Raw genomic sequence first — 124,676 nt, forward strand, 5'->3', positions numbered from 1 at the left:
GAGTACATGGCATCACCCCAAGATAAGGAGAGAGTAAGAAGAAAAGAGAAAGAGCACAGAACACTGGAAAACACTGACATTTAAGGGACAGAGAAAGTGAATTCAGTGACAGTAAGGAAAAAAGAATGATCAGACTGGATGGAGAACCAAAAATAAGGCATCAAGAGAAGAATCGTGGTGTCAAATAAGATAGAGGAGCAGGTAAGAAGACGGGCTGGGAAAATGAATTATGTCCATTGAACTATGTCCTTCACACTGTAGTTTTTGAAATGTGATAAGAAGAGAAACCAGTGGGATGAAGGAACAGGCTGAAAATGTGGAGATCATATATGCATTTTTTTCTCTCCTAAACATAGTTTTATTTTATTTTATTTTATTTTTATTTATTCATTTTAGAGAGGAGAGGGAGAGACAGAGAGAGACAGAGAGAGAGAGAGGAGAGATAGAGAGAGAGAAGGGAGGAGGAGCTGGAAACATCAACTCTCATATGTGCCTTGACCAGGCAAGCCCAGGGTTTCATACCGGTGACCTCAGCATTTCCAGGTCGACGCTTTATCCACTGCGCCACCACAGGTCAGGCCGAGGTTTTGTTGTTTTATATAAGGCTATTTAGATTACACAATGTGAACTTATAAGGTACTTATTAATATCTTGTTGGGCAGATAAAATATATTATGCTCATTTTGTTAAAGATGGCACTGCCCATGTGGAAGCCCGTCTACCAGGTGATGGTATTGGTTGCCCTTCTTGCGTGGGATGGGTGTGATTATATTAATGTGTGTTGAGGATGGGCTGTAGGCAGGCAGGATCCTTGTAGCCTGGGGCTTGGTTTTGGGACTAAGCCTTTCCCACCCTTTTTTGTTTTTTGGGTTTTTTTTTATATATATATATTTTTAATTTTATTTATTTATTTACTTATTTTTTACAGAGACAGAGAGTGAGTCAGAGAGAGGGACAGACAGGGACAGACAGACAGGAACGGAGAGAGATGAGAAGCATCAATCATCAGTTCTTCACTGCGCGTTGCGACACCCTAGTTAGTTGTTCATTGATTGCTTTCTCACATGTGCCTTGACCGCGGGCCTTCAGCAGACCGAGTAACCCCTTGCTGGAGCCAGCGACCTTGGGTTCAAGCTGATGGGCTTTTGCTCAAACCAGATGAGCCCACACTCAAGCCAGCGACCTCGGGGTCTCGAACCTGGGTCCTCTGCATCCCAGTCCGATGCTCTATCCACTGCACCACCGCCGGGCCAGGCTTTCTCACCCTTTTTGATGTGGGGTGGAGCACTCTCATGAGGAATCCCATTATGCCTCAGATAAGTGACCTTGTATCAGAGACTTTCTTGTTTGTATATGGGATTAATGGTATTAATTTCTACACTATAAAGTGGGGCAGACCCGGAGCTTGCTCTCTCAGTTCCTGAGATTAGCATTAGAGAGGAGAGCAGAGAAAGGCCACATGGAGGAGAGGAGAGGCAGCTAAGATGGCAGAGTGCTAAAGGAGAAGCCAGTTTGTGCAGAGTTTGTGCAGAGAGAAGGAGATGGGAAACAGAGATGAATAAGGCTGGTGAGGTAGATACCTTTGATTCTAGGAAACTCAGATAAGTCCGTAGCTTTGTGAGCACTGAATGAGTGGGTTTTGGAGCCCAGTGTTTGTCTTTACTTGCCCGCTGGGTGCAAGCTAGGATTTAAGGTAATAATGGCTCACCAGTTCTTGGCTCTGTTGTTTCATTACCGCCTGTCCGAATCTAATGCAAACCTGCATGGGCCAGGCGGCTGTGATGGTGGCCATGGCCATTGGCTTCATATATCTCCATTTTTTTGTTTAAACAGTTGAGGTTCCAAGAGGCTAAATAACTTGGTTGAAGGTCTTAATGCTAATGAGCATCTGCCTCCGTGTCTTCGGCCTTCGTGTGTGGTAGCTACCCTGGGCCCCCAGGCCACTGTCCACTCCGCCACATTCTCTCTCCTTGGCCCTTGTTAAGAAGAATGCTGCCGCCTGGGCCACAGAAACAAATAAACCGAGTGCGTCCGTGGAAAAAAATCACTTCAAGACTAAGATATTTCAAGCATAATATTTTTGTTCACTAAAGAAAATATCACTACAAAAACACACAAATTACTGCCAGGTAGGGAATCGCCCATCTAACCTTAAACCCTCTATGACTGGGATTGGGGAACTTCAGTAAAAAGCCCTGAGTGAATGTCTCTTGGATGCAAACACCAAGAAGCTGTGTGAGTGGGTGACCTTTGAGCAGACACAAAGGAATGCATGTGACCGGGCTTTAGAAAATTAGCCTAGAGGTTCTGGATTGCCCCTTCCTTTGGGCTTGTTAATTAGCAAAAAAAAAAAAAAAAAAAAAAAAAAAAAAAAAAAAAGAGAGAGTATTCTGACCAAATTAGCCCTTCCTCCATGTAAGGGCTTTTTTTCTCCATGCAAAAAGTCCATTAGTCACTCTTTCCCCTTGTCACATGGCCTCCCTCCCTTGTCATCCTGTTGCCTCTCTTCTGTTTCTGATCAATAAAAGCTAAGGGAGAAGGAGACTCAGGAGGTCTCTCTTGCCTCCCTTGGCAGGCTCCTTCTCTCAACCTGTTGTGTCTTGAGAGAGGGAGTTTATGTCTTGAGTAGGTTTTTTCCACGCAACACTGGTAGTGCCCAGCGGGCTGGAGTACTACACTGCCACATTGGTTACTATCGAAAAAAATGTTTTACCTTGTTGACTGAAATGAATGACATAAAAGTAGGATACAGTGAAAATTAAAAAGATAAAAGATGCCTGATAGCTCCTTGTGTGATAAGGTGCCAAAGAACTGCAAAAATTCTTAACATTAGTATTTTAAAAGGAAGAGTCAGGCCCCCTTACCCTTCCTCTCTGAAAAGAAAAAAACCCAGGGAAAGCGATTAAAGGGACAAAAGTTAGTCAGTAACTAATCATAGTTCTCTGAAAGGACTGAGGCCCTTACTTGCTAGACAGCAAAGAAGGTAAAACTTATCTGAAAACTTCCTCTTCCCCATCCTTAAGATCCTTTAGGAGACAATGTTTACATATCTTAATTAAAAATTCCTACACTGATTCTAACTCTTCCTCCCCTCCTGGAGTGCTGAGGGTGACGTATACCAGTGGTCAGCAAATTCATTAGTCAACAGAGCCAAATATCAACAGTACAATGATTGAAATTTCTTTCTTTCTTTCTTTCTTTTTTTTTTTACAGAGTCAGAGAGAGGGACAGACAGACAGGAATGGAGAGAGATGAGAAGCATCAATCATCAGTTTTTCGTTGCGACACCTTAGTTGTTCATTGATTGCTTTCTCATATGTGCCTTGACCGTGGGCCTTCAGCAGACCGAGTAACACCTTGCTTGAGCCAGCGACCTTGGGTCCAAGCTGGTGAGCTTTGCTCAAATCAGTTGAGCCCGCGCTCAAGCTGGCGACCTCGGGGTCTTGAACCTGGGTCCTCTGGATCCCAGTCCAGTGCTCTATCCACTGCACCACCGCCTGGTCAGACTGATATTTCTTCTGAGAGCCAAATTTTTTAAACTTAAACTATATAGATAGGTACACTGTTATTAAGTTAATTAGGGTATTCCTAAACTGGCCTTTGCACCCGCACTCAAGGAGCCAAAGAGCTGCATGTCGCTCGCGAGCCACAGTTTGCCGACCACTGCGACAAAGGGATCATGAGCCCACTCCCCTTGCTTGAAAAACCTGCATTCTGTAACATTTATATGCTTTCTAATAATCATCCCTTTTGAAATTCTTTATATGTATAAAACTTGTAAACTAAACAAGCGGGGACTAGCTTATTAGGTTTCCTAATAAGCTGGCCCCAACACTTTTAGCAAAGATAATTTCATTTAGCTTCTCTCCTTATCCTAAGCTAAGCATTTCACTGTGGCGACAGGGATGGGTGGTAGACACTAGAGGATTTGGGAATGTCTTTGCCGGGTGTGTAAAACAATTCACTATTGTGTTATCTTGTGGTCTTGATGTGTAAGAATGCTTGCTTTTTCCTTTTAATAGATCCTATAGCTAAATGTTGTAAGCTTGTTAGTAATTGGCTATTGTATCATGTTCCCCCTCCTTACCAATGCCCAAACGGGACTTCATTTTGTATAAAAGAAGGCTCAGAACTGTATGAGAGCCTACATGATTTGGGACCATGCCCCATGTAGCATGCTGACTAATTAATAAACTCCTCAGATTTCTTCTATAACCTGCCTGGTGTCTCTATGTAACCCATGGATTGCAGTATTTTATAACACTTGCTTCTTCTCCGCTAACATCCTGGTTGTGAGCATCTTATATTTATGGTTTTTACGTAAATCCTTTGTAATGGAGACTTTTTAAAATGGAAAGCGCACACACACATGAAACTATCAATTGTGTTTACAGGTTAGCTAAGTAAGACCTACAGGCAGTCACAAAAACAAAAAAATCATTGTATTTTTAATATAATTATATAATTAATATATATAGCATTTACTATGTGACAGCCAATGTTAGGGTTTTAAATATTACTTAACTCTCTGAAGAGCCCTATTGGTAGGTCCTATTGTTATACAAATGAAGAAACTGAGGCACAGAATGATTAAGTAATTTGCTGAGAATCACACAGCTAGTAAGCAGCAAAGCAAACTCCAGAGTCGGTGGTACTATATATACACTATTGTACTGTGTCATAAAATTTAAGAGGTGGCTGTGACTTTTCCCCCTTTGGAGAGTTCTGAAATTGCATTTTAGAACTGTGTTCTTCATAAAGGGCAAAGGATGGACCAGGTATCTTCAGAATTAATGTTTGGAAACACATAAATCATAAAAAAATAAAAACTGTCTTAAACCTGGCAGAACATGGTGGTCTGATAGGATTATCAGCTGTTCCTTTGGGGGGGAAGAGATAGCATTTCTTATAAAGCACTTGAATAAACAATCCAGGGAGGGGCCCGATTACTTTTTGCCAAGAGAGAATACTTTGTTTGCTTTAAATCTCCTTCCTTTCAGGCTAATTTAAAGCAAAACTTTCAAACGTGTATTAATGTGCCCTGGAATTTAACCAACAGTTTAAGCACTATTCCAAGTATCCCTTCAGGGTAGTCTTCCAGCATGGAACTTCGTGATGATCTGGACCCGGCCAGTTCTGCATGGGGACTGGTCTCCACGCGGGCTATTGCTGCTTCAAAGCAGCGGTCCGTGTCAGCGTGATAGAGGGATGACACTACTACATGAATCAGCCTTCCACATCCTTATGACCAAGGGTATATGGCCTCAATACAAAAAATATAACGAACTATGTACTGAACAGTTTTTAATTCCTTGGCCGAGTAATACTAATATTCCCTTTTTAATTCATTCTACTTCACCACCAAGTACATCCGATTTGTCTGTTCTTGTCCACATCCTTAAAACCTCCAGGGCCACCTAACAGAATACTGTCCGAGTTCTTTAACTCGCATTTAAAGGCCCCCCAGGGTAGCTTAAGCTTCTTTTCCGCTACTCTCTTTCTACGCTTTAGTCACACATTTTTGCCTTTCCCCCCTCACTGCCCTCCGTGCCGGAACTATAACCGGAGTCTACCTCTCTATTCCTCTCCCAGTGATATTCTCACTTACACGGTCGTCATCTTTTAAAGCGCACTCACTCAAGCCCCAGCCCCAAGTAGCCTTTGAAAATTGCTCCCTCACTGTGATATCTACCTGAATTTACATTCAAGGCCCTTATCATTGTCTTTGAAGTTTTTCTATACTCATTCTTTCTATCTAATCCGATTATAAATCATTTCGGGGAAGGGACTGAGACTTAAACTTCAGTCCAGTCCAGGAGCAGGTGCCCCTGAGGGTAGGTCCGTGCTCCCGCTTCACCGCAGCCTCCCAAAGACTGGCCGCGGCCGAAACGCCGAACCCCCGGCCCCGTCCGGTCCTCGCTCGCCGTACGGCGTTTGCACTGCTGGCCGCCGCTGCCCGAGGACCAAAGGGCGAGAGAAACCTGAGGTCCCGCGGGGACAGAACCCAGGAGCACTCGCGCGCCTGGCGCAAATCCCACACTCCCAGCGCCGGCTCTGACGCGACCCAGACGCCGGAGCCTGGGACTCTGAGCCGCGGCGCGGCGCCCCAGCCAATCCGAGACCCGCTCCTGGCCGCCCCGCCCACCGCGCGCAGGCACGTACCGGCCTTCTGATTGGCTGGAGCCGGCTGTGGGCGGAACGGGGAGAAGCCGACCCGACGGCGCGCGCAGACGGGGACCAGAAGCCGGTTGAAGTTTGCGAGGTTTTGTGTTCGGTAAGTGACATGTGAAGGGGTCTTGGGAGTGGTGGACGGCTGAGCATTGGGTGGGAGGAAGTGGGGTCGCGCTTGGCTGGGCTGAGAGCACCTTGGGAAGGTTGGGGGCTGCGAGGCTGGGAGTGGGACGAGGCCTGGGATGAAGCGGGTGAGGAATTGTTGGCGGGGCTCAGGCCGGACCACGTGGTTCAGGGAGGATGGGGATCCAGAGACAAAGCCTGCCGCCCTGTCGGGTGAGGGGTACAGAGCCGGCGCGGAGATGCGGCGGACGCCTGTGCAGTGAAGGGTGGATGCGGGGGAACACACACGGATGGGACAGTAATGAGTGACCTGTAGAGGCGGCTGTGGCCCGAGCGGACCCAAAGCGCCGGCGCCCTGCGAGCGGGGCCGAGCGGTGAGTGAGGAAGGATGGGGAGGGCGAGCACTCCAGCCATGGAGTCCTGACAAGGTCACAGGGAGGGCAGAAAAGCGCACGACCTTCCAGCCCTAGCTTCCTCTCCTCCCACACCCCGTGTTTCCTGCCATCCTCGGCGACCCTCTCCTTCCCTAGGAACCGGCAGGCGGGAAGGCCGCAGTCCCTGTCTTCAGCACCTGTGACGGAATTTAGGTCTCTTCCGGTTAGCGAGTACAAAGCTTAGCCTGGGTTTACCAGCGGCAGCAGCCGAGATGATTCGGCAGTGTCGCCCGCCCTTGTCGTTTTCTTGCCGGTGTGGGAAGCAGCTCTTTCCCTCCTCGGGGTGATCCTCACCAAAGGCACTTTCGAGCAGAACAGAACCTGTTGGGATGAAGAGTTAGGACAGATGGAAGTACCAGGCCCCCGCATGACGAATGTATTTGAGTACTGTGTCCCAGGGCTTTTCTTAACTTCCGTGTGCATCAGGATCGCTTGAAGTCCAGGGGGGTGGGATGGCGCTTCTGCAAACACACAGGCCTTGAGACCCTGTCCCCAGGTCCTCTGAGTCCGAATCTTTAGGGTGGGGCTTTGGCAGCCATCTTTAAACAGGCTGACAGGTGACTGTTGCAAAATCAAATTTGTAGATTATTGTTGGCTAGTAGTTCCCGAGACCAAAATGACAGTCTGAAGATCCTTCAGTCTGCTTGCACCACCTGATGCTGGGCAGCTCATCCTCCCTCACGCCTCTTCTAGGTGCCTATGCATTTGGAAAGGCCTTCGGTAGTAGTATCTGACTCAGTGTACAGAATAATTCATGTGTACTGGTGCCTCTTTTTGCACCCATTCAACTTTCTGACAGAAATCTGGGTTAGTTGCTCTGTGTGGATGAGAACATGATAATAAGGGAAAATCTAGAAGTGGTGCTAAGTGGGAAAAAAAATCTTTTCAAATCACAATTGAAATTCTGAGATAGGTTGCTGGGGAAGAAGGTTCCATTTAATTTTAGGTGTGACTTAAGTATTTTTTAACAAATCAAGGAAAGAGATGCAGGCTTCTGTTAAGGAATGGATTTTTAACATTTTTCAGATTAAAAATATACCATCATTGCCTGACCAGGCGGTGGCGCAATGGATAGTGTCGGACTGGGACACAGAGGACCCAGGTTCGAAACCCCAAGGTTGCCGGCTTGAGCGCGGGCTCATCTGGTTTGAGCAAAGCTCACCAGCTTGGACCCAAGGTTGCTGGCTTGAGAAAGGGGTCACTTGGTCTGCTGTAGCCCTTCACCTCCACCCCTGTCAAGGTACATATGAGAAAGCAATCAATGAACAACTAAGGTGCCACAACGAAGAATTGATGCTTCTCATCTTTCTCCCTTCCTGTCTGTTCGTCCCTATCTGTCTCTGTCACACACACCCCATCATCATAAGATCGGTCGTTTGGCATTATATTGGCAATCAAAAGGACCCCAATTCCCTGCCAGGGCACACAGGAGAAGTGCCCATCTGCTTCTCCACCCTTCCCCCTCTCCTTCCTCTCTATCACTCTCTTCCTCTCCAGCAGCCAAGGCTCCATTGAGCAAAGTTGGCCCGGGTGTGAGAATGGCTCTGTGGCCTCCGCCTCAGGATCTAGAATGGCTCTGGTTGTAAAGGAGCAAAAGCCCAGATGGGCAGAGCATCGCCCCCTGATGGGTATGCCGGGTGGATCCCGGTCTCTCACATGCCTCCCCACTTCTCACTTCAGAAAAATACAAAAAACAAAAAAAGGACCCTGGACTATGTGTGTCAGGAGAGCTTGATTCTAGTCCTATCCTGCCAGAAATGTATTCCTGCTGTTGAGCAATTCATATAACCCTTCCTAACCCTTCCCAACTGTAAAATAAGGCTATTGGCATGAATTAATCATCAGTTGTTATTTTCAAGTTATATGATTTATAGTTACTGATGCTGGTGCTTTAAAAGTTAACCAGGCTCAGTTAAAAAACTTGGGCCTGACCAGGCGGTGACGCAGTGGATAGAGCGTCAGACTGGGATGCAGAAGGACCCAGGTTCAAGACCCCAAGGTCGCCAGCTTGAGCGCGGGCTCATCTGGTTTGAGCAAAGCTCATCAGCTTGGACTCAAGGTCAGTGGCTTGAGCAAGGGATTACTCGGTCTGCTGTAGCCCCACGGTCAAGGCACATATGAGAAAGCAATCAATGAACAACTAAGGTGTTGCAACGCAAAACTGATGATTGATGCTTCTCATCTTTCTCCGTTCCTGTCTGTCTGTCCGTATCTATCCCTCTGACTCTCTCTGTCTCTGTAAAACAAACAAACAAAAACTTGGGAAACTTTTAGGTTGTAATTAGAAAGAATTATCAAAATCTTATATTCAGGGAATGTAAATATAACACAATTAGAATTTTTAAGATAGTATAAAATATAATTTAACTTGTATTGGATTTTATCTGCCAGGGTCCAGCCTGAGGGGAATCCAGGGGTCCCACAGGAAGAGATGAAATGAGTGAGAGAGCCGAATTCTCTAGCATTCACTGCCAGGCATCTCCGCCAGTGGCTAGTACAGCTTTATTTTTATACACACACACTAAGTTACAATCACATGGTATCCAGAATACACTGATTAATAATTGGTTTTGTTTCACTATGGTTACATATTTCTAGGCAACAGTTAGTACATTTCTATAAATAAAGTGGTAAGTCATTTTAAGTATAGTTATACAATAACTTTAAAACAGCAACAACAGTTTCTATGCGAGCTTGCGAAAGGTCAGTATTGATTAATAACTCTACCTTACCTCATGTCCTATTGTCTAGTCAAATTTTATTTGTCTACTGTATTCATATACTAGTTATAACTTTATTTTTCTCAGAGTGTTCCACCACCTGCAGGTTAGGTATGCAAGAGGAACGGGAAGTTTTTCTATTCTATTAGATGAAAAGGCTAGGGAGGTAAAGTAATGAATTAAGTGAAGGCTGAAAGGTGCTTCTGTGTATAGTTACTGTTTTCTACCTATTCATAAGTCACAATCTATTTTTCCTAACATGATTTATAGGAGGGAATTTTTCTACAGATTAGCCCTTTTGGGGGATATCATAGCCAGCCTCCTATGTCTATGGGCCCAGGCAAGGGGGTTTATAGGCTTTTCTGTGGAACTCACACCCTCTGTCTCATTTCCAGAGAAATTACTATGAATCTGCTGGGAAAGCACGGTGCTATTAACCCTGTGCCATAAATGATAGCACACACACCTAGAAAAGGGGGAGATAAAAATCCAAGTTAATTTAAAAAGTTAAGGGGAAAGTATCGTTGCGCCTTTTCTTTGCTGTGACTGTGTCAACCAGCGGTTGTTGATCTTCTCTGCTGTGAGTGTGTCAACCAGCAGCTGTTGATCAGCTTCCGACATTCCTCTTTATTAATATTATCCTGAAATGTTCACACAAGAGTATTCTGGATCAGAGACGGATTATCTTTAGTCACTTAAAGCAAGTAATGACCGCATGGTCCCCCCACATCTGATTCTTACCCCAGGGACGACTTTCTGAGAGCCAGATGAACTGTCCTACCCATAAACAAACTTCAGAGTCTGTATCATAGGTGAGGAATGGAAGTCCGTGGATTGTCTTCTGTTCTTTTATACACAGGACAGAGACAGCCATCACCCTTCTTCATAAGGAGGTGGGGAAACTTTTATCTACAAAAGAAGGTGCTAGATTTTTCAAGTGGACTGGTATATAATAGTTTTTGTCTCTTGTGGTTGCAAGAAACCAAGACCTACTCAGGTTATCATTTCTTTCATTGATAAAAATAAGAATTACAAACAAATAAGCATTCAGGTATATATGGTTTGGCATTTTTCTTACTAACTTATTCAACTCTACAAATATGTGTAATTGTTATTTTTCTCACTAAATATATTTAAATAAATTGCCTAAAAATAAGTTTAGTTGTTGAAAAATACTACTTTTAAATTTAGCCAACCTTTTGTGGTGTACTTGCTACATGCAGAGCCTTGTGCCAGGCAGTGTAGATATAGACACAGGCGGGGCAGGTGTAGCCTCCTCACTGCAAGGGTTCTAGCACGAGAAACAGTTAACTGGGCATTTATAGGAAAGAGTTAGGATGGAGAAAACAGCATGCTATGGGACTGCATAACCGAAACACTTATCATAAACTTACAAGAATCAGAGAAGACTTTCTAGAGGAGGTCAGTTAAGATGAGAACCTGAAAAGTGGAAGGAGTTAGCCAGGGAAGAGAGTATGTGCAGGAGACGGAAAGAGAGAAAAGTGTTAGAGCAGTCAGTTTGTGCAGAGGCTTGGAGGGGTAGAGATCATCTGTACAAGGTGCTTAATGTGATGGGAATGTGAATTTCCCAGGGGAGGTGGAAGGAGAATTTGTGATAAAAGTTATGCCTTTAAGTTTATGATTAGTTATGAAGGCAACTAATAAACATATACTAGCCTAAAATACAATGTTTAATTTCCATTGAGTCCATTTATGTAGTTTCTTAAAGGCTATTCTCAAATATTATATTTCTCTGTGAAGCTTCCCAACCCACTTTAGCTAAAGACACCACACTCTAAATTCAGTCACACACTGTCATTTCTGTTTTTTAAAAAAATCTAATTTTTAAAAACATTTCATGTGCTTTTATTTATTTTTAATTATTTTTATTTATTCATTTTAGTGAATAGAGGCAGAGAAAGAGATAAAGAAAGAGAGAGAGAGAGAGAGAGAAGAGGGGAGGAGCAGGAAGCATCAACTCCCATATGTGCCTTGACCGGGCAAGCCCAGGGTTTTGAACCGGTGACCTCAGCATTCCAGGTCAATGCTTTATCCACTGCTCCACCACAGGTCAGGCTAAAATATCTAATTTTTGAAACACTAATTACCTTATCACTTCAGATAATAGAAAGAGTGTCTTGAACCATGAGCTTGTTGAACCTTGTATGTGTAAGGTGGGGCAAATGTAGTTTTACAGTTGTGAGTACGTGGTGAAATAGTTATTCTTGTATCATTAATTATTGTATTATTTTCTATGCAAACAATGTAATAAAAGCTCAGTAAGCAGAGGTTTACTAGCAGGTGATGGAGTACAAAAAGAGGAAGTCTGGTTCTCATCTGAGTTTTCTCTGTGATACTGCATAACTCCTCTGGATTAAGGTTGACTTCTCCGTCAGATGACAGAATCAACTCTTCCAGTGGAGATGGGGGTTCGGAGAGATAATTCACTTTTCAAACTAAGTAGTAAGCCTCGTCTTTAGAGTTGGCTTTTCATTGAGGGCCTAAGCTACTACCAACAACCCGTAAATAGCAAAGTATTGAATGAGAGCTTTTGTTATTGAAGGTGGTTGTGATGCCCATGAGAAACCCAGAAGTGAACGTAAGCTTTTACATGGGTAGCAGGGTGGACCGCTGACTTTTGACTTTATTGTAGTTGACAGCAATCAGAGACTTGTGCACATACTATGTTTGACTGCCTTGTTTTATCTATGAGTAAAGTTTATAGGCAGTTCAAATCAGCTCCTTGAAGAAGGAAGTACATACGTAGTTACTGTGACTAAGGTGAAACTGAATTTATTAACTCATTGTGATGAAAGCCTGTTAACTTCTTGTGTAAAGAAGAATGACAGAAATGAGAGAATGGAGCCTTTAGGCCCTGTGATCCAAATCTTTTTTTTCTGCAACTTCTTGTGTAAAGAAGAATGACAGAAATGAGAGAATGGAGCCTTTAGGCCCTGTGATCCGAATCTTTTTTTTCTGCCCCCATATTCATATAATGATCAGACTCGTTTCTTGCCTTTTTTGATACCATTTAAAGGAGTAACGTTATAAAAGAGAATTCTAAGAGGGAAGCCCAGGGATATAATGTATGTAAAGGAAGACAGAGCTAACACTTAGGAGACATTCTTTTATTAAGAAAACCCTGAGAGAAGTTTGATTTTATGCTGTAGTGATGTTCAAAATGATAGTCCCAAGTCATAAAAAACTGAAAGATGCTAGTGGTTCTATTGAACATAAGTTATGTTTAAAAGGAGATATTTCTGTTTAAAATGAAAGCTTTGTCCTTAAAAGATGTAAATAATGAACTAAGTAGAAATTTGGGGCTGTTCAGAATAACTAATCTTACCCACAGACAGCCACCGTCGATGATGGAGACTGGTGTCCTAGGTTGGAAACCTCAGAAGTGAGAACTGAAGGAGTGAATAAGTCAGTTTCAGTTGCAAGGAGTAAAGACTACACTCAACTACACTTGGAAATGCTTAGGATTTTTAACATGATATTGAAGAGGCAGTAAGGAGTATTAGTTTGGTTTGAATAATTTAAAGTTGTCAAGTTAAAATTGATTAAGGATGAAGAAAAGATAAAATTTAAAAAAAAGATGAAGGTAGTCAGAAAATTAGTAGCTACTATTTTAATTGACAAAAGTTATTCCAAAATTCAGTTATTAATGATGCCATGCTAAAAAGGAGCCGGTTGTATGGAGAAGCATCAAAGCAATAGAGGACATAAATGCATACAACTCTTCCAAAAAGTGACTGAATTAAAAATACAGTTGATTTCTAAAAATACTTTTTATAATTTGTGGATAGCTTATACCAGGTTTTTATGGAAATTAGGGTTATTTTAAGTACATCAGTCATTTAATGTTCTAGGTGCTTTTAATTGCAGAAGCTCATGGACATTCTCTTTCAGGAAGATTCTTCAGTCACTATGTCATCCGACACAGATGTTTCTCTTTCCTCATACGATGAAGATCAAGGATCTAAACTTGTACGAAAAGCTAGAGAGGCTCCATTTGTTCCTATTGGTAAGTTTGACTTTGACGCTATGCTATAATCAAAGTGTGATCAACTTGTTCATCAAGCACATCCATAAGCATTATTTTCAAATATTTTTTCATAAGTTGAAATATATGCTGAGATTGGCAAGCCATAACTCTCATTGTAAAAATTCTTCTGTGTGTATTTAGACTTCTTGTTTTATTGACCTTTATTTCAGTGAATGTGTTTGGGGACCCCAAGGCCACGCTTCGTTTCAGTGATTTGCTAGAATGACTCACAAGACTTTTAAAATGCTGTTCTGTTCACAGTTACTGTTTATTACAGTCCTGTTATATTAATCATTCCCTTCAGAGAAGGAAATAACACAGAAGGAAGAGTTCCCCTGGCTCTCTTAAAGAAATTCAGCTACTGGTTTCACAAGCCCACATTCTGAAGATCTTAACTTTCTGGATCTGGTGCTGTTTGCTACCATCTTTGGATTTTGGTTCTGAAGGGGTGGGGAGTTAAAAACACGATGTGCGCTCTGGCCGGTGGCTCAACGGTAGAAAGTCGGCCCAGCATGTGAAAGTCCTGGGTTCGAATCCTGGCCAAGGCACAGAGGAGAAGCGCCCATCTGCTTCTCCACCCTTTCCCCCTCTCCTTCCTCTCTATCTCTCTCTTCCCCTCCGGCAGCCAAGGCTCCATTGGAGCAAAGTTGGCCCGGGTGCTGAGGATGGCTCTATGGCCTCTGCCTCAGGCACTAGAATGGCTCAGCTGCAATGGAGCAACACCCCAGATGGGCAGAGCATCACCCCCTGGTGGGCGTACCGCGTGGATCCCAGTCAGGCACATGCGGGAGTCTGTCTGACTGCCTCCTGGCTTCTCACTTTGGAAAAATAAAAAAAATAAACACAATGTGTATATTAGCTAATAGTCTCATAAAGCATTTTTATAAAAATAGCAGAAAGTACATTGATTGATGGTAAAATCATCTTGTATTGACATAATTGTGACTCTGTTTCTCAGGAATGGCGGGTTTTGCAGCAATTGTTGCATACGGATTATATAAATTGAAGAGCAGGGGAAATACTAAAATGTCCGTTCACCTGATCCACATGCGCGTGGCAGCTCAAGGCTTTGTTGTGGGAGCAATGACTCTTGGTAGGTTCCTACAGAAAATATCAAAATTGCAGTTCTCCATTAGTGGATTTCTTTGTTGATAACTTTGAAGCAGGTCTCAAATATCACTTAGATTTATTTTCATGGAAAAGTGAATTAATAAAAAATAGTTCAAGTAGTGGCATAAAAGAAAGCAAGCAAAGACAGTCCTGTCCATCACTGAATTTATAATTTCACTGACGAGTCTAGACATGCAATTAGGGTTGAAAGTAAGATCCATTATCTGGGAGAGACATGATTGCTCTTTTATTAAGTTGAAGGTGGAAAAGATTTGTTTGTGGCGGGGGGGGGGCTTTTTAAAATTTTAAGTTGAATTTATTGGGGTGACATTAGTTAATTAAATTGCAGATTTCCAGTGTACCATTGCATAATGCATTATCTGTACACTGCACTGTGTTCATCACCCCAAGTCAAGTCTTCCATCACCATTTATAAGATTTTTTTAAAGTAGGTATTACATGTTTTTATTGGCTATATAATTCATGGACTTTATCTGGTATTATGTAGCAAAAGCAACGCCTTTTAGAGTTGCCAGATAACTATTGAACAGTCTGAGTCATACTAGTCTCAAGCTACTTGGGGAACTGAAAAGCATTTAAAAAAATTTTTTTTTAATTTATTTTGTGACAGACAGAGAGAATCAGAGAGAGGGACAGACAGGAAGGGAGAGAGAGATGAGAAGCATCAATTCTTTGTTGCAGCGCCTTAGTTGTTTGTTGATTGCTTTTTCATATGTGCCTTGACCGGGGGGCTACAACAGACTGAGTGACCCCTTGCTGGAGCCAGCAACCTTGAGCTCAAGCTGGTGAGCTTTGATCAAACCAGATGAGCCCGCGCTCAAGCTGGCGACCTCAGGGTCTTGAACCTGGGTCCTCTGCATCCCAGTCCGACATTCTGTCCACTGCGCCACTGCCTGGTCAGGCCTGAAAAGCATTTTAGAAAAATTGTTTAAGAAGGCAAGGTTTTAAGCAGCCAAGGGTCTTGTTCCCCTTGTAAATATTGCATACTAGCAAAAGTGGTACTTTTAGCTATGTTATGAACTGTTTTTAAGTGTCTTAATATTGAAAAAAGTATTTAAATGTTTAACTCTCATTCTTTTTCTTTAGGTATGGGCTATTCTATGTATAAGGAATTCTGGGCGAAACCTAAATCTTAGAAGAAGAGATGTTGCCTTGGTCTTGTTGGTGTGTTTGCTATAATTAGACATCTAATATTGAGGTTATCTGTTTATGTTGAAAATAAATTGTTTGAATAGTCAGACAATAACATGGTAATTTGAATATTGGCTTACTTTATTGCATTTGTGATTTGCCAGGGGACTAAATTACTAGTGACTACTTCACTAATTAGCACATGAGAAACATGTCACTTTTAAATGCATTTGATTGATAGTGGTAAATGTCCACTTTGTTAAACTCTTCTGGTGGAATTAGTTCTAAAGAGACAACAGTGCTCCCAGTTGCAGAAAGCATCACATCTTTTTGTTATGTAGGAATCCCATTTGCCTCAGTTAACTTTTTTCTGCCTGCCTAGTAGATTGAAGTATTTCAGTTTTTAGGGTGACTCTTAACCCTTTCAGAGGTGCATTGCAAGCCTCCCCACAACTGAACATGTGTGTGTGTGTGTGTTTAAACCAAAGCTAAAATGCTGATAACAGCTTCTAGAAGGTAGTATTTATTTTAGAATCATACTTGTAAACATAAAATTATTGTGGATCCCGGTTTAGCTCTTTTATAATTGCAGAATTATATTTTTGCTGCTGTTATTTATTAGAATAATTTTTAAATGTCACCTTGAAAATACAAATATGTATTTTAAGTGCCAATGCAAAGGTAATGAAAAAGTTTTTAAATATGTGCTGTATGTTTATTTTCTCTGTAAGAATTAAACAAATGACCTATGATGGAAGTGATTAACGATTTCAGAGCCAGCTCTGGTCGGACATTTATACACAAACTTGTGTGTGCTACAGAAGGCTGTATTGCACTTGTGCAGTTCTATTGTCTAACCTGAATTTACATTCCATGGTGATAACATGGTAAATAGTGCTATTAAAGTAAGTGAACACCTCAAATGTCTTGTATTTATTTTAATTTGGAAAAATAAATTGCTCCTCAAAGTAGCAGAATTCAATTCCCAGAAAGAGAGAACACTGTATACCTTTGGTCAGAACTGTATAGAATATCCCCCATCAGGAACAGTGGCTAACACTCACTGACCACTTCCTGTGTGCAGCACAGTGCTGTGCGCGCTTCTCAAGTACGTGTAGTGTCATTTAAGCTTGCTGATAAGCCTGAACCTTGGGAGCTGTGATTCCCATTTCACAGAGGAGGAGACGGCATGAAGACTTAAGGAGCTGACCCAAGACGGCATAGTTAGAGAATGTTGCAGGTTTGGGACGGGACCCTGTGTGGTCAAGTGGCAGATGCCAACAGGTGTTAGACTTGAAATGTTGGCGTTGGTGAAATTCATGCTAAAGTGGCAGCATTAATTTATGTCAGAAATAAGATTAGACAAGAGGTTATAGTGTGGTCTTGGTTCACCACTGACTATATAACCTGGACTAAATCAGGGTTTCTCAATCTTTTCCTAGCTCTGAAGTGAGAGATTGGTCTAGGTAACATCCGTGTTCCTGTTTATCTTACAGACCATTATATGGGTCTGTGAGAAATGATTGAAATCCAAGCTATTGCCTAGGAACTTCAATCAGCTTCCAGTAGACGCTTTAACAGGGGTCCCCAAACTTTATACACAGGGGGCCAGTTCACTGTCCCTCAGACCGTTGGAGGGCCACCACATACAGTGCTCCTCTCACTTGACCACCAATGAAAGAGGTGCCCCTTTCGGAAGTGCGGCAGGGGGCCGCATGTGGCCCGCGGGGCTGTAGTTTGGGGGCGCCTGCTTTAGGAGATGCCTGTAGGCCATCCTAACAATTGTTTCACAAAGGATAAACCTGCAGAAGAACAAACTGAGAACAAGTTTCAGAAAATTGTCGTTTTAATAGATGAGTATATGCTTGGTTCTGTAAAAATAAACTAAAACTAATCAGAGAAGTTGACTAGACAAATGCCAGAAGACAGAGCAAAAAGCAAGAGGGAGGTGTTGAGAGGGTAGTAAGCATTTTGTGATGAAGAGAAAACCAGAAGGGTTGCTGGCCAAGGGAGGGTGGGTGAGCAGGCTGGCATCGGATTCTGGAAGTTTACAGAAGTGACTCAAGGGACGTGATGTTACTTTTTATTGAATCAGACCTGGGTTCATGGTTCTGCCACCTAGCTGAGTAGCCATGGTTTCCTCATCTGTAAAATGGGGACAATATCAGTGGCCCGGGGTTGTTGGGAAGATTAAGTGCAATGATGAATGTAAACGGCTTAGCACAGCACCTGATTCATTAGTACACTCAGTCTCACCCTTGTTAAGTTTGGGACTGCAACAGCACAGGAGAGACATGGGCCCTGCCCTCACAGCTGACAGCCCAGCATCAGGGGCTGGCATTAAATAAGTGATTACTGGAAGCATGATGAGAACTGCGTAGAGTGCAGCAGGACATCGAGCTGCGGGCCTCATCCAGGGTTGGAGTCAAGGCATCCCTGAGGAAGCGATGCCCTACCCTAGGAGGTTCATATGCTGGCTTTTCACTGAGTTGGAGCCTTCGGCTTCCTTGTTGCTGAAGCATTGGTGTGGGACTGCTTTTGCACCCTTCTCCACTCGTCTGTTCAGAGCTTGGGGGTCCTTTTCATCCACAGCGGCTGGCTCATACAGGTGCTCGATATGTCTGTTGAATGAATTAGAATAAGGTTTTTGTTTTTTTATATTCAGGATCCTATGTCTAGTTAACAAGCAACAGTGACATTGGTGATGAGAGTTAGACTTGGACTCCACGCTTACATAATCCCCCAAAGTGCCCTCCACTTGGGTATCAGGATTTGGGAGCAGAGGGTTGGACATGCAGGCCATGCCTCTTGCTTCGGATGAGGAAATGGAACTTGAAATTTAGGGCCAATGCTCACGTAAATCTACAGCCTGTGGCAGCGTATCTACTCAGCCACAACAAAACTGAAGGAACATAGGGTATTTTAAAGTTCTCATGTGTCCAGTAGTGGAATTGCCAGTTATTTGTATATGTGATCCTGTTGGAAAGCTCTTCAAATAGAACGGGGAAATCTGAGAAAGGAAACCACACACACACCAGCCTCAACTGGATTGCCATCAGCTCAGCGAATGACGTACCTGATACAAGTTCATGAATGAACCAGCGCTGCTCATGAGTCCTAGCTTTATTCTTAAAGGGAGCCTGCTCTCCCCTTAGTCACTGGCGTGAGGGAAAAGAGTTTGTTCCCAGCAAGACAGAAGTGAGAAGTGGACACCTAGATTCAGTAGTGATGAATGGTTCTCGAGTGGGGGCCGGCGTCCATTTGCTCCCCTCAGGAATGGAGGAATAGATCCTCTCGAGTATTCTGAGCCTCTCAGAACCTTGGGGTCAGATCCTTTTCCCATCCCCAGTGTGACTCTGAAGTGTCACAGAGTGACTAGAATTTTGCAACGTGACATGGAAATGCCATCGTACTTTTCAGCTAGAGCCCTGCTACCTGAAGTCAGCTTGTCTATGACCACACTTAGTGTCTTCCCCTCCGGGGTCCTTCCTGGCTCCCCCAGTTCTGTCGGGGATGCCCTCTGTCTCCCGCTGTCACACTCTGGGCTCAAACTCAGGAGCATCTGTCCTTCTTCTTGTCATCTGTCACTATTAAACCCGTCGCCAAATCCTGCCAGTTTTTCATGAGCAAAGTCTCGACATTCAGATGGATCTGTTCCTCTCCATGTTGCCACCACTTTGATCCCAGGCCCCTCGCCTCTGGTTCTGCCACCCAGCCCAGAGGTGCCACGGATGCCCACACCCTGCGCCTGCCACTGCCCGACACCTTGCCACACGCTCTACTCCTTTCCTGAATGTTCCTTGCACTCCCAGTGAGTTCAGTGCCCTCCTTAAATTGAAGTTTTTTCATTCTAGGCCACAGTGAACTTGACCTATTTTCAGATTTTGCCATATTTGAGTTTAAAATACTGCATGTTGCACTGTGATAATACTAAAGCACACTGCTGTATTGAAAATGCTTTCATACTCTTCCATTATTTCCTCATAAAACCTCTGAAGTACATATTACCCTGACTTTCTATTTTAAAATTTTTATTTAGTGAGAGGAGGGGAGGCAGAGAGACAGATTCCCACATGCACCCTGACCAGGACCCACCCGGCATGCCCACTAGGGGGCGATGCTCTGTTGCTCAGCAACTGAGCTCTTAGTGCCTGAGGCAGAGGCCATGGAGCCATCCTCAGCTCCCAGAGCCAACTCCCTCCAATCAAGCCATGGCTGAGAGAGAGAGAAAGTGAGAGAGGAAAGTGTGGAGAAACAGATGGGCACTTCTATGTGCCTGACCAGGAATTAAACCTGGGACATCCACACTCTGGGCCAACACTCTACCACTGAGCCAACTGACCAGGGCTACCCTGACTTTCTCAATGACAAAAGCTGTATTTTAGTCAAGGCCATTCAAGTGACAGAGCTAGAGCACAAATCCAGAACGTGAGACCCTTGGTCACGTGGGGAGACTGCATGATGGAAGGGGAGGCTGGTATATCAAGTCATGCCTGTTCATGACACACATGTTCTTTTCCTTCCTCTCCACCGTCCACCACACACACTCCCATCCGGGTCCCGGGTCCAGTATTCTTTCCCTATATACTGTAGCTCAGGGGTACCCAAACTATGGCCCGCGGGCCACATGCAGCCCCCTGAGGCCATTTATCCGCCCCGCCCCCCCCCTTCCCGCGCACTTCCGGAAGGGGCACCTCTTTCATTGGTGGTCAGTGAGAGGAGCATAGTTCCCATTGAAATACTGGTCAGTTTGTTGATTTAAATTTACTTGTTCTTTATTTTAAATATTGTATTTGTTCTCGTTTTGTTTTTTTACTTTAAAATAAGATATGTGCAGTGTGCATAGGGATTTGTTCATAGTTTTTTTTATAGTCCGGCCCTCCAACGGTCTGAGGGACAGTGAACTGGCCCCCTGTGTAAAAGGTTTGGGGACCCCTGCTATAGCTACTCTGTCGTCAGACTTTTTCATGTGTGAAAATCTTTAGGCAGTATTTGTTTCAGCCTTTATAAGAAGGAAGATGAGATTCCCATCTACAAATGGTCTGCACTGTGGAGGAGGTGAATATAAACAAAGTATACAGGCATTGGGGACCTAATCATGGGGGAAACCGATCATCACTGAGACCAGTTGAATTTCACCCATGTGTTTTGAATTAAAGGCAGTGATACGAACCAAGAGTGGAGTTGAGAAAACCGGGGGGGGGGGGGGGGGGAATATAAACTATACTACCAATCCATTGTGCTTGGAGGAGGGCCAGGGTAGATTTCATCCATCAGAGAGGTTCCTTGGAACTAAGGACTAAAGAATCTTGGCAGGACATTGAGTTTTCTAATAAAGTCAACATATGATGAATGAGATCACCATATATCCAAACACATCTTAGACAAATAGCTCCATGGATAAAGTAAGACTTGACTGTAGCCCAAATGGTATTAAGCTAAAACACAGAGTGTACAGGGGATAATATGAGAGGCTGGTGGCCAACCAAGTCCGTGGAGAGTTGAAGAGGTAGAACTGACTGTGTATCCAGCACCCTCCAGCCAAAAGGAACTTGAACCTGGGAAAAAGGAACAGTTTGTATCAATGTGGGACTCCCGACTGTGAAGAAGGATAGTTCACAAGGCTTAAACCCTGGGGCAGAAATCTCTCGAGGAAGTCTGCCTCTGCTCTCAGTCCGCACCCACAACGTCTTTCTGATGACTCGTGGCTTCTTGGGTGTCTCATTCCAGGAAGGGAGGGGCTCTGGTTCACAATCCCCTAGAATAAACTGGTGGCTTAGTGTTCTGGTTTACTCATCAGCCAGTCCATACCATGCATGACTGCTGTAGGTCTGGCCCCAAGAGACACCCGATACCATGACCAAATTTGATTTTGGACCTGAGAAGCTGAGGCCTGTAAGTGCAGCTCTGGAATGGAGAGAGCCAAATGGAGCCTGGTTTTAAGCTGTGGCAAAGCTTACTTTCATTTTGAGGCAAAACAGTTATCAATCTCTAATAAAACAGGACACCAGAAGAGTATTCCAGTTTCTGAAGCATTTTGGTGACCTATTTGATTATAATGGTGTAAAGCCAGAAGCCAGGGCCAGGACCACTATCACAACAGCCCGGCCCATGCAGGTTTGCATTGGATTCGGACAGTCGGTAAAGAAACAACGGAGCCAAGAACTGATGGGCCACCATCTTTAATTCTAGCTTGCACCCGGCGGGCACGTAAAAACATACACTGTGGGCTCCAAAACCCACTCACATTCAGTGCTCACAAAGCTACTGACTTATCCGAGTTTCTAGAATCAAAGGTTTCTAGCTCACCAGACTTATTCACCTCTGTTCCCCATCTCCTTCCTTCTCCAGCTCCAAACTGCACAAACTGGCCTCTCACTCAATACTCCGCCATCTTGGCTGCTTCTCCTGGCCTACTCCACGTGGCCTCTCTCTGCTCTGCTCTCTAATGTTATTCCAGGAATCGAGAGAGCAAACTCTCGTTCTGCCCCCATTTTATATTATAGCTTCAGAACCTCTAATCCAATATACAAAATAGGGAAGTCTCTAATACAAAGTCACTTCTCTGAGGCATGATTGGATTGTACCACCCCACATCAAAAAAGGGTAGGAAAGGCTTAATCCCAAAACCAAGCCCCAGGCTACAATGATCCTGCCTGCCCACAGAGACACACATTAATATCACCTGGGCAATGGCGCCATCTTTAACAAAGTGAGCATAATACATTTTATCTGCCCAACAAATGGTAATAAGGGTACTCTTGCTATTGTAAGAAGAAAGTTGAGGTTTATAACTTGACAAATGTCACAGAGTTAAAACTCAAGTATACGTACTTCTCACAGAGTTTATTTTATTTTTGTTTCTCATAGAAAGAGTAGGATCACTAACTGCTTATATTTACTTATTGGGGAGAGAATATCATTTCAGTGAGGGAAAATCTGCTTGGTGATCTTTAAAAAGATAAATAAGCATGGATAAAGGTCCCACTTTAAAACTGGAGCTACATTGAACTGTAGGAAGGACCTAATTTGGGAATTAGAGAAAAGAGCAATTAGACCCACACGGATATGCTCAATTAATTTTTTGAAAAAAAAAATTTTGTAAAATATAATAACAAAATTTACCATTTTACCATTTTTAAGTGTTCAATTTAGTGACATTAAGAAGACTTACAGGCCCTGGCCGGTTGGCTCAGTGGTAGAGCGTCGGCCTGGCGTGCGGGAGTCCCGGGTTTGATTCCCGGCCAGGGCACACAGGAGAAGCGCCCATCTGCTTCTCCACCCCTCCCCCTTCCTTCCTCTCTGTCTCTCTCTTCCCCTCCCGCAGCCGAGGCTCCATTGGAGCAAAGATGGCCCGGGCGCTGAGGATGGCTCTGTGACCTCTGCCTCAGGTGCTAGAATGGCTCTGGATGCAACAGAGCGATGCCCCAGAGGGGCAGAGCATCGCCTCCTGGTGGGCATGCCGGGTGGATCCCGGTTGGGCGCATGCAGGAGTCTGTCTGACTGCCTCCCCATTTCCAGCTTCGGAAAAATGAAAAAAAAAAAAAAAAAAAAAGAAGAAGAAGACTTACAATGCTATACAGCCATTATCACCTTCTGCCCCCAGAACCTTTTTGTCATCACTGAAACTTCATAACCTGTAAGGGTAACTCCCATCTCCCTTTTCCTATGCCTGTGGCTACCACTGGTCTACTTTCTGTCTATGAATTTGCATGTTCTAGGAACCTAACAAATGGAATAACAAGATTTGTCCTTCTGTGTTTGGGGTATTTTACTTGGCATAATATTTTCAAGGTTCATCCATGCATGTATCCAAATTCCATTCTATTTTATGGCCAAATTTCATTGCATGGATATACTACATTCTGTTTATCCATTCATCTATTGATGGACACTTGGATTGTTTCCACCTTTTGGCTATTGTGAATAATGCTGCCATGAATATTGGTATAAAAGTATTTGAGTCCCTGCTTTCTTATTTTGGGCATATACCCAGAGGTGAAATTGCTCAGATGATAATTCCATTTAACAATTTGAGGAACTACCAAACTTTTCTACAGCACCTGCACTAATTTATGTTCCCTCCAGGAATACATAAGGGTTCCAGCCTTCCCACATCCTGTCCAACACTTGTTAGTTTCCATTGTTTTAAATCATAGCCATCCTAATGGCTATGGCATGGTATTTCATTATGGTTGATTTGCACTTCCTTAATGGCTAGTGTTGTTGAGCGTGTTTTCATGCACTTATTGGCTATTTGCATAGCTTTGGGGGGGGATCTTTATTCAAGTTCTTTGTCCATTTTCCAATTGAGTTTTTTGTTATTGTTGAGTTTGCTCAACTGATTTTTGACAAAAATTCAAAAGCAATGCAATGGGGGAAAGATACCTTTCAACAAATGGTGCTGGGCCTCCACAGGCAAAAACAAAACAAAACAAAACAAAAACTCAACTTAAATCTCACACCTTATACAAAAATTACATCAAAACGAATCAGGAACATAAAACTCTGATACTTTTAGAAAATCATAGTGGAGAGTCTTTGGGATCCAAAGCTAAGCAAGGAATTCTTACGCTTGATACCAAGAGCCCAATCCAGAAAAGAAAGAAATCGATCAATTTAGACCTAATCAAAATAATTATTTTCTGTCAAGTCTGTCAAGTAAAGAGAATTAAAAGACAAGCTACAGACTGGGAAAAAAATATTTGCAAACCACATCCAACAAAGGACTAGTATCTAGGATATCCAAAGAATTCTCAGAACTCAACAGTTAGAAATTGTGCAAAAAGATGTGAACAGACACTTCACCAAAGAGGTTATACAGATAGCAAGTAAGCACAACGAAAAAGATGTTCGATATAATTATCCATCGTGCATATTAGAACCACAATGAGATACCATCACATGTGTATTAGAATGGCTCAAATAAAAAAATTGTGACATCAGATACTGGCAAAGATGTGGGGAAACTCAATCGCTCAGACATTGCTCGTGGGAGTGTCACATGATACATCCACTCTACAGAATGGGTTGACTTTTTCCCATGAAACTAAACATGGGGTTACCACACGACTGTACTCTTGGTCATTTATTCCAGAAAAATGAAAACTTAGCTTCACACAAAAACCTGTACACGAATGTTCATGTCAGCTTTATTCACAATAGCCCTAAACTGGAAACAGCCCCATTGTCCTTCAATGTGCGAATGGTTAAACAAACCTTGGTACATCCATCCCACGAAAATTACTCAGCAATAAAAAGAAACAAATTATTGATACAACAAATTGGACGAACCTCCAGAGAATTGCTCTGAGAAAAAAAGTCAGTACCAAAAGGTTACATTCTGTATTATCCCATTTATAATACATTAACATTTTTGACTTGACAAAGTTTTAGAAATGGAGAACAGATAAGCATCACCAGGGTCTAGGAACTTGGTAAGGGGGTAAGAGGGAAGTAGGTGTGGTTCTAAAAGCCCAACAAGGAGGATCCTTGTGACTCAAGGGTTCAGTGTCTTGACTTTGGTGATTAAACCTACCCATGTGATAACATTGTATAGAATGAAATACACACCCACAAATAAATACAAGTCCAACTGGGGAAATCTGAGTAAGACAGGCGGATTGTATCGATGTCAACATTCTGGTTGTGATATTGTGCCAGAGTTCTGCCAAATGTGGTCTGGTGACACGTCTCCATGCCCGTCTGTGAGGGAATGCCTTATGAGGGAGAAAAGAAACACAACGAGCTGGCGGAAGGTTTTCAAATGATGAAGGCCTGGATAAATATCTGGAAAGCTTCCTCTGATCTCCTTCCCTAGAAATGTGTCTCCCACCCCCGTGTAACCTTAGTAGTGACTTAAATTGGGAAGAGCCTTTTTTAAAAAAAAAACATACAAGTGTTTTCCCCTATGAAAAATAAACCATGTTCATTATATCTGAAACCCTCTGAAGTGCAAACATAAAGACAGCGCTGCAGCTCCAGCACCCAAATATAATAGCTTTTACTATTTCTATACTATTTCTATGCATTGCTCCCAGTTTTATTTCTGTGCCTGGTTTTTAAAAGCACAGCTTTGTTTAGCAATAACTTTTGTGTCCTGCTTTTTTCCCCCTCACGATCACAAGATGACCTTTCCCTACATTTTGCAAAGACATTTTACGGTGGGATCCTTCACTCTTAAATTCTCCTGCAGGACATCGGAATGTGTACCACTGTGCAGAAGAACCTTTGGTCCGCAAAACCTTCAAAATATATGATCCAAAGTTGGACCACGGGACCAACTTTGAGGTCCCAGGCACAGGACACCTCTTCCAGCTCACCGCGCCTATTTCCAAACTAGTCCGCACCCTGGGCCAGGCGGACCTCTGTCACTTTCTGAACTTCTGGGGCCCTCTGGGCCACCGTGGACTCCTGATGACGTTAGCGGGCGGTGTAGCTGGTTTCTCTGGTGACAGTTGCCAGGGCAGCGCGAGAAGCGTCCGGATGAGGTGACAGAGCTGCGGTGGCCCCAGAAGGCCGGAGCGGAGTGACCGCTGTAAGTGCGGGGAAGTGCGGAGGGCGCGGGCTGGAGCGGGGGGAGCCCGCAGCCGCTAGGGGGCCTGGACCCGAGCCCGAGCGCACACGCTGGCCCGAGCACGCTGCCACCCGCCGGACGCTCACTGCACGCCCGGCCCAGAGCGAGGACTCTCCCTTGATTCTGTGAATCTTCACGCACAGCCGCCTCCCTCCCTAGGAACTTATTTTTCCGCTCCGTGCAAGGGTTAGTGAGACGCAAAGGGTGGGTCACCTGCCCAAAATCACCTAGTAGGGGGCAAAGTCAGACCTCCAACTCGAGCCCGCCGGACCTCCAGCGCCCTCTTCTGGTCTGGCTGCAGAGGCCTCTGGCACAACACGGGTGGAGCGGGAACTAAGCGACCGGGTGGCGTCCACTTCTCCCGCCCTCCCGCCCCAGGACCAGCCCCCACAGGACCCGGGATTCCTCGAGAGTCCCCCGCAGCGCGGAACCCCAGACCAGCCACCGAGTCATCTTCACCCCGTCCCCAAACCAAACTCATCCCTGTATCAGCCGTCGGAAAGCCTGGTCCTCCAGGGCGCCCAACGAGGCCTCCCAGTGCAGGGCTCTCCATCCCCAGGATCCCACGCGGTGGCTGGGAATACTTGATGAGAACGTAGTTAATCAACAAACAAACAAACAAATAAATAATACAACAGAGGAAGGAAGGAAAGAGGGAAGGACGAAAGAGAAAGTGGCAGGCTGGAGTGGCCAAGGGAGGCCCATGTCTGGGGATAAGGCCTCAGCCCCTGCTCACTGGCCCTAGTCCCCTATATAAGGGGTCCTCCGTTAAGACACAGTTCCGCTCCTATGACCATGACCGTACCAGAATTGCAGTGTAAGTCAAAACACACCCTAGCCTAAGTCACTTACCTATCCTAACACAGCTGTAAAATCATAATCGAAAACATAAAAACACAACTAAGCCATAGAAAAATGAAAAGGACATAAATATACTGTGCTGTACACTGTGCTGTAATAATAGAAAAAAATGTGTGTAAAAAAAAAATTCCTTACCTTTATTCCTGTGGCTGGCTGGCACACTGGCAGGAGCATTGCAAGGTGGGGGGGGGGGGGAGTGACCTACTGGGAGGAGGAAGCTGGAGAGGCAGGAGAACCTGCAGAAGGTGCTGAAGACACTGGGTCAGGTGAATCAGGATTGCCTCAGGAACATGCAGGAGACACTGGAGATGATTCTACCTGCACTACAGGTGTTTCATCTCGAGAAGCAGCTGATGTAGAGGGCACAGGATCTATGGCAATTCCTCTTAAAGAATTGTTCCAGGCTAGTCTGGAAGGTTGATGACTTCTTCTCTTCCCAAATCTGCCTATAGCACTGCAAGGCATCCATAACAGCTCTGTAGACCTGACTGAGTCTGTCATCACTGGGCTCCTCAGCCTGAAATTTTACCAACCCATCCCTCTACCATAGAAAAACCTTCTGCCAAACCCTTGGTAGTAAATCTCTTGGGTTTGGGGGTTTCTAGCTCCTCCTCTTCAATCAGCTGCTTCTCCAGCTGAATGAGGTCCTCAGCAGACAGCTCCTCTCCATGTGACGCCAGTCGACTTCATAGGCGCTGACCCCTTTGCATGCTCTAGGACACGGTCTTTATCCTTGATGATTGTTGCTGCAGTAGAGCGGCTAAGGCCCAGCACCTGGCAGATGTTCGTCGCCGACTTCTTTTTCTGATCTCTTTACAATGTCTAATTTCACCTCCATCATGATGGTTTTCCTCTTCTTCGAAGCGCTAACATCTGAAGACACTGACTTTCTTTTAGGAGCCACAATAAGGGCCAAAAAAAATCACCAAACAAAGCAACAGTAATGGCACACTTGCACTTTCAATAGTCCAAAATGGCGTAGGTAAGCGTACTGGGGGACGTAAACTCCCTCACCTGCTATGTTACTGCATGTTCTTCCCCTACACACAGCCAAACTAGCTCACTCACGTGATCTGTAAGTACGACGCTAACAGCATAAGCCGAAACACTCATGTTGTCGATTTTTTAACATTTTATGGGAGTGAGCGTCGTAAACTCAAAACGTTGTAGGTTGAGACTGTCGTAACCCAAGGATCCCCGTACACTAACTGCCCCTGTGAGCTTTGCTTCACCACAGGAAGTGCCATGGGGGGTGGGTGCCACCCTCCCCTCCCCATCCTGTGGCGCTAAGTCTTTCCTGAGCCTCAAGTTTCTTCCACGCAGACTTAACCTTAATTTAAAAGATAAGAAAAGAAAAATTCCTGCCAGCCTTTGCTTTTCTCAGTGTTTTGGATTTTAGCCATTCTAATAGGTGTGTAGTGGTATCTCGTTGTTTTAATTTCTAATTTCTAACTACATATTATTTTGAACTTTTCACATGCTTATCTGCCATCTTTATATGTTCTTTGGTGAAGTCTATGTTTTGATCTTTTGCTCACTTTTTAACTGGATTGTTTCCATGTTGTTAACTTTTCAAAGTTCTTTGTATATTTTGGGTACAGTCCTCCATCAGATATGTGTTTTATAGATTTTCTTCCAGTCTGTGGCTTATCTTTTCATTCTCTTAACAGTGCCTTTTGCAGAGCAGAAGTTTTTAATTTTAATGCAATCTGACTTAGCATTGCAAATTTTTCTTTCATGGATCATGCTTTTGGTATTGCATCTAAAAACTCATTGCCAGACCCAAGGTCATCGAGACTTTTCTCCTATATTACCTTCTGGAAGTTTTATAGTTTAGCATTTTAGATTTAGGTCTATGGTCGATCCATTTTGAGTTAATTCTTATGAAGGGTGTAAGGTCTGTGTCTGGATTCATTTTTTTTTTTTTTGCTTGTGGATGTCCAGTTGTTCCCATGCCATTTGTTGAAAAGAGTATTCTTTTTTCCTGTTGGATTGCCTCTGCTTGTTTGTGGGAGATCAGTTGACTCTTTTTGTGTACGTCTATTTCTGAGATCTCTATTCTTTTCTCTTGATCTATTTGTCTATTTCACAAACACCACACTTCTTGAATACTGTAGCATTATATACATAGTAAGTCTTGAAATGGAAGCATCAACCTTGCAATTTGGTTCTTCTCTCTCACACTCCATTGGCTACTCTGAGTTTTATGCTTTTTGATATAAACTTTAGAATCAGTATATCAACATCCACAAAGTACCTTGCTGGGATTTTTCTTATAATTCTGTTGAATCTGTAGATCAGTTTGGGGTGGGGAGCTGACATGTAAACAATATTGAGTCTTCCTATCCATGTATGTGGAATATCTCCTTTTCTTTCTTCCATCTGAGTTTCATCACTTTCCACATATGGATCTTGTACATATGTTGTCAGATATATACCTAGGTATTTCTCTTTTTATGCAAATGCAAATGGTATTGCGTTTTAAACTTCCATTTCCAATGGCTCATTGTGGACCACTGTCTTCATCACTCAGCTTTAGGCGGACTGAGGCGCCTGCTTCTCCTGCAGGTCCCCATAGCCAGTCTCTCAGGCCACTCACGCCTCTCTTTCTCAGTTTTGACTCATTATTAGACTCATGTGGGAAGTTTGAAAAATAGACGCCCAGGCCACAACCCAGACCAGTTAAATCCAAATCGCCGCTGGCCGCAGGCGTATCACGGAGCAGGAGCTAACACCCTGGGGGCTAAGCTGGACTGCAGGTGTCCTCTCAGTGCAGGCACGCTGCCATCCAGACGCTTATTGGGCCAACGACACCGCACTTCATACGATGAAAAACATAACAGCTAAATTCTCAGGAGGGCTTACATGCCAGGCACTGCACTGCCTGCTTTCCATTCATTCTCTCATTGAATCCCCACGACCGTCCTGTGAAGTATTTAATGAGTACCATCCCACTTTTGCAGATAAGTAAACTGAAGCGTGGTGAGATTATGTAATTTGCCCAGGAAACAGGGTATATATCCCAGAAGAACCTGTACTCCACGTTGGAATAAAAAAGGGAAAAGGCTCTAGAAGTTACTGTGTTCATTTGTTTACTTATTCATTCTCTCATCCTTGAGCACCTGCTGCATTCAGTGACAGCTCTACACACATTCATTGAAGGCCCATTCTGGCCAAGATAAGTGTAAGACCCCTGCCTTTAAGAGGCCTCTGAGTAAAGGGGAGGAACAGAAAGAGTCACAGATGATTATAATAGACCGAGGTAAGGTCAGTGATCCAGGGATGCCTGGGGGATTCTGGGAGTCCACAGAGTGCCCGCAGGGGAATCCTAAAAGCTAAGAGAAGGGCTGCCCGGGAGCCCGGGGAGGAAGGCATCCCAGGCAGATAGAGGGTCTGCAGCGAGCCTTTGAGACGTCTCTAGGCTTGAGCCTTCTCGGGGGCTTACAAACCCAACCATCTGCAGGGGCTGATGGGCAATGAAGAGGGTGAACCCAGCAGGTGTGAGAGAGGACAGCATTTACTGCGGCAGCACCTGGGAGTGCAAGGGACTGCAGCTGAGTGGAAAGGACGTACCCTGCCCAGAATGAAGTCCCTCTGCCCAGCAGCTGCCGTCGGTGGGAGACCATGGGCTCAGCACTGCCAGAACTGTAAACTTTCACAAAAGAATCTACCAGTCTGGATTTAATAAAAATCTACAGATGTTTGAATGTTGACAACACATTCAAATCCTGACAAAGCATTCTGGGAGAGTCAAGCAGAAATGGGTGTGGGGTCGATGCAGCCCTTGGAGTGTACGCTGTGGTCCTGGCAGCGCCTTGCAGGGGCGGGAGCCACTTGGATCTGGTTTGGAAAGGTTCCAGATGGTTGTGTGCAGCAGGGACTAGAGGGACAAGACAAGACTCGGGCAGCTAAGGTGAGAAGCAGGTAGCCAGAGAGATAGGGGGACACTGGGGAAGGGGGTGCTGGGGTGAGCCCAGTGCCACCCAACTCCTGGGACAGGCAGGAGATGAGGTGCAGAGGAGGTGGCCTTAAAATGTGCGGCAGCTGCTGCAGAGGCTGGAGGCAGCCGTGTCATGAGGCCACACTGTGCACCCAGCAGCCGGGGAAGGCTTTCTACTGAAGGCTCACAAGAATCGTTGTGAGGGACAGCACATGTCTGGATGTGGGGCAAGAGGAAGAGGAAGGGAGTCTTCAAGAGAGACCACCAAGAAGGGAGAAAATGATAATACTTTGTTTCTACCAATGCATAGCTGACAAAGTGCTTTCACCCCCCCCCCCCCACTGCATTTGCCCTCTCACGGCAGGTCTGCGGCCCCCATGTCATCCTCCCCTGCTTCCTGAACAAGAGCCTGAGGCCTGGAGATGTACAGAAATTGTTTAGACTCACACAGCTGGTATAAAGCCAGTTCACCCTGAACCCTGGGCGTAGTCCTCAGTGTGGGCCAGGCTTCTAATACGGTAGCCCAGACCAGTATCACCCAACACCCAGGCTGCACCCTGACCAGTGACATCAGAATCCCTGGGCGTGGGACCGGGCATGGGCATGGGCATGGGCATCTTTAAAGCTTCCCAGGAGGTGCCAGTGTGCAGGCAGGGTGGGGACCGCTGCTTTGCACGCCGGTCACAGCCTCCAAGTCGCTGTCCCGACTCGCTGTTGACCCAGAATGGCTATTAATAGCGCTCCCTTGCACTCTCCAAGGTGACCCAATTTGGGAAATGCAGTATATGGTCATCCCGTCTCATAATCTACAAAAATAGGTAATCACAGGATAAATTTAATTTTGAATTCTATTAGTTACATTTTCAAATAATAGGCTCAACAGGGTTTTCTTCAGTTTCCAGGCACTTTTTCAGATGCAATTCCTCCAAATCAGGTCGGCAAACTAAGGCTCCCAGTCCAATTCCAGCTCCCCGCCTAGTTTCATTGGAACGCAGCCACGCCTTCTCATTTACATATTGCCTGCAGCTGCTTCTCACTGCAATGGCATTAGAGTGTACAGGGGTCCCCAAACTGCGGCCCCCTGAGGCCATTTATCCGGCCCCTGCCGCACTTCTGAAAGGGGCACCTCTTTCATTGGTGGTCAGTGAGAGGAGCATAGTTCCCACTGAAATACTGGTCAGTTTGTTGATTTAAATTTACTTGTTCTTTATTTTAAATATTGTATTTGTTCCTGTTTGGTTTTTTTACTTTAAAATAAGATATGTGCAGTGTGCATAGGGATTTGTTCATAGTTTTTTTTATAGTCCGGCCCTCCAACGGTCTGAGGGACAGTGAACTGGCCCCCTGTGTAAAAAGTTTGGGGACCCCTGAGATAGTGGATGCGACAGAGACCATATGGCCCACAAAGCTTAAAATCTTTACTATCTGACCTTTACAGAAAAAGTAAGTTGGACTCGAGGTTGTACGTTTAGGCTAATGAGACTTTTTCTAGGACGTGTAGGAGCTAGGCAACACTAGAACCAGCATGAAGGGGAAAATGGTCTGGAAGGAGAGAGGCTGAAGCCAAACCCCCAATGCCTTTAACGCAGAGGTTGGGAACCTATGGCTCGCGAGCCAGATGTGGCTCTTTTGATGGCTGCATCTGGCTCGCAGACAAATCTTTAATAATAATAATAATAACATTAAAAATATAAAACATTCTCATGTATTAGAATCCATTCATTTCCTACCGCTTATGTTCATGGTTGTGGGTGGCTGGAGCCAATCACAGCTGTCCTCCGGGACAACACCAAATTTTTATTGGATAATGCCTAACGCACATGGGTCGTTGTATGGCTCTCATGGAATTACATTTTAAAATATGTGGCGTTCATGGCTCTCTCAGCCAAAAAGTTTCCCGACCTCTAGTTTAATGCCTTTGGGCTTGGTTTGAGGCTAACGGGCATCTCCTGAAGATTTCCATGCAAGGGAAATCAGGCTCAGAGCTGTGCTTCAGCAAAAGTCGTCCCTCAGGGAAGGCAGGCTGGACTGCCGGGGACGCAGAAAGAGGGAGAGGGACAGCAAGGGCACTAGGGACCCGTTCGAGCAGTTCTGGGGACAGACCATCGTCATTCATTTACCAAGTACTAATTTCATGCCTGCTACACACCAGGCCTGGTATAGGCCTCGAGGACCCAGCAGTGACATCACAGTGCCTGCCATGGTGGGGCTGATAGGAAGAGAAGCATCAACAGTCAAATAAATATATAGTGTGTCAGGTTAGGCTGAGTGAGATTAAGAAAAATAAAACAGGGTAAGGAGCATGGGAGGGAGGGTAGGAATGGTTTCGACAATAGAACGGTGAGGAAGGCCTCTCTGAGAAGGTGAGCAAGGTAGATGTCTGGGGAAAGAACATTCCAGGGAGAGGAAACAGCAAGTACAAATGTCCTGAGGTGGCCATGAGTATGTTGACGAGAGTGGTATCAGTGGGGATGGAATTATGAGGACAGATCTGAAGACGTTTCTGGAGAATCAACAAGACTTATGACTAACTGGGTGGTGGGTAGATGATATGATGAGTTAGTTTAGGTCAAGGATGCTTAACACTGGCTACACTTGAAAAGGAAGTAGGGAGAGTTTAAAGATTCCATTGTTAGTGCTCTATTATTTTATTTCCGTGAAGTTCAAAAATGGACAAACATCCAGAAAATGTAAAGAACTCAAGAAGAAGACGGCACAATTTTTTAAATGGGTAAAAAATATGAACAGACATATCACAAAAGAAGATCAAATGGCCAGTAAGCACAAGAGAGGATGCTCAACAAAAGTTTCCATCAGGAAAATGCAAATTAAAACCACACTGAGATGGCACTACACCTGCTGGAAAGACTAAAATTTATACTCACTATACTAGGTGTTGACAAGGAGGTGGAGCAACTGGAACCCTCCTGCACTACTGCTGGGAACATCAATGGCACCACCCCTCTGGAAAACAATTTAGCAGTTTTTAATAAAACTAACATATCAATAAATTCACCATATAAACAGGCATTTCCAACTTTAGGTATTTACCCAGGAGAAATAAAAACATGTTCACACAAAGATATTTCTTTCTTATTTATTTATTTATTTATTTTTATTTTATTTTTTACAGGGACAGAGAGAGAGTCAGAGAGAGGGATAGATAGGGATAGACAGACAGGAACGGAGAGAGATGAGAAGCACCAATTATCAGTTTTTTGTTGTGACACCTTAGTTGTTCATTGATTGTTTTCTCATATGTGCCTTGACCACAGACCTTGAGTGGACCGAGTAACCCCTTGCTCGAGCCAGTGACCTTGGGTCCAAGCTGGTGAGCTTTTTTTTTTTTTGCTCAAGCCAGATGAGCCTGCGCTCAAGCTGGCGACCTCGGGGTCTCAAAACTGGGTCTTTCTGCATTCCAGTCTGACACTCTATCCACTGCGCCACCGCCTAGTCAGGCACAAAGATTTTTTTTTATGTTAATATTCATAACAGCTTCATTCATGATAGCCAGAAATGGAAATAGCTCAGGTATTCAATAACAGGTGAATGAATGGACAAACCATGATAGATTTCTATGAGAAAATACTACCCAGCAAGACAAAGAATGAGCGAGTGACTCGTGTTACAACATGGATAAACCTCCAAAAGGTAGTGCAAAAAAAGGAAAACAAAGAAAAAAACCTAAAGACTGCCTACTGTCTGATTCCAGTTATGTGAAATTCTAGAAAAGGCGAAACTTTTTATAGTGACAAAAAAATAGATCGGAGTTTGCCTGGAATTGGGGCCAGCAGGGGGAATTGATTGCAAAGGAGCAGAGAAGAACTTTTCAGTGTGATTAAACTATTTTATCATGATGCTGGTGGTGGTTTACACCAGTGTGTACATTTGTCAACACTCATTCGCACACATGAAATTGATGTACTTTATTGTGTGTAAATCATACTTCAATGGAGCTGATTAAAAAGAAAACAGACAAAACTCATCTTCAATGGCAGAAGTCAGAATAGTGGTTACCTTAGGGGACGATTGACTGGAGAGGGCACAGATAGCCTGCTCAGGGACAAGAAGTACCCTACACCTTGATCCAGGGGTCATCAGAGGAGTGTACACTTAGGTAAGGATTCACTGAACCATGTACTCCAGATTTACGCACTTTACGTAAATGATACCTCAGTCTTTAAAGTAATGATTCAGCTCCACTCCTAGGGGTTGGGGCTTGACTAGCCCAGGGATGTGCCCAAGCACTGTTATATTTTGGGAGCTCCTAGTTTTAGGGGATTCTAACGTTCAGCCGGCATTGAGAGCTGCTGTTTTAGGGACAGGACTGGGTGAAGTGTTGAGTCTGAGTGATGGGGGCGTATTCTGATGCCATCCGCAGGGCTGGAGGAGGATGCTCAGTTCAGCCTTGGCTTTCTGGGGGTTTGAAGTGAGGGTGGGTCGTCCGAGCTTGCACGCGGCCACATGCAAAGCGAAGCGGGAAACTCCAGAGTTGGAGGCCGCAGACCAGACTGGCTCCACTCCAAGCACGCTCAGGAAACGTGCACTTTGTGGATGGAGTTTGCTTCAGCTCAGGTTTCTGTCCTACTCCTAGGGAGAGATGGCAGCGGAGGAGGGCTCGGCAGACACCTTGCGGCTCCAGTTCAAGGCCATGCAGGAGATGCAGTACAGAAGGCTGCAGAAGCAGATGGAGAAACAGAAGGAAAAGGAACTGAGCCTCAACAGCAGAGTCGATGACCCGAAAGAGCCCTTGGAAATCCTCGATGGCCTCAGCCTTCTCCAAGCTGGGGAGCAAGTCTCCAAAGACAGCTTTGAGCAGAGGTAAACGCAAGTGTTTTTGTTTTGTTTTTTTGCTCCCTCCACCCCCCGAAGTGAGAAGCAGGGAAGCAGAGAGACAGATTCCTGCATGTGCCCAACCAGGATCCGCCTGGCATGCCCACCAGGGGGCGATGCTCTGCCCCTCTGGGGCATCGCTCTGTTGCAACTAGAGCCATTCTAGCGCCTGAGGCAGAGGCCATGGAGCCATCCTCAGTGCCCGGGCCAACTTTGCTCCCATGGAGCCTTGGCTGCAGGAGGGGAAGAGAGAGACAGAAAGAAAGGAGAGGGGGAGGGGTGGAGAAGCAGATGGGCGCTTCTCCTGTGTGCCCTGGCCGTGATTCAAACCCGGGACTTCCACGCCCTGAGCCGATGCTCCATCACTGAGCCAACCATCCAGGGCCACAAGTGTTTTGTTTTTTTTTATTGAATCTATTGGGATGACATTAGTTAACACCATTACAGAGGTTTCAGGTGTACCACTCCATAATACATCATCTGTGTGTTGTATTGTGTTCACCCCCCCAAGTCAAGTCTCCCTCCATCACCATTCATCCCCCTCTACCCTCTTCACCTCCCCGCCCCCTTCCTCTCCTGTAATCATACTGCTGTCTGTGTCCATGAGCTTTTACCCCCTTTGGTTAATCTTTTCACCTTTTTCACTCAATCCCCAACCCCCTCCCCCTCTGACAGCTATCACTGTGTTCTCTGTATCTATGAGTCTGTTTTTATTTTTTTGTTAGTTTATTTTGTTCTGATTTTCTATCAGGTTTACCTAAAATCTAGAGACCTAACTTCAACTTAAGGCTTAAAGAGATTCTGTCCGGTCTTCTAGTATGTATGTGCAGTAAAGACCATAAACGGCCTTCTCAGTATCGCTTTAGCTGCCTTTCACAAGTTTTTCTTTCTTTCTTTTTTTTTTTTTTTTTTTTTACAGAGACAGAGTCAGAGAGAGGGATAGACAGGGACAGACAGACAGGACAGACAGGAACGGAGAGAGATGAGAAGCATCAATCATCAGTTTTTTGTTGCAACACCTTAGTTGTTCATTGATTGTATTCTCATATGTGCCTTGACCGTGGGCCCTCAGCAGACCGAGTAATCCCTTGCTCTTATTCAAGCCAGCGACCTTGGGTCCAAGCTGGTGAGCCCCTCGCTCAAACCAGATGAGCCAGCGCTCAACCTGGCGACCTCGGGGTCTCGAACCTGGGTCCTCTGCATCCCAGTCCGATGCTCTATCCACTGCACCACCACCTGGTCAGGCACAACAAGTTTTGATATAGTATATTGCTTCTGTGGTCAGTTCATTTTAAATGCTTATCGTACATGTTATGATTTTCTTCTTAATCAACCAAAAATTTAGGAGTGTGTGTTTTTTAGTTCCAAACATATGATAGCTTTGCTGTTTCATTTTTAATTTTATTTTTGCCATATTTTGAGTACTGATTTCTAATTTTAGTCAATTGCCTTGAAAGGCAGTGGTCTGTATGGTGTCCATGATTTGGAGTTTGCTAAGATTGCCTTTGTAGACTACATTCCTACACCTGTATGCATGTGCCATGGGTGCTCAACAGGAAAATGGTTTCTTTGCGTGCTTTTATATCGCTGTCCATTGAATCCACAGTAAAACATGTTATGCGAAACTTCTTTCTCCTTTCACGTGTGTGCGCGTCTACGTGTGCGTGTGGCACGTGTGTGCCGCATCCCTCAGTTTTGAGACCAGTGTGTTGAATTTGTCTCATTGAGGTCCTTTGATTTCTGGTTCCTATTTTGTACTGAGCAGTTCTTATCGCCAGCTGGTGCCCAGCGAGGTACAGTCGACTGTGGCCGTGGAGCCTGCCTGTCCCCTGTCCCCTGAGACGCAGAGACTCCCCTTTGCCTTGCAGGGTGCTGGAAGATGAGATCGGGCAGCTTCACAACCAGCTCAGGGAAACGGTGGATGAGAACGGGCGGATATATAAGCTGCTGAAAGAGAAGGACTTTGAGATCAAACACCTCAGAAAGAAAATAGAAGAGGACAGATTCGCCTTCACAGGTAGCTTCACCGCTGCGTGACAGTCCCTGCCCTGAGGTGCCTTGAGGTGCCCTGAGGTCCCAGCCCGGTTGTCATGGAGCCCACCCAGCAGGGCACACAGCAGGTGCCAGCAGACAGGTGCCCGAGACGGAGTGCCCAGGGTCAGCTGTGGTCAAGCTCATCCAGATGAGTCCTAGAAATGAGGGAGAAGGCAGAGGAGGGCCAGCCAAGGAGGCCAGCAGGCCCGGAAATACAGCAAGAGGGAGCAGGGAGAGCGGAGCGGGGCTTGGTGGCTTAGCTGGGACTCGGGACCACGGCTCTGCGTGGTGCTCGCTGCATGTTCGGTGGGCCAGCAGGGTCCGTTTCTCATTGGTGCTCTGGCTCCGATGTTGAGTCGTGGACATAAAAAGCCCCTGAAGATGCAGACATTTACTCTACTTGCCAGAAAGGGGGACGAGACAGGAAAGCTAGCTGATCCCAAGGGGTTTCCTAGAACCCAGCACGGTCTAGAATGGCCCTTGGCTCTTCGGGTCTAGGCTGGACCTTGGTTCTGTTGGTGGAGATCTTGGCCCCATGGGCCTGGTGGTGACTGTGGTTTTGTAGATTAGGATTGATCTTAGCCCTGTGGGTGTGGGCTGGATGTTGGCTCTGTGGTTATGAGCTAGACCTTGGCCCCGCAGATCTGGTGGGGACCTTGGCCTCTGCTCCATGTGTGCCCATTGAGTAATTCCCGGGTGGCTGACTAATAAGCCACAAAGTCAGAGTCACCAGTCACAGAGAGCAGCAGGCCTCACCCAACATCTGCCAAGGCATGCCTCCCTGCCTTTGTTTTTTTAAAACAAATATTATTGATTGATTTTTTTTTTAGAGAGACAAAGGAAAGGAGAGAGGGAAAGAGAGAGACAGAGAGGCATTCATTTGTTGTTCCACTTAGTTGTACATTCACTGGTTGTTTCCCACATGTGCCCTGACCGGGGATTGAACCCACAACCTCGGTGGTTCCGGGAAGGAGCTCTAACCAACTGACCTAACCAGTTAGGGCCTCCCTTCCTTTGTCTTAAATGCCTTTAGGGTGGCTACGTCCAGAGGACCAGTGCCAAAGTAAACAGCAAGGGACTTTGGCATCCTAAAGGTCATCTAAGGTGCCTGCCTTCATGCTTTGGCCCTTTCTGTCTAAAACAAAACACAGAAGACGAGGCTTAGTGCTGTGAGGACAGAAGCATGCAACCTGGCTCGGGGTTCAGATGAGAAGAGGCAATATGCCCTTCTGCAAGGCTGTAGAGACGCTGAAGGGGCCCCAGGGGACAGCAGGAGACCCTCCACCCCGGAGACGGGGAAGACAGGACCAGGGCCACTGCCTCTCCCCCAGCCTGCCAGGGTCTCCCTCTCCCTGTCTCCACCAGCTTGCTCGGGGACCCGGGGGACAGCAGGAGACCCCCCACCCCGGAGACGGGGAAGACAGGACTGGGGCCACTGCCTCTCCCCCAGCCTGCCAGGGTCTCCCTCTCCCTGTCCCCGCCAGCTTGCTCGGGGGGGCCCCGCCTGGTGGCCAGCCCAACTCCCCCTTAAATCTCTCCTCTTAAATCCAGTTCTCACTCTGAAGTCACCGGTTCTGATTTCCAACTTCATGGTTTGAAAAGTCTGCAGCTTTTTTTTTTTTTTATCTATTATTTCTCTATATATTGACAATCCCATCAGACAGTGTAACCGTAGTTGCTTTCAACAATTTTACCTAGTTTAAAAGAATGTAAGGAGACCAGAAGAGTCTACTGTATTTACCCAGATACTAAGCCTTTCTGTGCTTGTCCACTGACTGTGGCCCCCTTGTCACGGGTGGCCACTTGGGAGTGGGGCCGGTCTGGTGAACGGGTGGGGAACAAATCGGAAGAACTACCCAGAAGATGTTTCCCATTCCCTCCAAGATCCCCTCCCGCCCTCTGGGTTAGAGAAGGCTGATCGGAGACCTCTTTCTGATGTCTAGCTTCAGGGTTTGTACTGCTTTGGAGCTCTGGGAGGAAGAAATAGCCCAGAGGACACACCACTGAGCCATTCACACTTCACTGAACCATTCCCCACATCCCGAGCCCTTCCCCCCACACGTCATCCCGCTCAGCCTCAGCGGACCTGAGGTTGCCGAGGGCGGCTACTCCTCGTTGCCCTCGCATTGCCCGGCCCAGGCCACCAGCACTGGCCTGGGTTGAGTAGATTTGAAAACCTTCAAGTGCCTTTGTTCACCTTCCACCTCGGCCTCGATCAGTGGCGCATTACAGTCTCAGAAGTAGTCCTAAGATGGCGTCCCTGCCGAGAACCCATACCGCTGAAGCGTCAGAAGCATTCAGGGAGCCTGCAGACCATCCAACCCAGACTGCCATTGCACAGATGGGGAAACTGCCATTCAGAGGAGGCCGGGGTTTGCAAGGCTGCCCTGCCTGTCAGTGGTCAAGCGCGGCCAGCCCGTACTGTCTGCCGGCTGTGTGGCCCCGCACCATCCATCCCTCCAGCCTGCCCTTGCCCACGTCCTTCCAGCTACTCCCTCAGACACACCGAGCACATTCCTGCCTCCGGACCTTTGCACTTGCTATTGCCTCTGCTGAGGACACTCTTCTGCACGGCTGATCCTTCATGTCATTCATCCAGGTCTCTGTTCACACGTCACCTCCTCTAAGAGGCCGTCATCCCCTTACCCAGCGTCAGTGATTTCAGAGCACTTGTCCCTCCCAGGAATAAGTATCAGAACGCACATTTATGCTTGTGTCTCTTATCTGTCTCCCCTGCTAGAATGTAAACTCCTTAAGTCTTTTTTTATTTACCATTCAATCCCTAACACCAAGAGTGTTCAGCGCTTGGTAGAAACTCATCAAGTGTTTACTAAATGAACACATGCATTTGTAGTATTAGGTGTTACCCCAAAACTCCGTGTAAGAGACAACCGCTTAATCTCAGCAGCGTTCAATAGTACACGTTGATTTAGCTCAAACGTCTGGGGGTTGGTCGGGGCCCAGCTGATGGAGGCCAGGCTTGGCTCGGGCCGTTCAGCTTTGCCCCCTGTGTCGCTCGTCCCTGTGCTGGGACCAGCGAGCTGCCAGGTTCCTGTGGAGGTGGCCTGAGTGGACAGGGCAGGTTTATCTGCACAAGAGCTTTGCCCCTTGTCTGCTAGCCTCATTGACTGAGACAGGTCCTTAGCTGAGCCCAGAGTCTGGCAGGTATTGAGGGGCCCAGGGGGGACCCTCTTCTCACGGGAGGGCACAGTGAAGGTGTAGGGAATAAGGTGTTTCTGAAATCGTAACCCTATCACTGAGGAGGGTGTGAGGAATTAGCCCAATAAACTTGCCTCCCGTAGAACTAAAACTGCTTCCCGATTGTATCATTCTCCCCAGAATACACCGAATCTCCGAGCGGCTGCCTTCCCCTCGCTGGACCTGGGCTTCGGGGTCTGGATGGCCTGGGTGTGGGGCTCTCTGGAGCCTCGTGCCTCTCTGAGCATGCATATGGATTAGCTTTTAAAACCTGGCCCTTGGTCGTGTTGCGCGAGTTTGCCACGTGGGCCTGTGTCTCCAACTGACCACCTTCCTTTATTTCAGGGACAGCCGGCGTGGCTGGGGATGCCATCGCCACCAAAATCGTCGAGCTGTCCAAAAGGAACCGGGTGCTGACAGCAGAGTCGGAGGGCGCGAAGACCAGAGCACGGCAGCTGAGCGCTCGCGTGCGGGAGCTGGAGCAGGAAGTGAGGGGCTTGATTGTCCCTGCCTGGGGGAGGGGTGCAGTGGGGCTCAGCACCCTGGGCCGCCCCTCCGGGGAGGGAGCCAAACCGAGCTGCTTTGGGTCCTTCTGCAGGGCTTGTGGGTCGGAGTGTGTAAGGAGTTCCTCAGTCCTTGTCACACCCTGAGCAAGGAAAGTGTGTCGGGAAGCGAGGGGACACAGGTCATGGAGAGGCAGTGGGCACAGTGGCTGGGACACGGGCGGGAGCCTGACCGCCTGGGTGTGAAAGTCAGCTGCATCGCTGACTTGCTCTGTGACTCTGAGCAGTCATAATCGCACTCACCCTACGGTTTTCTGAGAATTAAATGACTTCACCTGGCAAGACGCTTAGAAGAGGACCTCACGTATAAGCAAGCACTAGGGAGATGTCTGTTAAGTACATTAACAGGGATACTTGCTACTTTGAAGCTAGAGCCAGGAGCTTTCCACCAATTGGTCCACTTCTGTTTATCTTCCTCCTCCCACAGCCAATCACAAAGCCCTCCCGTGGGGCACGGGCACAGCCCAGGCAGTCCACGGTCCCTTAGGAGCTAGAATGGAATCCAGAGAGGGCCTACTCGGCTTCCCCTCGTGTGGCTGAGGGAGCCCAGGCTGAAGGGTGAAGAGACTTTCTCAAGTCACGCAGTACGTGGTGCTGCCGGATTTCAAAGCCAGTTCTGTTGCTCTCCGACATCCTCCTTAATCGTTGTAATTGGCATGGAATTAGAGCTTCTTCATAAACACTTTTTTGAGAACCATCTCAGGCTCTGTGCCAGGCCCTGGGGAGACCGTGGGGAACAAGGACTGTGCGGCCCTTGCCCTCTTGGGAGATAGAGCAGCTCCCAGTGCCTCTGAGAGGAGGAGGGAGCAGGCACGGTGGGTCCCTGGGGGATGAGAAAGAGTAGACTCGCAGAGGTGGGGGAGGGGCTCCATGCAGCGTGCGCCTCAGGGATGGAGGCCCGGCGTGGGGAGGAAAGTCTGAAAGGAGGCCGGTGTGGCCGAGAACTGAACAAGAGGAGGTCAGCGAGGTGGCGGGTGGGTTGTGCCCAGCCTTGTTAGCGGGGGGCGGGGGGGGGGGGGATGGTCTTTGTGTGAAGAACAATGGGGAAACCAATGAAAGGCCGGTTGGCTGTCCGTACTCAGTGATGGTCTTGGCCACCAGGCCCCGGGCCCACGTAGCGGGTTCCTCAGTGTCTCCTGGTCTGGGACGTGAAGTCTATAACCCCTTTGCCCTCCCCTCTCAGACTGCTGTGAGAACTCCAGGACACAGACCATGGCTGCAGTGCTCTTGTTTATAAAGCTGTGACTGAGCACCAGGGCCGCTCTTCTGTGCGACTGGGGAGAGGGGCAGGCCGTCCATTACAGCCTCTCCGTCGCACGGTTAGAACGAGCGTTCTCCCACTGACGTGCGCCGTGCGCTCTGCGCCGTGCGCCCTGCGCCCTCGCCCTGCGCCGCGCGGTGACCGCTGAGATGGGTAGCCGCACACCCGAGGGCGGCACCAGAGTACTTCCCTCGGACTGCAATTGCAGAGCAGAACAAAATCATAAGTCTGAGGTTTGCTTTTTCAGCTGCAGACAGCCCTGGCCAGGCTGCCAGCCAAGGGGGCCGCGGACGCAGGAGCCAAGCTGCCGAGGGTCCAGATGGGAGACAAAGCCGCGGTATGAATTCCCTTCTGTGCTGGGAAGTCAGCGGGGCCGCCACCGGCCGGCTCTCCCCTCTTCCACAGGAGTGGAGGTGCCTCTGTCCGGGGCCCACCTCCAGCCCACTGGAGAGCCAGGACCACCACGGCAGGATCGGCTGAACAGCCGTCAGGGGGCAGTAACCAGGCCGGGAACGCCCCAGCAGAGGCCAGTGAGGGCCGACTCTGATTCACTCCCCAGAGAGGGTGCTCAGGAGGGGCCTGAAGCTCCTGGCACCCCAGAATTTCAGGACCAGGAAGGAGGGCCTGGCCCAGCTGTGCGGAGCTCCTCTATGGCATCCTCACTGGGGAGCCATCGGATCCCTCCCTCACTCCAGGGACGGGGAGCTCACTGCTGCCTCAGGGAGCCCCGCTTTGGGAAGGGGCAGTCTTCCGTTTGGGGTGCTCCAGGTCTGCAGAGTAAAAGTGACTACCGGGAACGGGGGCTTGTTCGCAGATTCTGTCTTACTACGCCAGGGAGCCGTGGTGAAACCCCAGGAGCTATGAGCTGCAGCTCCACGCGGTGGGCTACCAGGGAGGGCAGGAAGCCCGAGCCAGGCAGTGGGTAGCGCCAGAGTCTCAGGAACATCCCAGGAGGCCTCCCTGGGTGTCTTCCCAGGAAGCCAGACCCTTGGTGGTCCAGGGGTCTGAGCCTCAGGACGCCCAGCTCTGCGCCCTTTTCCTAGCCCCCCCCCCCCAGCTGCTACAACTCAGGATCTGGTGGCTTCCTGCCCATCCTTGGGGTCCTCAGTGGGCCGTGATGGGTCCCTAGGCTCCAGGGGCAGATGTGCCTCCTGAGGGCCAGTCTCGCGGAGACCTGTCTTGCTGCTGGGGAGGCAGGAGGAGGCTCCGTGCTCAGCAGGGGTTGGTCTGAGTGTTCAGGGCTGTCCCGGCTCCAACAGGCTTGCTGGGCGGCCCCGGCTTACCCAGAGTGTCAAGCACATCCACGTCCCCAACCAGAGCTGCCCAGGACGGGAAACTGCTCATCCAGGCACCAAGCCTGACAGCATTTTCTGAGCCTATGACTTAGAGAATCAAAGACAAGGCCTCGGCCCTGGCCAGTTGGCTCAGTGGTAGAGCATCAGCCTGGCATGCAGGAGTCCCGGGTTTGATTCCCGGCCAGGGCACACAGGAGAAGCGCCCATCTGTTTCCCCACCCCTCCCCCTCTCCTTCCTCTCTGTCTCTCTCTTCCTCTCCCGCAGCTGAGGCTCCATTGGAGCAAAGTTGGCCCGGGCGCTGAGGATGGCTCTGTGGCCTCTGCCTCAGGTGTTAGAATGGCTCTGGTTGTAGCGGAGCAATGTCCCAGATGGGCAGAGCATCGTCCCCTGGTGGGCATGCGGGTGGATCCTGGTTGGACTCATGCGAGATTCTGTCTCTCTGCTTCCCCTGCCCTTCACAATTTGGAAAAATACAAAAAAAAACAAACAAAAAAGACAAGGCCTCTGTCCAGCGGGGTGTCCAAGAGGGCAGATGAGTAGCTATGTTGCAGGAAGGGTGGGGGCAGGGCCTTCAGAGAGGCCCAGGCTGTGAGGTCACAGAGGGCCACACCCTGTGTCCGGGGTGGCTGGGAAGTGGCATGCAGGAGGGTTCCTGAGGGGGCCTTGCTGGAGAAGGGGGATGGGAGGGCCTCCAACAGGCAAGCCAAGGCTTGGAGGCCAGGAAGCAGTCAATATTTCTATCACGTCCACTAGCTGGGTGTCAGCTGGATAACGTTTGCCTGCAGTCCAGGGCCCACTAGGGGAAGGGGGATGCAAACCACAGACAGCTGGGCTGGGGTCACCATGGAGGGCAGCCTGGAGTGGCAGCTGGGGTAGGAGATCCCCCTTTCTCCTGTGGCGGCAGGCAGCCTGGAGTGGCAGCTGGGGTAGGAGATCCCCCTTTCTCCTGTGGCGGCAGGCAGCCTGAAGTGGCAGCTGGGGTAGGAGATCCCCCTTTCTCCTGTGGCGGCAGGCAGCCTGGAGTGGCAGCTGGGGTAGGAGATCCCCCTTTCTCCTGTGGCGGCAGGCAGCCTGGAAGGCTTCTGACAGAAGAGTGGCGATGGGTGGGCTGCAAGCCTCCACTCATCAGTCCCATGGGTTTTTTCTGGGCGTCCTCGGATCAGAGAGAGAACAAAAGCAATGCCCCCCCCTCGTTAGACTGTCTGGCAGGCCCACGCCACACTGCCAAGGCCGGCAGGCTCCTTCCGCCTCCCTGCCCCAGCTCCAGGCTCATTCCGGAGCAGAGCGGACGGCCCTCCCTCCAGCAGGGCTGCAGGAGGCGGTGGTGTGCACGTCGCTGGCACTGTCTGCTCCCTGTGGGCTGGGTTTCAGTTATTCCCTCAAAGAAAACAGCCCGTACCCGAGGCCCCCACAAAGCCTGTGGAATTTCACTCTGGGCGGAAACAGCTCTGAAATGGCAGGAGGCAGGGTTCGCCCAGCTGCCCAGGAGGGGAGGACAGGGCCTGGCAGAGCAGAGGGGCTGATGGCTGCACATGCACCTAGCACCATCGGGTCCACAGCCCCTCTGCCAGCTGCCCACCCACGTCAGGCCAGGGCCCCGGTATCGGCCTCTGTCAGGATCCACCCCAGACAGCACCTTCACATGTGTTACCCTGTCCACCGCACAGGCGGGAGGCCGGTGTCACATTCCCCTACGTTTCAGATGAGGAACTGGGGTTGGACAGACGTGTTGTTTCCTGGGTTCTAGGTCCAGGCTCAATCTGTGTGCTCCTCCCCTGCTCTGAGCAGGGTCACAGCGGGCACGTGGGAGGCTCGGGCACCCTCGCAGTGCCCACATCGCCACCCAGAGGGGCCCACGGGCTCACGGCCCCAGAGATCTGACGGGCTGGGGATGTGGCTCCCCACTCCAGGGCAGGGTCCAAGCAGCACAGCAGCAGGGGGACGAGAGTGCCCAACCGCAAGGAGAAGGGACGGCAGGCAGCCAGATGGGGAAGGACATGCAGAAAATGGGTTTAAAAAATATATGTTTGGGTTTTATGTTAAGTCCCCAGCTTGCAAATTCCGTTCACGTTGGTTACTCTGTCGGCCGCGTGGTGGCGCTGTGGAAGCAGGACAGGGCAGTATTTAGTGCCCACTCCATGGATGAGGAGGAAGCCAGATGCACCGGGCTTTCTGGACTGTGTGTCCAGGTCTAGTGTCCCTGACCAGTGGTTCCTGGCGACCCAAGGCCTTCGGGGTCCCTGGACCTGCCCAGACCCAGTCTACTTGGATGTGCCCCTCACACTGGCATTCCCAGTGCAGGTTTATTGTGTCTGCTAAGGAAAGCTCAGAAAGGCACTGCGGCCCCGCCCTGCCCCGCCCTGCCCCTCAGAAGTCCAGCCCACCTGGTCTGTTGGGACCGGAGCAGATGGTCTCGGTGTCACTGCTGGATGGGAAGTTCAGCCCGCCAACCGTGGGCCCCGCTGGGTGGCATGATGCCTGGGCCTCAGTGACAGCGGCCAGTGCGGGGGGAGGGGCAGGCTTCTGACCCCACTTCCGTCACCCAGATAGCTGTGTGCCTGACGCCAGTTCCCTCCCCTCCCTGAACGTCACTTTCATCACTTGAGGAAGGGGTTCCAATGGGCTGACCTTGGACTACCTTTCAGGCCAAACTTCTGTGAGCATCGGTGGGGACGGAGAAATGGGCATCACATTTTAGAAATATTTATATTCAGGTTGTTTAAATCAAACGATAAGAAAAAAAAGGCATTGCTAAGAGTTGAGAGTTTTCATGGTTGTAGCCGCTCTTCAAGCCACAGAAATGGAGTGTCTGGGGGTCAAACGGGCTCCTTATTTCTATTGAGTGAGCTCACCGCCAGGAAAGGGGAGCCCAAGGCCCCAGCTGAGGATTCCAGGAGGAGGAGGAGACCCCAAGTTTGGGTGGTCGTGGCCCTCCTGCCCGGTGCTGGTTCCCTCTCTATTGGGAGTGCAGACGGGTGAGCGGAGATGCCGGTCTCCGAGCACAGCAGGGTCCGCACCTAGGAGGGGTCTGGGAGGTGCGGAGCCAGCGGGCCTCTCCGGAGGTCCCCTCTCTGTCGTCCCCACGTGTCTGTGTGTGTGCGACACTCAGAACTGGGGGCTCAGCCCCCAGCGTCGGGGTGCCGGGATTTGCACCCACACTTCTGTCTCCACCAGGTACCCAGAGCCAAGGGGACTTACCCTGCACCAGCCTCTGCCTTGCACCCCCAAGGGGCTGACAGCACAGCCTACCCCGCAGGGGTCTGTGCAACGAGAGGAGCTCTCCTTGTCGAGCGCTCGGCAGGGCACCCAGCACACGCTGGGCGAGCGGGGGCTGTGACTATTATTGCTGCTTAGTGACTGCTCCCCATCCCGTCCTCCCCACCAGCCGGAGACCCCAGAGATGAAGGCCTTGCAGGACAGGCTGGCAGCCACCACCCTGAAGCTGAGTGACCTTCGCAACCAGGTCCAGTCTCTGAAGCAGGAGCTCCGGGTGGCCCAGAAGGTATTTGGGAGCCAGGCTTCAGGTCCCCGTGGCTGGAGCGGGGCTGGGGCTGGGGCTGGGGTCGGGAAGGGGCATGACAGGGACAATGGGTTCCATTCAGGACCAGCGAGGGCTTGGCCCCGTGAGCGTCATGCTGCTTGCTCCGGGTCAGGCTCCAGATCCAGCAACTTCCTCCCGCCAGCCCTTGAAACAGACCCACTTGGGGCGTGGGGTTGCTGGCCGCCCGCGGGCCCTGCGTGCACGGCCCCGTGAGGCCCGCCCCACCGTAGACCAAGGAAGCCAGTGCTGTCCACCCAGCCAGAGTCCTTCAAACCATTCCCGTGCTACGCGCACCCCAGTCGAGTCTCCTTCATCAGCCACCTTGGGCCTGGAAGCCCGACAAGGCCTGCCTCCTGCCCTCTGCTGTTTGTAATATTAGAAAATGACTCGGTCACTTGCGTATTAAAGGCCCCTTTCAAAGCAAAATTCTCAGACTCAGGATGCAGGCCCAGCTGGTTCATTATTTATTTTTATTTACACAGTGAATTCTCTGGCGTTTGTCTTTTCTGCTGGAACCACTCAGACCAGCCAAGATTTCCAAAACAGAGTTCTATTGTAGAAACAAGCCCCAGAGACTCGGTCCGCTAGGTCAGGTTTCGTGGCAGGCTTCAGAGGGGCGCAGGGCACAAGCTGAGTGCCATCCTCCCCCCTCGAAGCCTGGAGGCGGGGCCTGAGCTCCTCCCGTCACCAGCTGCCAGGCCAGGCCCTTCTGGACCCCAACAGCCCCAGTTGACATTCGGAAGCCCTCTCCCTCGCTGCACACAGACACGGCCCCCTGTCGGTGGCTTTTCCCAGAGGGCGGGGCCCTGTGGCAATGCACTTCCTGTAGCCGTCCAGGATGAGCTCAGTTCTAGGTGACCAGTGAACAAACTAAGGAAGTAGGTTGGGGTCAGTTTTGTGGTTCCTCCATCCCAGAATATGTCAAGAGCAAGGGGCCCCATCTGGGCACCGTCAGCAGTTCCTTGTCTGCTTTAAGCACCGCCAAGAAATGCTGGGGACCAGGGGTCCACCGCTTTCCCTGAGAGCTGCTCTTGGAGCGTGGTCAGCTGGCCTTTGGGGCGGAGGAAGGCTGTGCAGGCAGCAGCTCTGGGGCTGTGGCGACCCCTCCACCTACACCCCCGCTCCCCCCAACCCTTGGACCACACTGAAGACCCCGCCCTTTTCAGGTGCTGGCCAGCGAGGTGGGAGAAGACGTGAACACGCAGCACCTTCTGTCTGCGCCAGGGTCCTGGAGGGGTCGGGCTCAGCAAATTCTCGTTCTGCAGGGCAAGGTGAGTCAGGCACCAGACTTCTCCCGGCCCCGAACCGAGGGCTTGAAATGTCCCAGAAAGACCCGCATTGGCCCACAATCAGAGACACAGGGCCCAAAAAAGGCCTCCTCGCACGGCCGTTGTCTTACATCCTCCCCGGACAGCCTGATTTTAATTTGTTATTTAATGAGCACGCATTTATATAACAGTTACCATGTGCCAGGCGCTGGTGCTCGACAAGTGCCAAAGCCTTTGATTCATTTCACCCCAGGCATATTTTCCTCCAGTTCATGTAAATTCACGTGACTAGTGTACTTGGAGGCTTTTTCCAGATTTGTCCAGATGCTTGTAGACTTTTGGAAGTTTTAATCACCCAGTAAAAATTCAGCTTTGTCTCCCTCTTTGTGTTCTAAATATTTGGAGCCTCCCTAGAGGCCCAGAGCAGGGGCTCCGGAGCCAGACTGCTAGGACTCAAATCTCAGCTCCCCACCCACCAGCTGTGTGGCCTCGGGCCAGTTGCTTCATTTCTCTGTGCCTCCATTTCCTCACCTGTGTCCGGGGAGCTGAGGACGGTACCTACCCCACACGGTTGCTGGGAGGACTGAGAGTCAGCATGTGCAGAATGCTCGACACAGTGCCAGGCGGCGCTGCCCCGGGGCTAGCTGCGGTCATCTCCCTCTTTTTTTTTGCCTTCAAACCAAGAAACCCCTGCAGATGTGTAACTTCCACAGCTGCCAAGCACTTTGCCTTTGGCCCTGGGGACTTTGGGGTCACAGCTCCTGGGTGGCTTTTATCTTCATGGTCTCCTCTGGGATCCTTGAAGCCAACATGAAGGGGGAAAAGAATCCGGAAACATGGTAATTAATGACCAGCGTTTGGCTTCGGGGTTCAAGAAACCTGAGGTCAAGTCTGGCCTGAGTTACTGATCTACCAAGCCTGTGTGACCTTGGGCAAACCACTTTTGTGCCTCAGTCTCCTCACCTCTAAAATGGAGATGGTAGTACTTTTCTCGTGGTTGTCGCGGGTTAAATGAAATAACATTTTGTAAAGCACGGTGCTTGGATAGAATAAGTGCTCAGCACATTAATTGCTGTTGCGTAAATCAATTATTAAAAGGAATCCTGAGTTCTTTAATGCTTAGTAGAATTACCACACAAGGCCACACGAGGGCGCTGACACACGCTTTCACAGCCTTACTGCGGCCCTGAACTAGTGAGTCTAGTGGATTTTGCCCCTGCTCAGGTTGACCCAAATTTGTCCCATCATTTATGTTGTGTGGGCATGGGAACCAGGGTTAGATGGTTCCTAGGAATCATCCACTCCAGCCCCAGTATGATAAAGCCATCGTTCTGTGGGATGATATCTAGACCTGCCCCTCGCTGAGCACTGGAGTCAGTGCTGAGGGCTTCTCCTGGGCCATCCTCGGGTTTCTCAAAGTGGCCTAATCCTAAAAATCACCCAGTAGCACTTGTTTAAAACGCAGGTCCTCCCCCTAGAGCTCTGACTTGTTGTTGGTCTGGAGTGGGCACCAAGGTTTGTCATTTCAAGAAGTGTGCTGGGGATTCCCAGGCTCAGACAAGTTCAGGGTACTGAACGCTCATGAGGGCGTTGTCAAGGTGTACCTTTACGGTCATTCCGCAGGTGACCTAAGGTCCAGAGAGGTTAAGTAATCTGTGTGTAGTCACACAGCCAGTGAGGCTTTGAGCTGGCCCCAGCCCCCAACCCTGCCCTCCCTCTGCAGCATCTCTTGCAAGTGGCCAGGGACGCAGGACCCTCCGAGGAGCACACCGCACCGTGGGTGGTCTGTCTGCCAGGTTCTTCCTTGTACCGAGGCCCTCCTTCCTCCTTCCTGGGGCCACACGACTGCTTCTCGGCCTCCAGACCCTCCGAGATGGGGTGATTCTTCTCACTCACTTGGAAGTTTCTCTTTTCCAAGCTACACCCCTATTGTGCCTTCTGACGTCTTGCTCAGGGTGCCACCTCAGATCCCTCCCTCCTATGGGGCTTCCACGTCCATCTGTCTCTGCTGTCCTCTGTCCAGTGCGGCTCCCCGTCACACCTCAGGGTGGCCCCTGTGAGGGGTCGAGTCTGACGGCAGACCGGTTGTGGGACAACGAATCTTACCACACTCAGGTTCGAGAGCTTGAGAAACAGCTGGGACAGACCCAGAGCCAGTCTGTGGGGACAGCCAGCGACGAGCCATCTGTCCATCCAGACCCCCGGAAGCTGTCAGCCCAGGAGAGAAACCAGCTGAGGATCCGCAGCCTGGAAAGGGAAAAGCAGGAAGCTTGGGAGGTACCACGCGCCTGGGGGGAGGTCCGGTGGGCACGCGGGACCGGAGCTCATGACCGCCCCCGCAAGGACTCAGACTCACCCCTTAGAGGCAGGAGGCGCTGGGGCGGGGGTCACCTAACATCCTGCCGATTCAGTGCGAGCCGCCTGGTGGGTCCTTACCCAGAGCCTGCGTCATGGACTCTGGGTCACCCCATGCCAGCAGGTTAGGAGATGTTGGATCTGCAACTTTCATTGTGAAAGGGATGGGAAGTGTCCCGGCCCCAGAGGTGTCCTAGGGGCCGTGGGCCTTACAGGAGGAGCGCTGGGGCTGATGGGAGAGGTGGGCGGGCCGGTGTCAGCTCCAGGGCCTAAGTCTCCCTGGGTGAACTGGGAGTGTCAGAAGCTGAAGTTCACCAGGCTGATCCAGAAAGGGGACGCATTGGCCCTTGTAGCTGAACAGTCTAAGGGTGGTTTAGCTCCAGGCACACACAGACCCAGAGATTTGGGGCCTGATCACAGTACCACTGTCTCCTGGGTTAGCTTTGCTCTCGCCATGGAGACTCCTGATGGCCCCAGCTTCCCTTCTCCAACCCGGTGCCCACAGGGGGCTTCTCTGTCCCCGTAGTTCTGATCAAGTCCCAGAATTAAGTGTCATTGGCTGGCTTAGGCTGTGTTCCCATCTTAGCTGAGCCAGTCACTGTAGCTAAGGGTGCTTTGATTGGCCGAGCCTCACATATCCACCCAGGTCTGGGGAACAAGTCAACCTCCCCAGACTCGGTCTGAGAGTGGGGAGTAGGGGCTTCCACGACGAGGAGGTGCTGGCAGCATGGGTGGGCCGCCTTCCGTGGCCCCGGCGATGGGCTTCCCAACAGTCAGGCCTCACGGGGAGACTTTCACTTGTGAGCCCCTGTGCCAGGCCTCCTGCTTGGAAGGTTACGGCCAGCGCTGCTGTGCTGTCCTCTGCTAGGGGCCCCCCAGAGCCCAGAGTGTGCAGAGAGCTGTGGTCATGTAGACACCTCCTGTTCCACTGGTTTTCATTTCTGTAATTCACCTCACCAAGGGTCTGAGAACACTTTTCTAGCATTAATTAACCTTCAGGATCAAATCAGATTCTGTCACCCACTGCCCCAAACCCTGCTGAGTGTCTCAATCTTGGCTCTGAGGATTTACCGCATCTGGCCTCTGTCCTCTCTGACCTTGCCCCTGACCTGCCCCCTCACTCACTGAGCTCCAGTCACACATGTTCCGCCCCAGGGCCTTTGCACTTACCCTCTTCTCTTTCAGTCTCTGCTCAGATACTACCTTTGCAGTGAGGCCTTCCCTGACAATACCACTGTCCATTCCTTTCCCTGTTCCCCTTTCAACGGACACTTATCACCATTTGGCATCATCTGTCACCCCCACTAGGATATCAGCTCCTTGGGGAGAAGGACTCTGTTTTGTTCTCAGCTGTATCCCCAGCACCCATAACAATGCCAGGCACATAGTAGGCCCTCGGGACATATTTGAGAAGGAATGAGTGAATGAGAGGCTCCAAGGGTGTGTGCGGCACGTGAGTTCCCAGTCTGTGGCAGACCAGTCACGGCGCAGCCTGTGGTGGCTGGAGCGCTTGAGGAAGTGAGCGACGGAGTGGTGAGCGGAGCCTCTCTCCGCATTCCCGCTGTTGGTGGAGTGAGGACTTCAGCTGAACCCTAGACCTAGTGCTGTTCGCTAAAGCATAGCTAATCTCTTATCTCCAGTTCAGACAGGGGTTGAGGGGTGGGGACCGCTCCTGGAGGACAGATGCAGAGGTGGCCGGTGGGTTTCCTTTCACGTCTGGCTCTGGCTCTGACCTGTGTTCTTGAGCCGAGGGAAGAAGTGCTGTCACCCCTTAGCGATGTCTGCCATGTGCTCAGGCAGGGGCTGGGAGTCAGGACCCCGGCTCTACTGACTCGCTGTGGCCTCTGACAAGTCCCCTTCCCATTCTGGGCCTCCCCCAGTGGGCAGGAGCGAGGGACCAGATGTGGTCGAGGGCCCACCCAGCCCGTGGCGCAGGACTGTACTTTCCGGTTCCAGAAACTGGCCGATGAGCGTGACGCCCTGCAGAGAGAGCTGGGAGAGCTGAGGAAGAAGGCCGAGGGCCTGCGGGCCCGGAACAAGGTGCTGTCCAGCGAAGTGAAGACCCTCCGGAGTCAGATGGGGACCCTGGTAGAGAAGGGTCGGCATGACGACGAGCTCATCGATGCCCTCATGGTACGGCCCAGCCAGGGCCCAGGCCCCCAAAGCATGGGCTGCTCACCTACCCAGGAACCCGTGACCCGGTCCCAGCCACAGTGAGCCCTCGCTTCCCCTTGCGTAACCCAGGATCCCACTCCTTCCAGAGGGGCCCCCGCCCCAAAACCCGCCCCAGGGACAGGAGCAGCTCAGAGGTCGCCCAAGGGCACACAGAGGTCACGTTGTGTCAGGCTGACATCAGGCACCAGCCACTGGGCCTGGGTACTCCAAAGGAGAAAGAACTAAGTAAGGGGGGAGGAACAGGACCACACCCGGGTTACTCTTCATCAAGGAACGGAAGGACGCCTGATGGGCCAATACACATTCTGGTCCGTGTGATAACAGAGCCCCTTTCCTTCTGGGCCCTTGGGGAGCAATTTATAACCTTTTGTCACCAAGGGAACCCTAGGGTCATATATTATAATCTTATTTCACCGATGGGGAAACTAATACTTTAATTGGTTAGATAAGTCATCTAAGACCATCCAACTGAGTTCAAACTGGGTTTTTCTGACTGTAAAACCTCTGGTTAGTGACGCTGCACTGCCGTCCTGACCCTAGTCTGGCCGGTTCTTTCTGGTTCTTTCCAGGACCTGTGGCTCCTCAGAGTCTTGTCTCTGAATGCCAGGTTGTGCCTGGGCTGGTCATGCCTGCTTGACCCAGTCCGTGAGCAAACCGATGCAGGCTTAGGTGCCCCTCTTAGTCCATGATCATTTCCCCAGGTGGGGCGTTGAGGGGGCACAAGAGATCCGGAACCCAGGCCTGCCTCTGTGATACCACACCGGGTGACCCCAGGCCAGTTGCATCCTCTCTCTACATCTCGGCTCCCAGTTTTAAAATAAGGCCAGGGGCTGGGTGTCCTCTGAGGTCCCAGCATGCCACCACCCTTGGTCACTGAAGAGGGCACCGTGAGAGCTGCCGACGGGCCCCGCCCTGCCGCCCACCAGCGGTGTTCCCTCGGGCTCCCTGTGCCTCATTCTCCTCCACTGTGAGGTGAGGACACAGCCCCCTCCTGTCCCAAGTCACTGAGATGGCCTTTCCTGGCCCCTAAGCAGGCAGCTTCCACCTCAGGACTGTCCTGGGGCATCTTCAGGGGACGGGGCCTCAGTCAGGTGCTGAAGGGTCCCCGGCCAGGGGCCCAGGAACTGCCTTCCAGGGCAGTCTCCCAGCAGAGTGGGATGGGGTTTTGTTTTACCCAAATACCTCCCCCACTGGTTGTTGTCCCAAGAGCCCCTTGGATGTCCTTTTTGGCCCTGCTCTCATGGAGAAGAAAGTTGGGGAAAGGAAAAGGGCATGGCCCCCCCACCTGCCTGGTGCTCCCCCCGAGGGCAGGCCAGAAGGTGATCCTCCTGCTTTTCAAGGGGACGCTGTGTCCCACTGTTAGGGTCCTGAGGTTGCAGGCAGAGGAGGAGGGAGGTCTTCCCTTGTCCTTCCTCACCCAGGGCTGCAGCTGACCCTCCCGGCCCCCCTGCTTGGCCCCCAGGACCAGCTGAAGCAGCTACAGGAGATCCTGGGCAGCCTGAGTCTGCAGGAGGAAAGGGCGCGAGCATCCCAGCACCACCTGGACCAGCAGCTCAACAACGAGGCTCAGCGGAGCAGCAGCCTTGTCGCCCAGCTGCAGGCCATGGTGGCCGAGCGGGAGGCCAGGGTGCGGCAGCTGGAGCTGGAGGTCGGGCAGCTCGCTGTGCAGGTGGGCAGGGCAGGCGCGGGCTCGGCCCAGCGTCCGTTTCCCAGTCCCGGCAAACCCCTCCACCGGCCGGAGAAACCTCAGCCGCTTCCCCGCCTTCCCACCGGCCGTTGTTCAGGCTGCACCATGTCCCGCCTGGCTCCACTCTGGCTCCCTGCTCCCATCTGACTCCCCGGCCCATTCTGCACACGCCTTTCCTCTCTAACGTCCGGACCTGATCGTCCCCCTGCTCTGCGTAAAACCTGTCCGTGGCTCCCCGTCGCCCTGGTCCTCACCCAGTCCTCCGGGGTCCTGATCCTCACCCAGTCCTCACCCAGTCCTCCGGGGTCCCGGCTCCTTCCAGCTCACCACCGCCCTGCCCAGCTGTGGCCCTCCTCCTCAGGATCCAATATGGCAGCCAGAGCGCCAGCCCTCACACCCACATCCCAGGTAGCAGGAAGCCCACTTCCTCTTCCAGCCTGCAGGGCACCATGTGACCAGCTCTTGCTGCCGCCCTCTCTCCTTTTCAGCCACACTCTGGCCACAGGAAGGTCGTTTAGCTCCTCACCCGGCCCTGCTCTCCCCCCACCGAGGCCCGAGCGCATGCCTGAAGCACACGCGTTCCCCACACACTCCCCCAGCCTGGCCAGCTGCCCCTCAGCCTTCAGCTCTTACCTCGTCTGAGTGCCTCCAGGGAGCTCCAGGGCCCCGCTCTCTGCTGCCTACCCCTCCTGGGCACTCTCTCATCTCCCCGGGCATCCCCAAGCCACGCTTTTGTCACACTGTGCGACCATTTCCCAGTTTTCTCCCCCAAACCCGCCGTGAGGAGACAGAGGCCACGGTAGATCACCGCGGTAGATGCTCAGCAGATGCAGCAAAATGCGTGAGCTGCTGGAGACACTCTGACTCAGCCCAGGCCTTGCGGGTGCAGCCCAGGCTGCTGGGAGACGGCACTGTGGGCACTGCGGGCACTGTGGCGCCTCCCTGGTGGTGGTGGTGCTGGCAGCGAGGGCATCTGGTGACCTCTGGGGAGGAGGGTTCCTTGACATTCACACAGGTTTCCCAGAGCCAGGCTGTGTCTCGCATCCCTGTGCTGTGTCTCCGGGGCTCCGTGGTCCAGTCACAGGCCAGGGGGCCCAGCAGCCCCAGAGCCCAGGCTGGTAGCTGGCTAGTGCTGGCAGTTTGCCCTGCAGCCGTCTGTCTCTCAAGACCACGGCAGCCCGGGGCCACAGGGCCAGCTGCGTGGAGGACACTAAAGCCCTAGGGGAGAGCCAGGGCTGAGGAGGGTCTGGGGACAGGGTATGTGTGGCCCTGAGTGGGGGCATCTCCTCACGGTCCTCACCCCATGGTCTCACAGTCGCTCACTGGGGAGTGAAGTCTGAGGGGGCACACAGTCCAGCATCTTCACCTCACGCTCTCCTGGCTCCAGGCACAAAAAACGAGGACTGATCCGTCCCTTAAAGGTCACCCACCGGGCAGCTTGGGGCCAAACACCAGACAGGCTGGCACATGCTGCAGGACGAACGGGGCTGGGGGACGCCAGGTTGTCTGGGGCTCAGACCACCCGTCCACCCCTTGCTGACTACCTGCTGGGGTCCTCCTGAGCTCCTTCTTCAGCCAGCCGCACCAGCTGTCCAGCAGATGGAGGGCGGTGGGCCGCCAACCCCCAAGGCTGCCTGCCCTCGCTGAGGCACTGTGTGCCTCTCTGGCTCCAGGGGTCAGGAAGACCCCAGTGTCCCCAGCTGACAAAGGCAGCTGGCCTCAAGTCACACCTGGCAGTGTGGGTGTGGCTGTCAGGAGCGATGGGCCCACTCAGGATGTCAGTCTCTGATCTGCCCCGCAGGCCGGGCCCTTCCCTTTGGAACCTGAATACAGAACAGCCTGCTGGCCCACCCCGCGTAGCTCCTTTTCTGAAGAGAGGCATTATTAGATGTCATTATCATGCAAGGAGGGCCTTCGCCAAACAGGCCTGGCTTTTCACTCCAGAAAAGAAGCCTCTTTCATGTCCCCTGAAAGTACTGAAATCAGGCCAGGGCCCCCTCCTGCCTCGTCCAGGCCTCGGAGCCAAACCCTGAGGATCGCCCCGGTGTCCGTCCCCTGCAGCATCACAAAGGAGTGGGCCCGGAGGCCAGTGGGCCCGAGGTCAGCCCCGCCCACACCAAGCTCCGGGAGGACCCGGGCCCCGCCAGACCCCTGGCCTCGGCGGGCGACCACGTTGGCAGACTCGGATCTTCTCGGTAAGTAGAAATGGGCTGGCGGGGTCGGGAAGTGACTATTAATTATTCAGAAGAAAGGATGTTTGCTGCCGCCTCTGCGGGGAAGCCACAGGTGCAATTTCAAAATGGCCGTGGCGCTGTCCTTCCCATATGCGGGCCTCGCTGTTCAGCAGCCTGCCCCGCGTGAAGGAGCCGCGAGGCCCAGACATGGTCACTGCAAGAGCGCCTGGCTGCAGCTCGCTGCGAAATCCCCTCAGAATTCACCTGCTCCTCGGATTCACAGCGCAGACCTGTGTGGGATTGTTCGAGGCTCTGATGTCTCCTGGCTCTCTTGTTCTGAGCAAGGGTCCTGGAGAGAAGAGCAGCGAATGAATCCACAGGGCCGCTGGCAGGGCAGCACTGACCGCCTCCTGGGGCTGCCCAGACCCTGCTGGCCCTTGCTCCCCTCCCAGCCGGTGGGGCCCAGCAGGGCCCAGCCTGTCTGCCCGCGGTGACGGGCCCTTTCTGACCTCACACAGCTCTGTGACCAGCCTGGGCCACACCCTTGTGGAATCCGCCCCCACACGGCCTTCCCTGCCCGGTCCTGGCGGGGCCTCACCCAGGTAGGAGCCCAGGACCCCCGGGCCCTCTCAGTCCTTCCCATCCTGGATCGCTCAGCCGGGGTTGCCATCCCATTAAAAGGAGGGGAAACTGAGGCAGACCAAGCCCAGGAACCCTTCCAAGGTTACATAAGGATGCGGAGAGTCAGGGCGGTCCCGGGCTGTGTGCTGTGTCCGGGGCAGGCCTCTCTGATTCGCCGCCCAGTGTTCCCGCCCCCGCGGAGTTAGCAGGAACCTCCCAGGACCTGGAACCCGCACCTCCCCTTGTCTTCCCTCGCCCACGGGCCGCTGAGAGTTGGTCTCCAGGGGTGAATCCCACGGGCCCACTGAGAGTCGGTCTCCAGGGGTGAATCCCACAGGCCCACTGAGCGTCGGTCTCCAGGGGTGAATCCCACGGGCCCGCTGAGAGTCTGTCTCCAGGGGTGAATTCCACGGGCCCACTGAGAGTCAGTCTCCAGGGGTGAATCCCACGGGCCCACTGAGAGTCTGTCTCCAGGGGTGAATCCCACGGGCCCACTGAGCGTCGGTCTCAGGGGTGAATCCCACGGGCCCACTGAGCGTCGGTCTCCAGGGGTGAATCCCACGGGCCCACTGAGAGTCTGTCTCCAGGGGTGAATCCCACGGGCCCACTGAGAGTCTGTCTCCAGGGGTGAATCCCACGGGCCCACTGAGAGTCGGTCTCCAGGGGTGAATCCCACGGGCCCACTGAGAGTCGGTCTCCAGGGGTGAATCCCACGGGCCCACTGATAGTCAGTCTCAGGGGTGAATCCCACGGGCCCACTGAGAGTCGGTCTCCAGGGGTGAATCCCACGGGCCCACTGAGAGTCTGTCTCCAGGGGTGAATCCCACGGGCCCACTGAGAGTCTGTCTCCAGGGGTGAATCCCACGGGCCCACTGAGAGTCTGTCTCCAGGGGTGAATCCCACGGGCCCACTGAGAGTCGGTCTCCAGGGGTGAATCCCACGGGCCCACTGAGAGTCGGTCTCCAGGGGTGAATCCCACGGGCCCACTGAGAGTCTGTCTCCAGGGGTGAATCCCACGGGCCCACTGAGAGTCGGTCTCCAGGGGTGAATCCCACGGGCCCACTGAGAGTCTGTCTCCAGGGGTGAATCCCACGGGCCCACTGAGAGTCTGTCTCAGGGGTGAATCCCACGGGCCCACTGAGCGTCGGTCTCAGGGGTGAATCCCACGGGCCCACTGAGCGTCGGTCTCCAGGGGTGAATTCCACGGGCCCACTGAGAGTCGGTCTCCAGGGGTGAATTCCACGGGCCCGCTGAGAGTCGGTCTCAGGGGTGAATTCCACGGGCCCACTGAGAGTCTGTCTCCAGGGGTGAATTCCACGGGCCCACTGAGCGTCGGTCTCAGGGGTGAATTCCACGGGCCCACCGAGAGTCGGTCTCAGGGGTGAATTCCTGGTCATATGCGTTCCCACTTCAAGGCACTGATACCCTCTGGGTTCTCTGGCCCCATCTTTGTGATAGAATCAAGCCTTTGGGCTAAAATGGGCCCTTTGTTCTTCCTGCCAGCTCGCAGACAAAGGGTGGCTTTGTCCTGAGCCCTGCCCACTGCCCACTGGAGCCAGGTCCCTGCTGTCAGCCCCACCCCCCGCCCTCAGGCAGGTCAGCTCAGGTTCAGGTCAGGGCCGGGAGTGGGACCAGGGCCACCTTCACTGTCTGTGTGGCCCCGGGCAAATTGGTCCTCTCTGGGTCCTGCTACCCGGCAAGTACAGGAGGCACATCTGGTCTGACACATGCAGCACAGGGACTGTGGGCCCAGGTCAGGCCTGCAGCTGCCCCTCTCATGAGCCTGGAATCAAAGGGCGTGGGGGTGGGGGCTGAGGAGAGGGCCGGCTCTGAGCCACAGGGCTCCTAGCACAGTCCTCATGCCGCAGAGACTGGCCAGGCTCTGTCTCTCCGAGGTTCTAGTCCTGGCAGTAGGAGCGGGGAGATGGACAAGGTGACCCCTCAAGGTCCCTGTCAGGCCTATGTGGCTGTGACCTTCGCATTCCACTGGGACGTGGGAGCCAGTGTGCCCCTGGGCTGCCCAGCCTCCTGGTTCTCAAGCTTGTTTCTTCCACACACACACCTGACCATGTGCGGGCCCTGCCTTCATGGAGCTCACAGTCCCCTCCCACCAGTGACCGGGCAGGCGTGCATGGGGCGGGAGTGACCCCAGAGACCGTCTATCGGGGATGCGTGGAGACTGGTGGGCTTGGGCGTAGGGTGGGGGACCACCAGCCCTTCCTCCTGTTGCTCCTCCCCACACGTGAGATCGTGGAGATGACTAGAGCAGGGCTTCCAAACTGTGCTGTGCATGCAGGCCAGCCAGGATCTGCCAGGGTAGATGTGGGTCCTGGTTCAGAGGCAGGTCTAGGCCAGAGTCTGGGGTCCTGCGTTTCCGACAAGCTCGCGGGGGATGCCCCAGACGCCGACTCGGAGACCGCACTCTGAGCAACAAGGCCGTAGAGTGTATTTAAGAGTCGGACATGGAGGAGCCCTCATCCTCAGAGCCTGTCTCCACCGGCCCACTCCCTGTGCAGAGGGATGACAGGGACCCAAGAGGGAAGAAACCTGTCTGAGCCCACAGAGCGAGTCAGCCCTCGGGCTCACGTGCCTGTGTCCTGGGATGCTGGACGAGCACAGCCAGGGTCCCCAGGATCTCATTGGGACAGGTCAGGGCCAAGCAGAGAGCGACTTGGGACTCCCGCATGGCCTCTGGGGGCTGGGCGGAGGGCAGAGCTCACCTTCTGTTCTGACCCCAGCCAGCAGGTCAGGAGCTGGTAGGCATGCCCAGTGGGAAGAGGGAAGCAGTGGTGGTCTGCGTCAGGGCTGGAGAAAACAGATCGAGTCACAAAGCCAATGTCCGGGCTCCTGGAAAGTGGGCTGGGCCTAGAGCCAAGGAGGGTGGGCAGGAGGGCTGGGGCAGGCCGGCCCTGGGCAGGGAACCAGGCCTCTGGCCATACAGGGACCCAGGGCACCCAGGTTCCCAGAAAGCCAACTTCCATAGTAGCCAGAATAATTGTGGGCCCCTACAGGGACTGGATGACCAGAGGAGCTGATACAGCTCTAGCTGGCGGGGTCTGGGTTTGCAGCCAGTGACGAGAGATCTAGAGACTTCAGCGGGGCCAAGAATGGTGGGCTGTGGAGAAGCCAGGGGATGAGGCCCAGGAGGAGAGGAGGCCAGGAGGGGAGGAGGACCTGGAGGGGAGGAGGATCTGCAGGGGAGGAGGACCAGGAGGGGAGGAGGACCAGGAGGGGAGGAGGCCAGGAGGGGAGGAGGACCAGGAGGGGAGGAGGACCAGGAGGAGAGGAGGACCAGGAGGGGAGGAGGATCTGCAGGGGAGGAGGATCTGGAGGGGAGGAGGGCCAGGAGGGGAGGAGGGCCAGGAGGGGAGGAGGACCAGGAGGAGAGGAGGACCAGGAGGGGAGGAGGATCTGCAGGGGAGGAGGATCTGCAGGGGAGGAGGGCCAGGAGAGGAGGAGGATCTACAAGGGAGGAGGACCAGGAGGGGAGGAGGATCTGCAGGGGAGGAGGACCAGGAGGGGAGGAGGACCAGGAGGGGAGGAGGCCAGGAGGGGAGGAGGACCAGGAGGGGAGGAGGACCAGGAGGAGAGGAGGACCAGGAGGGGAGGAGGATCTGGAGGGGAGGAGGATCTGGAGGGGAGGAGGGCCAGGAGGGGAGGAGGGCCAGGAGGGGAGGAGGACCAGGAGGAGAGGAGGACCAGGAGGGGAGGAGGATCTGCAGGGGAGGAGGATCTGCAGGGGAGGAGGACCAGGAGGGGAGGGGGGCCAGGAGGGGAGGAGGACCAGGAGGGGAGGAGGCCAGGAGGGGAGGAGGACCAGGAGGGGAGGAGGGCCAGGAGGGGAGGAGGACCAGGAGGGGAGGAGGACCAGGAGGAGAGGAGGACCAGGAGGGGAGGAGGATCTGGAGGGGAGGAGGGCCAGGAGGGGAGGAGGGCCAGGAGGGGAGGAGGACCAGGAGGAGAGGAGGACCAGGAGGGGAGGAGGATCTGCAGGGGAGGAGGATCTGCAGGGGAGGAGGACCAGGAGGGGAGGAGGGCCAGGAGGGGAGGAGGACCAGGAGGAGAGGAGGACCAGGAGGGGAGGAGGCCAGGAGGGACTGGGTTAGCTTCCTTCTCTCTGGCCCTCGCTGATGACCCCTGATGTCCTTCTACTCTCTCCCACCATTACAGGGGGAAGTGTGCCTTCATGTAACCCCTGAAGTAACCTCATCCTCCCCGTCCTGTTCCCCAGGTTCTCGGACTCCCTGGAGCAAAAGAGCTGGCAGGCACAGGTGACAGAGTTCAAGGCTCTCTGGCAGGCAACTGAGGTGGAACGGGACCGGCTCACGGAGTTCGTCACAGTCCTGCAGAAGCGGTAACGCATGGTGCTCAGGGACCCGCTCTCATGGGCCTACGCCGGTTAGGGGTGGACAGCCTGGCGCAGGGCATCCTTGTGGGGCAGGGTCGGGGTTCGTCCGTGACTCGGTCCACCTCACTGGAGAGGTTGGCTCCCACAGTGTCTGTCCAGGACATTCCCAGACACAGCTCGTGTCCCCACCCGAGTGCCCCACAACCTTGAGGCCCTGTTGTCACTCTGTGGTTTGCCCCGTCCCGCGGGACTGGTGCAGGCCGGTGGGCGTGGGGTGGGTGGAGGTCTGAGGGGAGAGACTCTCTGGAGTAGTTAAATCAGTCAAATCAACCAGCAGTGACTCACATCTATGGCACTGTCCTGGGCACCCTGGGCGGCTAGTCCAAGGTCTGGAATTATCAATACAAAGAAGAAGAGAGCCGCTGACCGGGAAGCTGAGCCCTCCCTGGAGAGGGCGAGGGAAGGGTGTGGCCGAGGCAGTGGACCAGGAGCTGTGGTTTTCTCCAAGGGCTTGTTGACAGGTTTCCATTGAGATAAATCAGGGCTCCTCACTCAAGTGACCCTTTTGGCAGGAAATGCAGGTGTTCAGGCCAACACATGGCCTAACCATGTGACCTCCTCAGTGAAAATATAAAGCACACCACTGAGCTTCTCCCCTAACAGGCCATATCACATGTCAGTCAGGGCTCCTTGGTGACAGGCAATAGAAACCAATTCCGGCCAAGTGAAGAGAAAGGCAGACATTTGGAAGGTGCTGGCATGCTCCGAGGCACAGAGAAGGAGAGAAGCCCGAGAAGGTCCAGGAACCCTGGAGGCAGGAACCTTGGGTGGTCTCCCCCAGGCCACTGGAGCGGGGAAGGCCTGATGGCTTTCAGTTCTAGTGCCCGTGGGGTCTGGGAGAGACGGTCTAGCTGGCCTGGGTGTCCCTGGTGTCCCTCTCTGGACAAGGCCAGACTCCTTGACTGGAAGTACCTCCAGGGGCTCACCGATGGGGGAGGAGCAGTTTGCCAAAGAGAAGAAAAGAATACAGTTACCAAAGGAGGTAGGGATGCTGGGAAGTGGTCAGCGCTGCCCCCCACCTCCGCAGTGAGAGTGCTCAGCGTTCATTGCTGCCTTCTCCCGTAGTGTCATACGCAGGGAGCCCCTGGTTTTCAGACACACACAGGTCTATGAGAAAAGTAACAGCGACTCCTTCTCTATAATGGGCGGTACAAGCCTCTGGTCTACCAGGTGGACGCTCCATTCAGGCTTTCTCTCCTGCTTCCTCTGACCTGCACCTGAATTTGGGGGGGGGGTTGTGAACCAAGGTGACTCAGTTATCTATTTCTGGACTGAAAAAAGCACCGCAAATGTAGCGGCTTCAAACCCAGTGGTTTGTTTTTTCTCATGATCCTGTGGGTTGCCTGGATGATTCTGCTCCACGTAACCAGCCAGAATCACTCGCAGGCCCACTCAGCTGGAGCCCAGCGGGGGCGCCTCGGTTCTCCTTACGTGGCCTCTCCGTCCCTGTGGCGTCTCGTCTTCCAGGGCGTCTCCATGCAGAGCTGGGATTAGGGTGACCCAGGGCTCATGGTTCAAGGGGGCACTCCCCTGTCATGCCCATGTGACTCTGTCTCAGCCAATACCCTTGACCTTATGGGATCTTATGCCACTAAATAGGTCTCTTTTCCAAAAGCCTGTAGTTTTCTTTGTCTGTGACTTCCATCTGAGAATTTGTGTTTGAACAGTAAAGCATAATATGTTCTCATTTTTGCAATATTTGGAAATATTTTGATCGTCGGCGATTAATATTTTCTGTTTGGCATGATTTTTTCTTTGCTTTCTTTTTCTTCCTCCTTCTCCTGGATAGTGTTGGATGGATCAAGTTTTATTTCCCCCTCTTGTATACAAGTCGGAAACTTAAACGTTCTAGCTCCGTTCTTCTAGGGCTTACCCTTCACATTTAACACCAAACTCAAAGTCTCAGGTCAGTGGGTTTTTCCATTGTCACTAGAATACATTCAGAACGCGTTGACTGCGGTTTCCCAACGTGCGTCTTTTGTGTTACTGTTTTCTAAAATTTCTCTTCTGCGTTCTTTTTTTAAGCCCCCTGAAACGAACCCTCCACAGCTGTCTTGTTAAAGAGCAGCCAGGATTCACTTACTTTTGCCAACGTGCTCGAAAACGTCTTCTCGCTGTTGCCTCTTGGGTCTCAACCTTCCCTTTGGGCTCGGTTTTCTTTTACTGCAGTGGTCCTTTATTTAGTCCAGCGAGGCCACGCGAAAGGCAACGTCTGAGTCTTTGTTTATTTTTAAATGTCTCTGTTATGCCTTTCTCCAGGGCGAGACTAGAATTGGACCTGGAGTTCTAGAAAGGTGGGAATTTTTTTTCTCAGCCTGTTAACTTCACGCATCCACTTGTTGCTTTAAAAGAAATGTGTTGTCTGCCTGACCAGGCGGTGGCGCAGTGGATAGAGTGTCGAACTGGGATGCCGAGGACCCAGGTTCGAGATCCCGAGGTCGCCAGCTGGAGCGCGGGCTTGTCTGGTTTGAGCAAAAGCTCACCAGCTTGGACCCAAGGTCGCTGGCTCCAGCAAGGGGTTACTCGGTCTGCTGAAGGCCCACGGTCAAGGCACATGTGAGAAAGCAATCAATGAACAACTAAGGTGTCGCAATGCGCAATGAAAAACTAATGATGCTTCTCATCTCTCTGTTCCTGTCTGTCCCTGTCTATCCCTCTCTCTGACTCTCTCTCTGTCTCTGTAAAAAAAAAAAAAGAAAGAAAAAGAAAGAAATGTGTTATCAGTTTGCTGTTACTTTGTAGATGTGTCCTTGCTCTCTGGCTGCTTCTTCAGAGATCCTCTTTGTCTCTGGCATTTTGAAGTCTTGCTTTGATGTGTGGAGGTATTTCATTGCATTTTCCCTACTTAGGAATTAGTGTGCTCTGCAGTCCGCGGACTTCCCTCTCTCTGTTGCCTTTCCTCGCCCACATTGCCCGCATTCTTTTCATCTAAAATTCCTAGTCAACATGTCTTAGGTCTTCTTATCCTTTCTTCCACTCTTCTGTTTTTTAAATGGATTTTAGAGAGAAGAGAAAAGAGAGAGAAACATTGATCTATATTGTTCCACTTATTTATGCATTCACTGGTTGATTCTTACACGTGCCCTGCCTGGGAATCAAACCCGCAACTTTGGCAGACAGGATGACGCTCTAACCCACTGAGCTAACTGGCCAGGGCTTTTTCTTCCACTCTGAAATGTTCTTCATATTTTGGGCTAATTCCTGGGTGGTTTCTTCAGACCCGGTCTTCTGGTTTACTCAGACTCTTCAGCGGCACTGCATCTGTGTGACACTCGTTTTAATAGCTGTATTATTTTTTTTTCTAGCTATCCTTTATATGTGTGTGAAACCCCCTGTTCTCTCTCTTACAGCATTTGTCCTTTCATTAAGATTTCTTGCCTTTCCCTTTTAATAATCTTAAACGTGGTCCCTTTAAAGTTGCTTTGTCATCTTCGTTATCTAGGATGCCAAGTAACACCCAGTGACTTCCCCTTGCTGTGAATTACCTCCCGCTATGGTCTGTAGTTTTGTGAGCTTTGCTTCTGTACGTTTCTTTCTTTATCGTGGGAGTTCTTAGGTCATGAAAGTGCTCCTCCGGAATCGTTTCGCTTTTGTTCCTGCGCAGCGTTGGGGGTTTCATGGTCTCTGGTTGGCAGTTGATGCGAATGGATTGGTTTAGGATTTCCTGAACACATGAGAGCTGGCCTTGTTCTCAATTTTCTCGTAATGGGCGCTCTGCCCCCACCCTGCCCCCCACTGAGGCCCTGGTCGACTGCAAGCTTCCTTCCCTCTTCCCTGGCGCGCAGATGAAGACTGTCTCGGTCCTTTTATCAGAAACAAGGCCCTCTTGTAGGGTTTCCAGAATTATGCAGAGGACTCACTGGCTGCCTTTTCTGAGCCCAAGTTTCTGTCTTTGGCCCTCACACTGGCGTTAAAACCCCTGAGTTATGCTATTGGAAGTTTTATTAGTTGTACTGTGACAAATGAATCCTTACTTATTGCAAAAAGCCTCCTTTCCCAACCTCCGATTTCCCGTTCTCCATAGAAAAGCACTGTCAGAACTTCCAAAATGTCTTCTTTGCACATCCCAATAATATGTATGCATTATGTGTCTATATGTATACATATGTGCACAAATATACCTATGTATTATTAAAAGACAAACTCCCACTAGACACATCTTGACACTTTTGTGGGAGTATATCACTATCATAAATTTCTAATGGGAATTGCTGAGTCACAGAACATGCACATTCAAAATGTTCACAAAAGGCCCTGGCCGGTTGGCTCAGCGGTAGAGCGTCGGCCTGGCGTGCGGGGGACCCGGGTTCGGTTCCCGGCCAGGGCACATAGGAGAAGCGCCCATTTGCTTCTCCACCCCCACCCCCTCCTTCCTCTCTGTCTCTCTCTTCCCCTCCCGCAGCCAAGGCTCCATTGGAGCAAAGATGGCCCGGGCGCTGGGGATGGCTCCTTGGCCTCTGCCCCAGGCGCTAGAGTGGCTCTGGTCGCGGCAAAGCGACACCCCGGAGGGGCAGAGCATCGCCCCCTGGTGGGCAGAGCGTCGCCCCTGGTGGGCGTGCTGGGTGGATCCCGGTCGGGCGCATGCGGGAGTCTGTCTGACTGTCTCTCCCTGTTTCCAGCTTCAGAAAAATACAAAAAAAAAAAAAAAAAAAAAGAAAAAAAATGTTCACAAATAATGGCAAATTGTCCTGTTAAAAGGAATCAATTTACATTCCCACCACTAATGTGAACTACGGACCATTTCCTCCCCATACCCTCCCCTATACTAAGTTTTATCAACGGTTAACATTTTTGCCAGACTGGAAAGGAACACTAATATCTCGCTGTTTTTTCCTACTTTGCTATAACCAGAAGTAGGATGAGCGTATTCTTCACGTGTTTGTGGCCTTTTATGCGTTCTTTCTGTCAACTACCTTTTTTATCTTATTGTACATTTTTAGTGACTTGTTTCTATTTTTTTCTTTACATCTCTAAAGAGCTCTTTATAAATTATGTATAAAGTATCATGTTGATAATGTGTAATATTGATCTTCAAAGAGACCTTGTATCATTTGTATTAAATTAATCCCTGGGTAGGGGAACCTTCTTATCTGAGTATCTTTATGCTAGAAAGCCCAGTGGTCATACGAAATGACCGCTGTTCTAGATATTATAAATTGTAATTAAAATGATTTGTGCAAAGGTGTCTGCTAATTCAAACTGAATTACCCAGGGCAGGCGGCGAGAACGCCCCTTTGCTTACTGCCCCACGGGGTTTCCCCCTTCTACTTGCTTAATTGCTTAAAGTAGAGTGCAGTGAAGGAAACCACTGGCGGTACATTTCTTAAGAGCCACCGCTAGCTCAATAAATAAAGGTGATTTAAATAATAAAATGTTAATTCACATGTCAAAGATCTCTTTGTACACAACATTTCTTGTGTAGATCTTTCCATCATTTTTAAGCTCACCTTGCAGAGGACCATCAATTATTTTTAATTTTACGTCCGTTCTTTCACGAACTCTTGAACAGGCAACATAAAGTTGACCGTGTCTAAATGCAGGCTCAGGTAAAAAAATGCCAACACGCTTAAGCGTTTGGCCCTGAGACTTATTGATGGTCATAGCAAAGGCAAGTTTTACAGGAAATTGTCTACATCTCAATTGAAACGGCAACCCTGTTTGAGATGGAGCCAAATCAATTCTTGGAATGACATGTATTTCACCTTTAGAGGAGCCAGTCAAAGACTTAGCTATTATGACATTATTTTTCAATTGGAGAACCTCTAGTCTTGTACCATTGCAAAGACCCCTTTTGGTGTTAAGATTTCTTAACAGCATAATAATTGCTCCAATCTTTAACCTCAATTTGTGAGGTGGCATGCCAGAAGGCGGGACTATTTGAATGCCGTGGCAACTTCACCCCATTGGCTAGTACAGTTACGCAAGCAACCAATAAGCTATCGGCAACAAACAGACACTTAAGCCACATATAATAAAGAAGCCTCCCAACAGTTATAGTCCTCATGAAAGCAAAATTTTTAATGTCAAAACATTCATTCACTAATGACTTGATTACTTAATAGTTGTCACTTCACATTGTCACTCAGTCCGTTTGGTCAAACTCCCCAAAATAGAATGAAAATCCATTACAAACTAAAAAGGGCAAATTGTTAAAAATATTTAGAGTTTCACGAGCATGATGCACATGGTGTTGGGGAGCTGTTAGGACCACACTCAAAGCCATTAACAAATGAGGGTCTAGCTGCATTAGCTCAGCCCATGACTGAAGAAGGAAAAACTCACTGAGAACAAAGACCAGCCAAAAGAGAAGAATCACAACACCAGTGGGTCTGGAAGTTCTCGAGTGGGACTGAACCCTTTCCACAGGCAGAGGGGCGGCCTAGGCTGGGCCACATGGTAGCGTGAGTAGGATCAGGCTTCATGCGTGTTTGCAGGAGAAGCCATCGGGCCTGCTGATGAATCGGATGCTGAAAGCCACGAGGAAGAAAGAGAAGGCAACAATGACTCCCTGGCTTTCTGGCCAAGCAACTGCCACCTGAGTGATGGTGACATTTATCAAGATAGGCACATTTATCAAGAGAAGGGGAGAAATCCAGACTTTGGTTGTTCCTAAATCTTGTGTGAATTCATGACGTGCTTTAGCGTTTTATAGGATGTTTGCTGTAAGTTTCTTTTAGTATTCCCCCATCACAAATGGACTACAAACTTAAATGGAATACAAGCATTAACGGAAGAGGTAACAGGCAAATAAAAAGCGCCTGTCCCGCAGATAACTAGTCCCTGTCTGCTACTTAGTCCTCTGCTTCAGTTCACCCTGAATTACATTAGCATTAATATTTATTTGTTCTTAAATTTTTAATACTATAAATTTTAAAATCAGGTCATTTGTTATACACAATCTTCTGCTACTTTATTTCACTTAGTAACAGATCGCAGACATTCTTCACATCAGTACAGATTTTTTATGCTTACGGAGTATTTTATTTGTGTTAATCCACTACGATTTATTTACCATTTCTTCACATAAGGGTATTATATGGATTCTTGAGGCACGTGCTTTTCCCCACCATCCTATGACTTGGAGATCTGTCTGTGTCTGTACAGATACCTAGCTCGACTTCATCTTTCCTCATTGCTAGAACAGTGTTGGCCAGCAGAACTTCTGTGATGAGGAGTTCTATACTCTTGTGCTGGCCAATGAAGTAGTCATTAGCGCATGTGGCTTTTCTTTTTTTTTTTCTAAGCAAGAGAAACACAGACAGACAGAGAGAGGGACAGATAAAGACAGACAGGCAGGAAGGGAGAGAGATAAGAAGCATCAATTCTTCATTGAGGCTCCTTAGTTGTTCACTGATTGCTTTCTCATATATGCCTTGACTGGGGTGGGGGTGGGGCTGCAGCTGAGCCAGTGACCCCTTGCTCAAGCCAGCAAACTTGGGCTCAAGCCAGCGACCATAGGGTCATGTCTATGATCCCATGCTCAAGCCAGCGACCCTGCGCTCAGGCTGGTGAGCCTGCACTCAAGCCAAATTAGCCCACACTCAAGCTGGATGAGTCCATGCTCAAGCTAGTAACCTCAGGATTTCGAACCTGGGTCCTCTGCGTCCCAGGCTGATGCTCTATCCACTGCACCATTGCCTGGTCAGGCAGCACACATGGCTTTTGAGCACTTAAACGTGGCTAGTGTGACAGAGGAACTGAATTTTTAATTCTATTTAATGTTCATTAATTTCATTTATATTTATTTTTTATTTAGTGAGAGGAGAAGAGGCAGCGAGACAGACTCCCACATGCGCTCTGACTGGGGTCCACTCAGAAAGTCCACTAGGGAGTGATGCTCTGCCCATCTGGAGCATAGCTCTGTTGCTCAGCATCTGAGCTCTTCTTAGCACCTAAGCTGGAAGCCATGGAGTCATCCTCAATGCCTGGGGCCAACTCGCTCCAATCGAGCCATGGCTGCAGGAGGGGGGAGAGGAGAGAGAGAGAGAGAGAGAGAAGCAAGAGGGGGAAGGGTGGAGAAGCAGATGGGTGCTTCTTCTGTGTGCCCTGACTGGGAATCGACATCCACATGCTGGGCCAACTGGCCAAGGATAATTTTAATTTAAATACCTACACATGGGCATTATGCTGGCAGCCACTGGGTTGAACAGCACAACTCTCTCATATTCCATCATATTCCATGCTGTGAATATGCTACCACTTACTCTGTCTTTACCCTATTAATGGACCTTTATGTTGTCTGAGGATTTTTGCTTTTGCAAATAAAGTTTCAAGGAACATGCTTGAACAAGTTGTATTAAGAGGTGCTGTATACTGTGTTCGTATACTGTTTTGTGTTAGTTAGTTGTATACTTTTCAAGATTGTCACCGTTCGGTTTCTTCTGGACTCTTCCCAAGGTGCAAAGACCACTTCCAACACTCAATTTCCTGGCGGCCACTCTGATCCGCATGTGTATATGTAACCTTTGCCTGGGCCAAATCTCAGGGAGTCCTAGCCTTCTAGCTGAGCCTCTAGTATCACCAGAGTCTCAAACGCCACACCGAGCCGCAGGAAGGGCCTTACCCCAAGCCCCAGCCACATTCAACAAGTCCTTCATGTGAAATAACCAAATAACAAGGTCTTCAAGGTCCAGGAATTCATGAAAAGCACATAGAAAATAACGATAATAATCACCACAAATAATGTTAAACACAAAGCGATCACTCTCCAAGAGAAGCAACAATTAAGGAAACCTAACCATTACCTTCCTAAGATAACGCCCTGTGGTGGACAGGATTTTGCATCCCATGCCCCTCACTCCCTGCTGTTGTGCTTGTGAATACTCTATATTATATGGCCAAAGGGACTTTGCAGACGTAATTATCATCGCGGACCCTAAAATAGGAAGATTATCCTGGATTACCAGGGATGGCTCAATTTAATCACTGACTGAGCCCTGAACAGCAAAGAAATTTCTCCATCCGGGGTCTGTCAGAGAGATGCTGCAGAAGCCAGAGAGGGTCACGGCGTGATAAGGTATTGCTCTGGCTTTAAAGATAGAGTGGCCACGTGACCTCTTAACGGTGATGACCCGGCCAACAACTACCTGGAAACCAGGACCTCAGTCCTTCCATTGCAACTGAATCATTCCAACAAACCTGCACAAACCTGGAAGCAGAGTCTCCCCCAAACCTCCAGGTAAGAGCGCAGGTCAGTGAGCACCTGGATTCTGGCCTGTGGAACCTGGAGCAGAGACACCACCAGAGCCTGCCGAGCCCTCTGACGTACAGAACTGTGCGGTAATAAATCTGTGTCATTCTAAGCTGTTATATGTTTGTGGTCGTTTGTTACCACAGCAATAGAAAATGAACACACCGCCTAATATTCATTCATTCAGCCAAAACATGGCAATATAACCACATTGGGAGGTGCAGAGGTGATTCTGTTTGGTAAGGGGAGAGTATCAAAATAAAACTAAATGCCTGCGTTGCACGGCAGGAAGTCAAAAGATTATATGGAAACCTCAAAAGTAGCAGCATAAGCATCTGTGGAAATAAGGCAGGAAACAGTCAAAACAGCTGCTAAAAGTCATAGAAGTGGTTGCTTCTGGACAGCAGGGATTGGGAGCGAGGAGGAGTTGGGGGAGTGCAGACCTTTTCATTTTAAGCCTCGGAGGGAACAGTAGGGTTTTAAAATGCATGTGCCTGTGTTACTGCCACCAAAGTTAAGAACAGCCCCTGGGAGATGTGCCCAGATCTGCGAGAGCCGGGGGCAGGCGGGCGGGGGCGCGCCGGCCCGCGGGGCGCCAGGGCGCGTGGCAGCCCCTCCGTTTGGTTCCCAGGGTGGAGGACAGCAACAGCAAGCTGCTGGAATCGGAGCGGAGGCGGCGGGAGGAGCGGCAGCGCGCTGTGCTGCTGGAGCAGCACCTGGGGAAGATGCGCCTGGAGCCCGGGAGGACGGAGGCCGCTCAGCGCGCAGCCGCCAGGGGCAAAGCAGGTAGGAGCTGGTGCGCGGCGTTGGGGGGGGGGGGGGGGAGGAAGGACGGACGCCTGCGGCTAATGGAGGAGCCAGTCAGCATCCCCGGGAGGGGAATGTGGGCAGCAGAGGCCTCCATCAGGGTGGGGCTGTGCCTGCCCCTGCTGCTGGGTGTCCTCTCCTGGCTGCCTAGCCAGACCCGGGAGCCCCAGAGTGCCATCGCCCCAGGTGGTCCTGGCCCAGCTCACCTGGGAGCCCATAGTGTAAGGTGGCAGTGCCCTCCCTGAGTGTCCTCAGCCACTGCCCCCAGCCCTCTGTTCTGAGCTGGCTTGGGTCGTGGGGCAAAGCTGGTCTGCTGGGGGGTGGGGGTGCCGTGGCTGACCAGCAGGGAGCCCCCTCCTGCAGCAGCCTCTCCACGCACTTGGGGACTGGGCTCCTCTGTCGTGTGCTCCCTCGTCCTCCACACTCAGCTTCCACCTCCTGGTCTAAGGTGCCTGCTTCGGGGTCCACCAGCAGCGGAAGGGGAGAAGGGAAGGGGATGACCTGCTCCTTGGCTTTTAAGGGAGTGACCCTAAAGTCGCTGCTGTCACTTCTGCTTTCCTCGCCTGGCCCAGACCCTAGTAAAGTAAGAGGTTACTGCTCTAATAATGGTGGTTCTCAAGGGGCAGCCTCCAGACCAGCGGCGTTAGCACCTTGTGGGGCTGGGGCCCACCGGGGGTGCGGGATGTCAGAGCCAGAGCCCTTCTGGGGTGGCCGACCCCCCAGGGAGGAAGGGTCTCCAGTGGGAGGGGCTGGGCCTTCCTCCTTCCAAGGTCCGCATCTTGCCCCCTCGAGACACTGGAGTGGAGGTGCTGCCCCCTGCCCTGCCTCTCAACTCCCCAGAACTCCCCTCCCTCCCTCCGCCTAGGACTCTCAGACCTCTGTTTCCAGCCCCGAGGAGAGGAGAGGAGAACGGGAGACACAAAGTGGGAACTGTGCCCAGCTCCCTTCTCTCACCAGCAGGGCCAGGGCTCACGGGGCCTTCCAGGTGCTGCTGGGAATCCAGGCTGACGAAGAGTCCGGGGCTGAGCCCTGCTGGCCCTCCTGGGCCTCACACCCCTCAGGGCGTGGTGTCTCCAGGCTTTAGGCTCCCCTCCTGCTGACCATGGCAGGAAAAACCATCTAGACAGTGAAGGGCAGCTCCACGTGGCCTCTGACACCTGCTGGCCTGTGACGCGGCAGAGCCGCGCTCCTCGGTGGAGCATGGCCCAGCCCCCAACCTGTAAAGGTGGAGGCCTGGTTCTGGGATTCGGTCCGTCACACACCAGCTCCAGTCCCGTGAAGGAGAGAGGCGAGAACAAGTAGGGCAGTGAAAGACGTGATAGGTTAGAGATGGAGGCAGGTGCTATGGCTCGAAGCAGAGGAAGGAGACAGGTGGTCTGAGAGAGCAGCTGTTTTCTATGTGGTGGCCAGCGAAGACCTCCTGACCAGCTGACATCTGAGCAGAGATGGTAGAAGTGGGAGGAAAGGAGACATACTGATACCTGAGCAAGAGCAGGTGCAAAGGCACTGCGCCGGGAGCTTGGCTGGAGGCCTGGAGGAGCAGCAAGGAGGCGGCAAAGCCGGAGCAAGTGAGGGCTGAGGTCAGAGAAGCCAGGAGTGCTAAGAAACAGAATCACATGCTATAGAGTCTTGAGGGCCAAGTGTGAATGCATTCAGGCCTCACTAAGTTCTAGAGGCGAGAACTATTATTCTCTTGTCATAAATGAGGAAACCAGCTCAGAGAGGTTGATGGTTTACCCGAGGCCACACAGCAGGGTGTGAAAGCCAGGTCTGCTGATGCCAGGTGATTTCCCCTGAGCCACACCGCCCTGAGAACCTCACTGCTTTTGAGGCCTCTCAGCACAGAGCATTTCTGATGCTATCATAGTGCCCGAGTTTCCCACTGGTTGGGCTTGGATTTCTTTTTCTCGGAGCATTCTGTGGTTCCTGACCCCAGCCACCCTGGACCCTCTGTATGTGTGTATGGAGCTGCTGGCCAGGATGGGGACTGGAGGGGGGCACCCTGTGGTATGAGGTCATCAGATGAGGCGACTGCCTAGACTCAAGCTCAACCTGTAGGCCAGACCTGAGGCCTGGCCACCTTCTGGAAACTTGTAAAGTAGAAAGATGGACAGAGGATTGAGAGGAACCACCTTGCTACAAAGTCAGCTATAGTAGAGACCAACGCCAGTTTCCAGGGGAATGAAGAGCAGGTATCCTGGAGGACTTCTGGGGGGAGGCAAGCCTCGTCCTGCACTTCGAAGGAGGTATCCTGTTTCAACAAGGGGGAAAGCAGGAAGTAGGCAGCAGAGGGAGGAGAAGGAAAGTGTTACCACAGGGCCATGGCCTCATCACGGAAAGTGGATGCTACTGCCCCACAGGTCTGTTCACCTCTAACACCAGGCACAACCCCAGTGGGAGCGAGAGGAAGGCCCCGTCTTTCACCCAACTCTCCAGCATGCCCGTGGAGTCCCAGACGGAGGAGCTGACCACCAGGTGCCCCCTGCCCTGCCTTCCCGAGGGTGGCGTTGTCTGGGTGGAGGGGCTTCGATGGGCAGAAAGATCACATCCCTCCCCTTTGACTTCTTTTTGCCCAGAAGGCTGGTCCTGCTGAGCCGTGGTTTTTTGGCCGTAGTTCAGTGATGGGCCATCAGGAAGCAGAGTGACTCAGCCATGCCCCTGATAACCCCAAAGCCCTAAGAGAAGTTTTGTTAAACATGGGTTGCTGAACCCACTTTTCTCGCTCAGTTAAACCTCTCAATCAAGTTCAGTGATGGGAAAGGAAGGAAGGGGAGCCTCTCTCAATTAGTACCATCCTTAGGACAGCCAACATTTTGGGGAGCTACCTGGAACCAGGGCTGTGGGAGGGCCCAGAGAGGAGTCCCACATGGTATTCCCCCCAGGGGTCCGCGGGTGGTGGGACGGGTCAGAGAGAGCCTGTGCCTGAGAAGCAGCCACACTGACAGTCCCACCCCGGGGCCACTGTGCACAATCACGCGCAGACGCACGCACGCCGGCTCGGGCCTCACTGAGCCCTCTCTCCGTGTGGTCCACAATCACGCGCACACGCACGCACGCCGGCTCGGGCCTCACTGAGCCTCTCTCCGTGTGGTCCACAATCACGCGCACACGCACGCACGCCGGCTCGGGCCTCACTGAGCCCTCTCCGTGTGGTCCACGATCACGCGCACATGCACGCACGCCGGCTCGGGCCTCACTGAGCCCTCTCTCCGTGTGGTCCAGGCTGGCCATCCAGGTGGAGGAGAATGAAGTGCTGAAGGCTGCCCTGGACAGTGCCCTGCGGGGAAAGGAGGAGGACTTCCGAGTGTACCACGATACCCTGGACCAGGTGAAAGGGGTCTTCCTGGACGCCCTGAGGCAGCAGAAGGCAGACAAGCACTAGGATGGCGGCCCCGTGTCACCCTAGGTCGACGGGGCAGCCAGCTCCGCCCCTGCTCCTGGAAGAGGCTCCCTGTGGTAGCAGAGTCAGCAGAGCAGGCCAGGAGGGCAAAGCAGAGGCCCTGGCAGAGGCCTGCAGGGGCCCCTGGGCAGGCGTGGCCGCAGCCGCGGAGAGGCCCAGCAGCCTGCACGGCATCAGCGAGAGCTTTGGGACAAGCTGCGGACAGACGCCGTCTCACGGACAGGTGCCCATGGCCTGTGCTAGGGCCCAGCTGGAGCCCTGCGTGCCCACAGGACGTCATGTGCATAGGAGAGCCCTCGTGCTCTGGGCTGGGAGCATCCCCCAGCCCCAGCCCCCCCCTCGCCAGGGCACCCCTGTACCCCAGGGCTCCATCTGTGGCCATCCCCACCCTCTGCAGACTTGGGGCCACCTGATTGGCCCACTCCTCAGGGCTCTTCCTTAGATGCAGACCCTCGGACTTGTAATAATAATGATAATGTTCAGAATCGCTGTAGCTCCCAGTGAGTGAGCATCTGCGGAAACCGGCTCCAGCTACTCACCTTGTTTTACACACGAGGAGACTGAGGTTCACAGAAAGAAGTTGAGCTAATATTTAACCCTGCCCTGCCTGACTCCAGAAGCGGGGCCCTCCTGTGAAGCAGAGCAGCCAGAGTAGGTGAGCCCACCCAGCTGCTGGGCAGGGCCCCCCCAGCCAGTCACTCCAAGAAGCACTTCCGTTTGCTCCCCAAGGCTGCAGCTGGTGGCTGGGGGGGGGGCAGAGGGCAGAGGTGGGGCTGGGCTGCAGCTTCGGGCCAAGTCCAGGCAACGGCATGATGCCCCCCTCTCCCTGCAGCACAGGGGTGAGCTGGGCGGGGCGCCGCTGTAGGGGAGCCCCCGGGCCTGACCCCAGACACCCTGGCCACATAGATATAGACACACACAAATTCCCAGACCTGGGAACACCCACTGCAAATGTCCACACGCGTACCCGCGGACAGGCCTGTGCACACATGGGCTTGTGTGCGGGTGTGGACGCACGTTCCCACACATAAAAACCTCCCTGTGTCACTTGCGCAGTGACTCACAAACTTGGGAGCACAGACTATGAAACCACCCCTCCCCAGGGGACACCATGTAGGGCCCCTGTCGGCTCAGGTCCTGCCCCAGGTGTATGGCTGTGGAGGGACCCTGTGCTGAACCCCCAGTTGGGGGCCTTGAGCCTTCCAGGGGTGATACAGGCCTAGAGATCCCCCAGCAAGGGCAGTGGAGGCCACCAGGATGAAGAGAGGAGTCTGACGGGTCCTGGGGGTCCCGGGGGTCCCGGGGAAGGAAAAGCTTTTCTCTGATTCCTGGTGAAGAGAAATGGCCAGACAGAGCGAGAGGGAGGACCTGTGCTAGGAGGGGACAGTGTGACATGAGGAATGGGCCAAACGCAGTTGGAACCTCAGGTCGAGTAGTTGGGACCTTCACCTGCAGGCAAAGCAGAGTCCCCGAGGTGATCTGAGTGTGTGGGGTGCAGGCTCTGGCCCTCAGCGGAGTCCCTGGGAGAGAGACGCAGGCATAAGAGCAGCCATCATTCTTCAGGGGTAGACAGAGTGGCAGGGGTCCCTCCGGGTGGGGGTGGAGGGTGGAGGTGGAGGGTGGAGGTGTGCAGGCTCGCGTGGCTCACACCCTCACCACTCCAGGCTGGTTTTGCTGCTCTTTCTGGCTCAGGACTGGGTCTGAGGGAGGAAGGGGCATCGGTCACAGGGTCTGAACAGGGGGTGCATGGGGCCTGTCTCGTTCTCCACTCATCAATGTTACTTAACCTCCCTGAGCTTCCCAGTCCTCATCTGTGAAATGGGGACAATAATAAAACCCTCCCTCCAGGGAGGGTGTCAAAGGATAACATTAGGCTGATTATTAGCTTGCTGTTTACTTCTGAACAAGGGACATGCATCCATAGACTGATTTTGGTCCACAGAGATAAAAACAGAATTTATGTAAGAAAGAAAGGGAGGGGGGAGGCAGCCAGGCATAATGAATCTAGTCGGCACACTTGGGGGTAAACTGTTGGCGTCTTGCAGAGATCAGTCCGGGCATTCAGTTCTTGCTTAGGCCAGAGGGGAGTATAAAGACAACGGTTTCATTGTACAGGTTCGGCGGGCATTGCTGAGAGCTTTGCGGGGGAGCGGCGGGCCAGGGGTCCCTGTCGCGCCTGCTGGCCCCTGCCTTCAACACCCCTGCTTAGTCAGACCAGGTCTGCTCCGTTCCCGTGGGAATCTCTTCTCAGGCGTCCCTGAGTTAAAAACTGTCAAGTGCTGGCACGCAATAAGCTCTCAGTAAACATGAGCCTCAGTATTGTCTCCATTAGTTCAATAGATCAAACCACTCCCTGCCCCAGGCACGGGGGTCCCAGGTGAGGCAGACTCGGTCCCTGAGCTCCAGGAAGTCCAGGCCACCATCCACTGAGCGGGGCCGTTTGTCAGGGTCCATGAGCGCCAGCTGCACGCCCGCCTCCTGGGTGGTCAGACTTGCTCCCGCTGTCAGGAGAGTCTGTGCAGTCAGGGAGGCCGGGGACAGGGCCCTGGAGCTGCAGGGTACAAGCGAGGCTGGGGGTATGGACTGCAATGACATCGTGTGGTGCCTCAGAGCCTCCGCCTTCCCTGCCGCAGCCCTCAGTCTCATCGCCAGCTCTGGGTGGGGAGGGGGCTGTCGATGTCTTCGTGGGAGAGCGTGGAAATGGGAGGAGCAGGGAGCAGGATTGAGAGAGAGAGAGAGAGAAAGAGAGAGAGAGAGGAAGGGAGATGGAGAGGGAGGAGAGAGATGAAAGGTATCAACTCCTAGCAGATTCACTTCAGTTATTCACTGATATAGGAGGGCTCAAGACAAGCCAGTGACCCCTTTGCTCAAGCCAGAGACCTCGGGGTTTTGCACCGGGGACCTCAGCGTCCTAGGCTGATCCGATCCCCGGCACCACTGCCAGTGAGGCAAGAAAGGGGCAGGTTTGTTAAGGACTGGAAGGATTGACAGAGAGGCTAAGGACTGGGGCCATGAGGGATCTTACCCAGGTGGGCCAGGTGAGGAGTGGGGCAGCCTGGTCTCCTCAGGTGAGTGCTCATGGCCCCTCCTGAGCAGCACCACCTGTCCCTGGGACCCTGAGGGTGACATTCCCCAACCCTCAGGCAAGTGGGCAGCGGGTGGGCTGGACTTGCCTTCCACAGATGAGAACACCTTGCCTGGAGCCAGTGGGTGGTAGGGGGAGGGGCAGGGACAATCAACGAGGCCTCACGTGAAGACTGTCCCTGGCTGCACCCCAGGCAGGTGCCGCGGGCCTGGCCTCTCAGGTTCCTGCACTGACAGGTGAGACCTGGTTGAGCCATGGGTGTGGCTTGGTCACTGTCCCCCGTAGGGGCCTCTGGGGCACCACAGCTGAGCTAGACAAGACTGCAATGAGGCTCAGGCTGACTGAAGCCCCAACACATTACATTGTCCCCGGATCCCTGCCCCGAACCCCCATATTCAGCGTCCGGGACCAGCATCTGCTCGCCACCCCCTCCACCAGCCAGCCCACCACCGCGCCCCAAGGAAGCCAGCCCTCCCACACCTCCCGAGCCGCATATATACGCACCCACACAGTACCTTCATTACAAACATATGTACACACTCAGTGCAGGCCGAAGACGACACACAACACCAAACATACACACACAGAACCCACACACCACCAGCTCAAAATACAATTACACACGTACGCACCGGGTCCTTTCCCCACATTTTTACTTTGAACAACAACAAAAACAACCTAAGAGAGATGAGAAAGAACTCTGCTCACCCCATCTTTCCTAGTAGTTCTTGTGCCGTTTGTGACCCAGGCCCTTGCGCTGGTCTGACCCCGGTCGGCTTCCTGCCCCTTGCTTTGTGGACCGGCCACACAAGCACTGTCTCCTGCCACCCCTGCGAAGGGGTCACCTGGTGAACATCGACTGCGTGTGAGTCCTGACCCTCTGGGCCTCTCGAGCGAGGGGGTTTCTGCCTCTCCGTGAACAACTCAGAGAGCCAAGCTCTGGTCAAAGCCCTCCAGAGCCCGACATGGTCAGGGCCGGAAGTCTGCTCACGTGCAGCTGAGGGTCTGAGGCTCAGGGAAGAGGTCACAGCCGTGAGGGGCGGCTCAGGTTCACGTGAATCGGCTGAACCTGTGCTCTTCGCTGTGGAGTCCAACTACCCCTTGGACTCCCCTGAACCATTCTCTGGGGGGTGTTTGCCGGCGGCCGCCAGGCTGGTCTCAGCTAGCGCCCGGTGTGGGTGAGCTGGGCTCCCCTCTTGCAGGGCCACAGGAGAAGCGTGGGGCTGACTCAGCTACTTGATCTCCGGGTGTGTCAGTTTCCCTTTCTGTCAACCCCGGCAGATGGTGACACCCTCCCTACAGGCAGTGGTGAGATTAAAGAGCCAGTCCCTGGATGGCCTTAGGACCATGCCTGGCCACTGTGATGGACTTACTCCTAACACCGTGGACTATCTCAGGACCCTGCTCAGGTGTCCCCTGACCCCGACTCCCACAGGACCCCCCCACTCCACCCCACCCCCAGTGCTGGCTTCCTCTAGCGCCCATGATCCCGGCTCAGTCCTCACCCCGCCCCCGCCCCGGGCAGTAACGGCTCCTCACACTTCTCAGAGTCAGAGATGGGTAATGCAGGCCTCTGGTCACGGTAGGGAGTGAGCGCTGGGTCCCCGGCTTCTTCTGGGCCAGCGTGTCTGCAAGCTCAGGTGGAAGCTCGTTGTCGGAAGGCACTGTGGGGGGTGGGGTCTCTCTCCCCTCCCCAGGCCTTTCTCTGGCCCTGGTGGTGCCCCTGCTGGGGGTGGGCAAGCAGCCCCTTCTCCCCTCAGTTGTACCTGAGCCTATGGTTGGGATTGGGATCAGCAGCGGCTCTAAGACCTGTGCTATGATTACAGTCATGCAGCCATTCTAAGCCCAGACTCCAAACCCTGGCCCCTCATGCACATGCATGAACAGTCACCCACAGACTCTGAGCTTCTCATCCCAAAGGGGGACCATCAGGGGTTCCTGTTCTCTCTGGGGGGTTCTGTCAGGTAGGCTGGGCTGAGGCCTTGGCTCCCACCTCACCCTTTTCCCCGGAGGAATCCTAGGTGGTCAGGGACATCGCTGTCTGCCTCCACCCTGCCAAGCAGAGAATGCCAGCCACTCCAAGTGCCCACTCAAGCCTGGTTAAGTGACCCTGCTAATACCCCTCCACCTGGGACAGGACTGGAGTACGGGGGGCCCCCCGCCACATGTCTCATGCCAGTTCCAATCCCACCAGGCAAGTCGGGCCTCCCTCAGGCCTGGTGCCTGGACAGCCAGGACCCTCGGCACGATGAGGTGGACCGGGGCAGGGGGCTCTTGAGAGGCCATGTATAAAGGTGCAGGCCGGAGTTCATGGAGCTGAGCATGGAAGAGTGTGTGTGTGTGTGTGTGTGTATCTGTGGTGGGGGCAGGGATCTCAAACCTAGAGATACCAGCAGAGGCCATCTGGAAGGCTTCCTGGAAGAGGGCAGTTCTGGCTAGCAGTGAGAGGGAGGCACAGACTCTATGGACCAGGGGAGGCAGGTCAAAGTGAGGCCCAGGTGTCCCTGTCCAAGCCACTGTCCACCCCTTCCCCCCCAGCCCCCCCCCCCCCGCCGAGATCCTCCCTGCGGCTCCCTGCGGCCAGCGGCTCTGCAGCGCTCTGTCTGCTCCACTCCGCTCAGCGCCACTCCAGGAAGGCCACCTCCTCCCTGCCCTCCTCCTCCCCCTGTTCCTGCTGTCACCACTCACCGCTCATAGCCTCGAGGGGGTGGGGATCTCACCGTGGCCCCAGAGCCCAGCTGGCTGGACGGACGAGCGGTCGGACGCAGGACCCCGGAGCCCAGAAGTGGGCAGTGTGCCAGGGTCCCTCACAGCCTCCTCAAGGTCAGTGCCGGTCAGGGACGCAGCCACTCTGGGGTCCTTGAGACCTTCGGAGCCCACCTCAGGCTCCTCATCCTAGACCTCAGGTCCCCAAATAGGCTTTTACCCCAGGTGTACCCGAGGCAGGTAGGACCAAGGGACAGGGGGGACCTCTGTGTCCACAAGCTGGCCCAGGTCACAGGGTCTATCAGGAGAGGTCCCAGCCGGGGGCCAGCCCTGGCCCCACTCACAGAGGCTTCACTGGGGACACCCCGCACTGCACCGGCCATGGGGAGCTAAAATTGGAAAGTGGCGAGTGGGAAGCAGCTGACAAAGCTATTTCGCGGGCTCTTCACCGCGCTCCGGTTTCAAGCTCCTGCTCCATTAACCTGATCCTCCCGGCCTCCCTACCCCCACTGGCCGATGAGGAGGCAGCTTAGCCCTCAGCCCGGCGGGACAGAAGTCCGGCCCAGTCTGGCAGCCCCCTGGTATGGGAAGGAACAACAATGGTCTTCTCTTATCTGTGACTCCAGAAGCGCTCACTGAAAATACTCAATTCTGTCTCAGTTTTGCTGTGTGACCTTGACAGTTCCCTGCGCCTCTCTGTTCCATGACCCCCTCCATCTGTGTAATAGGGAGAGTGGGGACAGTGGGGCTCAGGAGAGTTGCTTTCAAACATGGTGAGGGAGATTTGGGAGGGGACAGAGCCAAGCCTGCTACCTCTTGGCTTGACCCAGCCTAAGACATATTCCTCCCTTTAATTTGGGCTCTGAATGTTACTTAAGGGGCCCGTGGGAAGGCCCTGGGCCAGGTTGGAGCCAGATAAGAAGGAAACAGGTGCTAGCTGAGGTTCCAGAGACAGCCCAGCAGAACTCCTGGGGACAAACTAGGCTCTCTGGGAGAAGGGAGTGGCTGGGCTCACCCTAAGCCCCACGCCGGTCAGCACCTTGGACAGCAGCCAGCACCTCCCTGGTGCCTGCTTGGCCCCACTCTGACTACCCCAGGGGCAACTCTTCAAATAGCACAGCTACCCGCCAGCATCCAGACCCTGATACACAGAGCACTGAGAGAGGGGGCCGCGGTGGCCACGGACACAGGCAGGGACTAGGGACATGGCAGGCCGGGGCTCAAGGGCTGGTTGGAGAGACGAGGCTGGGTGCTAGGGGCCGGACCTGGGAGACCAGGGAAAGTAAGGGCAGCTCAAGACCGTGTGGAAGTCAGAAAAGGGGGACAGGGGTGGGGCTTCATCAGGAGCTGAGGGAGGCTTACTGAGGAGCCAGGAACATGGTTGAGGTGACGCAGACATGAAGGGCGCCCAAGGCCTTGGCAGGTACAGTGTGGGCAGAGGATGGGGACCAGTCCACGTGGAAGGTATGGGGCGTCACTGAAGGTGAGGAAGACGGGCAGAGGGTGAAGATTATGTTTTATTGAGCCAGAGCAGCAGCTAGGATGGGAGAAGCCTGGGAGGAGTTGGGGGTGGGGGGAAAGGGAGCATGATAGAGTGAGACTCCCATGGGGCCAGAGAGGCAGTCTCAAGGATGGGGTCCTCAGCACCTCAGTGGGGGGTCATAAGGTGGGGCTAGGCGGGGTTGGGGGTCAGCGGTGCCCTCACCCAACCTGTCTCCCTCAGCCCCGTCTAGGCAATGGGCATCAAGACAGCGTTGCCGGCGGCGGAGCTGGGCCTGTACTCCCTGGTGCTGAGCGGGGCCCTGGCCTATGCTGGCAGGGGCCTCCTTGAGGCTTCTCAAGGTAACAGCTGGGCCCCTGGGCAGGGGAGTGGGACCTTTCCTTTCCCGGGGGCCTCAGGCTTCCAACCAGCAAGGCCAGAAACTTAGGGGCTCCAGGCCCAGGGTATTTCCTCGGTCCAGGGGGCTGGGCTGAGCCAGGCACAGTCACAGGGAGAAGCAGAGGAAGAGGCACCCACAGAGACTGGACATGGAGCCACAGAGACAGACGCTCAAACACTGGGAGATCAGGCCCCAGACGCAGGGAGACTCGGAGAGGAGCAGAGGCAGACAGACCCAGACTTCCCGAGGCCGGGGTCAGCCTCCTGTAGGGACGAGCGCGGGAGAGGCGAGGAGGTCCTCCCCCTGAGGCCACACTCTGTTCTCAGATGGGGCCCACAGGAAGGCCTTCCGGGAGTCTGTGCGACCCGGCTGGGAGTACATTGGTCGGAAGATGGTAGGTCCGCCACAACCCACGGTCCCCAATGGGGCACCTGACTCCTGGCACGTCTTTCCAATCCCAAACCCTGTTCCAAATGTTCAGAGGGCTCACAGTGGGGCGGGTCCCTTCAGCACCCTCAGTGTCCTGCTGGCCCCTCCTGCCCAGACCCTGCTTATTTAGGGAATAAACTGAGACGAGCCTTGCAGGGGCCGCCGGCACCACCCTTCCTAGGAACAATGAATAATGGTGGAATGTCGAGCCATGTGCCAGGGAGAGGGGGGCTCTGAGGGGCAGGGCAGTGCACACGGTGCCCCTCATTCCCCGCTAGCGCCCTGCCTGGTCCTACTCTTAGTGGGGAAGGCAGAGACCCCCAGCCGGAGACTACAGGGGCTGGGACGGTGCTGGGGCTCTACCAGCCTGAGTGCCAGCCTCCCCTGCCACCGCCCCGCCTTGACCAGCTCGGGCCCTCCCCAGGATGTGGCTGACTTCGAGTGGGTGATGTGGTTCACTTCCTTCCGCAACGTCATCATCTTCACCCTCTCCGGACACGTGCTGTTCGCTAAACTCTGCACGATGGTTGCCCCTCAGGTGAGCGTGACCTGAGCTGCCCCACCCCCCCGCACCAGGTCCTCCTCAGCTCAGGAGTGGTGGGGTCCCTTCTCCACGTGTATAAATAAGTAAACGAAGCCTTCCGCCTGTCCGCAGCTCCGCTCCTGGATGTATGCTGTGTACGGGGCCCTGGCCGTGGTGGGCACGATGGGCCCATGGTACCTGCTGCTGCTGCTCGGCCACTGTGTCAGCCTCTATGCAGCCTCCCTCCTGGGTCAGCCCTGGCTCTGTCTGGGCCTCGGCATGGCCAGCCTGGCCTCCTTCAAGCTGGACCCCCTAATCTCCTGGCAGGTGTGCAGCAGGGAGGGGTGGGGGTGGAGGGTGCAGGCATAGGACCCCAAACCTCTCACCCCATCCAAAGCCTTTACCTCCCAAGTCTCTTCAAGCCTTTTCTCCACTTTCCCAGCTCTCTCCATGCCTTTGACCATGGAATATGCCTGGCCTACCAGGTGGTCACCTCCACCAATGCAGGGACGTGTCCAGCTCATTCTCTGTTCTAACCCAGCACTTAACATGAATTGGTCCTGAATGGCCAACGTTGACTGGATCTGGAGAGAGGGCGGGACAGGACCAGGCTGAGCCCCCGGGCGGGGAGAGAGTGCTTCCCAGAGACAAGGGGCACCTGGTGAGCTGGCGGCCTGTTCTCTCCCATCCAGAACGGGTTTGTAACAGGCACTTTTGATCTTCAAGAGGTGCTGTTTCAAGGGGGCAGCGGCTTCACCGTGCTGCGCTGCACCAGCTTTGCACTGGAGAGCTGTGCCCACCCCGATCGCCACTACTCCCTCGCCGACCTGCTCAAGTACAACTTCTACCTGCCTTTCTTCTTCTTCGGGCCCATCATGACCTTTGATCGCTTCCACGCCCAGGTGAGGGGACCCCTGTCGGCTTCCGGAGCTGGGCTGGCTTTCCCTCTTCAGACAGGGGCTTCCGTCTCTGATAGGATGCTGAGGGTGGGCTGGGTCCCCATCCTTAAGGCAGGACTCCCATCGTCAGACCCCAGGACTGGGCCACATTCCCCTCCACCCCCAGACAGGGATCACAAGCTGGAGATGTGTCTCCTCCTCTGGGCAGGACTCTCCTCCTGCTCAAATTGGGCTTCCAAGACAGAACTGGGTCTCCCCTAGCAGGCTGTGACCCCCACCTCGGGTGTTTCTGCCCTCCAGTAGGGCTATCAGGCTGGCGCCCAGTCTCCCCTCACCGTCAGACCCCCCAGACAGTTGGTGACTGCCTTGGCACCCCCCAGGTGAGCCAGGTGGAGCCGGTGAGGCGCGAGGGCGAGCTGTGGCACATCCGGGCCCAGGCGGGTCTCAGCGTGGTGGCCATCGTGGCCGTGGACATCTTCTTTCACTTCTTCTACATCCTCACCATCCCCAGTGACCTCAAGTTTGCCAACCGCCTGCCGGACAGTGCCCTCGGTGGGTGCGCGGGAACCCAGGAGAGGAATGGTGTCTGGGCCACCACCCCAGAAAGACAGACCCTCTGTGCCCAGACGGCGTCACTGCTGGGGAAGCTGACACCTCAGGAGGCACAGCGCCTATCTGGGGGTCTGGGAGCGGGGACTTCTTCACTTTGTCCTGTAAGCCAGACTGGTATCAGACAGAGCCCTTTGCACCTGCCTGGGGCCTCAGGCTCTTCTCCACAGCAGAATGGGGTCTCCCAGAGGTGGCCAGGCCCAGGAAGCGGGGAGCAGGGTGCCCCGGAAGCAGTCTGGGCGGCAGGCCTCCTCCAGGTCCTGGGAAGATTGTGCTGGAAGCGGAGGGCCGGACTCAGCACTTTCCCCTAGATCGGGGTGTCCAGGGTAGGGAGGCCAGTGCAAGGCCCCCCAGGCAGTGACAACACACTGTCCCCAGCTGGCTTGGCCTACTCAAACCTGGTGTACGACTGGGTGAAGGCGGCTGTCCTCTTCGGCGTCGTCAACACGGTGGCGCGCCTTGACCACCTGGACCCGCCGCAGCCTCCCAAGTGCATCACGGCGCTCTACGTCTTCTCGGAAACGTGAGTGCGGGCGGGGGCCGGCCGGTGTCGGGGACACACCCTCCCTCCCTGAGCCTCTTCCCCTGCGTCCCCAGGGGCCCTGCTCCTGATTGGCTCACACTCAGCCGCTCCCCTCCCACAGGCACTTCGACCGTGGCATCAACGACTGGCTTTGCAAGTGAGTTGGGGTGGGGTGGGGTGGGCCAATGGTCACAGTCACGTGCCAGGCGTTTGAGCAGCCAGGGCAGAGACTGGTCCATGGTTTACAAGTTCGCCCCTGGCCCAGAAGAAGCGAGGAGGGCCGTGAGCAGGTCGTGGCAGAGGTCTAGGTGAAAGGCGTCGAGGTCTGGAGGTGGGTGGTCCCTGGGGGGAGAGAGCCAGTGGGAGCAGGGACACAGCAGGAACCCGGGCCAGGCCCTGGCTATGGATCACATCACAGGTATCAGGAAGGAGAGGGAGATGATTCCCAGATTCCTGGCTAGAGCCTGGGAGGATGGAGGGGAGGTTTTCAGAAAGGGGTTCCATTGAGAAGTGTGTGGTCGGAACCGGGGAGACATGCTTGTGGAGGGGTCCGCGAGGTGGTTCAGAGCATTCTGGAGGACGGACGGCTGGAACTCTGAGCATTATGGGTGTGGGTGGTCTTCAGGCCTTGGGAGTCCCGCGGAGAGAGGAGCCCCAGGGGAAGAGAATAGAGTGAGGAGAAAGGAGAAGGGCTAGCTGGGGTTGGGCCCGGAGGAACTCTGGCTGGGGGAGAAGTGAGAGCAGGCAGAAAGCACTGAACGGGGCAGTCGAGGGAACAGGAGAAAAGTCAAGGCCATGTGACGTCCTGGAAGTAAGAGAAGACCAGGTATGGTGGGGGCAGCGGGGGCAGGTGCTGCTGGGGTCAAAGAGCTTGTACTGGCGGCACCAGGGAATTCAGCCCTTCACGGCAGAAGCAGGGGCAGGGGACGAGTGAGAGGAAACAGGAGCCACAGGGGAGCTGTGTGCACACTCCCCGCAGAAGCCGGGTACTGAAGGGGAAGACGGAGGAGTGGCCGAAGGAGACAGCACGGGTGCCCGCAGGTGGGGGCACTGTTCCACAGAGAGGCAGAGGTGGGTGGTGCAGGAGAGAGGGCTGGCTGGTGGAGTGAGGTCCCCGAGGAGGGAGAAGGTGGAACCAGGCGGACGCTGGCTTCGGGTCAGGGAGGAGGAAGAAAAGCCAGGGTGCGGACACTGGACAGCAAGTTCAAGTAGAAGGGAGAGGGGTTTTCCAGGAAGCAGGAGGCAAGGTCATTGGCTGAGAGATGCAGGGTTGGGGGCAAGGAGGGAGATGCCATCTGTGTGTCCTCTGCCCTCCTGCCCAGACCCCCCCCACACACATCTCCACTCCTACTTGGCAAGGGGAGCTAAGGGCATATCCACAGAGCATGGGAGAAGCTGGCAAGAGAAACCTTGGCCTTGAGAGCCCAGGTGGGGCTGGAAGTAGTGGATTTGTGGACTCTGAGAAGGTTAGGGGTTTTCCCCCATCGGTGCTTTGCTTCTTGGGCTAGGCAAGGGGAAAGGCGGTAACTGGGCTCTCTCAGATGGGTGAGAAGGAAGAAGGGAGGAACAAGGGGTTTTAGGTTATTGGGAATGAGGACTCATGGAATACAAGCCTGTTAAGGGAGGCTCACAAGACGAGGAAGGCTGGGTGTGGATGAGATAGGAGAACTGGAGCCCAGGGCCAGGTCAGGAGTGGCCGGGTGAAGAAAGAGAATTGGGGGTGAGTGAAGTTTTGAGTGGTGACAACGTTGGGGTGTGGCCATGGGGGTAGGTGGCTGAGGTGGAGTGGAAAAGAAACCATTGGAAATGAGGAGGTCAAGGACGTTACTCAATGGGTCTTCTACTGAATTTATTTAACCAATATTTATTGAGTACCTACTATGTGCCAGGCACTGTTCTAGGCACTGGGGATACAGCAGTGAACATGACAAAGTCCCTGAACTTTTGAAGCTTACAGTCTAGTGGGGAGAAACAGACCATAAACAGGTAAACAAACACATAAATAATTTTAGAGAGTGATAAGCATTATTAAAAATAAAACAGTATAATGGTTTAGAAGCTGGCCACAGGATCTGAGCAGACCTCCGTGAGGTGACATTTGAACTGAGACTTGCATGATAGGGGAATCTCCAGGGGAAGATAATTTGAGATAGAGGAAACAACAAGTGCAAAGGCCCTGAGGCAGGAACCAGCTGTATCTGAGAGACAGACAGGACAATAAGGCCAGAGCACAGTGAAGGAGGGCTAGAATGGTGGGTGGCGAGGTCCAGGAGGCAGGCAGAAACCAGAGGACATGGTATGTTCCAGCCATAATAAAGGAGTTGAGTATATTCTCATTGTAATGGGGAGCCATGGAGTGAGGGTTTCATTGTGGAAGTGATGTGATCCAAGGTACACTCTTAAAAGATGCCTCTAGCTACTGTGTAGGGATCAGAGTGTAGGGGGGAAAGGCAGAAGCAGAAAGATGACTTAAGAGGTGTGCAGTAATCTGTGTGACAGAAGACTGCTTGGCCCGGGATGGTGGTTGCGGAGGTGGTGAGCAGCGGTCAGGGCCGAGGGGAGCCCAGAGGATGTGCTGGCCTGGGTGTGAGTGGAGATGGGAACTGAGAATCCAAGATGGCACTAAGGTCCCGGCCTGCAGCTGAATGGATGGTAGTGTCGTTGGCTGAGATGGGGATAAAGTGGGCTCGGGCAGGGATGGGGGAGTCTGCGATTCAAGTGAGAGGATATACGAGTCAGGAGGGGGACTGGGCGGAGGACGCAGAATTGGGGCTCATCAGCCTAGAGACAGTTTTCAAAGCTTTGGGTCTGGCTGAGATGCCCTGGGAACCGAGTGAGCCCAGTCAGAGCAGATCTGCAGGTCCAGGCTGAGCCCTCTCCGCTCTGAGGCCGGGCAGTGGAAGGGAAGTCCCCTGGGGTCAGGAAGGTTGCATGTGCCTGGACGACAGCGTGGAGGAGAGCTGTCCCTGTGTGTCCCCTCTGCCCATCTCCCAGCTGCCCTCTCCCGCACTGCCACTGGCCCCTTCTCCGCCTTTCCTGCAGGTACGTGTACGACCACATCGGCGGGGAGCATTCTGCGGTGATCCCAGAGCTGGTGGCCTCAGTGGCCACGTTTGTCGTCACCACTCTGTGGCTTGGTCCTTGCGACATTGTCTACCTGTGGTCAATTCTTAACTGCTTTGGCCTCAACTTTGAGCTCTGGGTACTGAAGCTAGCAGAGTGGGGGCCCCTAGCACAAATTGAGGTGAGCGGGGGGGGGGGTCTGGGGGCGGCTGGGCACTGTTACTCTCCGAAGGCTTCCAGCCACACTTGGCCCCCAGTCCAGAACATTCTCACTCTCACCCTCCTGGTGGTCAGGACAGTGGCTCACCCTGTGGGTACCTGGTCCTCCCTCCCTTCCGCGGGGGTGTGGGACACCCAGGCCTGACTCTGCTGGTCAGGTGCTGTGCTCTCTCTGGCCCTCAGTCCCACCATCTCTAACAAGGAGGGAGAGCTGACCTGGGACTCTCAGAGACCCAGGCACCCCCCCCCCCCAGGACCTCAGCAACCATGTGTGCAAGGCCCTCTGACCAACCATGTCCTCTTTCCCCTGGGCCGCCTGCCACACTGACCATGCTCTCTGGACTGGGCAGGCCTCTCTGTCGGAGCAGATGTCCCGCAGGGTCCGGGCCATCTTTGGGGCCATCAACTTCTGGGCTATCATCATGTACAACCTTGTCAGCCTGAACAGCCTGGAGTTCACAGAGCTGGTCGCCCGGCGCCTGCTACTCACAGGTGAGGGAGGGCAGAGCGGGGACACGGGACATGCCAGGCAGCAACCTCAAAATTGCCCACCTCACCCCAGGTCCCCAGGGACTCGGCAGGGAGGGCCGGCCGCATGGGAGAGGCGTGAGGAGTCGCCAAAGGGGCGGTGCTGATCCCAGACATCGATGACCTCTTCCCTACACAGGGTTCCCCCAGACCACGCTGGCCGTCCTGTTTGTCACCTACTGTGGTGTTCAGCTGGTGAAGGAGCGAGAGCGAGCCCTGGCACTGGAGGAGGAGAAGCAGGACAAACTGAAGCCGGAGTAGGCGGGAGGGGGCGGGGGCCCCCGCTCAGCCATTCCTGGGCCCCGGCCACGCCAGGCCGGATGGGGCCTGACAGATAGAATTAAAGACTTTTCTACCAGAGTTTGGCTGTTCTCTGCCCTTCCCCCCCAGCAGTCTCCTGGCTCCTTGCCTTTGCTGGACAAGGACCTGGGAGTTCTGAGCCTCAGGGAGAGGGGTCAAGCTAGGGCAGAGACCACCAACCTGGGTAATCCGAAAGCTGTACATTGAAGCCCCGACTCTTCGAACCAGCTGATCACTGACTCTTGGAGCACCAGCTTCCAGACCCTGAGCTGCTCGCTCAGAAGGCACTTTATTCTTCTTACAGACGACTTGTCTGTGCTGCAGGGGGCACTTGGTGGGGACAATTCCCCATGTGATGGGCGAGGACCTGGTCCTGAGGGGGATTTACTGGCACACGCAGCCAGGCTGGGGCAAGGCTAGGAAGCAGCCCTGTGCTTCCGGCTCAAGGACCAAGAACACAGGGGACATGGAGACACCAGAGAAGCCTAAAGTTCCTCGTCCCTGCCCCAAGGCTAGGACTGAGCAGCTATTACCTTCCCCGGCTGACGCAGCGCGTGGCCATCACGACAGATCCAGGTGGGCTCTGGCCCCTCCCAGCCCGTCCCTGGAGCCCCCAGAAGGCCCGGCCTGTGTGGGCCGCAGGATGGGGGGTGCTTAGTTCAGGCCCTCCGGGCTGGTCACATCTTAGTCATGCGCAGCACGTTGAGCCGCACAGGTAGGAAGGAAGCACCGGTGGCGTAGGCGATCTCCCGCAAAACGCCCTCCCACTTCTTCTCATCCTCGTTGTATCTGGGGGTGCGACAGGGACGAGAAGCTTGGTCAGCAGAGTTCAGAGGGGGGACCCAGGAGGGAGGGGCAGCTAAGTGCACTAGGCCCACCTCTGAGGGGTGCCCTGCCCCGGACCCCAGCTCTGGAGAATGCTCTCCTAGAGGATGCTAAGTGCACTAGGCCCACCTCTGAGGGGTGCCCTGCCCCGGACCCCAGCCCTGCAGAATGCTCTCCTAGAGGATGCTAAGTGCACTAGGCCCACCTCTGAGGGGTGCCCGGCCCGGACCCCAGCCCTGCAGAATGCTCTCCTAGAGGATGCTAAGTGCACTGGGCCCACCTCTGAGGGGTACCCCCCACCCTCACCCCAGCCCTGCAGAATGCTCTCCTAGAGGATGCTAAGTGCACTAGGCCCACCTCTGAGGGGTGCCCCGGACCCCCACCCCCAGCCCTGCAGAATGCTCTCCTAGAGGATGCTAAGTGCACTAGGCCCACCTCTGAGGGGTGCCCCATCCCCCCACCCCCAGCCCTGGAGAATGCTCTCCTAGAGGATGCTAAGTGCACTGGGCCCACCTCTGAGGGGTGCCCTGCCCCGGACCCCAGCCCTGCAGAATGCTCTCCTAGAGGATGCTAAGTGCACTAGGCCCACCTCTGAGGGGTGCCCGGCCCGGACCCCAGCCCTGCAGAATGCTCTCCTAGAGGATGCTAAGTGCACTGGGCCCACCTCTGAGGGGTACCCCCCACCCTCACCCCCACCCCAGCCCTGCAGAATGCTCTCCTAGAGGATGCTAAGTGCACTGGGCCCACCTCTGAGGGGTGCCCCACCCCCCCACTCCCAGCCCTGCAGAATGCTCTCCTAGAGGATGCTAAGTGCACTGGGCCCACCTCTGAGGGGTGCCCCACCCCCCCACCCCCAGCCCTGCAGAATGCTCTCCTAGAGGATGCTAAGTGCACTGGGCCCACCTCTGAGGGGTGCCCAGCCCGGACCCCAGCCCTGCAGAATGCTCTCCTAGAGGATGCTAAGTGCACTGGGCCCACCTCTGAGGGGTACCCTGCCCCGGACCCCCACCCCCAGCCCTGCAGAATGCTCTCCTAGAGGATGCTAAGTGCACTGGGCCCACCTCTGAGGGGTGCCCCCCACCCCCACCCCAGCCCTGCAGAATGCTCTCCTAGAGGATGCTAAGTGCACTAGGCCCACCTCTGAGGGGTGCCCCGGACCCCCACCCCCAGCCCTGCAGAATGCTCTCCTAGAGGATGCTAAGTGCACTAGGCCCACCTCTGAGGGGTGCCCTGCCCCGGACCCCAACCCTGCAGAATGCTCTCCTAGAGGATGCTAAGTGCACTGGGCCCACCTCTGAGGGGTGCCCCACACCCCCACCCCAGCCCTGCAGAATGCTCTCCTAGAGGATGCTAAGTGCACTGGGCCCACCTCTGAGGGGTGCCCCACCCCCCCACCCCCAGCCCTGCAGAATGCTCTCCTAGAGGATGCTAAGTGCACTAGGCCCACCTCTGAGGGGTGCCCCATCCCCCCACCCCCAGCCCTGGAGAATGCTCTCCTAGAGGATGCTAAGTGCACTGGGCCCACCTCTGAGGGGTGCCCGCCCGGACCCCAGCCCTGCAGAGTGGTACCCTAGAGGATGCTAAGTGCACTGGGCCCACCTCTGAGGGGTGCCCCATCCCCCCACCCCCAGCCCTGGAGAATGCTCTCCTAGAGGATGCTAAGTGCACTGGGCCCACCTCTGAGGGGTGCCCTGCCCCGGACCCCAGCCCTGCAGAATGCTCTCCTAGAGGATGCTAAGTGCACTAGGCCCACCTCTGAGGGGTGCCCGGCCCGGACCCCAGCCCTGCAGAATGCTCTCCTAGAGGATGCTAAGTGCACTGGGCCCACCTCTGAGGGGTACCCCCCACCCTCACCCCCACCCCAGCCCTGCAGAATGCTCTCCTAGAGGATGCTAAGTGCACTGGGCCCACCTCTGAGGGGTGCCCCACCCCCCCACCCCCAGCCCTGCAGAATGCTCTCCTAGAGGATGCTAAGTGCACTGGGCCCACCTCTGAGGGGTGCCCCACCCCCCCACCCCCAGCCCTGCAGAATGCTCTCCTAGAGGATGCTAAGTGCACTGGGCCCACCTCTGAGGGGTGCCCGGCCCGGACCCCAGCCCTGCAGAATGCTCTCCTAGAGGATGCTAAGTGCACTGGGCCCACCTCTGAGGGGTACCCTGCCCCGGACCCCCACCCCCAGCCCTGCAGAATGCTCTCCTAGAGGATGCTAAGTGCACTGGGCCCACCTCTGAGGGGTGCCCCACACCCCCACCCCAGCCCTGCAGAATGCTCTCCTAGAGGATGCTAAGTGCACTAGGCCCACCTCTGAGGGGTGCCCCGGACCCCCACCCCCAGCCCTGCAGAATGCTCTCCTAGAGGATGCTAAGTGCACTAGGCCCACCTCTGAGGGGTGCCCTGCCCCGGACCCCAACCCTGCAGAATGCTCTCCTAGAGGATGCTAAGTGCACTGGGCCCACCTCTGAGGGGTGCCCCACACCCCCACCCCAGCCCTGCAGAATGCTCTCCTAGAGGATGCTAAGTGCACTGGGCCCACCTCTGAGGGGTGCCCCACACCCCCACCCCAGCCCTGCAGAATGCTCTCCTAGAGGATGCTAAGTGCACTAGGCCCACCTCTGAGGGGTGCCCCATCCCCCCACCCCCAGCCCTGGAGAATGCTCTCCTAGAGGATGCTAAGTGCACTGGGCCCACCTCTGAGGGGTGCCCGCCCGGACCCCAGCCCTGCAGAGTGGTACCCTAGAGGATGCTGAGTGCACTGGGCCCACCTCTGAGGGGTGCCCTGCCCCGGACCCCAGCCCTGCAGAATGCTCTCCTAGAGGATGCTAAGTGCACTAGGCCCACCTCTGAGGGGTGCCCGGCCCGGACCTCAGCCCTGCAGAATGCTCTCCTAGAGGATGCTAAGTGCACTGGGCCCACCTCTGAGGGGTACCCCCCACCCTCACCCCCACCCCAGCCCTGCAGAATGCTCTCCTAGAGGATGCTAAGTGCACTGGGCCCACCTCTGAGGGGTGCCCCACCCCCCCACCCCCAGCCCTGCAGAATGCTCTCCTAGAGGATGCTAAGTGCACTGGGCCCACCTCTGAGGGGTGCCCGCCCGGACCCCAGCCCTGCAGAGTGGTACCCTAGAGGATGCTAAGTGCACTGGGCCCACCTCTGAGGGGTGCCCGGCCCGGACCCCAGCCCTGCAGAGTGGTACCCTAGAGGATGCTGAGTGCACTGGGCCCACCTCTGAGGGGTGCCCTGCCCCGGACCCCAGCCCTGCAGAGTGGTACCCTAGAGGATGCTGAGTGCACTAGGCCCACCTCTGAGGGGTGCCCGGCCCGGACCCCAGCCCTGCAGAATGCTCTCCTAGAGGATGCTAAGTGCACTGGGCCCACCTCTGAGGGGTACCCCCCACCCTCACCCCCACCCCAGCCCTGCAGAATGCTCTCCTAGAGGATGCTAAGTGCACTGGGCCCACCTCTGAGGGGTGCCCCGGACCCCCACCCCCAGCCCTGCAGAATGCTCTCCTAGAGGATGCTAAGTGCACTAGGACCACCTCTGAGGGGTGCCCTGCCCCGGACCCCAACCCTGCAGAATGCTCTCCTAGAGGATGCTAAGTGCACTGGGCCCACCTCTGAGGGGTGCCCCACACCCCCACCCCAGCCCTGCAGAATGCTCTCCTAGAGGATGCTAAGTGCACTAGGCCCACCTCTGAGGGGTGCCCCGGACCCCCACCCCCAGCCCTGCAGAATGCTCTCCTAGAGGATGCTAAGTGCACTAGGCCCACCTCTGAGGGGTGCCCTGCCCCGGACCCCAACCCTGCAGAATGCTCTCCTAGAGGATGCTAAGTGCACTGGGCCCACCTCTGAGGAGTGCCCCACACCCCCACCCCAGCCTTGCAGAATGCTTTCCTAGAGGATGCTAAGTGCACTAGGCCCACCTCTGAGGGGTGCCCTGCCCCGGACCCCAACCCTGCAGAATGCTCTCCTAGAGGATGCTAAGTGCACTAGGCCCACCTTTGAGGGGTGCCCCATCCCCCCACCCCCAGCCCTGGAGAATGCTCTCCTAGAGGATGCTAAGTGCACTGGGCCCACCTCTGAGGGGTGCCCGGCCCGGACCCCAGCCCTGCAGAGTGGTACCCTAGAGGATGCTAGTGCACTAGGCCCACCCCTGAGGGGTGCCCGGCCCGGACCCCAGCCCTGCAGAATGGTAGAGGACACCCACACTCTGGGAAGAGGCATCCCGCCAGGCCCATCCCCAGAGAACACTGGCCCCACATTCCAGGAAGGGCCGCCTCCCTCCAGGAAGGTCGGCATCTTCCCTTAAGATGTAGAATTTCCCTCCTTGGCCTTCCAAGAACCCTTCCCCAGCTCCCAGCCCCCCAACATCACTGCCCCCAGGAAGCTGCCTGCAGCTAGAGGTCCAGAAGGTGCCCCAGGCGACGGAAACCTCTTCAGGCACCTCTACTTCGGGTCCTGTTTCTGTGGGTCTGTGTGCTAAGCCTGAGGTCAGCTCCCAAATGTGTCACTGTTGGGGCCCCATAGTGGGACATGGTGTCACGTGTGCAAACCCAGACTTTCCCAACCAAACTGGAGAGAACCAGAGCTGAACGGGGTGTGCCGCCCCTCCCCACAGGCCCCCCGGGAGAGGGACCAGCTCTGCCCCTGGCGGAGCCTGCCGCGTGCCTCTGCTCGGCCTTGGGGCTGTGGCCCATCAGCCTTGCTCAGGATTCCCCCTCACCTCCCCGGGGCCGGGCTCACCTCCAGATGTCGTTGAGCTCTGTGGGGACCAGCTCCCCGGACTCAGTCTCCAGAGTGGCAAAGCCACCGATGGCGTAGAGGGTGCCCGCCAGGCTGACCAGGCTGAGCGAGCTGCGCTCCTGCGGGAAGGCCTCAAAGGACGTCCACCTGGGGGGACGAGGAGGGGCATAAGCGGGGGACCCCAGACACCCAGGGGCTGGCCCACCCCAGCGTCCACAGCCTCGCCGCACCCCTCTGAAGTCGGAGTCCCAGCCTCCCGGGCTCTCAGCACAACCTCCTGTTCTGGACCTTCTCAGGAATGCCCATCTGGAGCCCCTGCCTGGGCCTCAGAGTCCCCACCCTGTCCTCTCTCTCTTCCCTCTGGTCTCCTCTACCTTCCCCATTCTCTCGCCCCTCCCACTTCCCTTCACTGTCCCTTTGACATTCCATCCAATCTGCCCCCTAGATCCACCTGGGTCTCCCCAGTGTCCCTCCTTCACTCCTGAACCAACTTCCACTTGCTACCTCAGTGGCCATTAAGCCCCTGAACCCTTGGACCCCTGCCCTGGCCCCCTTCTCCCGCATTCCCAGGTGTCTTCGCTCCCCTCCAGCCCTCCACTCTCCCCCACCCCTGGCCCCGGCTCCTGAAACTGAGCGCTCACCCCCACCCTCTAGAACTGCTCTCAGGTCCCCAACAACCACGGGGCTTGGAAATGGAGGTCCAGCGCGCACCCCGCTGCTGACGAGACCTGCCTCACCCCTCACTGCCCCAGACTCAGTCTTCAGACTCCTTCCTGGATAGCGCACCTGCCCCCACCATCCCCCCGGGCTTGGGCCTCAGCTTTCCCCATGACCCTTCTCTCCTGAGGGAGCTTGTCCCTCTGTCTCCCTCCAGCTCGGCCCTCTTTCTGCCCCGGGGGGCTCCTCCTAGACACCTCAAATCTCCATGTCTAACTGGAGCCTCACCTTTCCTACCTAACTGCAACGGTTCTCCAAGAAATGACCTCCCACTCTCACCTAAAAGCATCCACGTCTCCCTCCCGCCCCCAAAAGCCAACAATCTCTATATCCTATTGCTGTGCCTCCTAAACTCTTGCTGCTCAAAGTGTGGTCCATGGACCAGCAGCATCAGCGTCACCTGGGGATGCTGGAAATACACTCTCAGGCCCTGCCCCAGACTTGCGAGTCAGAATCTGCATTTTAGCATGATCTCCAGGAGATTCGTGTGCCCGCTTCAGTGTGAGAAGCCCTGGCCTAAATCTTTCTTTATTGCACCCCCTCTGCTCTGTCCCCTGTGTACCCCCATCTCCCGGCCACCACCACTTCTTGCAATACAGCTGCACCCCTGCTGCAATTACTGATTCCTGGGGAATTCTTGATCTCTTCTCTATATCAGCTGTCATGAACCATCTTAGTAAAACACAGATGTGAGCTTAAAGCCTCTCAGAAGCATTTCACTGCCCTTTGGATAAAGTTCCTCAGCTCTTTTTACTGCCTCTGCAGCCTCATAGCCCCCTCCCCACCTCCGGTCACCCTCCACACTCCATTCTACCTGAGCAATGGCCTTTCCTCCAATGGACCTGCCTTTTCCTCTTAACTGCCTGGGCACCAACCTTTCTTGGCTTGGTCATCCTTCCCCCACGACAGCTGTTTTCTTCCTGACCTCCCAGGGCAGGGCAGCTTGGTCCCCACTGCATCCCCAGTACCAGCCCAGTGCCTGGTACGAGTCTCCGAGTGAGGAACCTGGCATCTCCTACCCCAACTCCTGTGAGCTCTCTCCCACAGACCGGGCTGGCCACAGGCCTTGCCCCACCTTGTGGGTGAAGCCCACTCACTACCGATCAGGGGAGAGGGACACTTCTGTGCTGATGCCCAAGCTCAGCTGTGAAAACCCTGGACAGGGGCTATGCTTCCCTCCGGGGCTGGCACAAAGAGGGCTGGCATAGGCCCCAAGCCACAGCAAGAGGTTCCAGTCCTTGGCTGTCCTGCCTGGGAAAGGGAGGGAAGACGAGAGGCAAGCAGCCATACTTGTTGTCTGTGATGCTGTACACCTCCACCGAGCTGGTCAGCCCCGTGTCCGTGACGCCAGCAGCCACAAAAATGCGGCCATCATGGATGGTGGCCCCGAAGAGTGATCGGGCAGTTTGCATGGGTGCCAGCTCCTTCCACTCGAACTTCTTCGGGTCATAGACGCACATCTTATTCAGGCACTTCCTGTGGGGTGGGGGCAGGGAGTGAGAGGGCAGAGCAGGAGCAGACACCTCCCCCTCTAACCTGTGGCTGCCAGGACGACAGCCTCTAGGGGCCTCTGCTCCCCTCTAACCTGCAACCCTGCTGCTACACTCACGCCTGCGGCCAGAGCCTCACCTGTCGCTGCTTTTGCCGCCGATGACGTAGACAAGGTCCATATGGGAAAGTACGGCATGGCCGTACACCACATAAGGCAGTGGGTCTGATTCACCCCATTTGAACGACCTGGAGGGGAAGGGAGAGGGTGAACGCACTGAGTCCCTGTCTCTGCACACCCCCCCCCCCCGCCAACACGCATTCAGGACGCACCCCGATACATTACCAGGTCTCCCCAAACCTCTAATTTCTCGCTCTGTCCCACCTGCCAACTGTCCTCCCCTATCCAACGCGGCTCCTTCCGCTGGGGCTGGGGCTCCCTCCCCAGTCCCAGACCGTCAGCCTCCAGGCTTGCTCACGCACCCTCAAGCCCGCTCCGCCGGCCCCGCCCCCTGCCCTTGCTCACAGCCTGTCGTAGCACATGACCGAGTCCAGGCTGCGCTCCCCGTCCTTGAGCTCCCGGCCGCCGACCACGTAGATGGAGTTGAGAGCCTCTCCCAGGCCAAAGAGGCAGCGCGGCGAGGGCAGCGGCGGCATCCCCAGCCACTCTGAGTCCAGGTGGTCAAACTGCAGGCAGGGGGGCCAGTCAGCTGCGGGGCCCCACCCCCACACCCGCCCCAGCTCAGCCCCAGCGGGGCCCCCCGGGTCACGGAAGAGTCCAGGCCTCCAGGGAGGACCAGCGCAGCCTGGGGGTGGTTTCTGGAGACAGTGAGCTCCTCCTAGTAGGCTGAGAACAGTTGAGGTGCCCCCTTTCCTCCCCACTCCTCCTCCTGAATAGGCAGGTGCCCAGAGATCACCATTATAGCACCCGGATGGAGCAGCTTGCGGGGGCCCTGCCCCCTGTTCTCCACCCCACCCCACTGCACAGGAAATTCCAATACAGCCAGCCCTGCCACTGACCCCTAAACCTACGGGGTAAGTCTATCGCCCTGCCCCCTGGACAGACTTATACTACAAAACTAGCAGTCCAGCCTGACCTGTGGTGGCGCAGTGGATAGAGCGTCAACCTGGAATGCTGAGGTCTCCGGTTCGAAACCCTGGGCTTGCCTGGTTAAGGCACATATGGGAGTTGATGCTTCCAGCTTCTCCCCCCCTTCTCTCTGTCTCTCTCTCTTCTCTCTCTCTCTCCCTCTCTCTCCCCTTTCTAAAATGAATAATAATAAAAAAAAAAACTAGCAGTCCATATTTTTGAAAGTTTTCTGAGGCCTGAGGCCTGAGCCCTGCTCTGATGAATACTTCACACCCACCATTTAACCGTCAAACAACCTTATCAAGCAGGTTGATGATACTCCCATTTACGAACGGAGGCCCAGAGAGAATAAACAAGGCGCCCGCCCGTGCTTTGGCTGGTGGAGCTGCCCCCGCCTTGCAGCTTAATCCTGGCACCGAGCTGCCCCACACCGCTCTCGCACCTGGTCCGAGTGTACCCCTCACCTGGCTCATTCCCCACGACCCTAACCTTTAGGTCTCCAAATTCCACCCAACTGGCAAGGCTCACACCTACATGGTTTGTCACCAGGAAGCCATTTCTGTCCTCTGAGACCCCATAGTCATACTACAACTTGGACTGGGCACCCCATTATACTTGTCTTTCTTGGGCCTCAGTTTCCTGGTCTGTATAATTGGCAGGACTAGGGAGGCTGATCCCTTTGTCTGGGACACTGTTCTACAAATCAGTCCTGGCCTCGTGCAAAGGCCCTGCCCAGAACCGCTATACTGACTCTGCTCCTCCTCCTCACTGTGACTGACCCAAATGCCTGTGCAGGACTAGGGTCTCTGACACATCAGATCATCCTGGGGCTAACATCCCCCCGAAACTGAGACACCAGTATCATCCAGCGCATTGTCCACTTCCCGTAGAAGCAAACACCTGTCAGTGAACCTGCCTGGTCTATACCTCATCCTAGACCAGACATTCACCGACAAGTAGACGCAGGTCTCTCCTGTGTCCCGGGACGTGGACCCCAGTGCTCAGCACCCAGGACTGGCCCACCTCCTCCCAGGGCTGGCCAGGCACCTGCAAAAAGTAAGCACTCATGGGGTCCTCTTTGTTGTCCTCGTTGTAGAAGAGACCCCCAGCCACGAAGACCTGGTTCTCCTTAGTCACCAGGCTGACGTGGTTCTTGGGGATCTGGGTGGAGAGCGAGGCAGAGTAACACTCATTGGCTGCAGGGTCATAGGCCACGGCGCCCTCCTCACTGATCATGAAGATGAGGTCCTGCAGAAACATGCCAAAGCGCAGAGTGTCATTGAGGATGCCGGGTAGGACACGATCATCCTCCTCGTCCTCCTCTGTCTTGGCTTCGCCTGTGCCCTTGTGGGCCGCCTTGGTCCCAGCTGCCTCCTTCTCCTTCTTCTTCTTGCGCAGCACGGTGAGGCGGCCCTCGTGGGCATCCTTCACCATCTGCACCTTGCGCAGCAACTCGGGCTGGGCCCGCACGAGAGGGTGGCGCTCCACGCGGCTCTCCAGGAAGGCGCGCGGCAGCAGGCGGCAGCGCACGCTCTCGAAGACCGTGGGCAGCGCGCGCTGGCGCTCGGCCTTGGCCTCCGCGTCGCCGCTAGCCGCCCATCGCATCACCGCCTCGAACACCGCCTCCTCCTTCTCCACGTTGAGGCCGTCGCTGGAGATGATAGCGATGAGCTCGTCGGCCGAGAGCCCGAGGAAGTCGGTGTCGCGCGCCACCAGCGAGAAACGCGCGCAGATGAAGTCGCGGGCGGCCACGGCCAGGCGCGCGCAGTCGAGCAGGAGCCCGAGGCGGAAGACGGCCAGGCAGTTGGAGAGACACAGGCGCTTCTGCAGGAACGACACGCAGATGGTGAAGATGGACGGGATCTGGAAGCGGTGCGCCGCGGCGAACAAATCCTGCACGCTGCCCTCGTCCAGCGAGATCTCCGACGTGTACAGGTAGTGCAGCACCTGGGCCACCACGTCCGGGGACACCTCCTCCAGACGCAGCTCGCCGGCGCTCTCGGGCTCGGCCAGGAAGCGCGCCCGGAAGTAGGGGCTGCAGGCGGCCAGCACCAGGCGGTGGCACGGGAACTCGCGCTCGCCCACCCGCACCACACAGTCCAGGAACTTGCCGTGGTCCAGCATGTCCTTGAGCCCGTCCTGCAGGAGCGTCTGCTGGTACAGCCGCTGCTCCTCCGCCTGTTCCAAGCCCAGCGCCATGGTGGGTGGCTTAGGGTGCGGCGACGGTGGGTGCCAGGGGCCTCCTCTCTGTACTCCCTGCTTTTCTGTTGGGTCTGCTCAGTCTACGCAGCTGTCTTCCTGGGGCTATATATAGAGGTGGACCTGGCCCTGTAAGGCGAGCCGCCTGGCCTCCTGCACATGACGCAGAGGGGACAGCTGGGCGGAGGCCCCCTCCCAGGGCAGCCTTGACTCAGCCCCAGGGGCTCATGGGATGGGAGTGGGGTTTCTAGGCCCTTCTGGAAAGAGGAGGGCCTCGCTGCCTCATTTCTAAATGGAGCATAGCATGGCCTTGACTCCATTCCTTGGTTGGGCAATGCCCCTTGGGGGAGGGGGTGACCTAAGCTCCACCCCTTACCTCAGGGAGTGGCAGGCATCGGCTCATGGGAGATTTTGTCCTACCTTAAAAATGGGAAGATATTCTCCCATTTCTGCCCTGGCTCTGAGGCCCTCCTTCGGCTGTGCAAGAAGGTGCCTTAGGTAAACAAGGTGGCCACTTTTCTGTGAGCCTGAGGCAGGTCAGATCTCTCCGGCGAGCCTCAGTTTCCCTTCCTATCCAATGAGCAGGTGGAGAAGTTAGACTCTGAGGGCCTCAGCTCAGTTCTGCTGAGGTTCAGAAGCACTGAGGTTCTGTATTCCTGAGAGTACACAGTCACAGGGTTTTAACATTCTGGGGGAGTGGCAATGTGGATTCTGGTGTTCAAAAAGTGACACTCTAAAAGTTTACTATTCCAAGACTTTGGCCGGCTGTACTCATTGGTCTTGATCCATACTAGGCTTGGCCTGAGCCTGCCTGGCCTTGGGGCCCCTGCACCCTGTCTACGGTCTAAGGGGTCAGGGTAGATACTCGAGACAACCAAGCCCTATGTCCACACCACTCTGGACTTCTGACCACCCCGATCCCTCTACACACAAGCGTGCACGTGCACACACACACACACACACACCAGCCTCAGCCACCAAGATTAACTTGTTCCCAAAGTGCTGGAGGCTGTGGCTGTGGGTTAAATTTAGCCCCCAGGCCCCGGTGTTAACTGTTATGGGGCATTCTCCCATCATTCCTCTGAGTCACTTGTTTATAACCTCAGGCTTGGGAGGTGGGGGGATTGGAGAGGAAATCTCAGGCTGGGCCAGGACTGAGTCACTCCCCTTTTGTGATGTCAAGATGTCACTGCCTATCTCTCCTGAGCAGTGCGTTTGACCATAGCTTGCGGATCCCACCAGCAGGCCCCAGAGGGCACAGCTCCTGGGAAGGTCCTGGAGGTGGTCCTGTCCATCTTGCAGAAAGGACAAGGAGGGCAAGTGGTGGGCTCCCAACCCAGGCCCGGGCTGAAGGACACTTCCAGCACGTATTGTCAGTGACCTGAGGCTCTGAGAGGCTTGGCAACTTGGCCAAGTCACACAGCTGACAAATGGCCCAGGCAGGACTCAAAGCCGATTTGCCTCCAAAGACTGTTGGTATCCTCACCTTACTGCTTCCTACAAATCAACAGAATAAAGGTTCACTGATCACAGTCTCATTTTCCTAAGACCTGGACAGAAGGTGCTGGCTGAACAACTAACTTAAATTTACCAAATGACTCCATGATGTATTTTTAGATTATGATGAATGCTATAGCACTCACTTCCTATCAGGCATTCCACTAGAATATTTATACATGGCTCATTCATTTATCGAGAACCTGCTGAGGATTCGTCAGTGAGCACACCTGGTAAGGTTTCCTGTCTTCATGGAGCACCAATCCAAGTGATGGTAGACTTCTCATCAGAGACCAGGGAAGCCAAAAGAAAGTGGCACCCTGTTTTTCAAGAACTGAAACGACTGGAAATAGTGAATTCTCTATCTGATGAAACTATCTTTTAGGAATGAAGGGGAAATAATCCCAGAGAATCTATAAAACAAAACAAACAAAAATCTTCCAGGAACTAATAAATGAGCTCAGCAAGGCTGGAGGAGGATATAAGATCAATACACAAAAATCAGCTGCATTTCTATTTCCTAACTGAACATGTAGAAACAAAATTTTAAAATGTAATAGCATTTATAATCACCCCAAAGAAAATGCAATCTTTAGGAATATACTTCACAAAACACATGCTGGATCTGGGCACTGAAAATTACAAAATGCTGATGAAAGTAACCAAAGGATCCTGACCAGGTGGTGGCACAGTGGATAGAGCGTCGGACTGGGATGCGGAGGACCCAGGTTCGAGACCTTGAGGTCACCAGCTTGAGCGCGGGCTCATCTGGTTTGAGCAAAGTTCACCAGCTTGGACCCAAGGTCGCTGGCTCGAGCAAGGGGTTACTCGGTCTGCTGTATCCCTACGGTCAAGGCACATATGAGAAAGCAATCAATGAACAACTAAGGTGTCGCAACGAAAAACTAATGATTGATGCTTCTCATCTCTCTGCGTTCCTGTCTGCCTGTCCCTATCTATTCCTCTCTCTGTCTCTGAAAAAAAAAAAAAAAAAAAAAAGGTAACCAAAGGAGACCACATAAATGGAGGCCACATACTGTGTTTGTGGATCGGAAGACTCAACATTGTAAAGATGTCCTTTTTCTCCAAATTGAACTATAGGTTGAATTCAGTATCTTATCAAATCCTAGAAAAGTTTTTAATAGACATAGACAAGCTTATTATAAACCCTATCTGGAAAGCAGAGGCCCTAGGACAGTAAAAACAATCTTAACAAAGAGGATAAAGTGGGAAGAATTGCTCTACCTGATCTGAAATGAAGTCTTCCTGTGTAGCGACAGTAATCAGGATTATGTGGTGTTGGCAAAGAGATAGACACATAGATCAATAGAACATTAAATAGAGGACCCAGGACAAGATCCAAATATGCTCAACTGATTTTCAACAAAGGTCAAAGGCAATGCAATGGAGAAAGGATAGACTTTTCAACAAATGGTACTGGAGCAATTAGACATCCATAGCAAAAAAACCCAACCAAACAAACAAAAAACCTTGACTTAAATCTCACACCTTATATAAAAATTAACTCAAAATGGATCATGGACTTAAAAGGTAAAGCATCTCAAGCAATCTTGAAAAAGGACAAACTTGGAGACCTCACACTTTGTGATTTTAAAACTTACTGCATACCTACAGAAATCAAAATAGTATGTTATAGTACTGGCATAAAGATAGATATCTATTATTTCTGTCTGTCTATCATCTATCTATCTATATATCTGTCATCTATCTATATCACTGAAATAGAATAGAGATCTCAGAAATAAACTCTCACGTATATGGTCAAATGATTTTCAACAAGGGTGCCAAAACCATGCACTGAGGGAAGAGTAGTCTTTTCAACAGTGTTTGGAGAGCTAGCTATTCATATGCAAAAGAATGAAGTCTTACAAAAATGAACTCAACTTAAAAGCAAAAACTACAAAACTTTTAGAAGAAAACAGGGGAGGAAAACTTCATGACATTGGATCTGACAGTTTCTTGGATATGACATCAAACACACAGGCAAAAACAAGAAAAACCAAATTGGATTACATCCAAACTGCAAACTTTTGTTTATCAAGGTACACAGTTAAGAGAAAAGGCAACCCCTGGAATAGTAGAAGATATTTGCAAATTATATATCTGGTAAGGGGTTAATGTCTAAAAAATATAAAGAACTCTTAAAGCTCAACAACAACAAACAACCTGATTTTAAAATGGGCAAAGGAATTGATGGACATTTTTCCAAAGAAGATGTATAAGTGGCCAATGAGCACGTGGAAAGATGTTCAATATTACTAATCACTAGGGAAATGTAAGGCCAAACGCACAAGGTACTACCTGACACCCATTAGAATGGCTACTGTAAAAAAATAAATAACAAAATAACAAGTGTTGGCTAAAGATGTGTACTTTTGGTGGGAATGTAAAAATGGTGCAGCTGCTATGAAAAACAGTATGGCAGTTTGTTACCAAATTAGAAATAGAATCACCATGTGATTCAGTAACCCACTTCTGGTTATATACACACAGATATTAAAAGCAGAGTCTCAAAGAGATACTTGTACTTGTGTTCATTGAAGCATTATTCACACTAGCTAAAAAGGTGGAAGTAACCCAAATGTCAATAGACAAAAGACGGCTGAATGGACAAATAAATCGTGGCACACATGCATGTACAATGGAATATTATTCAGCCTTGAAAAGGAAGGAGCTTCTGACCCTTGCTACAACATGGATGAAGCTTGAGGACATCAGGCTAAGTGAAATAAGCCAGTCACAAAAGCACAAAGGTTGTATGATTCCACTTATCTGAGATACTTAGAGTAGTTAAATTCATAGATACAGACAGCAGAATGGTGGTTGCCTGGGGCTGGGAGTGGGCAGGGGGAAGGGTGGGGGGTGATTGGTAATGGAAACAGAGTTTCAGTTTTGCAAGATGAAAAGAGTTCTGTGGACCTATGGGGGTGATGGTAGCACAACAATGTGAATCTACTTAATGCCACTGCACACAGCATAGCCTGACTTAACACTCACAACTCGAAAAAGCCACAACTCTAATCAGGGGCTAGGTCCAAGGGTACTGCTAAGCCAGGGGTGCACCACTTCCTATCTCATTGACCCCCTACTGTGCCCAGCTTTCTCCAGCGGGCTGGCACTGCCCTGACCCGGCCCCTGGTCACCAGATGTTTGTGAGCTGCTTGGTCCCAGGGAGCAAAACTGAGAACAGAGAGTGCTGTGGAGATGCCAACTGCGGCGCCCGCCATTCGTGGTTCGCAGCTGCTCAGTGGCCTCTGCCTCCCAGCCCAGCGTGGCACGTGCCCAAGGCTCTCTGGAGGATAAACTTAGAAATACAGTTGATCCTCGAACAACACGGGCTTGAATCGCGTGGCTCCACGTCTATGTGGATTATTTTTTTCAGTGAAGACGTACAGTTCTATAAATGTATTTTCTTCATGATTTTCTCAGTAACATTTTTTGTAGCTTATTTTATTATAAGAATACAGTATATGATACATATAACATACAAAGTATGTATGTATTGATTGTGAGCGGCAAGGCTTCTTGCCAACAGCAGGCTATTAGCAGCTAGGTTTTAGGGGAATCAGTCAAAAATTATATGCATTGTTCAACTGCATTGTGTTTGGTGCCCCGAATCCCGGGGTGGGGCTGAAGGAAAAGGAAGTGTAGTGAGGTGATGGGCAAATGGGTGGGTAGCAGGAGCTGGGAGTACAGAAACAGTGAGAGGTAGCCCCCCGCCCCCACAAGAGGCCAAGGGAGCAGCCAGGCCCTTGGGCTGCCAGCAAGTCTTTTTCTAGAGTGGCCTGAGTGAGTCCTGTCCCTTCCAGGCAAGGCAGTGGGACTGAGCAGAGGGCAGTATCTGTGCCCTGGGAACCTGCAGGTCCTCTGGCTGGTGAATGGACCCGCCCACCAGCCTCCTATCCTCCCCCCCAGTCAGACCCCTCCTCCTGCATCTAGCACTGAGTGACACAAATACAGGGGCCTCATTCACCACCTGTCCCCGGGCCTAGAGCCCCACCCAGTAGAGAGCAGTGCTCCCTGTATTACCTGTGCAAAGAACTAACACTTCAGAGGCCCCGGCCTGTCTTCCTCCTGAGCTTCTGTCCTCCCAGGCACCCATGACAGCATCTCCACTGTCTCCTTCAGACACCCCGGCCCGCGGCGGAGGGATGGGTCCTCGCTGCCCGTCCCAGCACCCCAGCGCTGAGCGTGAATGGCAGGGCTCCCGGTGCTCATGGAAACACCCCTGCAGGCCCTGGCCTCCCATGGCACTGCCTTTGGGGCCTCAGCCTCAATAGCCCCAGAACTGCTCCCCTTTCAAGCCCATTCTGCACCCCCCCAAGCCCCAGCACCAAGTTTGGGGTGCACCTCTGCTCTGGCCTCAGCTCCTGACTCTGGGTGTTCCCCGAAGTCCAGCCCACCCTTAAGGGAGATGGGGCCCAGGCGATGACGTCCACGTGGTCTGCAGCCGAGCTGTCGGATTCCTCGCTCTGGTCCAAGTCCTTCTAGTCAACAGTCTGGGCAGGCAACACGTAAAGAAGAGGCCGGGCCAAGGAGCAGTTGTACTGACTTTATTCCCCTCCCTCTCCTCACTCACCCGCCTGCTGTCCCCCTTGCCCTTGAGGCTGTGGGGGGCCAGACATGACCAGACATTGGGGTCCACAGGCCTGGGCACAGCCACCCCGCCACCGCTGTGAGGGGCACTGTGGCAGTCCATGCCACCGCTGGAGGCTCAGGCTCCGAGCCCAGCCCCAGCTCCCGGAACTGTGACCGGGGGTGCTGAGGCCCACGTCATCTCTCTGGCCACTCACCCCCAGCTGCCTCAGGACCAGGGAACACTGGGGGGCCTGGGGCAGGGTGGGACAGGCCCCGGTTCCGGGCCTGAGGTCTGGCCACATGCACTGAGAAGTTCCGGTAGACAAAGAAAGACCTCCACCCAGCCAAACTCCTGCGGGAGGTGATGACACCAAGCCCCCTCCCCACCACTGCCGCCAGCCCTGGGGGTGGTACGAAGCCCCGGTCTCCTCAGTCTGATATCCAGGTGCTTATTAGTTTTTTAAAACAAAAAGGAAATGGAAAGGCTGGTAAAACAAGAACCCCATCCATATTGGCACTGCTGGGGTTCCATTATTGCTTCAGACCCTCGTGGTCTGGCTGGGAGCTCCCACCCACAGTGGCCCAAGGGGAAGAGAGCATTTAGCACCAGGGACACAGGGCTCCTGTCCCCACTGGGGTGGGACTCCCAGGAGAGGGCTTGACCTGCCCACCTATACAGCTACAGGACCATTTGGACCAGAGCCCAGCTGCTGTCTGGCCCTCTCTCCTGTCCTCAGAGGGAAAGTATAGAACAGGAAACCCAAGTTCTGGGACGGGGTTTCACGACCAGCTCCCCCACACCCAACTCTGGCCTCTGCTTCTCAAAGTTTGACCTGATACCAGGGGCCCTGCCTGGCCAGGACCCCCAGGCTTGCTAAGGCTGCAGTGGGGGCCAGCAAGTGACAAGGCCACCAGCCCCTATAGTAGGCCCTGGCGTCAATGATCACGTTTGAGAAACCCATGGGGGTCCCGGCCTAGAGCCCATTGGGGAAGATCAACTTTTTTGGGGGAAAATGGGAGCCAGCTCCGAAGAGCTGCCAGGCACTGGGACCAGAGGTTAGAAATAGCAAGGGCGAGGGGAGACAGGTAGGGGGGACCCTGAGGACATCATGGAAGCCCAGAGATAAGGGGTACAAGAGGGAAAGAGCTACAGTAAAGCAAAGGCCCGGGAGGCCCAGCCTTTGGATGGGGAGCCACAGAGCTGGGAGCCAGACAGAAAGCCTTCCTTTCCTGGGGAGGGGCCCACTTCTGATCCCCAGAGGTCAGACAGCAGGGCCCCTGAGGGTGCGTCTGTAGTCCCTGGCTTGTACTGCTCCTGCTGCAGCCTCGAACTCCGTCGGGCCAGGGCACTGCCCCCTCTGCCCCCAGAGAGCGGTCAGGCTGTGCAGCTTGGATTATAGACCCTCAAATCACTCGGGCTCCTTGGGCCTGCCCACATCTGTACAGAATAAAGTGCTTCGTTTATTGATGATTAAAATGTGCCCAGCCCCCGGCCCCACAAGGAGGTCAGAGGGGTCTGACACCCTCAGCCCTTAGGCTGACGGGGCCCAGTTCCCCCATGGCCCCCCTTGGCCTCAGGCCTCTTCCCACTCCAGCCATGCTAGGAGGGTGGTGGTGTGGGGGTCGTTGTGGGGGTTTAAGGTGCGAAGAGTATAACAAACAAAACCATATGAACACAATAGGAAAGAGCTTAACTAGGAAACATGTAGCTTATGGAACCTTCCTCCCCATTTTAAAGGCAGGAATAAAGATGTTAAATGACAACAAAAACGGTGAGCTGTTAGTGCCAGCCTCATGGGGGCAAGCACTGGGCACAGGTAGGGTTCCTCCAGAACCCTGCCCGCCCCAGGGGCCTGAAGGTGCAGGCTCCTCTCACCAACAATGCCGCAGGCACCCTACCACCAGCGCAGAGAGCTCAGGAGGGACAAGGATGCCGGACGCCAGCCAGGGGCAGGTTGTGGAGGGGCCCGGAGTGGATGAGGCCTGGCTGCCCGCCCTCAGGGAGCAGAGACGGTCACAGACACACACATCTGCTCTAGCAGGGGAGATACAGCCAGGGCAGCTGGTGAGGGGCAGACTGCTTTGCAAATAGCAGTGCTGCCCCCTGCCCCACGGATAGCACCTTGAAACCTTGTCACGTGCCCAAGCCTCCTCCGAGGGTCCTGCCCCTGGTACACCCACTTGCAGGGGTTCCTTGACTGTAGACCCTGGGAGCTGATGCTGTGGGAGCCAATCCATCTGCCCACCCAGGGCCTGCCCACAGCACCCAGAGGCACAGGGACCTCGGTGCAGCCTGGTACACGTCGGGGACCCCGGTGCCCGCTGGCAGGGCTGTGGGTGGGGACAGCAAATGCCTGGGGTCCAGCCCCTGCCTGCCCCATGCCATGCGGTGTAGAGCTGGGTCTCAAGTCCTCATGCCTCCCTGCTCCCCAACACACTCCTGAGTATTCAGTCTCAAGCCCCTGCCTGGGTGTCCACAGTTGTCAGTCCACAAGTGTTCCGAAGGGGCTGGCATCCCCACTTCTCCCCAAAACCTCCAGGACAAGGGGGCAAGTTAGGGGGCACAAGGGAGGCAGAGAGGAGCCCACCGAGGCTGGCCCAAGCTGAACCTGGACAACCTGTCCAGCTCAGGCCTCGGCAGAGTGACCCTCACACCTGCTATCCAGGCCCTTCCACTGTACCTGCTGCCTGCAGCGCCCCCCTCACCCGGAGGGAGGTACTGCAAAGTTTCCTCTCTTTCCTTCACTTCCAAAAAAAAAAAAAAAGGAAAGGCTACAAGGAGTCACCGAAAGGGGACACTTGGGAGTGAGGTGTCCTTCATCAGCTCTGAGGGGCCGCCAGCCAGCACCCCTGCCGGGGGCAGGGGCCTCAAGCAGAGCGTGTCCAGCCACTTCTGGGGATGGGGCAGCGATGCCAGCGGTGGGCCCTCCCACAGGGAGGGAAGGGCGGTGGGGTCGCTCCCAGGCGCCCGGGCCCCAGGTCCTGCACGTGTAGGTCGGGGTTAGTTGTTGGCGCTCATCCTCCCGCCGCTGTTGGCCGTGGTGGGGAAGAGTGGGGGCGGGGCCGGCAGGGGCTGCGGCAGCCCGGGGAGCAGGGGCAGGGCGGGCGCCTGGGGCTGGGCGGCGGGCAGGCCGGGCGCCGGCGCGGAGGGGGCGGCGGGGGCGCCCTCACTGGCCAGCGGGTGGCTGACGCGGAAGCACTTCTCCTTGTGCGCCTTGAGCATGTTGGAGAAGCGGAAGCGCTGGCCGCAGACATCGCACGGGTACGGCTTCTCGCCCGTGTGAGTGCGCCGGTGCCGCTTCATGTTGGGCCGGCTGGTGAAGCTCTTGCCGCAGATCTCGCAGATGTACGGCTTCTCCCCTGGGGGGCGGCATTGGGCGGCGGGGTGTCACTGGGGGGCGCTGCTACACCCCAGCCCGGGGCCAGCCTCCCTGCGCCCCTGGAACCAAAGTGGGGCTCAGCCCTGGCATACCAGGATCCTTCCCACCCTGGGCCACTGGGTACCAGCCTCCCGGACCCTGGGACGCAGGGAGCATGGCCGCCAGACTCGGGAGGGCAAATGAAGGTCCAGGGTTGAGAAGGGGCCGGCATCCAGAGCAGGGCCGGGAGGGGGTCCCAGGCCTGGCCCGGAGCCGCCCGCGGGGCGGCGGTACCTGTGTGAGTCTTCATGTGCTCGTCGAAGTACTGCTTCATGTTGAAGTCCTTGCCGCACCACTGGCACATGAACTGCTTGTGCCCGATGTGGATGCTCATGTGCGACCTCAGCTGGTACTTGTACTGGAAGCGCTCGTTGCAGTTCTGAGGGGGGCCAGGGGGTCGTGGGGATGGTGAGGGCAGGGGCAGAGCAAGGAGCCGCCTTCAGGGAGGGAAGCACTTGCCGGGCTCCTGGGGCTGAGCGGTGTAGGAGCAGAGGAGGGGAGGCCACAGGGCCCAGGGCCCCGACAGGTGAAAAGGCCAGCGTGGAGGCGGGCCGCATGCTTAAAGCTCAGCCCCTTAATCCCCATCTGCAACTGCACCTCTCTGCCTGAGACGCTCCTCTGGCCACCTCTCTGGAAAGCCTGCCCCAGAGTTCCAGCCCGGGCAGACTTTCCACCCTGGTTGTGGGGAGGCGGGGTTGGGGGTGGAGTGGCAGAGTGGGTGGGGGGCAGGCCCATGGGTGACCAGGTAAGAATGGAGTGGGAGGTAAGGGCCACAGACATCAGAGGGAGGGCCCCTCTCTTTCAGAACCCTGTACCCCACCCCACACCCTGGCTTGTAAACAGCTGCTGTCCCTGCCCGGTGCCCCATCCTGGGTGGCCCCTGGGGTCGGGGGGGGGGGGGGAAAGGAAGCTCACCTCGCACCGGAAGGGCTTCTCCCCGGAGTGCTGCAGCGAGTGCACCTTGAGAGACATGCTGCGTTTGAAGGACTTCCCACAGGTCTCGCAGGTGAAGGGCATGTCCTTGGTGTGAGCTAGAGGGCGGGCGCCAGGGCCGTCACCGCTCTGGGGTACCCTCCCGACCCGGGGGCCTGTTTTGCAGGCAGGCCCCCTTCCCCGTGGGCTAAGTCTGTCTGCTCTGCAGTCTGGCCAGACAAGCATGGAGGCACTTGTGGTAATCTTTAGCCCCTGGGCAAGAGAAACAGCCTCGGCTGCCTCACCCGACAAAGTTCTGGGGAAAGACGGAAGGATCCCAATGCGACTGGCCTCAGCTCAGATCCTGATCTAGCCCCTGGCTCCCTGCACGGCCTCTGGGGCCTCGGAGACCTGGAGTGCTACTGTGTCTCGGTGGTGGCTTTACAGGGGGTGACGCTTCCAAAGCTGCATTCCCCCCAGAAGCCACGGATAGATGAGGCAGAAGATCTGGGGGGGAAGCAATTGGGGGCAGGGAGGGTCCCCTCAGGGCTCAGGGCTGGTGAACCTGAGCCCAGGAAGGGCCACCAATCCTGGGTTACCCAACATCTCCTGGCTGAGCCCAAGATCCCGGAGTCTCAGCTACAGGCTCTGGGGGAGGCCCCTAGCGCTGTCTGGTGGAGCAAGGGGGTAAGGCCCACCTTGGCCACCTTTCCCTTGACCTTAAGTCCATGAGCAGGCAAAGGAAGGGGGGCTGCAGAGACACCAGACCCCCAGCCAGGCCCACTTAGAGGGGAGGGAGACAGCCAGACCCAAGGCAGAGGTGCAGCCCAGCTCACACTTGGGGCACCTCCTTACTGTGTCCAGGCATGGCCCCGGGGAAAGGGTTGCATTCAGAAAGGCCTGAAGGCCTGTGAGGGCCTGGAGAGGAGAAAGAATCAGGGGCCCAGCCTTTCTTCAACTGAGACAGGGCCAATGCCGGCAAGTTCTGGTCCCCAACTGCCGCCTGGTCCGGGAGGCTTTGCACAGTGCGCGCCCTGCCCAACTGAGCACGGCAGCCCTGGGCCCAGAGTCTGTCCAGGCCACACCTGCCGCAGTGACCAGCTACCCCAGGCCTCCCCGCAGAGAGGGGCCTTCTCACCCCTGCGCACTGCCCTTGGATGTGAAGTCCTGCCCAGCACACCCAACGGCTGGCTGTCTCTGTGCTGAGGCTCCGTCCCGCACTGGCCTAGACTTACCCACCATGTGCTTGCGCACATGCGCCATGGTGTAGAACTTCTTTTCGCAGATCTCACACGAGAACTTCTTCTCCGCATAGCCATGCACAATCTTGTTGTGCTCATGGAGGGACCACAGCTTCTTAAAAGCTTTTCCGCATGTCACACACTGTGGGGTGAGAGGACTTTAGGCCCCGGGTCCTGAGTCAGGACCATGTGACAAAGGATAAGTCGCTGCCCCTCTCTGGGCCTCACTTTCTTCACCTGAATTGTGCTGGAGAAAGAGCCCTGGAGTCCAAGGACCAGCCAAATCTGATGTTCTTGGGATTGGGGGTGGTCCCTCCCTAAACACCCACCCACCTACCACCCAGAGCGGCAGCCTGGCTCCCCTGCATCCCTGAACTCAACTAGGGCCAGGGGCCACCGCTTCCAGGAACGGCCCTTCCTCTGTGCTCATTTCAACAAGGCCTCTCTCTGCAGAGGGGAGACATAACTGGCTGAAGGGCCACAGGGGGTAGGACCCAGGCCCTGACACCGCGGAGATCACCAAGGAGCTAGGCCTCAAAGGGCTGACCATGGACAGCGGGGTACCAGGTCCCCTAAGGCAGTGTAGGGTGGCGGGAACTTGAAGGTCACATTCCCAACTCCTCTTCCCCTGGGCTCTCGTCCTGCCCATCCCTGCAGGACAGCCACAGAGACCTGGAGGCAAGGCCGGGGCTCAAGCAGAAAGTGGGTCGGGTCGGTCAGTTTTGCCAAGGTCAGAAGGAGCACAGTGTCTCTCCCCTTCGGAAGAGAGGCTCGGGTGTGTGGCAGGTGGAGAGTCAGAGAGCAGCCCAGCGGGCGGGCAAGTGGGAACAGGCGCACGGAACCAGGTAACCCCCAGGTAACGCTTTTTCCACAGGGCACTGCAATTAGCAATTAGTTCAGACAATTAGCACCCGCCTACCTGCAGCCCTCACCTCACCACCTCTTGGCCACAAAGGTAAACACCAGCCCGGCTGGCCTTGTACAGCCCACACCGCGCGAGGCCAGGCTGGCATGGCCTCAGGAACCTGGCAGCCAGCCCCGCTTCCCCAGGAACAGGGGCTCTGGCAGCCCCTGCTCTTCCCAAATTTCTCACCCAGTCCCTCTGCCCCAGGCCCAGGCCAGCTGGCATCTCCAGACAGCTGAGGGCAGGGACTCCTTCCTGCCCAGCTGGCCCTCACTTTTCTCAGCCGTTGTGGCAAGTGGCAAGTGGTGCTCCCCAGGGGCACAGCCTCCCCCCATCGCCCCTTTGGTGCACTGCACAGCCTGCGGGCCTGTCCACAGTGGCCCTGCTGGCCTCTGACGGTGGGAAGGATTGTAAAACACTGAGTCACCCTCCTCCCAGCTGGCTGTCCCCCTGTCTCATGTGCTCAGGCAGCTCTTGCCTCTCATCCTCCCAAGCCCATGCTCCCTTACCCCTCTGGCCAAGGGTACTGTTTGTTCCAATCCTGTCTGCACATCTCCCACATGTCAAAGCCCAGTGCTCGCTGTCTCCTCCAGGAAGCTCTCCTTGGTGCTCTCACCCATCTGGGCCCTACCCTCGTGGCTCACCCTAGGCCTGAGCTGCTCTCGCTGTCTGGGGACCTACGTCTGGTCTCCCCAGACTGTCTGGGCAATGCGGGCAGCAAGACCCTGGATGCCCAGGGCCCAGTTCTGGCCTGGGCCAGCCTGGCCGGCTGCGTGGCCTCAGCTGGACTGCTGCCCTGCCCGCCCCCACAAAGCCGCCCCAGGCCCACCTGGATGTTGCGCTCACAGTCCGTCTGCCGGTGCAGCAGCAGCTCGCTCTCCAGCAGGAAGCGCTTGCCACACTGGTCGCAGATCTGCATGCGGCTGTGCGTCACATTCATGTGCTTCTCCAGGTACCAGCGGTTGTTGAAAACGCGTGGGCACTTTTGGCACGGGTGGTGCTGCTTCTCCTCCAGCTTCACCTTGGCCCCCAACCCGTCAGTGGCCTGCGGCCCTCGAGCCGGTGCTGGGGCCACTCCAGGGGGCTGCTTTGGCCTCTTCCCACCACGCTGCCCAGTCTCCTCGGGTTCAGGGGGCGCCCGGCGCCGGGCGTTCTCCCGGGACCGCGTGGCCATGCGGCTATGCGGAGGGGGCTCTGCCCGGCTGCCCCTGCGCCCCGCTGGCCTCTGCCTGGTCCCTGCCTCCCCTTCCTCCTCTTCCTCCTCCTCCTCCGAGCTCTCTTGATCCTGCTCACTGTGTCCTTCCTCTTCCTCTTCCTCATCCTCCTCCTGTTCGCTGTGCCCTTCTTCCTCCTCATCCTCCTCTCCCTGACTGCCACCTTCCTCTTCCTCCTCCGCGCCTCCGCTGCCACCACCTTCCTCTTCCTCCTCCTCCTCCTCCTCCTCCTCTTCTTCGTCGTCCTCCTCCTCCTCGTCCTCCGAGTGTCTCTGCAGCCCGTCCTCCCGGCCCAGCACCATGGCCGGGCCCGCGGCAGTGCCCGGCTTCCCCTCGGGCGTCGTGGACACGTGCAGCGTCTGGTTGTTGAGGTTCACCTCCACGATGATCTGGGACTGCTCCTGGCGGCTGTAGGTGCCAGCTCCCCCAAGCTCTTCCTCCAGCTCCTCGCCACCCTCCAGCTTGCACAGGCTGGCTGGGGGCCCGCCAGCCTCCTCGACCCCACCCTCCTTCTCCTCCTTGAAGAAGGGCTGAGCGGGCCCGAGGGCGGCAGGCACCGTGCCACCTGCCGTCCCTGCCCCGTCCTCCACGCGCACGGAGTAGGGGTCAGGGCCCTCGCGGGCGTAGATCTTGGGCAGGCCCGGGGTGTCGGCCTCCTGCTTGATGTCGCAGTAATAGGGCGGCGCGGCCGGGGTGCAGCTGGTGGTGGGCTGGGCCAGGGCCACCGCGCCGGGGCCCGGGGGGCCGAGGGAGCGGGCGTCCAGCAGCTCCTGGCAGGACGCGGCGATGTCGGCCATCTGCAGCAGAGAGGCGGCGCTGAGCACCTCGTGGACGTTGGCCGCGTTGACCAGCAGCTTGGACGTGTAGATGAAGTTGAGGATCTGCTGCAGGCCGCCGGGCGCCAGCGCCTCCAGGGACAGCTCCACACGCTGCAGCTGCTTGTTCTGGGTGAAGAGCGAGTGGAAGAACTGGCTGTAGGCGGCCAGCACGCCTTTGTGCGCCGGGAAGACACTGCGCTGAGGCACCAGCACCAGGTCCACGTCACAGAGGTCAGGCTGGAAGAGGCGCTGCTCATTCAGACGGCCCATCAAGCAGGCGAAGTGCAGCGCCACGTCCTCCACCAGCGAGAACTCGGCCGCCGGTGAGTCGGTCGTCTTCTCAACCAGCAACTGTGGGACCGAGGGGTTGGGTCAGGCCACGGCCGGCAGGGCCCCCACAGCGCCCACCACCCCAGAGCCAGCCCACCCATCACTCCTAGCTCCATGTTACGGAAAAGGAGCCACAGCTCAAGCAAGGAGAGGAGGGGGAACCAGGATTCAAGCTCAAGTCCGCTGCCCCTTGGACCTCAAACTCTGATCGTGACTTTCTGAGGCCAAAGCTCTGTTAACTTTTTTGGGCTTCCAGCTTCTCTGTTGTGAAACAGAAAGTCATCGGGGAAGGGAAGAGGAAGAGAGGAAAAAGGATTGGGGTGACCAACTGTCCAGGTGTGCCAGGACCTAGCGGTTTCCTGGGATTCAGTGCTAAAACCAGGGCATGGACAAACCGGAATTAGGTGGTCACCCCAGCAGGGACACCGGCATTTCCTGAGCTCTGTGGGTTCTCTCCCCCGCACTCACACAAACACACCTAGCCTGCTCATCCCCGGACTCCTCAAGAAGACCCGTCAGGCTCAGCCGCTCACTGCCCGGCCTCTGGCTTGCACCCCTGGAGAGGCAGCTGAGGGCGCCCCCCGCTCCCCGACAGCAGGCCTCGCCTCGGCTGAGCGCTGGGCGGAAAAGACTGAACCCACGCCCAGGGCCTGTGACTTCTCCCCCCTGGTCCTGCTGCCCCACCAGAGGAGGCTGGTGAGATCCAGCTAGCCCCCATCATGGCCTCAGACCTGGCCTCAGCAACTCCCCTCACACAGGGGCTCTGTGGGGTGGTGGTCGGGGACCCAGAACCGGTGCTGGCCCCAAGGCCTGCCCCAGACACTCGGCCCTCTGGTCCCTAGACAGCTGGTCAGGTATGGTCCAGGTCCAGAGGGTCTGAGGTGGCCCTGTCTTGGAAGGCCACGCTGTCTGCGGCCTCTGCAGCCCCAGGGAGGCCCTTGCAGTCTGATGGGTCAGCTGATTAAGCCCTTGGGCCACATCGAGCACCTGTGAATTGCAACAGTGGGGACCAGCTTAATCTTTCCTGGTTCTTTTGACAGTGGCCTCCTCAAAAGATGGGTCCAGTACACGGCAGATGCTCAAATGGTATCGACTACCTGCCTGGCTGGACCAACCGCACAGGGTCCAGGTTCCGGCCCTCCTCGGACCCGGTCCAGCTGGGTCAGTCCTTGCCCCTCTGCCAAAGCCATCAGCTCACCTTCCCCAAGCACCTCCCTGGAGACCCTGGGATGAATCCCAGGTCCCCTTCATCCACAGCTACTCCTGCCCCCTGTCAATCCTGCCACTGCTCGGGCAGCAGCGGGTGTGCTGAGACCGGGCAGTGGGGTGTGTTTGGGGCGTCTATTCTCAGCTCCTCAGTCACCTGAAGGAGAACCTGCCCGGGGCCTCAGAATGGGCCTCCAGGAACTACCAGAGACCACCAGCTCCCTGACCCGCCCGGGCCCCACCCCTCACACCCAGCAGGCCCGGCGGCACCCACCTCACTCTCACTCGGCTCCCACTCCGGCCAGGCCCTTCGCCGTGGACACCATCTTCCTCGAGTTCTCCCAGCATGCCTCATGCCCCCCAGCCAAGAGGCCACCCCTCTATCTGCCCCTCTGCCTCAGTGCTGCTGGCCTGTCCAGGTCTGGCCAGTCTAACCCAGATATGGTGCCAAGCATCTCCCACCTCTCTCTCTTCACGCAGTCCGATTCACCTTCTGGGAACAACTACCGCAGATAGGGAAACTGAGGCGCAGAATGGAAGAGACCCAAAGTGAGTAGTAGCAGAGCCTCGGGCCTCACCGCTTTCCTAAAACCACCCTTCCCTTCTGGGCCGGATCCGCTCCATGTAGAAAGGTATCTTGACCTTTAATGACTTAAAAAGCAGGAAGAGGCACCTGGGGACCCTCCCACCCAGGGGACCAGCTGTGCTTCCTCAGACTCTCCCCCCCAACCTCGTCCCCAGAGCTGCTGCGATCTGCAGGTCAGTGAATAGTAACAAGGGCTCCTTGGGGGCTCCAGTGGCCAGATAGTGGCAGGGGAAGCGGCCTGGATAAGGGTTTGTCAAAGCCGTGCGTGTTGGGGGAAGCCCACTCCAGGCCATGGGCCTGGTCCACCCTGCTACCTCTTCACAGAATGCCTGCCGGTGCCTACCTGCCATGGGGAAAGGGCAGTGCCCAGCCTTTCTGTGTGCAGGCCTGGACCCAGGGCCCTCTGGCTTCAGCAGAGGAGAGGTTAGCCTGGGGGTAGTGCTGCCCCAAAGACTCCATGCACAGGCAGTACCCCAGCTAAGCCGGCACCGTCCTATTCTCCTGAGGCGCCAAGGACCTCAGGACCGAGCGCTGGGACTAGACTCCTTTGAGGAGGCACACAGATGCTGCCTGAGCTCATAACTGGCAGCCCTTGAGCAGGGCACAGCTGCCCCCTAGCCTGGCACCTTCCATGCAGGGCCCACCAGCTGTGCCTGCCTCCCCAGCCAGATGTGCCAGTTCCCTGAAGCTGCAGACGCCCCTCCCCATCTGGCTGTGCCAGCTGCAGCCACACACCCCGCCCCCAAGGCCAGGCCAGCTTGGCTAAAATGCAGGACCAGGGGAGTAGTCAGGCACTCCTGTTGCCAGTAGGTTTCACGCCCTCAACTTCCCTCCCTCAAGCCTGGGGGAGAATCCAGGTGCCAGGGACATCTACCTGTCTGGGCATTCACCCAGGTCAGAGCTTCTGCACCTGAGGGCTAACATGCTCATGGCCATGAAGCCACTGCCTCCCTAACCTGCCCCAGTGCCTCTCTGGAGGCCCCAGGATGAAACCTGGGCTCCATCTGCACCTCCACCCCCACGACAACCCTTCCATAGCTGGGCAGCAGCGGTGGGCCCAGTCTGAGCAAGGAGCACGGGCTCAGGACTTTCAGGCTCCTCCTTTTGGGGAGGAGGGTGTCTATTCCAGTCTCCTCTGCTCTTATACCCCTCTTCTTCCCTGGGAAGCAGGCCCAGAGAGGGCCGGGGACCGGCCCAAGGTCACACAGGAGTTTGGACTGGAGCTGCAAGCGGCCCCTCCACACCCAGCTTGGCCCAGGCGCCCCGAATCCCCGTGTAGGGCGGCTCCAGCGCCCACGTGGCCCAAGGCCCAGGCGGGAATCCGACCTCCTCCTTCCCCCCATCACCCAGTCCGAGGGCGGTGCCGTCCGGGCTCAGGGAAGCGCCCCCCTCTGCCAGTGCCCAGCAAGACCTCAGTCTCTCGCGCCCAGGCCCCCACCCCAGGAATTTAACCCCTTCCCCGCCGAGGGCCGCACCAGAGCACCGCATTCCAGGCCCACGGGGACCCAGTAGATGGGGGTCGGGGAGACCCGGCAAGGGGGAAGATCCCTCCAACCACTCCACCCCGAGGCAGCGGCGCCGTGCGCTAGGGAGGACTGGCGGGCAGGTGGGCGGATAAGCGGGGGGACAGGCAGGGAGGGCCTTGCGTACCATGGTGCCGTGGCGCTGGGGACTCACAGGGCCCCGCGGGATCGCGCTGCCCCCGGCGGCCGGGCCGGGGCCGCTCCATGAAGCGCCGCGCTGGGGGCCGCCCCCGCGCAGGGCCCCGCGACCATGGCCCCCGGGGGCGCGGCCGGGCGGGCGGAGGCGCAGGGCCGCGGCGAGTCCAGCCACCGAGCAGCTGCGGCCCCAGAGCCTCGGGCGCGGCGGGCGGGGGGCGCGGGGCGCCGATTGGAGCCCGCGCGTCAGCTGGGGCCGCCGTCTGGACGCTTAAAGGGCCAGGCCGCTCTGCGTTCCGGCGAGGGGCGCGGACACGCGTGGTGTGCGCCATCCCGGAGCTGCCCGCTCTGCCTCAGGCCACAGGGGCCCCCAGCCAGGCCCCGCACCTCCCATCCTGGCGGATGGACCCCGGCCTCACTCTCCTGCGCTGAGCCCCCTTTCTGCGTGAGGGAAGTTCGTCTCGGAGTCTAACCTTGGTGCTCTCCAGCTGCGCCACAGAGGCGGGGTCAGAATAGGAGGCGGCCCTGAGATCGTGAGTCTGGGTGCGCCCGTCCCCCGACCAGCTGCAGGAAAGACGTCCACCTGCTCTCCTGAGCGATCCCACGCGGAGGAACAGGACCATCACCCTAGCCACGCTTACCACCCCCACACTCTGGCCTGGGCTGCTCTGATCTGAGTGAGGGTGAGTCTGAGATCTCCAGTTAGCAGTGTCCCTCACCCCTACCAGGCCAGCTCAGGGCTCATTCTGCTCTGTGCTTCTAGGATTTGGTTCTGGTCACCCCATACCTACCTGGTGGCCTCCTCTGGCTGCACAGGTCCACCTAGGACAGGATATGCAAGGGCTGGGACCACAGCGGTAGTGAGCAAATCCTTTAAGGTGACTGGCCCCGGGTCAGGAGGAGAGAGAGGAGTGGGGGTGGGAGGCCCAGGCCCCACTGTACCCCCAGCCTTGTGACCTGATGGCTGCTCAGTAGCCTCCTCGCTCAGTCTCTGCTGGGGAGATGCAGCCAGGCCTGCGGAATGCTGCTTTGGCATGGACACCAGTGGGGGCAGGGGGCTGGCTGTGCTGGCAGGAGGCTACAAAGGAAAGCTGCCAGGCTGAGCAGGCAGCAGGGTGGGGAGCACAGGGTGCTGGGCCTGGCAGGACCCGGGTGGTGGCTGGGCCAGCATTGTGGAGAGGGGGGTCTCTGTGGGTGTCTCATGTGGCCATGTCATCATTCGATGTACCACCCCCATCTCACCCCAGTTGACTGCTACTCCACACTCCATCACCCTGCCAGGCCCCCACCCTGGCACAGCACGCACACATGCACTCATGCTTGCACACCAGCCCGTGCCCAGCTGCAGCAGCATCCCCTGCACGTGCCACCTTACTCAGGAGTGGGCAGGGACTCCGGGGCCTGTTCAGTGACTTGGTTCTGGGTGCCAGGGGAAAACGGAGCAGAGGCCAAGATCCGAGGCAGGCCCCATCCTACAATCTGATGATCTGTCCTGGGAGGTTGGATAGGCCTCCTCTAAGGCCCGAATGGGGAGGGAGGCCCTTGTGACTAGGCCGCCTCAGAGCCAGGGACAAAACACCTCAGGCACAAAGATAGGGGTCACCAGAGTGCCAAGAGGAAGGGAAGGCATGCACACAGCTGGATGGAGGGGCCGGAGAGACCCTGGGGAAAGAGCTGGGGAGAGAGGAAGTGGCACAGATGGGGACATGCCCCCCGAGGCAGCCACTGCACACGGTTTGCACTTTTGTGGTCATGGTAGGTGTGTTACAGCTGGAGGTCTCGGGCTAAGGCCGGGCCACAGCAGCTGACATGCCACACTAGCCCGTCACTTCGGGGCTGCCTTCTGCCTCTTCCTCCCAAACCACTTCCTCATCCGACTCAGTGGATCCCTGCACCGGCCTGGGAGGTGGCAAGGGAGGGATCGTGTAGCCTTTAGTTGGATGAAGACAGCAAGGCCTGGAGCAGAACAAATCACACAGCCCGGCACCAACATCAGGAGCCAGGGAAAGGGGAGGCTGGGATAGGGCGTCCCCCTCCCCCCGCAGCTGGGAGGAGCCTGGCACAGAGGACTGCAGGGACACTGCTGGGCCCACTTCCCAGTCATGGCTTGGCGGGCCAGCGGGACCAAGGTAGGGCTGCTGGCCCCTTGGTGTTGGCCTTGGTTCCAGCAGTCAAGACAAAGGAGGGGCTCGAGGTTAGTTGAGAAGGGAGGGAATGGTGGACGGCCCGTCTCCATGAAGACCACAGCTGTTCCTCTCGCTTCTCTGGCCTCCAGCGCATCTGGGGGAGCCCCGGGCAGAGCCTGCGCTCTTAGAGAGACTACTGGCACTGGGTCACACTAGCACTGGCAGGAAGAAGCTGTTTGAGTTTAGTCTGGTGGGCTCCAATGGGGCTGCAAAGGGCCGAGGCCTGCAAGTTGAGTGAACACCAGCGAAAGCAGAGGGCGAGGAGGGCGCCCCGGGCAGGGAGCACCTGCAAGGGCCAGGAGGCGGGAGGCAGCTCAACATCTTCAGGGAACCAGAGGCCATTTGATGTCATAGAGTCCAAACCCTTGCTAGGCAGGCGTGCCCGGCCAAGGGGAGATGGGCAGGGTTGCTCAGTGGGCCTCTGCAAGGGCCAGGCCACGGAGCTGCATTCCCGGCTGGGTAGCAGCAGGTGGAACTGTTACCGGGGAGGGGGATCCTGGGTCAGAATGGCACGGCCTCGCAGAAAGCCAGGAGCTGCACTTGGACACAAGGTCAGAGCCTGAGGAACCTTCAGACACGGGGCTGGGTGCTGGCGAGGTCGGCAGCCAGGCCCCCGCCTCTAGAGGCCAGCTCATGGGTCTTCTCACAACTTCCTGAGCATCTGGCCCCAAGCTTCTCTCCCATGTTAGAAAAGAGGAACAGACCCAAACAAGCAGCTCCCGGGCTTGGTTGGGGAGACTAGACTCACCTTACTGACCTGGGAGAGACCAGGCCCGTGTGTGAACTGCGTGCACGTGTCTCTAGTTGGGCCACTTTAGCCCCAGGTCATACTGGGCCATCAGCAACTAAAATCTCCCCCCAGGCCAGATTCCCTGAGAAAGGATCCCACTGGCCTGAGGGCCTCTGGCCTAGTTTGATTTTATATTGAAGATTTTATAAAGGACTCCTAAGCAACTATTCTGTGGCACAGTCCTTGAGGGTTTGGGGTCAGAGCCAGACTGCCTGGGTTCAAGTTCTGCTACTTCCTAAAGTTGGGTAACTTTTGATCAATTGCTTGGCTTTTATAATTCAGCTCCTCCTCCCTCTTAGAACTGGTGAGTATTAAATGTTTAGAACCAAGCACACAGCCAAGTAGTTCAGGGACGCTGGCCCCTGGGGCTTGTCTCCAGGAGGAGGGTAGAGTCCCATGGCTTCATGCGGAGGGCCAGGCTCAGTCACTGAAAGGCTTGGGGTCCCTTGACCCATTGTGGTGGGCGAGGATTCTGGACGCAGCCAGGGAGGCCTCCAATGCCAAGGCCATAACATTTGCGCGGCAGGAGGGAACAGGCAACCTGCTGGTTTGAATTAGCCCCCCCCCCCCGCCAGCCCCCTGCAGCTGTAGCCTATTAGTGCCAAGCTCAGGGGAGGCAGAACTGAAGCAACCCCCCTCCAACTCCACAGCCAGAGTTCTAAGCTCCCCCACCCTGCAGGGCCCTGGCTCAGTTTGGATTTCCCTGCCACCCCACCAACCCCACCCAAAGCTTTGCTCCACAGGGAGGAGGCAGGGGCCAAGGAGCACTGCCTCTCTCTTCTGAAAGCCCTGGAGAGAACAGACCATTAAGGCCTCCTGCCCCTCCACGTAGCTCTTCTCGCCTCGTCCTCAGTCATCGGGCCCTTACTGGAGCTGCCCGGTCTGTGCCAGGCAAGCAGGTACCACCATCCTTCAGGGCACCCCGGCACCTGTGAGGCTGCTGCCCTTCAGCATCAAATCAGTTCTCCGAGGAGCCCAAGGCCTCCAGCCACCCTTCCCAGCTCCTTTCATCATTCTCATGGGATGTCAGGCTCCTGTCACAAGGGACAGCGGCAGGATTGACGCCCTCTCCTGGTCCCCTCACCTGGTCACAGAGACGATTGGGCTGGCTTCTACTCTGCACAAGGGGAGCCTCCTTTTCCCTTTCAAACAGTGACGTCGGGCTGGCATTCATGGTCACCTGTGAGTGGGGCATCTTCCCTGGATTCTCTCACCCCCCGGTCAGTGCCCAGCTAATTCAGAACAGTCGAGACCAAAGCCCGAGCCACCTCCCGCGGACTGCCCAGCTGATTATCAGAGCATAACAATCCCAAGGAAGGCCCTGAAGGACCCTTACGTGGGGTTTTCCACAGCGGACTTACAAACTTTATTTTTTTTATTTTTATTTTTTTCAGAGACAGAGTCAGAGAGAGGGATAGATAGGGGCAGACAGACAAGAACGGAGAGAAATGAGAAGTATCAATCATCAGTTTTTTGTTGCGACACCTTAGTTGTTCATTGTTTGCTTTCTCATATGTGCCTTGACCCTGGGCCTTCAGCAGACCGAGT

At 54.3% G+C, this 124,676-nt stretch overlaps 5 protein-coding genes across 13 annotated transcripts; 3 read left to right on the top strand and 2 right to left on the bottom strand.

Moving 5' to 3' along the window:
• The first annotated feature begins 6,153 nt into the window (after positions 1-6,153).
• Positions 6,154-16,681, top strand: HIGD1A (HIG1 hypoxia inducible domain family member 1A). 3 transcript variants are annotated; one of them, XM_066245353.1, is made up of 5 exons: positions 6,203-6,274; positions 11,352-11,518; positions 13,361-13,475; positions 14,455-14,589; positions 15,714-16,681. In XM_066245353.1, the coding sequence occupies exons 3-5, from the start codon at positions 13,379-13,381 to the stop codon at positions 15,761-15,763; spliced, it is 282 nt and encodes a 93-aa protein (XP_066101450.1). In that variant the 5' UTR covers positions 6,203-6,274; positions 11,352-11,518; positions 13,361-13,378; the 3' UTR covers positions 15,764-16,681. The 3 variants fall into 3 exon arrangements, with proteins under 3 accessions (XP_066101448.1, XP_066101450.1, XP_066101449.1); XM_066245351.1 differs by lacking the exon at positions 11,352-11,518 and having other exon boundaries at positions 6,154-6,274; XM_066245352.1 differs by lacking the exons at positions 6,203-6,274; positions 11,352-11,518 and adding an exon at positions 6,514-6,668.
• A 9,517-nt stretch (positions 16,682-26,198) lies between these two features.
• CCDC13 (coiled-coil domain containing 13) lies at positions 26,199-76,435 on the top strand. 3 transcript variants are annotated; one of them, XM_066245849.1, is made up of 16 exons: positions 26,199-26,295; positions 35,730-35,956; positions 37,837-37,985; positions 41,546-41,688; positions 43,272-43,361; positions 47,706-47,822; positions 49,028-49,132; positions 51,245-51,406; positions 53,441-53,617; positions 55,122-55,328; positions 57,360-57,541; positions 58,039-58,122; positions 62,373-62,495; positions 72,371-72,525; positions 74,907-75,021; positions 75,769-76,435. In XM_066245849.1, the coding sequence occupies exons 2-16, from the start codon at positions 35,736-35,738 to the stop codon at positions 75,926-75,928; spliced, it is 2,190 nt and encodes a 729-aa protein (XP_066101946.1). In that variant the 5' UTR covers positions 26,199-26,295; positions 35,730-35,735; the 3' UTR covers positions 75,929-76,435. The 3 variants fall into 3 exon arrangements, with proteins under 3 accessions (XP_066101946.1, XP_066101947.1, XP_066101948.1); XM_066245850.1 differs by having other exon boundaries at positions 57,408-57,541; XM_066245851.1 differs by lacking the exon at positions 58,039-58,122.
• A 5,248-nt stretch (positions 76,436-81,683) lies between these two features.
• Positions 81,684-90,768, top strand: HHATL (hedgehog acyltransferase like). 5 transcript variants are annotated; one of them, XM_066245856.1, is made up of 12 exons: positions 81,686-81,854; positions 83,461-83,579; positions 83,944-84,011; positions 84,471-84,584; positions 84,702-84,896; positions 85,262-85,471; positions 85,849-86,020; positions 86,456-86,600; positions 86,722-86,757; positions 89,643-89,844; positions 90,233-90,374; positions 90,550-90,768. In XM_066245856.1, exons 2-12 carry the CDS (start codon positions 83,474-83,476, stop codon positions 90,669-90,671), a joined length of 1,512 nt encoding a protein of 503 aa, XP_066101953.1. In that variant the 5' UTR covers positions 81,686-81,854; positions 83,461-83,473; the 3' UTR covers positions 90,672-90,768. The 5 variants fall into 5 exon arrangements, with proteins under 5 accessions (XP_066101954.1, XP_066101950.1, XP_066101953.1 ...); XM_066245857.1 differs by having other exon boundaries at positions 81,684-81,854; positions 89,643-89,802; positions 90,233-90,768; XM_066245853.1 differs by having other exon boundaries at positions 81,685-81,854; positions 90,233-90,768.
• Positions 90,769-91,361: 593 nt separating this feature from the next.
• Positions 91,362-101,847, bottom strand: KLHL40 (kelch like family member 40). Its single transcript, XM_066245852.1, has 6 exons — positions 100,617-101,847; positions 99,006-99,166; positions 98,621-98,728; positions 98,282-98,467; positions 96,275-96,421; positions 91,362-91,499 (listed from the first exon to the last, which is right to left on the bottom strand). The coding sequence occupies exons 1-6, from the start codon at positions 101,766-101,768 to the stop codon at positions 91,388-91,390; spliced, it is 1,866 nt and encodes a 621-aa protein (XP_066101949.1). The 5' UTR covers positions 101,769-101,847; the 3' UTR covers positions 91,362-91,387.
• Positions 101,848-107,822: 5,975 nt separating this feature from the next.
• Positions 107,823-120,337, bottom strand: ZBTB47 (zinc finger and BTB domain containing 47). Its single transcript, XM_066244476.1, has 6 exons — positions 120,145-120,337; positions 115,170-116,723; positions 113,431-113,578; positions 112,199-112,314; positions 111,518-111,662; positions 107,823-111,224 (listed from the first exon to the last, which is right to left on the bottom strand). The coding sequence occupies exons 1-6, from the start codon at positions 120,145-120,147 to the stop codon at positions 110,866-110,868; spliced, it is 2,325 nt and encodes a 774-aa protein (XP_066100573.1). The 5' UTR covers positions 120,148-120,337; the 3' UTR covers positions 107,823-110,865.
• Positions 120,338-124,676: the final 4,339 nt, after the last annotated feature.

This window comes from Saccopteryx bilineata, chromosome 10, assembly GCF_036850765.1.
Source record: "Saccopteryx bilineata isolate mSacBil1 chromosome 10, mSacBil1_pri_phased_curated, whole genome shotgun sequence".
In the NCBI taxonomy this organism is placed as follows: Eukaryota; Metazoa; Chordata; class Mammalia; order Chiroptera; family Emballonuridae; genus Saccopteryx; species Saccopteryx bilineata.

Coding starts and splice junctions, on each gene's coding strand:
- HHATL (XM_066245853.1), top strand. CDS start 83,474: ATGGGCATCAAGACAGCGTTGCCGGCGGCGGAGCTGGGCCTGTACTCC. Junction 86,021..86,455: donor CCTGCCGGACAGTGCCCTCG/GTGGGTGCGCGG, acceptor CACTGTCCCCAG/CTGGCTTGGCCTACTCAAAC. Junction 86,601..86,721: donor CTCTACGTCTTCTCGGAAAC/GTGAGTGCGGGC, acceptor CCCCTCCCACAG/GCACTTCGACCGTGGCATCA.
- ZBTB47 (XM_066244476.1), bottom strand. Junction 112,315..113,430: donor TGTGCGCAAGCACATGGTGG/GTAAGTCTAGGC, acceptor CCCGCCCTCTAG/CTCACACCAAGGACATGCCC. Junction 111,225..111,517: donor GCACATGAAGACTCACACAG/GTACCGCCGCCC, acceptor GCCGCCCCCCAG/GGGAGAAGCCGTACATCTGC.
- HIGD1A (XM_066245351.1), top strand. CDS start 13,379: ATGTCATCCGACACAGATGTTTCTCTTTCCTCATACGATGAAGATCAA. Junction 13,476..14,454: donor GGCTCCATTTGTTCCTATTG/GTAAGTTTGACT, acceptor TCTGTTTCTCAG/GAATGGCGGGTTTTGCAGCA. Junction 14,590..15,713: donor TGTGGGAGCAATGACTCTTG/GTAGGTTCCTAC, acceptor CTTTTTCTTTAG/GTATGGGCTATTCTATGTAT.
- CCDC13 (XM_066245849.1), top strand. CDS start 35,736: ATGGCAGCGGAGGAGGGCTCGGCAGACACCTTGCGGCTCCAGTTCAAG. Junction 49,133..51,244: donor TTCTCGTTCTGCAGGGCAAG/GTGAGTCAGGCA, acceptor TACCACACTCAG/GTTCGAGAGCTTGAGAAACA. Junction 55,329..57,359: donor TCGGGCAGCTCGCTGTGCAG/GTGGGCAGGGCA, acceptor TGCCTCGTCCAG/GCCTCGGAGCCAAACCCTGA.
- KLHL40 (XM_066245852.1), bottom strand. CDS start 101,768: ATGGCGCTGGGCTTGGAACAGGCGGAGGAGCAGCGGCTGTACCAGCAG. Junction 99,167..100,616: donor TGAGTGCTTACTTTTTGCAG/GTGCCTGGCCAG, acceptor CCCTGCCTGCAG/TTTGACCACCTGGACTCAGA. Junction 98,729..99,005: donor GTCATGTGCTACGACAGGCT/GTGAGCAAGGGC, acceptor CTTCCCCTCCAG/GTCGTTCAAATGGGGTGAAT.